General features: G+C 38.6%; 5 protein-coding genes across 13 annotated transcripts; 3 read left to right on the forward strand and 2 right to left on the reverse strand.

Annotated features, from left to right (window-relative positions):
• The first annotated feature begins 14,068 nt into the window (after positions 1 to 14,068).
• On the forward strand, positions 14,069 to 21,215 carry slc25a47b (solute carrier family 25 member 47b). Of its 3 annotated transcripts, none has more exons than XM_036593080.1 (7): positions 14,069 to 14,491; positions 15,049 to 15,099; positions 15,242 to 15,285; positions 15,386 to 15,457; positions 15,533 to 15,715; positions 16,698 to 16,962; positions 19,961 to 21,215. In XM_036593080.1, the coding sequence occupies exons 1-7, from the start codon at positions 14,455 to 14,457 to the stop codon at positions 20,251 to 20,253; spliced, it is 945 nt and encodes a 314-aa protein (XP_036448973.1). In that variant the 5' UTR covers positions 14,069 to 14,454; the 3' UTR covers positions 20,254 to 21,215. The 3 variants fall into 3 exon arrangements, with proteins under 3 accessions (XP_036448973.1, XP_036448974.1, XP_036448975.1); XM_036593082.1 differs by lacking the exon at positions 14,069 to 14,491 and adding an exon at positions 14,500 to 14,824 and having other exon boundaries at positions 19,961 to 21,213; XM_036593081.1 differs by lacking the exon at positions 15,049 to 15,099 and having other exon boundaries at positions 14,071 to 14,491; positions 19,961 to 21,212.
• Positions 21,216 to 21,239: 24 nt separating this feature from the next.
• LOC118823449 (tryptophan--tRNA ligase, cytoplasmic) lies at positions 21,240 to 27,144 on the reverse strand. 6 transcript variants are annotated; one of them, XM_036593078.1, is made up of 11 exons: positions 27,054 to 27,144; positions 26,580 to 26,701; positions 26,174 to 26,268; positions 25,887 to 25,995; positions 25,673 to 25,792; positions 25,313 to 25,495; positions 24,877 to 24,977; positions 24,658 to 24,770; positions 22,616 to 22,789; positions 22,043 to 22,183; positions 21,240 to 21,900 (listed from the first exon to the last, which is right to left on the reverse strand). In XM_036593078.1, exons 2-11 carry the CDS (start codon positions 26,627 to 26,629, stop codon positions 21,742 to 21,744), a joined length of 1,245 nt encoding a protein of 414 aa, XP_036448971.1. In that variant the 5' UTR covers positions 26,630 to 26,701; positions 27,054 to 27,144; the 3' UTR covers positions 21,240 to 21,741. The 6 variants fall into 6 exon arrangements, with proteins under 6 accessions (XP_036448971.1, XP_036448968.1, XP_036448970.1 ...); XM_036593075.1 differs by having other exon boundaries at positions 26,174 to 26,384; XM_036593077.1 differs by having other exon boundaries at positions 26,992 to 27,060.
• A 3,162-nt stretch (positions 27,145 to 30,306) lies between these two features.
• On the forward strand, positions 30,307 to 47,916 carry wdr25 (WD repeat domain 25). Of its 2 annotated transcripts, none has more exons than XM_036593742.1 (6): positions 30,307 to 31,196; positions 38,515 to 38,662; positions 40,347 to 40,477; positions 43,392 to 43,562; positions 44,848 to 44,988; positions 45,467 to 47,916. In XM_036593742.1, exons 1-6 carry the CDS (start codon positions 30,594 to 30,596, stop codon positions 45,686 to 45,688), a joined length of 1,416 nt encoding a protein of 471 aa, XP_036449635.1. In that variant the 5' UTR covers positions 30,307 to 30,593; the 3' UTR covers positions 45,689 to 47,916. The 2 variants fall into 2 exon arrangements, with proteins under 2 accessions (XP_036449635.1, XP_036449636.1); XM_036593743.1 differs by having other exon boundaries at positions 44,848 to 44,992; positions 45,467 to 45,704.
• A 2,566-nt stretch (positions 47,917 to 50,482) lies between these two features.
• LOC118823747 (brain-enriched guanylate kinase-associated protein) lies at positions 50,483 to 111,874 on the reverse strand. Its single transcript, XM_036593533.1, has 6 exons — positions 111,776 to 111,874; positions 92,739 to 92,900; positions 79,801 to 79,867; positions 56,401 to 56,508; positions 54,566 to 54,649; positions 50,483 to 52,000 (listed from the first exon to the last, which is right to left on the reverse strand). The coding sequence occupies exons 1-6, from the start codon at positions 111,796 to 111,798 to the stop codon at positions 50,603 to 50,605; spliced, it is 1,842 nt and encodes a 613-aa protein (XP_036449426.1). The 5' UTR covers positions 111,799 to 111,874; the 3' UTR covers positions 50,483 to 50,602.
• Positions 111,875 to 127,820: 15,946 nt separating this feature from the next.
• LOC118823748 lies at positions 127,821 to 129,778 on the forward strand. Its single transcript, XM_036593534.1, has 2 exons — positions 127,821 to 129,066; positions 129,239 to 129,778. The coding sequence occupies exons 1-2, from the start codon at positions 128,184 to 128,186 to the stop codon at positions 129,475 to 129,477; spliced, it is 1,122 nt and encodes a 373-aa protein (XP_036449427.1). The 5' UTR covers positions 127,821 to 128,183; the 3' UTR covers positions 129,478 to 129,778.
• Positions 129,779 to 144,179: the final 14,401 nt, after the last annotated feature.

Consider the following 144,179-nt stretch of genomic DNA (forward strand, 5'->3'; position numbering starts at 1 on the left):
AGCACAAGCAACCTAATCGGGTATGGGTCCTACGATACTGCAGTACTACAGTTTCGTGGTTCTAGCTCGAAAACTGTGGGACGAGAAACATTTTATATTTTGAGCGTAGAATAATAATAACAAGATTACGAAGAACAGTAAGTTGGCTTTTTCAAGCGAACTTAATAAGAAGATTACGAAGAACAGTAAGTTGGCTTTTTCAAGCCAACTTAATAAGAAGAAGATTACGAAGAACAGTAAGTTGGCTTTTTCAAGCCAACTTAATAAGAAGAAGATTACGAAGAACAGTAAGTTGGCTTTTTCAAGCCAACTTAATAATAATAATAATAATAAAAAACTTATAAAAAACTTAACTAGAAAGGGAAAGTTTGTGAACGAACTTTATGTTGGCTTGAAAAAGCCAGTTAATTACGTTAAAACGTTAAAATGGTTGAAGGCTGTTGATAGTTGTTAAAATGTTGCCAAAATTTTATTAAGCAGAAGCTGCAGTATCTGTCATGGATGGCAATTCGTTGCTAGGTGCTACCATGAATGAAGTTTCACCTTAAAGTCTGTGCCACGTTAACTTTAGTGCTATGTTAATTGCAGTGCCACCTTAAAGAAGTTCCACCTTAAATTCTGTGCCACCTTAATTTTATTGCAATGTTAATTGAAGTTCCACCTTAAATTATGTGCCAAATTAATTTTTCTTCTACCTTTAATTCTGTTCCACCTTAAATTTGGTGCCACCTTAAATGAAGTTCCACCTTAAATTCTGTGCCACCTTAATTTAAGTGCTACCATAAAATGGAGTTCCACCTTAAATTTAGTGCTATCTTAATTGCAGTTCCCCCCTGAAATTCAGTGCCACCTTTATTTTAGTGCTATGTTAATTGAAGTTCCACTTTAAATTCTGCGCCATCTTAATTTTTGTTCTACCTTAAATAATGTTCCACCTTAAAGTCTATGGCACCTTAAATTTAGTTCTATGTTAATTGTAGTGCCACCTTAAAAGAAGTTCTGTCTGTTGATTGTGTTAAGTGTGTGTGGTGTGGGGTATGTTGAGTATGTGCTGTGTGTTAATAGTGTGGAGTGTGTGGTGTGTTAATTGTGTGTGGTGTGTTAATTGTGTGTGGTGTGTTAATTGTGTGTGGTGTGTTTATTTTGTGTGGTGTGTTTAGTGTGTGTGGTGTGGGGTGTGTTGAGTGTATGTTCTGTGTTTATTGTGTGTTGTGTGATTATTGTGTGTGGTGTGTTGTGTGTGTATTGTGTGTGTTGTGGCACATTTTGTGTGTGTTGTGTGCTTATTGTGTGTGGTGTGGGGTGTGTTTAGTGTGTGTGGTGTGCTTATTGTGTGTTAATTGTGTGTGGTGTGGGGTGTGTTGAGTCTGTTGTGGGTTTATTGTGTGGGGTGTGTTGAGTGTGTGGTGTGGGGTGTGTTTATTGTGTGGGGTGTGATTAGTTTGTGTGGTGTGCTTATTGTGTGTTTATTGTGTGTGGTGTGGGGTGTGTTGAGTCTGTTGTGGGTTTATTGTGTGGGGTGTGGGGTGTGTTTATTGTGTTTGTTTATTGTGTGTAGTGTGAGGTGTGTTTATTGTGTGTGGTGTGGGGTGTGTTGTCTGTATGTTGTGTGTTTATGTGTGGGATGTGTTGAGTGTGTGTTGTGTGTTTATTGTGTGTAGTGTGAGGTGTGTTTATTGTGCGTGGTGCGGGGTGTGTGTGGTGTGGGGTGTGTTGAGTGTGTGTTGTGTGTTAAATTCTGTGCCACCTTAATTTTAAATTAAGTAAATTTAGTGCTATGTTTAATGAAGTTCCACCTTAAATTCTGTGCCATCTTAAATTTAGTGCTATGTTAATAGTGGTTCCACCTTAAATTTAATGCTATGTTAATTGAAGTTCCACCTTAAATTTTGTTCCACGTTGAATTTTGTGTTATGTTAATAGCGGTTCCACCTTAAATTTAATGCTATGTTAATTGCTGTGGCACCTTACTTTTATTGCAATGTTAACTGAAGTTCCACCTTAACTACTGTGCCACCTTAATTTTAATGCTACCTTAAAGAGAGTTCCACCTTAAATTCTGTGCCACCTTAAATGTAGTGCTATGTTAATTGAAGTTCCACCTTAAATTCTGTGCCATCTTAAATTTAGTGCTATGTTACTTCAAGTTCCACCTTAAATTTAAGGCCATGTAATGATAATTCCACCTTAAATTCTGTTCCACCTTAAATTTAGTGATTGTTAATAGCAGTTCCACCGTAATAGCAGTGTCAGTGTAAACTCAGTGCTACCTTAGTGCAATTCCACCTTAAAAAAATCATTATGTGTGCTGATACTGCTGAGCATTAGGCTGCATTAGGAACATGTGAGACTAAGCGCTCTGTGCGTCAGTTTGTATGTGTGTATGAGAGAGGTGGCCATTGTGACATCACGTGTGGCATGCTGCCAACATTCCACCCATTCATTCCCTATGGGAAAAAATATCGACTTTGAACGTTAATTTTCAGAAAACCGTACTTCGGATCACTTAGAAAAGCACAAGCACACCCCGCGGGTATAGGATCTACGATCCTGCAAAGTTTCGTGGCTCTAGCTCGAAAACTGTAGGAGGATCAGCATTTAGTTTTTTGAGTATAGAATAATAATAATAATAATAATAATAATAATAATAAGATTACGAAGAACAGTAAGTTGGCTTTTTCAAGCCAACTTAATAATAATAATAAGAAGAAGATTACGAAAAACAGTAAGTTGGCTTTTTCAAGCCAACTTAATAATAATAATAATAATAAGATTACGAAGACCAGTAAGTTGGCTTTTTCAAGCCAACTTAATAAGAAGAAGATTACGAAGAACAGTAAGTTGGCTTTTTCAAGCCAACTTAATAAGAAGAAGATTACGAAGAACAGTAAGTTGGCTTTTTCAAGCCAACTTAATAATAATAATAAGAAGAAGATTACGAAGAACAGTAAGTTGGCTTTTTCAAGCCAACTTAATAATAATAAGATTACGAAGAACAGTAAGTTGGTTTTTTCAAGCCAACTTAACTAGAAAGGGAAAGTTCGTGAACGAACTTTAAGTTGGCTTGAAAAAGCCAGTTAATTATGTAAAAACATTTAAATGGTTGAACACTGTTGATAGTTGTTAAAATATTGGTAAAATGTTGCTAATTAGAAGCTGCAATATCTGTGGTGGATTCTACTTCATTCCTAGGTGTTACCGTGAATGAAGTTCCACCTTAAAGTCTGTGCCACCTTAAACTTAGTGTTACGTTAAACTAAGTTCCACCTTAAATTCTGTGCTGCCTTAAATTTAGTGCCATTTTAATTTCAGTTCCACTTTAAATTCTGTGCCAAATTAGTTTTCGTGCTACCTTAAATGGAGTGCTATCTTAAATTGTTTTCCACCTTAAATTTGGTGCCACTTTAAAAAGAGTTCCACCTTAAATTCTATGCCACCTTAAATTTAGAGCGCTGTTGATTGAAGTTCCACCTTAAATTTAATGCTATGTAATCAAAATTACACCCTAAGTTCTGTTCAAACTTAAATATAGTGATTGTTAATAGCAGTTCCACCTTAAATTTAATGCTATGTTAATTGAAGTTCCACCTTAAATTCTGTTCCACATTAAATTTAGTGCTATGTTAATATTGGTTCCACCTTAAATTTACTGTTATGTTAATTGAATTTCCACCTTAAATTTATTGTTATGCTAACTGAAGTTCCACCTTAAACTCAGTGCTAACATAGATGCACTTCCACCTTAATTTCAGTGAGTGATCCACCTTAAATTCTGTTCCCCCTTAAATTAAGTGATGTTAATAGCAGTCCTTAAATGTAATGCTTGTTTATTGAAATGCCACCTTAAATTCTGTGCCATCTTAATTTTAGTGCTACTTTAAAGAGAGTTCCACCTTAAATTCTGTGCCTCCTTAAAGTTAGTGCTATGTTAATTGCAGTTCCACCTTTAATTCAGTGCTAACATAAATGCAGTTTCATCTTAATTTCAGTGTCAGTGTAAACTCAGTGCTACCTTAAAAGAAGTTCCACCTTAAAATTCAGTGCTACCAAAGTGCAGTTCCACCTTAAAAAAATCATTATGTGTGCTGATACTGCTGAGCATTAGGCTGCATTAGGAGCATGTGAGACTAAGTGCTCCGTGCGTGAGTTTGTATGTGTGTGTGAGAGAGTTACCCATTGTGACATCACGTGTGGCATGCTGCCAACATTCCGCCCATTCATTCCCTATGGGAAAAAATATCGACTTTGAACGTTAATATTCCGAAAACCGTACTTCGGATTCCTTAGAAAAGCACAAACAACCTAATCGGGTATAGGTACTATGATCTTGCAAAGTTTCGTGGTTCTAGCTCGAAAACTGTGGGACGAGAAACATTTTATATTTTGAGCGTAGAATAATAATAATAATAATAAGATTACGAAGAACAGTAAGCTGGCTTTCTCAAGCCAACTTAATAATAATAAGATTACGAAAAACAGCAAGTTGTCTTTTTCAAGCCAACTTAAAAAGAAGATTACGAAGAACAGTAAGTTGGCTATTTCAAGCCAACTTAACTAGAAAAGTGCATTTCCTAAAGGAAATGCGGAATGGTTGCGCCGCAGTTACTATGGAATTCTATAGGAGGAATGAGGGATGAAAAATCTACTCATAGAGGAGTGTGGATCAGTATGGCTGTGGATTAGAGCTTGGAGACCTGATCTGAATGTACTTTGGTGGCTGTAGAGAAAAAGACAGATTAGGGCTTTTTTGCGAAAGAAAACAAATTGGACTCTATGGGAGGAACGAAGGATGAAAAAACAACAAATAGATGAGTGCGGGTCAGTATGGCTGTGAATTAGTTCTTCTGATAGCTAAGTGCGATTCCACCTTAAAAGCAGTTCCACCTTAAAAAAATCATTATGTGTGCTGACACTGCTGAGCATTAGGCTGGGAGCGGGTGAGACATTGGGCTCCGTGCGTGAGTTTGGATGGGTGTGTGAGTTAATGGGCCATTGTGACATCATGTCTGGCATGCTGCCAACAGCCCGCTCAATGTAAGTCAATGGGAGAAACAAATGATGGAATAAAACGACAAATGGATGAGTGTGGGTCAGAACGACAGTGGATTCATGCTTGGGGGCCTGCCCTGAGATAGTGTTTCAAAAACGGTGTCCATCGGGCAAGCAGAAGTACCTTAGATTGGCACGGAAATGTTCACCCCATTCATTCTCTATGGGAAAAAAATCAGCAAAATTCCCTTGCTACACGGAATTTGTGCATCCGATCAAAAAGCTGTATACAAGCACGCATCACACAATCAGGCCGGACAATCTGGAGTTGGAACAGTGTTGATATCTCGAAAGCTGCGGGACGAGTTACGCGGCAAAGAAACGGCAGAAGAATAAGAATAATAATAAGAAGAAGAATATAAATCAGATAACAATATAGTTGTGCCTTGCTAAAACAAGGTGCAACCATAATAAAATGCAGATATTTTAGCACAGAAACCCAGATACATCCAAACATTCTGCTCTTCCAGAACAATAATTTCAACAAATACTACTTTAAAAAATTGGTGATATAAACATTGGTCTGATACTGATAATTTTTTAAAGTAATTATCTGCCAAATAATTAGCTCAACAACCCCTTATTGAGTTGAAGATGTATTCAAGGGAAACCACAAAAATGTGCAGGGCAAGGTGCTTCCTGGAGCAGAGCTGGGAAACACTATTTTAAACTCTTGCCTGAGTTTCTATTCTGCATTAGAAAACAGACATAAGACTGCAACTAAAACCAAACAAGATTTCTCAAGAGAAGAAGAAATAAAAAACTTGTCAACATTGTGATACTATAAAAGAGTCTTGAGTGCTTCAATGCCAGGGTCTTTGTGCAGTATAACCTTGGCACATACTCATAAAGCCCATTAAAGAAAGATCTTCTTCAGGTCTGTGGATAGCATACACTGGAATTCGGCTGCAATTGACAGAAATACCAAAAAACATATTGAACCTATTTCATAAAGAAAACAGAGACAAGTTTTTGTTTTTAGACAAAGTGATACAGTGACTTCAACATCATATTTTTTGACCAAAGGACCATCCTCAATCACTTACGTTTGCCCCAATGAAAATGAGATGTCCATAAGGGTATCAACTTGCTTCCAGTTTACTGTCCTTGTCTTCACCTCAAACTCCAAATTATTTATCACCACTTTATGACTGTCAGAGGCTTTTTTTCTTGAGGGAAGCAAGGCAAAAAATGTACCTCTTCTTGGGCTTCTCTACTGTTCTGGCTGTATCTGCTGATGCATCTTCTGGCTATTCACAGTGACTTCTGCCCAACCAGCAATATGCAACATTCAAAGTGAAGAAAGTACAGTCTATCTGTATACACTTTTACCATACCAGTAATATTTTTACATACAATATTTAAAGCAATGAAATCCAATATTAACTAATTAAGTAAAACTGGGTATTGTGAATAATGCTTAATATAATTCTTCTATATGAATTAAGAATAAAATTAAAAATAAACAATTCAGATTAGACTAATGCAAACTTGTTTTATACCAGAAGCAGCAAGACGCTGCATGGCAGACGGTAGCGGATTGCTTCTGTTTTGCAGGAATTTACTTTGCCCAAGTCTATAGAGGCTTACAGCCAAATGGCAAATCAAATACAGACATAGCTGAAATGCAGTAATGCTAGCGAAAACAGTACAATCTCCAGTAACGTTAACTACAGTCAGAGGTTACTAGTTGGTTCTGATGTAACATCATAAATCCCACTCAATTTAAGCAATTTGTATTAGTACATGCCTGCATAAAACTAAACCTAGGATATTTATACTTAACTAGACAGACTTTTGTTACCTAGCTAGCGAGCTATCTAGCTAACGTTAGCTAAGTTAGCTGCCATTCGGGGTGAAAGTTTGAAATGGTTAACTAGCCAATTAACCTAGCTAGCTAGCTAAAACCATCTGCAGTGCAATTTCAAGAGACAATGGTAGACCTTTCATCTGACTGTGACCAAAAATTTGTACTCACTGACTTGTTCTATTGAATTGATTCAGATTTTGCACAGGAGCCCTTGCAACCAGGTAAACTGTACACAGAAGGGTAGGAACTTTGGCATGTAAAATTCCTTAAAAACAATTCCTCTACCCTTCCAGCCAGTGTTATAGTTAATGATCAGGTGATATCTGATCACAAGGAACTCTGTAGAGTTTTTAACACACAATTTGCTGCAGCTGGTCACATTTTTGAAAATACTGATTCAAATCTGCTGTTAGGTTAACTGATATCAACTCTACTGTTACTCAGAGCCATGGTCTCTTCACACTCCAGCCCTTCACTCCAAACATAGTAGCTAAATCTCTTACTACTATTAATTCACAAAAAACTACTGATGAAGATGGGCTGGATCCCTACTTCCTGCGTCTAGCAGCCCCAATATATATTTTTAATCTCTCTGTTTTATCATGCAGAATTCTCAGGATCAGGATCATGTAACTCCACTGCATAAAGGAGGTGAGGTGGCATTTGTAAATAACTACAGACCAATCTCAAAATTGTCCTGTTTAGCTAAAATTTTAGAATTTCTAGTAAATAGTCAACTGAAATCATTTCTATATGAAAATTCTGCTCTGTTTAATTGTCAATCTGGCTTTAGAGAAAGAAACAGCACCATCTCTGCTACCATACTGGTTTTAAATTATCTCCACATGGCCATAGACAAGAAGAACTCTGACACTGACTCTGTTTTTGTTGCAGTAACAAAACTGCAGTCCTCATTTAATTCCCTACAGGTTGCTTTGTGTAAGCACAAACTGGTTTTAAATGCTACATTGATTGGCTATTGTAGACAGAAACTCAGTTATCTATATAGAAATTGACATAGAATATAAAATTGTTGAGGCAACCTTACTATCTGTCATGGACTACAGTGATATAATTTACAAACATGCATCTGCCAGTTCCCTCAAACCACTAGTCCCGTACAACACTCATTACTGCAGATGATGATTTCATTATTATCTCAGTCATTTTAATTGATTTGTTTCCTTTTTTGATCTTATCTTTTTTGATTTTATTTAACTTTTACATTTTGTTTACAATTCATTGCTTTATATTTTCTACTGTTTTTATGCATTTTTATTATTAATCTTTCATTTTTTTACCTGATTTGAGTCATTTTTATTATTAAATTTACTTTTATTATTTGATATGTTCTTGCACATTATCTATTATTATACGTTTTCCTGTATCAACTTGGCAACATTGTAAATGAGGGTCACCCTCAATGTTCTCCGAGGTTAAATAAAGGTTGATTTGATTGATTGATGTTCCTGTCTCTTTGTTGTCATATTGTACCTCAGCAGAACTTCAGTTTCTAAAACTCTGCACTTCTCAATAAATGGCTTCAATAAGGTTTCCATTTTTGGCTTGCATTGCCCAAACCAGAGTGCTGGCACCAGCACAAAGTTTTTCCTGTCATGAACATCTACTTCATTTATTCAGTTATGAATTGTATGCCTCACATTTGACAGGATTTTAATAAATAATTTGTTTAACCGAAATTAAGAAAGGTTGACGGATATCACAAACAATGTGGCAGGTACAATATTCTATGCAAATCTATTTTTGGGACAGTGGTTGCCCAGGTTTACATGATATTTATGTTCATGCATGAGGAACTAGATGAAGTTGTGAGAACATGAAACTCCCATCAAATAAGACCAAGGGATAATAAGACCAAGTTCAAGGGATACCCAAAGGACGCCAAATTCTGATGTTCTGTATGTGAAAAAATTATGGTGCAGGGGAGGACAAACTCAAGTTTGCTCCTCCAGAAAAAGTAGCTGTTTGCAAAGAGGACCAGTACCCCTGTGATGAAACTGTCTTTGAGCTCTTTGCTCTTCTTATGGATGAAAATGGCTGGGATGCTCCTGTTAACGCATACCATGCAGCTGAACTGTACACTCTCTTAAGAAATGAAATACTAGAAAATAAATAAAACAGAGGTTCTCAGCACGAGCCATGGGGACCCACTGCCCTGTAGGATTCACCATTTTCTGTCCCAACTCACACTTCAGCTGGTGGAGCGATTGATCCTTAGCTAATGAGCTGAAGCAGGAGTGCTTGAAATTGTGCAGGCCAGTGGGTCCTTAGAGCTGAGGTCACTTTCTAAGAGACCGTGTCCTAAATAAATTACATGCTTATAATTATATGCATTTGAGACCTGACAAAATAACTTCTCATATATGTTGTCTATTTATAGGTTAGGAAAGGGCTAGACACAATAATTATATACACAAAATATTTAATACTAAATTTTAAGGCAAAAATAAAGGTTATTGAAAACAACAAAAATGCCCAACAAAAGGACCAATGCCCTGAAAAAACCCTTGTCTTCAAGTCCTTTTCCTCTAGTTATTATTGCTAATTTTGCAAATTAATACTGTATCAAACTGAACATATAATACTTTCTGAACAAAAATAACAAGACTGTGTAAGAATAATTTCATCTGAAGCAGAACGTTTGCATAACATTACATTATGTATTTATGTGTTTGCATTCTTACTGCAAAGAATAATGCTTATGTGTGTATATGCGTCAGTATAAACTATGTTTAAAGTGAAGACATCCAGGCCACAATAAAAAGCTTTTGACATCATATTTCTTCACTATACAATGTCCATCACCCAGATGTTGCTCTCCAGAACAGCACAGAATTCAGAGCAGAAGTCAGTAAAATTTTCATAGCTCTCAGAGAGATGTATGAGCATCCCACATGTACGTCCAATAGGCCTCCTTGTGAAATTGCTCTGGTCAGTGAACTCCACCTCAATAACACCTGATACCACCAAATCAGAGCCTGTGCAGAACCTCAAAAATTTTCTGAGCTTGTCTTCATCAAGTTCTCTGGTGTATCTTCTCACGAGTTTGGCAACCTCTGCTTGCTTTGATGTAATTTCCGTTGGAAACTAACATTTTTGCCACTTTTTTTGGCATCAGTTTTAGGTCACTGTATATTTTGATCAGTTCCTTACAACTGAGAGTCATCTGTAGCTGTGTTATCGTTTTTCATCATTCCATGAGGAAAGGTACTTTCAGAGTTGTTCTATGGGTACACCTTTCATAGAATTTTGCCCAGAAGGAACTGTAGTCATCCCTACAGAACACCTGACACAGTACCTGCTTCCAATGAGCTGTCAGGAAGCAGGCGTCTCACTGTCAATAATGTGTTCATAATCTCAGGGTCAGAAAATGTCTCATCTTACTGAAGCTGTTTGAGTAGAGCAAGACCAAAATCCGTGTAGGCAAAGCAGGAGAGGGGCTTTGAGGTAAACTCATCGGGCTGATAGGTTAATGTGTCACTGAGACAGTCATCGCCAACCATTTGCTGTGCACCAAAAGAGATCTTAGGGCCAGACACATCTGCTACCATGGCATGTGAAATGGCCTCTTCAACAACATACTCTAGTTCCACAGAGTGATGGGATCACTGATGACATCAACAAACGTGCTTGCAACTTGATCCGTGCTAGCAAGGAGTTGTGTATTCACTGAGGATTGTGTGGCTCCAATTTGTTCAGAAACAGTGAACACCTCTGATCTTAGCCTGTCACTGTGTGTCAATGAATAAGCCACTAGTTTGGTCAGGGTTGTTGCCAGGCTCTTCATTCAGCACTGGTTTTGGTTGAGTTGCTTTGTAGAAGCGCAACATGGGGAGTTTGACAGTGTTATATATTATTTCAAAAGAGATATCCTTCGGAAGAGGATTTTTACTTGAAGTCCCAAACTTTCAAGTCAGAGTTGGATTCTTGACCTTAGCTAGATTTGCCTTCTGGAAAAAATAAGGCTTTTCCTTCTTTTAGTATCTCACTAAAGCCTGCTTGAATGTTCCATTTATAAAATAACCATTTTTTTTTGCAGTGACAGTAAAAGAGAGTACTGATCAATAGTGGAGACTGAATGTAATACCTACATGAGAATGATTAATGCAATTAAGCAGTAATATAACTCTAATCATACTAGCTTTACATACATACATTTCACTGTGTAATATATATCTGCTCATAATATATGATAGCAACACATACACACACACAAACATACACACACATTTTCTAAACTGCTTATCTTTCTGCGTTGCGGGGGGTACATTTGCCAAGTGTATTTTAGTGAATGAAGTTAAAACATTATATAACGGTGATCTCATACAGGTAGTTCATAAAACCAAGTACTTACTAGAAATGACCATTTTATGATGTTTCAACTGTAACTATTCATTAAAATACAGTTGACAAATGTATTGATTTGGCTGCCAATTAATTAAAGACTGTACAGCAGAATCACTTCATAAGTCAAGTGTACATAATATGTTAAACTGAACATGATATCTGTTGGTGTTATGGACTACTTATTAGAAATTACCATTTTATGATGTTTTAACTGTAACTATTCATTAAAATTCACTTGAGAAAGGGATTTGGGCTGCCAATTACTTAAAGATTGTACAGTAGAATCACTTTATTAATCATAGTATGTTAAACTCACAGGAAACTTACAAACTATAGGGCTTTTTTCTGCATGCGCTGTGATTGTTACTGCTAAGTGTGTAGTATTTGAGCACTGTAATATAAAGAGCAGCTGCTGTGCTCAAATGATAATGAATATTAAACAGGTGGGATTTGCTTGTTGCCATGTTAAGACTGAACGCATATTAAACAAATAATTAGCAGTTTTTTCATGAATTTTCTTTTTAGTTTCTGTTTACCAACAACTTTAATTATTTTCTAAACCTTTACAGCAAAATTACATAAAAGCCACAAATGTGATGGCTAATATAATCAGATAACTGCATAAATCTGATTATGATTGGATTATTGAGTGCATGTAAATGCACTGAGTAACCCACTTAATAATCCATTAACTGCAAAAAATCAGATTTTGTCAGTAGTCTGATCAACGCATTTACATGCATGTGAGTAATCGACTAATGGGAAAACTCTGGGTCTTCATGAGTCAGGCGGATCGGATTTTTTTTTTTAAAAACGCAGCTTTTTTTTTTTAAAACATCGAGCCACTTTACCTGAAACTATGAACATACATCACCTAGAAGACAAAGAATATTTAAATCCTTCATTTCGTCAAGCATGTAGTTGGTTTCAGCGTCACTCCACAAGTGTTTTGCTGCCATCTCGCGGCACCGCTGCTTGTTTATTTCCGGTACCGCAGTCTGTTTCGCACATGCGCAGACTGAGAAATCCAAAAGAAATCTGCACTGAGAAATCTGATTACTGAGCTTAACCGGATTTCTTAATTGGATTTCTAGACCTTACTCCAATATAAGAAATCAAAGAAACCCGGAACATTCCCATTAGCTGATTACTCAGTACTCAGGAGCATGTAAACATGTTGATTGGCTTACTGACACAATATAATTTTCTGAAGTTATTGAATTATTAAGTGCATGTAAATGCACTCAGTGCTTTTACATGCACTCAATAATCCAATCATAATAGGATTTATACAGTTATCTGATTGTATCAGCCATCACATTTGTGGCTTTTAACAATTCCAAGCAAATCCCAGCTGTTCAAAAAAAAAAAAACACAAGTATCTTTTTTTTTAAATATTCATTATCATTTGAGCACAGCAACTGCCCTTTATATTGTGTGAAAAGTTAACGATGAATGGACCAATAGAAATACTCTAAAAGGGATTTGATTAAATCCCTTTTAGACTATTAACTTGCAATGTATTAACTTACATAAAAAGTAAAGAATGCCTTTGCTTTTGAACTGAACTTGTTCTGTGGCCAAATACATTTGAAAATCATGTGATATTGTAAAATCCCTGTTTAATTTTAAGAACATTTTGAATGTAACCTCTTAGCTACATGCAGTACATCAAATAATGGCTTTCACATGTCTCCTGCAATGCACACATAAACCACAGCGTGGTTAAACCACAGTGGTAGGTCAGGGAGCTGGACTAGATGGATTTGGGCAGTATAAAATACACTCATATTGCTAAATGGTCAAATTGAATAATTGTTTTTCTATTGCAGTTATACTGCATAGACTGCATTGCAGTAATTTTTAAACTACTCCCCATAGAAATCAACTGCTATTCAGTGAAAAGGGGTTTGGCAGCTCCACATGTATCAGAGGAGGCATGTGGTGGCCTACAGCCTTCCTTGCGAGCATGGGCTAGGCTGTGGTGGAGTGGGGGAATAATCAGTGGTATTGGACGTAACTAAATTAGAATAAAATTGTCTCCATATCTACCGTGCAGTTTGAACAAGAATAACTAACTGAGAAGAGTAAGATTTCCCCTTCTTGTTTTTCATTACAGACCACATCCAGCAGAAGTTTAATGTTTCTGTGTCTCCAATTAAGCCAGTCATCCATACAAAGCTGGACAATGAAGACAAACTTTGGAAAAAAGACACTGCGTTGCACCAGTTTTATCTTCTTAGATACTCCTGAATTCAATTATTTTAATTAATGCTTAGATAATTCAAAATAAAATTATATCTTAAATAAATAACATGACCTGTAAATTAACTGTTACAATAAATTACATAGGATGTAACTTTGTCTTTTGTATATTTCATTTTCTTTACCATTTATTAACCATAAAAATGTTGATGCAGCTTATAAATGCAGTTATTGGAGATGCATTTACAGTGCTGTAAGTATTGCTTAATTGTTTCAATTGCACTACTTTTGCAAAAGGAAAGTTTTAATAACTGCTTTTGTATCGAATCTATCGTGAAAAAAACAACACAAATGGGGTATGGTTTACAGGCACGAAAGCTTGTAGAAGTGACACCACACAACATACTGAAAACATACGCAAAAAATACTGAATGTGTAAACTTAAATCCAAGTTTGATACTTGGGTGTGGGTGGGGTTAGAACATGTACTGCAGCCAGCCACCAGAAGGCATCAGAGACGTTTTGGTTTCACTTTTCACCTCATACATACATCATATACGTATATTAGATCCTCTGATACAGTCAATGCTGCATACTGTTTTCGCATCCGTGTCACACGTAATTCAGTCATCGGTGTCCCAATCTCCCTACCTGCGGGGGACCTAGCCAGTGCCGAATTCGTATTTACTATCTACTGATTCCCTAGCTACATATGGAACTTGTCGGCGGATCGAGACGCAGCGCCCCTTTCTTTCCTCCTCTGACTCTGTTTCAGCACGAACAGTAAATTTAGTGACACGTTAAATGAAATCAAGGATCAATGCTCACACAGTAGCACTGCGTTAAATACCAGTCGCTTTCACGGAAGCTTCGTCTATTGCACTTGATTTAAAAATATCGGGCAGCTAGAACAAAGTAAAAGTAGAGCTATTATGCGAGCTCTGTCTGTCACATCGGAAGACAAATTTTGCTTCAGTTAACATTAGCTCGTTAGCTAGCTAGTTAGTGTGTGGAAAGCGAGGATGCAGCTTGCAGACTTCATCGCCGGCTCTGTTGGAGGTAGCTAACCGGACTATTATACACTTTAGTGTCTATGAAACTATCAAAAACTGTTGTGATGAAACGGCCGTCAATGGGACGATTTGACTCTGAAAGTGACTAACCTCTATAAAATCGATCTAAATAACGTGTTATGAAGGTCAGTGAATGGGACAACGTGGTGACTCTGACAGTACTGACAGTAGCCAGGTCGAAAAATCTTTTTAAAATAAATAAATAAAGTAAAATAAGGCGAGGTCCCATCAGCTCTGTACAAGGAAATTAAACGTTCTACGTCACGAAGAAATACACTTCTAAGAAGTATGGACCGAATTTACTTTTAATGGAATGAAGGTAACAAATTGTATTCGTGCTCATGTTTCGCGAATACGGCCGAGTAAAGAAAAAACGTCAATGCCTGATCAGTCTTATTATATTCGTATTTACACTATGTAAGCTTTTGCACCATACTTTATCATGTTATATTTCTTTTTATCGGTAAAAATATCAACCTCAAGGGAGCATACAAACTTTCATACATTTTTTTTACATTTATCGTCTTCTCATGTCTTCAAAAGATTTTCCAAATGGGTTGACGGCTAGAGATAACCTCGGTATTGCGAAGACGGGCAAGTTCAGTCTTATTTGTATTAATATGAATGGTGCTAGTTAATTTTCTCTATGTTCAGAACATTGCCACAAAACTAAAGCTCTTGTATAGTATCTAGGTAAATTGAATGACTGGTTAACATGTCATTTTTTGTTATCTAGGGGCATTTGGAGTGGCTGTGGGACATCCTCTTGATACTGTTAAGGTAGAAACTATTCTTCCATATATATATATATATATATATATATATATATTATTGCCTGCTGCTTACTAAAATTAATTTTTTATACTTCTGGATTTCTCAGGTCAAAATGCAGACACAGAGAAAATTCACTGGAGTTTGGCAGTGCATTCGCACAACCTGCAGAACAGAAGGGGTATGTAGCTGGAAAATCATTTGATGTATTTTTTACTATTTTTTGTTGACCCAAAGCCCATGTTCTTTTTCACAGATGTATGGTTTCTACAAGGGGATGTCCATGCCTATAACGACGGTCTCTGTCAGCTCTTCTGTGGTCTTCGGCACTTATAGAAATGCACTTCAAGTCTTCCACCAGCTGAGTTTTAAAAGTGCAGATGCACCCAGCGCTAAGTGGCACATCTTTCTGTCGGGCTTAGCTGGCGGAATTGCTCAGGTAAAAAACTCAAGTACATCTACTATAAAAGCAAGGTGTGGGTTACAAGGGGTCCTGGGCTGGAACCCCCTAATTAACCCTTTGGACCCCCTGAATGTCAAAAAATTAAAAATCTAGGGGGTCCCTGAAAATAAACTTATTATGCTGTTCATTAGAGAAAAATTGATGCTCAAATACAAATTCAGGGAAAGGTCTTTGTTTAGTCTGCATCATGTGTATTCTTAACTAACTAGAGATGCAGCACTGGTCTGCTGCAGGATGGCCTTGTAGCAGATTGGCTCAACCAGTTGGTCCTTCATAGCCTAGCAACTATATCTATGCCCAGGACACCTCTGAAATACTTTACAGTATGCTGTAGCAAATTTGTAAATCTGAAAAACAATTTCCCAAGAGATTGGTGGAAAGAGTGAATTGCTACTCATTTCTCAAATCAAAGACGAAAGAGATGTGTAAGACCTCGAGGTGTGAAAGTCTGCATTACAAAACTAGAAAAAAGCATTTCAGTTTTCAATTTCTATTTGTTGAACCAAATATTCTGTTGCCATTGAAGCTATCATCAGTGCTACTATGGCGAGTGAGTTAGCAGACAGCCAGCACACTGCACAAAAAACACCAAGATTTGAGACAAAAGATTCAATTGTGTGAGTTCCCACAAATACGCAACAAGAGTATGCACGAAATACTGGTCTAATGAAGCAATAATGTTATATGATATAATATGCTTAATATTTACATGTCTTTTGGTTAAGTTTTAGATCTACATGTAGAAATATTTATGAATTAGCTGCATTGTGACAACAGAGTACAGTCAATATAATCTTAAGTAGCTACTCATTTAATTCACATTATCTGTTTGGATCATATTCCAGAAGATATTAAACATTTTAAGAACCAGAAATGCCCGGTTTCTACAATATTTTAATAATGGTTGTTATGGTTAATAACTCTATTATTATACCTGAATTCCCTTTGTTTGTGTAAGGTTTCGGTAATGTCCCCTGCAGACATTGTGAAAGTCTGTCTCCAGTGTCAGACCGAGCCATATGAAGGATCTGACCTCAAAGCCAGGCCTAAATACAGGGGGCCCGTGCACTGCCTTTTCACCATTGCACGTGAGGAGGGTGTCCTGGGTCTTTACAGGGGAGCTGGTGCTTTAGCATTGAGGGATGGCCCATCTTTTGCCACCTATTTCCTCGTCTATAACACTGTCTGTGAATGGCTGTCTCCAGACAACAATAGTCAACCAGGTAAAAATCTTCCTAACACGGGTGTCAAATTCTGTTCGTTCTGGACCACAGCTCTGCACTATTTAGTGTTCTGGCTCATTAAAGATGTCTAGTCATCAGTGTGTTACGGTGCATGTCGCATGCTTTTTAGTTAGCGAACTTCACATGTTTGTGTTTGCATCCTCCTGCTCCTATGGGCTACTCATGATGTGCACTGGCATTATGGACATAACTAGATATTTAAAAAAGAATAAGAAATTTAGACAGCGTCAGCCCCACAGCTTTTTTTCACATATAGGTTTCTAATTAGACATAAAGACATGCTAGCTTTTAGAGAATTTACTGACTTAACATACCGTAGAGGTTCTGTCAGATTTAAGGATAATTGGTTTGCATGGGCCAAGGGTGGGCCTATGGGGCTTAAGCACCAGATGTTCAGTGACATTAGTACTGCCCCTGTTAGCAAAGTCTTCTTGAGTTGATTTCATAGGCTGTGTCCAAAACCGCATACTGCTGTACTAAATAGTATGTCAAAAATAGTTAACCACCATTAGAATTGCATTTATTAGTATAGTAGGTATAGTGTGGTGGTATTAAGTTCTGGATGCAGCATCGTGTTAAAAGAGGGAAATGTTTCTTCCACTTATATAGATTACTGTGTTTCCGCCTCCACCCCTACATCGTGCATGTTGGTAGTTGTAGTTATGTGCATAGACATTGTGGGCATAACTAGAAATTTGAATAAGAAAGAAAAAAGTCTGTAGTCAGGTTCAGCTATCAAGCTCTAACTTTAGAGCTGTAGCTGCCTAATGTTACATTAATAATTAACTAATTAGTTTATGTCAGCTCAGTGTCAGCTTTTTAGTCAGCTACCTTGGGATGGTTTGTAAATATCATTTGTGGTCAGTTGCAATAATTTAAACCTTAACACAATTTCTAATTACACATAAAAGATGTACTGATGTCAAGAAAATGATGACTTTGACCTAACATACCATAGAGGTTTTGTCAGAGTTAGGGATAAATGGTTTGCATGGGCGGTGACAGAGGTGACCCTAGCACTGCCCCTATTAGCAAGGCCTTCATGAGTTGAATTTAGTGTTAGAAAAGGAAAAAAACACTAATTTCTGCAGAGCTGTGACCCAGGAAGTAGTACACACATAATGTAGTACAAACAGAAATTAGCAAAAGAGAAAGAATTGCTAGAGAATGGACTTGCCTGTTCTCAGGACTGGAGGCAAGAATATCATATAAAAGCTGGGTGTACACTACATGACTAACAAAATCCTTAAAGATTTTGAAAAATGTCAAACTCGCCATTATCACAACATAAACTAGGCTGAAACTTGACCAAATTTGTTTGTACTTTTATGCATGTACAAGAAGCACAGTGTGAATGAATGAGGTTAGTAAATGTTGACATCCTATTCATCCTAGCAACGATGGGAGAAGCATTTTAGTATTATGAACTGACAAGCTGATGTCAAATTGAAAGCTTTGGTTATTATAAAGGCAGTAAGGTTATAGGATCACTCATGCACTGGCCAGTAGGGGTGTAATGGTACACAGGTCATGGTTCAGTAAGAGTTCAGTATAACAGTATAGTATATTAAAAAAAAGCAAGAGTATAACATCCAAAACCCCCAAATGCATAAGACTAGGTTTCTTTTCATTCATTTTCAACAGACAGTAATGCAATGTAGTAATGTTACAGTTTGTTCCACCTAGTGTTGTACAGACCCACCTGAGTATGCAACTTTTGTTGGTACAGCCTGTAGTGTGTGGCATTTGCACTGACAGTCACTAACATTAACTAATTTGTGTGCTAATAGTTCAATGCCAGTTGTGATTTTCTAAGTTAGGAACAGAGAAAACAGAAAAATGCGTAAGGCTTTGTGCAGAATCTCTTCACAGGCACAAAAATACTGTAGGCTGTGGATAGGGATAAGTCTCGTTTCATTTGTTTAATTTCAGCTTGTGTTTTTTTAATACCCTCTTTTTATTTACCTCGATATCTGCCTTCTTAACCTCTCGTTTACTGTCCAAACACCTTAAACTCAGCCTCACAGCTGATCGGATGTCAGGAGTTAACACGCTGCTGCAGTTATGAATTCTAAGTAGCCTGGATCATTTGGCGCAATCTGCAGAGATATCTCCGCAGACTGCCGCTGCTAGCTTGTTAATGGCTTACAGCTTAAGGTTTCCGGGTGGAACTCGCGTTTGTGAAATTTGGTTCCGTAGTAAGTTTATCAATCTTCGTATATACCGTGTAAGACTGCATATACCGTGTACGACTGCATGCATCGAACTGTAACCTAAGTAACGTGACAGTTCGGGATGAATACGCGTACCGTTACACCGCTACTGGTAAGTGCTCAAAAAGCAACTCCTCTATTGCTGTGCATATACTTCCCCTTTGCCTTTCCCCCCCTCCTAGCTTGAATCACTTGTTCAGACATGTGACATGAGCGTCTTACCAACGCAAGAAAATGAAAGTTTTTATTGGTAAAAATCAAAAATGTTTGAAAATATCAGAACGCCTCCAATCACTGCAGAGGTAAATGACTGACTCTTCTCCCTTCTCACACAACTAGATTATCAGTGCCTTAAATTGCTTCCAATTACTGCAGAGGTATCACTGCAGAGGTAAATGACTGACTCTTCTCCCTTCTCACACAACTAGATTATCAGTGCCTTAAGTTGCTTCCAATTAAAAATTAGCTTCTTGTTTTGAAGCTGTCACCAGAGGCAAATTAGGCAACCCAACCAAAAAAATGTTACATTGAGCTACCATTCTAAGCTGCTTTTGATGAGACTGTCTGTTTAAAATGTAAATGTTTACAATAACTGTGGTCTCTGATAAACCTAGCCATGTAAGTCTTAAGAATTTTTACCTGTTTTTCACACACTGCATTCCAAATATGAATTGTTTGAGAACTTGGGTGTATACTTAATTCTTCAAGTATGTGAAAACTTTACCTGTACTATACCTTATTATAAGCTTTCACCCCTTTACCAGTTGGAAAAAAGCCAGATTGGAAGGTGGTGATGTTTGCTGGAGGATTATCAGGAATGTGCGGCTGGTGCATTGGGACCCCCATGGATGTGATAAAGGCCCGCTTACAGACTGACGGCATGGACAAGAGGCGGTACAGAGGACTTCTTCATTGTATAAGAGAAAGTGTGAGAATCGAGGGACCAGGTGTTCTTTTCAAAGGCCTTGCCCTCAACTGCATACGTGCCTTTCCAGTCAACATGGCCGTTTTTGTAATGTATGAGCTGGTACTCAGTTTGATACGAACAGAGTCATAGGCCATGCTTAGGCATCTGTATTGTATAAATGATTTTACTTTAGCATCAGGCACCCTAACACTGATAATGTGAAAAGACAAGTTATGCTGCAGAACTAAATGAACTTGAAGGGTGAAAGGCTGAAGGGTTAAGTATTATGTTTTTATTAGTTAATGATTTGTGGTGACTACCTCACATAGCATATCGTCACTGTCGCACAAAAACTTTATGGCTCCATTCTTGCCATTTTTTACTTTTTTGCATAATGTGAAATTTTCAGCTTTGCATTGTGTTAGAATTTTAGAATGAACAGGCCAACATAAATGATCTAAAATTACTTGTTACATTATCTTGCATTATATTATTATAATTTTTCCTTCTCTTGTAAAGTTCTTGTTCCAATAGCACCAACATACTGTATCTAAAGGTACATATTAAAAGTTTGACCTGTTTATTTATATATGAAGTAAACAATGGGCCTCATTCACGAATAATTTCCGAAGTGTTTTCTAAAGTTTGTTCTAGAGAAAGGTCCTAAGAAAAAGTCCTTAGTCCTTACCTAAGCAGAATCCCAAATATGAAAACATTGGTGAATGTCCAAATCTTCGTGAAAACTGCGCAAGTAGGTGTTAAGAAATTTTATCTTAAGATGGATTGGTGAATGAGGCCCAATGTGTTATTTACATTCAGTTTGATAATTTTCTGTTTGGAGAACGTACAGTATGCAGAGTTTGAGCATCATTTACTTGATTTTACCATTCACATAAGACTTGCTGTCAGAAATTTCATTGGTAACAGGCAGATTTTAGAACAAGGTCAGTGTAGACCAGAGGGTGCCAAATCCTGGAGATCTACCACCCTGCAGAGCCTGATGTTGCACCTTTAATATTGTGGTTAATAAAACAAATTATGAGTAATTTGCTTACATGTTTTTTTTTTCCATATTGTATATTGTATGATCGTTCTTCCCGTTCTGGCATGTCCATTGTATTATTATACAAGTAAAAGCCATTTTCAAGTATTTTATTGGAGACAGGCCTGGAGTGACATTCAAAAGCTGCTTTAGAAACATCACAAGAGCTGACAATTTACAGTAACTCATTATTTTGCTAACTGATTTATACGTTTTTATGCAAGCTCTAAACATATGAATGTGAGCTCTTGCACATTTTAGATAAATGTATTAAGTGGATAGTGTTAATAGTCAGGTAAAAGTTTAACTGTGTTAAAAACTGGAAAAAAAAATTCATAACATCACACACACAAGTCTATTTTGTTAAGACACTTGTTTGTCAGTTCATCCTTAGTAAACTGGTTAGATACCATGACAAGTGATGTTATTCACTTGTTTTATTTGACATGTTGAACAACATCATTATATATAAACCAGTTGAAGTGCTTTTAGACTGACTTTTATCTCGTATTTTCTTTGATCAACAGGGCATGACTGTCACTGGTCCTTGAGGTTTATGAATTGTGGCCATTTCCCACTTCTTTCTTTCATTTAAACTAGAAGTGGAAGTCTAGCTTTCGTGGGGTCATAAACTGCATGACAGTCTCATCTGTAACTTGCTTGCGTCTGTTTTGGTGGTCTGCAATCAGAGGCTGAAGGGTCTCAATTAGACGCTTCTTCAGTTCACCGGTCAGAAGTGCTCCACTGGTATAATCCTGGAAGGAAAGTGTTACAATACCAAGTGTCTGCTTTCTGGAAAACCACTATTCATAAAAAGAGTCCAAAAAAAAAATAAATAAATAAATAAAAAGAGTCCCAATGAAAAAGCACTCAACGGAGAATGTCTAACAATCAAACCTGTCTAATTTTCTCCAGCTCCTCATCGTCCTCAAGGAAGAAGGTCAGGTACATGAATGACACATCTACATCTGGGTTTCCTCCATACTTCCTGTGTTCCTCTATAGTGTCTTTTCCACCAGAGAATGCGTGCTTATTGATCTGTGTGAATCAGAGTCATCTTACCAACAGCTACTTGAGATCAGAAGGGACAATGGTGTTACTTGTTGTGTTTTTTTTACATAGCTTACAGACATTGCACATTTTTGTTTTGTTTTAGGCTGAACAGTACTTTCTAGCATCTAATTGTCTTAGCCTAATCCTATACTCCTAAAAATAAAGGTCCGAAATAGGGGACCTGTGCAATGGAATAACCCATGTAAGTTCCCTAAAGAACCATCCAATAGATGGTTCGGTGATAAGCCATTTTTGTAAATGAGTGTGAAAAAACATTTTTTTTAAATTTATAAAACCAAACGTCTACACCATGAAAGAACCATTCAGGAACCTTTGTTATTAAAAATGTAGATAATCTGTACACAGACACAGCCTAACTGTCATAGTTGCTGGGGTTGTGTGTAGCTGGAAGACTACCTTGTTTTTGATCTGTTTGGGTGTGTCTGTCAGGAAGATGGAGGAGTTAGGATCGCTGGCACTCATCTTGGTCTGAGCTCCTTGCAAAGCAGGGAAAAAGGTGGAGTGTAGCAGAGCAGGTTTGGGGTACCCTATTCGAGGAGCTACGTCTCGAGTCATACGGAAATAGGGGTCCTGTGACAGGTGAACAAAAACTTACATTACCAATGTAGGCATATGCACTGACAATACATTTAATTTGTAATTTTTTTCCCAATCAAAATTTACAGGTTCAAGATACTTTTTAAGATTACTTTTGTTGCATAATAAACTTTGGATATTTTTAGGTAAAAGTACACAATATGATAAAATGTTAGTCAAAGCGGAATAAATGATGACAAATTCAAAGATTTAAAAAAAAAACAAAAAAACAAAAACAAAAAAAAACATTTATACTAAAGTTTACATTTTGCTTAATGTGGTCAGCAATGTCAGGATCACTACGAACGTAGTCTCAAGACTAAAAATCTCTGAAATATTTGCATAGCATCTATATTAAGCCTAGTTTGGCAATCACAGTCATAAGCAACTATTAAGAAAAGGGGAAAATGGATATCCACTGTGGTTTATGACTACAAACTAATTTTTTAAAGCTACATTTCTGGCTAAGGTCAGAGTCTAGTGTTTTATGGCCACTTAACATGGCAAAGAACTGTTTACAGCAAAGGGCCATCTGACTGACATCAAATTAACCATCCACAAATCATTGTTATGGTGTGACAGTAGGGGTAAGTGACTTTTTAAACAGGGCTACTGACACTTCTGTGAACAACAAAGGAGTGAAATGAGTCGCCAAATACACTTTAGCAACGTCTGAAACGTGGAGTTATATATTCCCTGTTTGAGTGGAGCAATCAGCGATCTGTTCTCCTGAGACCAAGTGTGAGTGACTAGATAAGTGGTGTAGTTAACTATACTGCGCTCAGACAGTCATATTTTAGTATTAATGAATTCCTAAACAATGAAAGTGAAAGAAACAAGTGGGTTCATGCTAGTTACAGCGCTGATTTACACAAAAGTAAACTGAGGATACCCTATGTGTGCCATTGGAGAGTGGGAGAATGCTAGCTTCCCAGGCTAGCAGTTTTTAGCAGCTGGCTAACTTGAAGCAGCGCTCTATCACTCGCACAGCATGTCGAATTGATGTTGCTGTAGATCAAACAAAACAAAAAAAAGCGCTGATTTCTGTTCAAACGTACCTTAAAAGAGGACTCTTTATCTGGTGTGAAAGAATCACACAATGTTTTCACACAGCAAGCGTCAGATTCAGGCCCACCCCTCAAACTACTATGATAGCTAGAATAGAGAAATGCAGATGTCTGCTAGCTGGTGTTTAAATACTGTGATATACTCTGACATGGATGTGGTAGGAGTGATGGCACTAAGGCGTTGTGATCCATCACTGACCTACCGAGCTAATGTTTGCTGTTCATACAAAGCTGACGGTGTTGAGAAACTAAACAGCTTAGCACTCGTCACCAGACAGCTAAAATAATCTGTTTTCTTTCTTAAATTATGACTATTACAAAAATTGCGGCCATGCTTTTCCAGCTGGTAAAAACAGACAACCTGAAACTTTCTCCCACTATCCCATAACAGACTTGTGAAATGTTCAACTGTTTGGCAAGTGTTTTGTTCTGACCATATAGGATAGTTTTAAACAGCAATTAACCACTCAGGAGAAAAAAAAATCAGCCTTCAAACTTGACGGAAATAATGATTTGACATTTAACGCGATATGTATCGATATCGACTGACATGAAATTTTTTAACGTGATAAGATTTTTGGCCATATCACCCAGCTCACTGCATCACGCAGAACATGCAACCGCTTGCAAAAGTTTGCTCCCTTTTGGACAGATCAAACCCAAGAAGTATATACATTAAGTGTTGTGAAAAGCCTATCAACAATCAGATAGAATCAAAATTCTGACAGTTGTGGCCAGTTTGCTGTAGCAATATGTACATGGAGCATCTGAGGCTAAAATTACAAACTCACTGACCTGGTCAATTGCACAGGGGATAAGACACTGCAAATCTTTTCTGTCATTGAAGATCTGTGGGAATGAACTGCTGAAGCAAGGGGCTGCTTGTATTGCAGGGAAACTGATCTTTCCTGAAGAGAAATGTAAGGTAGCATTTAGATTGAGACACTGCAAAACAGTTCTAAAGTCAAAATCTGTTTACAGTTATTATATTTTTAAGTACTTTGGTGTTCTTACCAATGCAGTCGCTGTCTGTGAATCCAAAGATGCCTTTAACTTGGTTAAATGTTACATGTTTCTGTATTTTCACTACATTTCTATAGAATGATGGACTCGTGCTGTAGAGAGACAGAAAGTCCATTTTGAAAGCACTGGAGTATTCTGATGGCCTTCGTCTGACCAGTATTATTTTAGCTGTAAGCAAGGCTTCCATGTTACCAAGTTATTTCCCATAACCATTTGAGAGAAATCAGGTGACTGAATTTTATATTTTAGTTCATAGTTGTTACAACTGTAAGACCACAGAGACATCTGCTGGTTATAAAACTAACTTTGTAACTGCAGTAAAAGTTGGGTAAAATTCTAACCAAACCACAGCTGTTATTAAAAACTAACCAATTTTTATCAATGTATGTTTTACACTGTCCCAGGCTATAGGGTGTCTGTTCCTTACCCCAAATAGTCTAGGTCAGAAAAGATGAATGTCTTGTTGACATCAAATCCACAAGCAATTATGTCTTTAGCATTCTCCACCGCATAACGATGACACTCCTCCTGTGTCAGATCCTTCCACAGATATTTCTCATCGTCAGTCAACTGAATGACCAGAGGTACATCAAACATGTCCTGAAGCCATCTACAGGACATTTAAGAGGCTTTATCATTTATGGCAAATGTGGTAAATGACATTAAAAGAGCATTTCTAATGGAAATTCGTAGTTCTGACTGTTAAGCACATAGGTATAAATTGCTGTCAGACAATGCACCATCACTGTAAGGGCTAATTCCTGTTTAAGACAATGAGCATTCTCACTTGGTGAAGATAAAGGGGATAAGATGGCCGACATGCATGGCTTGTGATGAAGGCCCTCTGCCTGTGTAAAGAAAGAATGACTTCTTGCTCTCGTAGACATCTAAGACTTGATGCATGTCTCTGGAAGACAACCATCACAGAAAAATACAATGTGACCCTGTAATAAAGTGGATGCAAATACAAATTGCGTCACAACTACTGCAACAAGGCCAACCTATGTGAGAAGAAGACTCCTCGGCGGAGGAAACGGTGAGGTATCTGACCAGTGAGTCTGCCAATTCTGTCAATCAATTGTTGGTCAATCTTATTGCTGCCAAATCTCACTGTGAACAATGGCAAGAAAAGGCCAGTTTTAAGCTTTTGACTGATAAAAAATATCAACATCAGTAAAACTAAATATTCTGAAAGAACTAATCAAATGCAAGCGTCTGTTTAAAACATACAAAGAACGAGTGAGCATGCAAAAACATTTACATTAGGTAAATGATGACTACAACCAACCAATGAGCTTGTCGTAGTCTACTCCTTTGGCACTGGTGGTAGAGACGTTCCAGGGGTCCACTTGATCATTCCCATCCTCTACAGCTGGTCCATTACTATTTGAAACGACGATGTCAGTCGGTGGACAACCAGCCTTGTAATCCTGACCTGTGATTCTTTTGTAATCTATTTTCAGCTTCAGCAGCAACTGTACAGCAGCATCGATCTCGGTCTTGACAAAAATAAATAAACTTTATAATTTCTATCCATCAACTGCACAACCTAACAATTACGTAAAAATTATCCACAAAGCAAAACAGCACAGTATAATTCAGATGGTCCAAAAGGGCTCTCATGACCATTAACGTGTCAGTTTTAAGGTGCTTCCCCTCGTTACTATTTGTGGTGATAATACAACCGTACTTACCTTTGCAGCCTTCTCTGACTTAAGGCCTCGGACTTTCTCTCCTTGTGCATTGAGCTTCTCGTAAAGTTCCATGGGGGTCAGATCAGGCGACCCATCTCCCTGACAGTCTGCCATCTTCTAGCCTGCAAACCCCAGAAAGCCCGAGGTCATAAGTTACATAAAAAGCCTGGCTTTCTGTACATCGTTAATCTGCTAAGGATCTGTCAAGTCATACTATTAGCGTTAACGGCCTCAGTTGTCGGAGAGCTTCCGTTTCAGTAAACCATATGCCATATGTGAACTAACTTTAGCCTTCATAGCTTTCTACTCTTGCCAGCCTGCTCACATTAACTCGTCGACAATTTAACAAGATCAACGACACCGAAATTCGTAATGTTTATACAGCTTGAACACCAGTAAAACAGCTACCTACCTACCACTTCGAGGTTGAAAGACTACTTTACTCTCTATTCATTCAGTTTGCATCAGACTTACCCACTCCAGTGTTGCAGAAAAGGATTTCCCCAGTGAAACATTTACAAAACATAGTTCCACACCATGAGGACCACTGAGCACTAGTTTACACACCCCTCAGACACATATAATATACACGCACGCATATATATATATAGTGTTTTATAAACTTGATCATAATAATAGCAAAATCTTATATACATAAGGTGCAATTTGCCAGAAAAATACCTTCATATATGACCTATGTACGCACAGATTTACGTGGTTACATTTCTACATTAGTGAACTGGCGCCAGCAGCAAAATAAGAAATATTGTAGAGCCACTGCTGTGTTAAAGCTTTTCAGTTTTATTTTAATCCCAATGTTCTTTCTTTTTTTTGTTTTTGTTTTTATTATTTTTATAATTATTATTTTTTTTTATTCTGGTATACAAAGGTTGTCATGTATCCTATTGTTATATCCGTTTGTATATATATATATATATATATATATATATATATATATATATATATATATATATATATATATATATATACATAGAACTGCCACACTCTCAGCTCCGGATATGATGTTATAAGGTTCGAAAGGCTTAGTAGCAAAGCCGGGTTTATGAGGAGCCAGGCCACTTCCCACTTCCTATAACTTCCGCCAGCCCCGCCCCCCACCCCCGGTTATATCAAAAGCAGGACTGCTAAACAGCAGAGGGCGCTCGAGAGTTTAAAAGTTCTTAAAAATATAACGGTGTAAAAATGTTTTACGCTATTCAGTGTTCAGGAAATGATTGCATTCTTTTACATTAAAAATGTTTAAGCATTTATAAACTATAATTTTCAACATTTATAAACTATAATTTTCAACTATAATTTTCAAATGCTCCATACAAGTCCAAGCTGGAAAACTTGGATAACACTCGTGATGTCTGGAGAGGCCTAAAAGACATCACTGGCTTCAACCAACGCAGCCCTATTCCAGCAGAGGGAAAGCGTGAATGGGCAAATGAGATAAACCAGTTCTTTGTGAGGTTTGACAACGGCTCCTCTCTTGCTCCATTGTGTCTGTCTCCTATGCAGATTAACACACCTACACAACTACGCCATGGGCCATCCACAGCCTCACCTTCCTCCACCACAGCCATTCACATCTGTGACCATCAGCAACCACTGTCTGCAATGGACACCTCTCACCCACCCCCAACAACTGCAATGTCCAGTGATGTTACATTCACTGCTAATCAGGTGAAGATTGAACTGAAAAAAACTTAAGCAGAGCAAAGCAGCTGGACCTGATGGCATTGAACCTAGGGTGCTGAAACTGTGTGCGGAGCAGCTGTGTGGAATTCTTCAGCACATCTTATGTGGAAAACATCTTGTGTGGTTCCTGTCCCCAAGAAAACGCAACCGTCAGCACTGAATGATTATCAACCGGTTGCACTGACATCCCACTTAATGAAGACACATGTAAGGCTGATGCTAGCTCATCTGAGACCTCAGAACAGCTCTCAATCTGGAGTGGATGATGCCTGGATCTACCTGCTAGACAGAACATACTCTCACCTGGACACATCAGGCAGCACTGTGAGGATCATGTTCTTCGATTTCAGTGCATTCAACACCATACAGCCTGTGCTGTGAGGGGGAGAAACTACGGCTGATGCCGGTGGATGAAACCATCATCTCATGGACAATGGACTATCTGACTGGACGACCCCAGTATGTGCGACTGCAGGGCTGTGTCTCAGACATGGCTGTGTGCAGTGTTGGGGCACCCCAGGGGACTGTGTTAGCTCCATTCCTGTTCAACCTGTACACCTCTGACTTCAAATACAACACCGAGTCATGTCATCTGCAGAAATTCTCGGATGACATGGCCATTGTGGGGTGCATGAGGAATGGACAGGAGGAGGAATACAGGAAGCTGGTGAAGGACTTTGTTGACTGGTGTAAACTGAACCAGCTGCAGCTAAACATCAGTAAGACTAAGGAGATAGTGCTGGACTTTAGGAAGTCCAAACCTGCCACCAGTCACCATTGATGGAGTTGATGTGGAGGTGGTTGGGACCTACAAATATCTGGGTGTGCACTTGGACAACAAGCTGGACTGGAGCTGTAACACTCTCGCAGTGTACAAGACAGGCCAAAGCCGTCTTTACTTCCTGAGGAGGCTGAGGTCTGTGCACTAAGCTCCTATGGACAATCTACCAGTCTGTTGTAGCGAGTGCTTTATTCCATGCTGTTGTGTGCTGGGGCAGCAGTATTAACAAAAGTGCTCTGAACAAAATAAACAAACTTATTAGGAAGGCTGGCTCTGTTGTAGGAGTCAAGCTGGACTCTTTGGAGGTTGTGGCAGAACAGAGGACACTCAACAAGCTGTTAGCCATAATGGATAACACCTCACACCCTCTGCATGCTACACTGGATAAACAGAGAAGCACATTCAGTGGCAGATTGTTACAGCTGCGCTGTGTTAAAGGGCACCGTGTGAGATCTTTCTTACCCACTGCTATAAGGCTCTACAGCGAGACTCCTTACTGCAGAGATGGTACTGATCTCCTGATCACTGATCACACTGTGCAATATATCACAACTATTACTGTAATGACACTTTCACTATGCACTTTACACTATAATATTGATGCAACTCTGAGTTAGTCATGTCTATATGTGCTTTTAGTTTATCTCATACCACTCAGTACCTGCTGTCATGTAAATACAACAAATCTGTCTCATATGCCATGTAAATATGCAAATATATATACTTTTATTTTATTTCTCTTGTATTTTAACTTATATCTAGATTTATTTCTATTTTCATAGTATATGTAAGTTTATGTGCAATTATATGTCTTGTTACTGAAACAAAAAAGTTCTATCTAACTATCTGTCTATCTATCTATCTATCTATCTATCTATCTATCTATCTATCTATCCATCCATCCATCCATTCATTGTGGACTCACTCGGCAGCGCCCGCTAGCGTTTCACAAAACCGGAAGACATTGCAGAGTGGTAATTCTCCCCTCTGCAAGTTCTCTCTTAGTAACGACCGTACGTTTACACCCGTGCGTGCTTAACGGCAGCACCGAAAACGTTTTCTCTCGTCTAATAAGAGTAATGTAGCTAACTAGTACATGTTCAATGCACTGTTCACTCACGTACTCATGAGAGCTCAAAGTGAGGTTAGTTACACTTACAGGGGCGCTGGAAGTGTGGGGTTTAAAGTTGTAGATGGATACTACTGGGCAGAAGGTGGCGGTATTGCACTTCCGCCATACGAGTGAAAGAAGAAGCGTAGTGACATGCCTCTTCCTCAGGACAAAAAACCCAGCTTATTCTAACAATAAACGAACGCAGAAGTTAGCAGTCAATGGACCTGAAATGTTCTGTACGTAGACAAAGCTTTTAGTGAAACGGCGGAAGTTACCGGACTAATCAAATATAAAATACATATTCCTTTAGTCATGCATCGTACGTACTAATTTAGCTTTTTGTGTGTGGGCGCAAAGCCACCATGATGCGGAATACGTTTTGGTTGTGAAAATCTGTTAGAAACACAGTCGTGGCATGAAATCATTAGTGGATTATGATGATTCTGACAGCGAGGAGCCCTTTCCTGGAAAGAGTGGCATCGTGCTTGAGAGAGAAGAGGAAAGGCGGTGGCGCACAAGTTTTACATCAAATTCCGACCTCCACTACGACAGGGATCAAACAGAATGCTATACACCACCCTCATGTCGTCCTACAGAACTTGCCTCTTCGAACTGGCATCCTCAAAGAACATCTGAATATACCCAACAACCAATAAACCCTCCTTTTCCAGCAGTACAAAATTCAGTGGCTAGGAGTGCAGAAAGACCTCAGCCCACCTCAGACCTCAGTCTGAGACCGTACGTGTCAAAGAGACAGAAACTGACCACACGGGCTGCGTCAGCAGAGCTAAATAATGCAAGTTCATTTAACTTAAAGGCCACAAACTTGCATCTTCTCTCAGAGGTGTCTGAGAGGATACGTCCGTTCCTAGGCAGGAAAGACAGAAGAACAGGGTTGCCTAGATATGTCCAGCACCACCTTCAGGCCCACCAGGGTCCAGTCAATACAGTGCAGTGGTGCCCAGTGCCTCATCTCAGCCATCTGCTGCTCTCTGCCTCCATGGACAAGACTTTCAAGGTAAGTTTGACCTTAGTTTGACCAGTCTGAGTTTAGATTAGGGCTCTTATTAGCTGCCACAATTGTCCACTGAATTTCAGTTGTGAGTGATTTTTGAAAAGAAATAGGAACGTTTTGCAAGTACACTGTTGAAATAAAGGTTCCTATGCTTATGCTTGGGTCAAGACCTCTAAAAAACATTGTATTGGTATAGTACCTTTACGTTATGTTGAGGCTCTTAAAAAGTTCTTGAAACTCGCACATCTTGCTTTTAAAAATGGTTCTTAAAAGGACTTCACTACAGGTTTCTTAGAGAACTAAACACAGTTTGTTGCTTTGCCCCCTTTACTTTTAAGAAAAAAAAAAAAGTGTGACGTAGGCTTTACATTTATGTTCCAGCACGTGATCTTATATCTGCAGATACTGGCCTTCTGCAAATACTTTCTGTAAGATACAGAAAACATGAAGAGGCCACATTTTAGTAGACAGTCAAGCTCAGTGCACACTTTTAAAAAGCATTTAAAAACATACCTCTGTAACTTAGCATTTCATTAAAACTGTGTCTTGTGGTATTTAATTTTTTAAATTGATCTGTGTCGTTTTCTTATGTGATTGTAAATTAATACTTATATACGTACGTGCGCGCGCGCGCGTGTGTATGTGTGTGTGTGTAAAAAATGTACAAAATGCAATGATTTGCAAATCTCATAGCCCCATATTTAATTCACAATAGAACATAAACACACATCAGATGTTGAAAGTGAGATGTTTTACAGTTTCATGTCTCCCATTGTGTAGCAACCCCTCTTCTTTTAACAACAGTCTGTAAACATCTGGGAAGTGAGGAGACCAATTGCTTGAGTTTTGGGAGAGGATTGTTGTTCCATTCTTGTCTAATGTAGGATTCTAGCTGCTCAACAGTCCTGGGTGTTCATTGCCAGATTGTTTTCTATTGGTGAAAGGTCTGGACTGCAGGCTGGCCAGTTCAGCACCCGGACCCTTCTTCTATGAAGACATGCTGTTGTGATGGATGCAGTATGTGGCTTAGCGTTGTCATGCTGAAATATGCAAGGCCTTCCGTGAAAGAGACGTTGTCTGGATGGCAGCATATGTTGTTCTGAAACTTCTATATACTGTTCAGCATTGATATCAAGCTGGATGGTCCCTCTTCCAAAGTCTTCGCTATTTTACGTTGAGGAACATTTTTCTGAAATTGTTCCACAATTTTTAGACCCAGTTTTTCCCAGATTGGTGAACCTCTGCCCATCTTTGCTTCTGAGAGACTCTGCCTCTCTAAAATGCTCTTTTTATACCCAGTCATATAAGTTAGCTGCAAATTGCTCCTCTAGCTGTTTTTTTTATTAGTACCACTTACTTTTCCAGCCTTTTGTTGCCCCTGTCCCACTTTCTTGAGATGCGCTGGTGCCATCAAGATCTAAATGAGTTAATGTTTTTCATGAAATGGTAAAATGTCTCACTTTCAACATCTGATATGTGTCTGTGTGTCAATATGGGTCTATGAGATTAGGTGATTTTAATGTAAATTGGTTAACTAATGCATCCAATCACTTGAAGAAAGTGTATGGCAATCTATCTCTAGTGCAGCTAATTACAGAACACAAAGTTGCATGACCTCACCAAGTCAACATTAATAGATTTTTTGTCCGACTGATCTGACAAAATTACTTCTATAGGTGTATTTATAGGTGTACATTTTGTTCGCGTTAGAGAGTCTACTGCATAGTCCATAGTCTGCTTCCCTATATTACCTTATTAGGAAGATTCTCTAGTCAGCCAATATGATTGATTACTAATCAGGGAATGTTTTATTCAATCTTTCCCATCAAAGAAATGGTGACAGAGATCAATGGCTTTAGGCAGCTAAGGAATACATTTACTTCCTACATTCGAAAAAGCTAAAGCAGAACATTAGCCTCAGTTATTTACAAATTCAGCTTCAGTCTCCTTTAAATTCTAGGAGACAGTTAATTTGCTTAAAAACAAATTGGTGCCTATTCCAACCCATATCTTAATGATCCTCAGGTTTCTGATCAAACAGAGCACTGTCAATCAATTAATACTCACTTAACAGCTGCTGGTCATTTATTTGATAATACTCATAAGGAAGTGCCTCTCAATGTAATAAATACAGCCCCTGCTGTAAGACATGGTCTCTTTACCATTCATCCTTTCTCTCCTCACATAGCAGCTAAAGCCCTCAACACCATCAACACTAAAGAACAGTACAAGGGAGGGTAGTTTGGACCTCTATTTTCTAAAACTTCACACCCAATCATTTTAGAACACATTACATATTTTTAATCTGTCACTTTCATTAAGCAGAATTCCCAGTACCTGAAAAACAGCACATGTAATTCCACTCCACAAAGGAGGTGATGCCTCAGATCTTAATAACTATAGAACCATATTGAAATTGTCATACTTAGCCAAAACCTTAATCAACTGAATTTCTCCATGGAAATTTAGTTTTTCTCAGATTACCAATGTGACTCTCGTCTGAAACAGTGCCATCAATAAAAAGAAGCATTGTGCAGCCGTTTTCATTGATCTCTCTGAAGCCTTTGATACATTTGATCATTCTCTACTTTTAAAAAGTCTACATAATATTGGTTTTGACCAACGGTTTACAAGATTTGCAAGATTTGGAAATGGAGTTGTATATGTGTGTGTGAGTGTATATATGTCTATATATGTATGTGTGTGTATATATATTTATAGTGTGACAATGCCACCAATTTTCCCACTTACCATAAAAACTACTTAAGTAGTAAAGTTACTCAAGTTAATCTCAGGTAAGAGTTTTCTCGTTCTACACACAGAACCACAAGTGATAGCTTTAAAAAGGGTAATTTATTGATACAAGGATATATAGGTAATCATACTAAATTAATGGGTATGCAGAGTAAACTAGAGACATGAGATTCACCAGATGAACATACTGTAATTAGCTGAGACTTGGAACTAGTTATTTTATGGCATTTGGACCTACTTCTGCTCTGCATGCTCTCTCTCCTTCTATCTACGAGCCTACCAGCGCACTCTGCTGCTGCAGCACCTCTCGCTAACATTTACAGACAAGTTTCAATGATGTGGACTTGAAGGCATGCAAACATGGACCGCAGGCTGAAGCATAAATGTACATCATCTGAAATGGAACCCCCATGGAAATGGAAAGGGATAGCGCAAACAGCAGTGCTAGCGATGTCAGCGTTAACAATGTTAATCCTCAGGATTAGGTAACAGCAATGTTACCTAATCCAGGTAACTGCAATGTTAGCAAGGTGAAGCAGCAGTCCAAAGTCAAGTTTCAGAATATATACGTGGTTTGAACTTAACAACGGTGAAATGAGCTGCTCGATTTGAAAAATGTGATTTGAAAAAAATACAGTGCTGCGCCTTTTACCAGCCAACGAAGAGGCTTCTCAAAACCACCTACTTAATAGCAGAAAACAAATTGGCTAATTACAATTTTGGTAATCTGGTTAAATTCATGAAAGACATGGAGTGTCCTCCTTTTAAAAATCTTTTAAAAAGAAAGGGGCAGGGTAAGACCTGTAGTTAAGCTCACAAGTAGTATCCCCCCAAAATGTATAAATCCCCCCTATGTGAAACATTTGGGGGGGGGGATTCCCCCCATTTTGAACAGAGTAACACAGCCGATACTGAAGCATATAGTCAAAGAAGTGAGTGTGACCTTAAAGCCTTTAGGTTGAGAAGGAGCAGCGACCAGCGCTGTATGAGCTGGAGAAGGATCTGTGGGTCAAAGGGGCAAGGCAGCTGAAGAGGTTAATTTCAGGAGCATTGCATCTGACCGGACCTTGACGGGCAAGACAGGCTACCAGCTGGTATATGTTGGCCTTTTGTGAGGAAGATGGGCTCTTCAGTTGGCTTGTAATGGTTGGCTTGTGAAATCAGGCCACAGCCTTACATTGGGGCCGCTGAAGCAGACTCTTGGGATGGCTTGTAGTCAGCACTGGTTTACCTCTGTTCCTAATTCTTTAAACTGTGCTTACAGATTTAGCAACAACCTAGCGGTGGCCGATCAAACTTTCAAAATGAGTTGATGAAATTTAAAAACAAATGCAGCAAGGGTAGGCTATTCAATGTGTGAACGCAGCAAGCCTAACAGTTACCAACATTTCCCCAAGATTACTGAGTGAGTGAAAACATGAAGCAGAAACAAACTAAAATCTAAAACCTACAGATTTATAAGTGCAAAGGGACAGGGCTTTTTCTTATGGTTTCTTCGGTGTTACATCTTGGTCTTTCTCTTCCTGCCTCACATTTGGCTTTGTGCTTATAAGGGCAGAATTCTGGTGGGTGGAGCTAAGGAGGGAAAAAGGGTTTTCCCAGTCAATTTCTAATGAATACGCGATTGTTTTGTCTGCGGGACTGCTCAAATTTCGTCACAAAATAACTTCAGAGATTTTTGAGCGTGGTATAGCATTACAAGCATGCGGTTTTATATATATATACATATATATATATAAACTTATTGTTTCAGTGTATATATAATAAGTACTGTTTCATATATATAAGACAATATGAAATCATAAGTAATTCAATATTAAGTCATAAATCAATATTTCTAGCCTAGTTATTCATGGCCAGTGTTCATTTTGTCAGTTTAGTGTTTTGACAAAAATGTCTTTTATATGTTGTTTTGCATCATTTTTTAAAGTCTTTAGACCCTGCCAGAAATGTACAATGCTCTTGTGGATTACTGACAATGTTCAGAGTTAGATGCTGTTTCAAACAAAACATATAGCCATAAAGCCAATAGGCAATTACTTAATGATGGACAAGATATCAGGCTATAAATATCATGCCATACCTGGGTAGTCTTAGATAGACACACTCCCTTGAAGACTTTGCTTAGTCACCCTTTTTTTCTTTGAAAGACTTAAGCAAGATAAGTTAGTAAATATAAAAAATGCTCAGACTGTTTAAACAAAATAAAATAGCCAAATGCATGTTCATTTGTTTTATTATAGTTTTGACTATTGAGCGACATTTAGGTGAGGAAACTGAGCCCATCCTTAGTCACTTGTTTACATGCCGCAAAGATGAGAAGTAAAGACAAACAGAGGCTGATTCCTGTACGTTATGAATGGCCATAAAGCTACACAAGTTCAGTATAAATATTGACATTACGCACACATTATGCAAGTCCTCAGCCATGTTGGCACATTAGCATGTCAGCACATCTGTCTGGCAGCATCTTTGGACTGTAAAAATGTATGCATAATCGTGTAAATAGGCAGTTCTAGATTAAACACAGTCAAGAGTAGTACTGTAATACTTAGAGTTTAAAGACATTCACAATTCTGCATTTTTTATTTCCCTGCAAATCATAGAAAGTACTTGGGGTTCCACTTTTTAAAAAAAATGATAGTGTTGTATTAATTTAAAATACTATCTCTGAGTTATGCAGAACTTGTTTTTCATTTCAGCGCCTGTATTAACATTTCAGAGATTGTACACAGACCACATGAGCAGAGCGGCACTGTGCGAGCAGAGTGCGAGTGGAATATTTGGAAAATAGACAGGAGCTGTGCATGCCACACAGCAAAATACAGTGAAATAAGCCATATAAATCAAAGAAAATTAAACAGAAAGCCAGACAAATGTTTAAAAATGCTAAATATCTCATTCATGACTTTTATCAAACCCAGGACTAATGTAATAATTATGAATGTCAATATGTTCTGTGTTCTATTGTGAATAAATTATGGGTCTATGAGATTTGCAAATCACTGTTCTGTTTTATTTACATTTATTTACATTTTACACAGCGTCCCAACTTTTTAGTTTAGAATTTTTAGAATTTGGGTTATGAATGTAGGGGCAATATGGAAACAAGAACACTATTTGTAACTACTTATAAACGTTGAATATTTAATATTATTATTGTTACTATTATTATTGTTATTATTGCATTTGGAAAATTGCCAGTCCCAGAAAATTTAGAAAAGCTCAGAGTACTATGTGGCAGTTGAAGTGATATCTGTTATTAAATACTTTGAGTGTCTGCAGCAGCAGTATCATCAGGAGGGACAGCAGAAAGCTCTATGGTGGTCAAACTGGTCCAAAAAGTGGGCGAGCAGGGGCTGACGATCAAGGCAAAACCCATATTTGTCCAATGATAATTGTACCATTGATAGTTTTTCAGAGATGCTGCATGCAAAGTTTCAGCTCAGTGGGACAAGCAGCAGAACAGTTTTATTGATTTAAGGTATCAGTATATTTAAAGTAACTGGATTTAAGGTACCAGTGTATTTACGGTAGCTGTGGATTTAAAGTAGCAGTGGATTTAAGATAACAGTGGATTTAAGGTACCTGTTGGATTTAAGGTGGCAGTGGATTTAATGTAACAGAAGATTTAAACTATCAGTGAATTTATGGTACCACGGGATTTAAGATAGCAGGACATTTAAGTGTATTTAAGGTAGCACTGGATTCATGTAAACCACTTTAACACTCTCTAAAACCATCAGGCTGCATCAATTTAACCATTATCTATAGTTTTAAACCTCAGAGGCAATATTTAGATTTAACCTTTAAGTAACCCATTACAGCATAAACAACCCATGACCTTCAGCCAATCATTATTTTATTAATCCAATAAGTCATTAATGATAATTTAAACTTCATAAATAGTTGTCACTTTCCAACGTAATTAGCTGGCTTTGATAGGTCAATGCAAGGTTTGTTCCCAAACTTTCCCTATGTAGGTAATGTTGCTATTGAGGTTTAAAACTGTAGATAATGGTTAAATTGATGTTGCCTGATGACTGTGGAGTGTGTTAAAGCTGTTTACTGAAATTCACTGGTAGACGATACCCTAAATTCACTAGTGCCTTAAATCAAATCAAAACTAATTAGGGATAGGTTCTACGATCCTGCAGAGTTTCATTGTTCTAGGTAGAAAGCTGCTGGATGTGAAACATTTTTTGAGTGTAGAATAATAACTAAAAAGGGAAAGTTTGTGAACAAACTTTAAGTTGGCTTGTCAAAGCCAGCTAATTATGCTGTAAGTTAAACATTGTGAACTGACGTAGCCTCATGGCTGTAGAGTGTGTTAAAGCTGTAGTATGTTAAATGCACTGATACCTTAAATTCACCAGTACCTTGCATCCACTGAAACCTTAAATCCACTGAAAATTAAGTCCACTGCTGTCTTAAATCTCTTTCTACCTTAAATCCACTGATATCTTAATTGCACTGATAACGTAAATCCACTGAAACCTTAAGTTCACTGCTACCTTAAATCCACGGTTATTTAAACTACTGAGTTTTCTTTTTCTGTTGTTGAAAGGTTTGGGACGGTGCAGCCAGTGGGCGGTGCCTTCGCACTTGTTCTGTACACTCTGGGGCTGTTCGAGATGTTTGTTGGCTGCCATGTGGACGACGCCTCTTATCTGGCTCCTTTGATAACATGGCTGCCATGACAGATGTGGAGACAGGTGCGTTATTTGAACAGTCTATCTTCAGCGTTCCATCACTCTCCAGCAGTGACATTTCACAGAAACCTCACACTGTATAATTGCTTGCCCACCTAGTGCTGTATGCTGTACAGTGAAACTGGATCAAGATGTTTTTTAAATAAGTATTACAATATGGGGCCATTGGGAAATTAACATTATCTGCTCTTTTAAGTCAAAAGTAGAATCTCATTGTACTCAGTGCCACACCGATGAGTGTCCTGCTTTTTCAGCAGTAATCAGTTATCTCAATACTGCTGAGAGGACTGGCTCCTTATACTGTAGCAATATACGTAGCTATGTAGTTTCTGTACAGTAAATTATCTTTACTCATGTGATGCAACAAAAATATGGGCACCATATTTTAGAACTATAAATTTATATAATTAATCTCATCTTAAAAGTAATTAATTTCATACAACAGGAGATATAAAATTACTTTAAAATAGTACCTTCAGTGTTTTCATGTTTTAATACAACCCTGTCTCCAAAAAAGTTGGAATACTGTGCAAAATGTAAATAAAAACAGAATGCAGTGATGGGCAAATAATTGGGAACAGGGCAAAGACAACACACAATGCTGTAAGGACTTAACACTCAGCCTATCATTTCGCCTGTATTGTTCACCCCAGAGGCCTGACGTTGACCACAGTTGTGCCACAGATCAGAAGACACCAACGATGGCCTTGCAAATATAAACTGAGAGTCAGACTCGCAACAAATTGCCAAACCAGAACCTGGTGTGTTTTTAATTTTACTAAATCTAGCTTAATAGGAGTCTACCAGATTTGGCTACAGGGGCTAACAGTGCACTGCGCGGACTGCATGACCGCATCACTCAAAACAAAGGGCGGTGGACTCTGTGGTTTTGAGCAACCAATGTTGTACCTACTCAACTGTTGTATAGCACTTCTGCTCTCCTGAGTTGGAGTTCAAGATGGTATGATGCAGGCTCTATTACCTTCCTCAGGAATTCACTGTGGTTATTGTCGTGCTTTTTACGTACCTCCACAAAGCATGCTATGCTAGTGCTAACAATGCTAGCTAATGCTATTAGCAAGCTTCAGTCTCATCATTCAGAAGCTGCGCTCATCATCAAGGGGATCTTCAACCAGACTGATCATCAGCATGTCTCCTGTCTGACATTAGGGGAAAACATGCTGATTCACGTCTACATGAATGTCAAGGAGGTCTACAGGACCACCCCTCTGTCTCCATTTAGTGAGAGTGACCACATCTCTCTACTGTTGAAGCCCATCTGTCACTGGATTCATCAAGAGTATCAGTATTTAGGTCCTTAGATAAGATCAAAATGTTCTGCAGTGTACTACAACAACTAACTGAGGGGGTGCACCTACGGGCAAAGTTGTATAGTACATACATTCAGTATATGCAGTGTTTAGGGTGGATTTTTTTCTGGACACTAGTAAACTGCAACAATCATTTATTTAGGCATTTATACCTTATGAACAATGATAGTGAAAATAGCATTAATGAAATAATTACTGGTAAGAAGAATAGAGCTGCTAGTATAGGGCATATTCATTGTTTTCAGCTCACTCAAATGGATCTCCTGACTTGTCTTAAGAATCATACTTATCTGTGCGCATTGGGCACAGCGTAAGTATGTCAGTAAAAATTCTCTTGAATTTTTTTCTCTTCTCAGGTCAGGTTGTTGCCAAGGTGGAGAACCAATTTAAGGTGACTTGTCTTGCCTTTCAACCATTGGATCCCAGTATTTTCCTATGTGGTGGGTTCAGTTCTGAGGTCAAAGCATGGGATTCCCGATCCTGCAAGGTCAGTTCGAAGATAAAGACCCAGTGTTTTAAAATTCCAAGAGTATTCTAGATTACTAGGGCAAAATGGTTTAACATTTAAAATGAATGCAAGTGCACTCTGTATTTGTGTAGCAGGGCAGTAGGGCTATATATGCTAAGAGACAAAAATATAGCTGTTTCTAAATATTTTTGGAGTTGTTATATTAATAGAACATATTTAGAATTCCTAGTCCTTAGTGGTACAGACAGTAACAAGCAGTAATGGTAAAATTTCTGTAGTTTGAGAAGGTGGGGTTTGGTAATGGCTGAATGATTTTCCCCCTCGTAGATAACGCTGTTTGACTGGAAAGTGAAAATTTTGAAAGAATACAAATTAAGGATTAAGGAGTCCAAGAGAGCACAGTTGGCCTCGCTCTCTCTGGGTGGGTAGGATGGCCCCTCCTTCTCCCCCCATCACTCAGCGCGATGCTAGTCAGCGCAGGCGTCTGTTAGCTGACGTAACAGATCTGGCGGTTGGCGCTTTCGTCCGAGCGCGTTCGGCTGTCCAATGACGTTGCGTGAGCGGCAGCTCGAAAAGAAGCGGTGGTTGGCTTCACAGGTCTCGGAGGAAGCCTGTGTTAGCCTTCACCCTCCTAGCGTTGATAGCATCGTGTGATTGGGGGAGTCCTAACTAGCGGGTGGAATGGGAGACGACTAAATTGGGGAGAAAATCGGGTAAAAATATATATATATATATATAAAAAAAAAAAGATGCTGGCGTTTGAGCCGTGTGTTGATAACAAGCCAGATGGTCAGATTTCTTCTTTAGCCCAGAGGACGGACCATCCATGATTTACAAAAAAGAATTTCCAATTTTGATTTTTAATTTGATTCTCCAATTTTGGATAGACCTCAGTCTATCTTAAATAAGCTTGTTGTGTTTTTTTTTTAAACTTTACCAGTCTATTGTCTCTTTTTTGAAAAGTATTGCTGGCATCAAATGCAAAATATATTTTTTGAAAAAACAATAAAATTTCTCAGTTTCAGCTTTTGAAATGTTTTTGTACTGTTTTCAATTAAATATAGGATTTGGATGATTTGCACAACACTGCATTCTGTTTTTATTTACATTTTGCAGAGTGTCCATTTTTTTGGAAGTGGGGTTGTAAATGAGTACTTGCTTTACTTAAGTTTTAAATTTTATTTGCCTTAGTTACATTTTTCAAGTAATTACTATTAAGTTTTCACTTAACATTTTGAGTTCCACTTAGAAAAACCTGTTCCTTAGATTGCTATCAAAATGATCAAACCTAATCTCAAAATGTTTGGGTATTTCTCCTAACTGTGTGTAGTTCATGCATAATCATCATGTACATGCTATTGTGTGTATATGTATGAGACAGACTGGGAGAGTAAACAAGGGCATGCTTATGCACACTTTATGCATGCTGGATTAAATAAGAGGATAGGAGCAATGTCAAGCGTTCACAAGCGGGTGAGCTTCACTTTGTTCAAATTACCTCATTAACGGCAAAACGCGCTAACTAAGAAACTCATGCCTAATGGTAAAGTTAGTGGCATGCCTTAGCTTTACAAATGTGGAATAATGTTGACAAATTGACCGTTGTTCATGAAAGCTATGTTAAAAAGAGTGCACATTTGACTGCCTTTAGTGACGTATGAACTAGTCATCATCCGAAACTTTCAAACGACATGGAAAGAAGTGGAGATTTGATATTTTCAATGAACATGCTTCATTGAACAGGGTATAATGTGCATAAAAAGGGATTGACAATTCAACAACTAAGGGCAAAAGAATTGGACAATAAATGTCAATTTATAAGTGGACAAACAGAGATTTGAGCACAAATGCTGAATCAACTTTAGCACATGAAATCAAACACTGCCTATCTTTACCACTTTTACATATCATTTATATGCTCTGTCTACTGCCCAAACTTTATAGTGTTAAAATTACAATGACTGGAAAGAATAAAATATAAAAGGAACAAAACTTCTTAGTTTTTAAGGATGGTGGAATGATGAAATTGTGTAGTTAAAATAATATAAAATATTTAAATGCTGCTTTTTTGCAGTGTTTGAGTTGCATAAAACAAAAGCACAGTGTAATATGTCTTTAAATGAAAAGTAGAATGTTTTATATATCAATGTGCATGTAAAATAAGCACATTGAGTTTTACACTGGACTGCTATGTGGATAAATGATTAGTATTATTGTTATTTTGTATTTTTATTCTTATTCATGTTATTATAGATGATATTGATAATAGTTTTGGTTAGTTAACTCAGTTGGTTAGTTACACCAGGCATTCTTTTAGGATGTTAAACATTTATGCCCAAATGTAAACACTTTCCTAGCAGACATGAGTTTGATTGTACATGCGCAAAAGATGAAATTGATGAAACAAAAATGGCTGTGAAATTTGCGTGTGCTCATTTTAGGATAAGATTTGACCCTAAGCAACTTTGTTGAATAAGGGCCATTATGTATGCACGTTAGTGGAAGGAGATTGCAAGAGATCTAATTCACTGCATGCTGAAATATCTCAGCTTAGATTCTGGAGTTATTCCACCGCTGGCTGCTCCTTGAGTGAATGAAACAGGACGTGTCATCTAGAATGCACTAGGATAGTGCATCCTTCAGGCAGGCATCTGAGTTTGAGTGTTTTGTGTGCAGTTTCTAAAAGAAAGGAGTTGATTGTCTCACTTTCCAGGCCATGCAACTGCATTTTGAAAGCTTGATGGTGCTGCCACATCTTGACCTGTGTAGTATTGATGTGTTGACCTACAAACATAATTCTGCAAACTTCAGAGTCAGAAACTATAGAGTCTAGAAGTGTTTCAAAGCTGCTGTAAGGGTTCATTTACATGACCCACTGTGTTCATTATTTATATGATTGCAATTTATCATCTTGCTTATTTTCTTTATTCAGGTGGTCAGCGTATATAGGGCTGGGATTCAGCAGACACTGGACATCTTATTTCTGAGTGAAGGGAAAGAATTTGTGACCAGCAGTGACGCAGTCAGTCGAGACTCTGCTGATCGGACCCTTATTGCTTGGGACTTTAGGACTACTGCCAAAGTCTCCAACCAGATATTCCATGTGAGAACAACTAACAGCTTAAACAGCCACCCCTTAATCATCCTATGGTCACAAGCTCAAAAGTAACCAATTGCTACTGGTGTCCTCTTTGTCAAGCTATATCAGTACATTTGAAATGAAAGTGGCAATAATATAAACAACAACTGAACACTTTAGAAAATAAAATCTCAAACAGCAATTTACATGTCTGGTATTTACATTTAATGCTAATTTCAGTGATGGAATTCCATATAGCTTAAGATTCCCACAGGAATCATTAATGGTAGCTTTAAAATAGCCACAAGAATAAGATTGTACATTACTCATAAAACAGTGATACTGGTGATGTAGCTTAGTAGGTAACAGCTGCAAGTTCATTCTTTATCATTTTTATTTACTTTGCTTTTAATGGTATTAAACACTCTTGTATTCAATGTTGACAGTGGATTGAAATATATACTTTCCATATATGCATCCCAGAGCACATAATACGTGCATTCCATAGCAGTTCTCTTAGGGCCTCATGAATTTCCAACAAACAAGCAAACTTTATTTTAATTTATGCAACAATTAAAATTTTTCAAAACCGTGTTGCATTTTTTTAGTTATGATTTTTTAAAGTTTATATGCATTAAAATTGCAAATAAATTAAGAATAAATTAAGAATTAAGAAATATTTTAAATATACTTAAATATATTTAAATGTTGAGTTTAATTGTTTATAGAGTGAATAAATTAAGCTGAAATAGTAATTTGGAACAAATACAACACTAACAATAATGTTTTGCTTTAAATGAACTAGGTTCATCTTAATAAATTACTATTAATTACTAACAGGTCATTTGATTGGAGGTTGCATATTTCATGTCAGTGCAATATTTAATCTTTGAAATTTCATCTTTTAGTCAGTTCTCAGAATTAAAACTTTAGGTTTTATGTAGCATTCCTGCATGTTTATTAGATTTGAATTATTATTTTTTTGCATGTAATTTTTGAAACTACACTATGTTCCAAACACAATTTAAAACTTAATGGAGCAAAAAAAATCAATTACTAAAAAAAGACTTCAAAAATCAATCACTAAAAATTTCTGAAATTTAGCAGAATTGCTAATAAAACATTACTGGAAGATGTTACCTGCTTCCGTTCAAAGTAAATGCGAAATTGGAGAAAATGCGAAGAAATTGTTACAAACTAATTGTTAAAGACCCTGAAAATGAAATCACACATATGAGAAATTTACAAATAAATGTAGTTTTTAAAAATCGAAAGAAAAACAAACATTTCTTTGCTTGGTTTGTTGCAGGAGAGATACACCTGCCCTAGTTTGGCCCTGCACCCTCAGGAGGACTCCTTTGTTGCTCAAACCAATGGAAACTACATTGCAATCTTTTCAGCCCAGAAGCCATATCACATGAACAAGAGGAGGCGATTTGAAGGACACAAGGTAGGTGAGTTTAATGCTCTGTGCCTGCACCACATCAAAGTGCACTGAGTTAGCAACTGATCTACAACAAATCCATATCTAATACTAGGCTTTTTACAGTCTCCCCTCTCAGTATTTCAGCATTTCGCTGTTGTTCGGAACAAAACGTATCTCCAAATTGATAACTTTACAGGAAAAGGAAAAAACCTACTTTAATGTATGTTAATGGAACCAGACTTTTTTCAATTTCTTTTGGTCCATTCTTTATGAATTTTACACTTAATGTAACTGGCAACAGGCATTTTCAAATTGTCAAAAACTGAAAAACGACAAAAAAACTGAAGTATGAGGTTTTCTTTTGACAGCAGTGATTTATTCAAATTATAATTTGTATACAAGTTTAAGCTTATAATTTCCAAACAGATAGACAGGAAAGTGATAAAATAATAAAAAATGATGGCAAGATAAAATATTTCCTCCTAATGTTTCTGTGTCATAGGTGGAAGGTTATGCTGTGCGGTGTGAGATGTCCTCAGATGGAACCATGCTAGCTTCGGGTTGTTCTACAGGCTCCATGCACTTCTATGATTGTCAGAGTGCACACAGCTTGCTCACACTTCACGCTCATCAGCAGGCCTGTGTGTGTGTGTCTTTGCACCCTGTACTACCTGCTGTGGTTGCCACATGCGATTGGGGAGGAGAGATCAAAATATGGAACTAAGGATATCATTTCCATTTGTTGCAGAGGACAATTCCAAGATTGTATTTCAAAGATAAATTTTTTTTAGCTGTCTTTGACTATTTGTTAACATATAGAGTATATATAAAGCAGTATAAGCATTTAAAGATGTCATGCATCAAAGTAAACTTTATTAACATAAACCTCTCAATGTACTTCTCATTTACTTACAAAAAGGCAGCAGTAGAGTTGGTGCAATATAGATTTAACGTATATAATATATTTATACAAACTTATAAAATGATTAATGAAGAGCAGTTTTATTATGCAATGCAAAGTTAGCATATAGTGTTTGTGTGGTTTATTCATTTTTAAAACCATTCTAGGTTTTGTCAGACTATAGCCTACCTTGTCAGCGTAATATTGCTGTGTTAGATCAGTTCAGTGTCTTGGTTAAAGGCACCAGTTGAATTCATATTTCAGTAGATGCATCATCTGAGTTAATATTTGTTATTAACTGCTGTTATTATAAAAGAAAAAAATTTTGTGAATGTTGTTATAGTATTGTACACACCATGTATATATCTGTGTACATTGTGTAAGTCCTATGTGCAAACCTGAATGTTATTATCAGGTATGGATTGGGCATCACATTAAAATGAGTTCCTTATTCATATTTATTCATTACAGGAACATACAGCAAAATTTAGAAACTTGCATCAAGCAAACAACTGACCTGTTCTTTCAAGACTCTGAGGTAGAACAGAGAAACAACATCCAACATAACAAAGAGAACACCAGTCTTGTAGTAGGAAACATAAATAATTTTAAAGAAAGTTAACAGTGACCAAGAACTTTTTAACCTAAAAGAAAATTTTAACCTAAAAATTAGATTTCTCATTAAAAAAATCTTCTTTTTGGGCATTTTTCACATACTGAATTAATTTCCACCTAAAACCATATGTCATACTAAATAATGAATAAAAGGTAGTGAGGTCCCGTCTAATTCCCAGTGACTGCTGGGATATGCTTCAGCACCTGCCGCAACCCAGGAGGATAAGGGCCGTGTGTGTGAGTTTTTCTAAACGATATATACATATACATATTGCCCTGCATTATTTCAAAATCTAAAATATTTAAAAAGTTTTGTTTGCATACATGGTCAGCAAATATGTAAATGCAGAGTATGAATTTCAATCTTTCAATGAAAGTCAAACCATCCATCTAACAATTGCTAGATGTTAAGAAGCACTGCTAACTAGGGGAAAGGAGCTGGTTAGTATTAGCTTAGCTAGCATGATTACAGCTCAGCCCACCACAGAGCATGTTCGATTTTGGCTAACTAAAGCACTGGCAGAACATAGCATTTTGGCTATGCTGACAAGCTTAGTTAGCAGGCTAAACGTGCCACACAACACAACACAGCACAGGGTTCCAGTTAACTGATGCTAACATGACACCCTTTTAAAGGATATCTGAGATTCGAGTGACAGGTGTTAGAGTGAAAGTCAAAATCAAACGTGTTCTGTGGCATGTGTGTATCTCATAGCCATTGCTGATCCACTCAGTTGCAGATGCTCAGTTTTTCTGAGATTTTAGAGTTCAGACGTAGAATAGAAATTTGATACATTCGTCATTTCAGTTGAGAATTTTTTGCCTGAATTTCACAGCGTCTGGCAAAGATTCATTTTGCCAGACATACATCAGTGTTAATGTTAAGCAAAACACAACGGCAACCAGAGAGCTCCAAGTCTTTTTTCTGTGTTTTATCACAATGATAATGTATTTGTAGACCATCAGTTCAGTACAAACATATCATTTATAAAATAAGGTTAGAAAACATTTGAGCATAGCTATTAACTGTTTGGCAGAGGGAATACAAGCAAACGTGCTGTGGCTTTTATTTACCTAGCCCAGCTGTTTGCTGCATTTAAAAACTTGCATATTAAACCTGCAATATTTCCTTCAGCGTATTCCTACACTTATTACAGATGACATGCCTTTTTGATAGGGGTTCTGTAAATGTAGTGTTGGCGGTAAATGACAAAGAGACGAAGTAGAACAAACAGGAAATTTATTTGCACTGGTCCAGTGCATGGCAAATTGCTCCGGGAACTTTGAAAACAGGTGAACTGAAAAGGCAGATAAATGAATCGTAAGAGAAAAGGATTCATTTCTTGGAAGAATCATTGTGCTCCATGCATACCTACCTTTCAAGACATACTGAAAAAATTAAGGCAAAATACACATTATTTTGACAAAAAAAAAAAGATCTACATGTTAAGTCATGCCGCAATCTAACTTTGTAAGCCAGCAAAACTCTGAGTGCAACAGATACTAAAGTCTTCAATATGCAGTTTATCTGAGGGGGCAAAATATGGTCATAATTATGCCAATTATGTTTCAAATGCCCCATAAGGTCAGTGCTGCTATATATGATTTTGTAGTGATTTTCCCATATTACAAAATGTTTAGCAGTGGAAAAAAGTCTAATTAAAAAAGTATATCCACAAGGAAACTGATGCTGGAAACCTGATTAATGATTGCTGTCAGCAGAATGCCTAGACAAAACAGGCATCCAGTCAGTTGTAGCGAACAATGGCCGGAATTTCAACTCCAGCTGAGTGCTTACCCAAAATTAAGGGCCTTCTGGCTCCAGCAAGACTGGTTGGAGGTGTAAATCTGTCAGGCTTGATACCCCAACCCAGACTTAGCAAAATTTACAACTGGATCAAGAACCAGCACCCTTCTCCCTTCACTCAGCAGAAAAACAGGACACTTCCTCTGGAATGTGGCAGATGGCTCTCCAAAGTACTGTGGACAACTTTTTATCTTAAGTAACAGAAAGTACATTTCTAAGGTATATGTCCACTCCAAACTGCAACCATTCGTTAGAACTCTTTTTAACTAAACTAGACATACCAAAACGGAATTTGTACGACTTTGGACGGCAAAATTCCAACTTTCTAAATTCCCTAGGGATCTCAAGCATGGACCCACAGCACCCCCAAGGGGTGAAACCGCAAATTACCACATCACCACCATAAGGACTTGTGCTTATAAGAACGCAAGAAAACTTTGTCTGCTTGATTATCAACGTTTCTATGATCTGTAAGTAATACTACTTGTGGTATTAATCTTGTTGTTGGGTAGTACCTAAATATTACCTGTATCTTTTTCTATTGTTAAGTGCTTGAAATACGTAGAGTATAACTTTGATAACAGTCAGACCCAAACATTTAATTGCTATGAGTTTAGACCATTGACCAAGATGTATCCTGAATGTGGTTTTCTTTACTTTTCTTCCTTTGTTCCTTTCCTTTTATTGTTGATTTTTTTTTCATGCATTGGGTCATGTTCAGAGATGACAGGCAAATAGTACCTGTGTTCTTTGACATGTATTGTGTATCAGGTAACAAGGGTTAAACTCTCTCTTAGAAACATGCCTGAATATCCTAATTGTTCATTCCTTGATTTTGAAAGTTAAACCAATTGGATGATATAGAAATGTTCTTTTTCTTTGTTTAAACTAGCTGAAACAAAGGAGGCAGTGATTTTGGGGAAGGCATTCCTCAAACTATACACAACCAATCAGAGAACCTTAGGTGAGGAGAACCTATCAGCACTCTGGCACCACCTCCAAAGGGTAGGACCTCCAGCCGAGCAAAACCAGAGTGCACCGCAAATTTGGGGAGTTCCTGCGTTCGCAACAAAAGTTTCTAAGTTTGTGCTGGCCTAGGTCAGAAAGACAGGTCAGAAGTATTAGGACGCAAAATTTTCAGATCTGAAAACTTTGTTTGTTTTGTAACTTGCCTGTTCATCTGCACACAAGTTTGAACCACCCTCAGAGAAGGAAGGTGGATATTTCTTGTCTGGCCAGGGAGGATATATCCATAATTTTCGATTCTGCTAAAGAGAGGTAGTTAGTTAAATTAGTATCACCTGCCTCAGAAGCCTGATTGCAACCTGAACCTCGCCAGCGGAGTGGGAGTGGTTCTGACGCCACGGAGACCCAGCATCGCACCCAGAGCCACGCACTGATCTGTGAACAGATCGACCGTCGAAAGGCTGCCCAAGCTTCACCGTCAGACGGCCACGAGACGCCTCCGCCCAATCACTGACGGGAAGGCGCGTTCCCGCACGGAGATGCAGCATCCACGGCCAGCGAGGAGAGGAACCACCGCGTGAGCTCCAGCCTTCGATCGAGTCTGTCCTGAGACGACCCCGCCTGAAGTCAGCCCCCGACTCCAGCGTAAGCTGGTCCATCAATTTGCAGTCAGGGCCCTGACGACAATTTATTTAATAAGAGAACTTTTATAGGTACATCCAGCCATATAGTTATTCCCGTCCAGGCTTAGGTTAATTCTCTAGAGGCTCTCCCAAGCGGCTCCCCAAACCACACTGCCTCATACCATTTAGCCGTGAATCACTCTAACTTACTCGAGCTATTTTGTCTTTCATTACTATCACTTTGTTTTGTTTTGTTTTCTTGTTTTATTTTCTATTGTTTATCATTGAATGTAGTCCAAAAGTAGTTTGATATTTAGCCAATAAATTCCCTTTTCTGAAGCATCCTTGGTGCGAGCGTTTCTCTCTCTTGCCCTGGTCTGTAGACTTCAAATAAATCCGGGTTACCTCACACCCTCACATAAGGTTCTAGCAATAATAATATTAAAAATGGCAAAACCCGTTACACAGTGGCATAAAATATTTTATTTATGTATAAATGAATAGAGGCTAAGGACTAAGGAATTACTAATGTAAATTTAAATTAACCTGCCCTGTGTCTGCCTACATCACATAAACAGGGACATTTAATAGCCAAAACTCTTTTGTTTTACACCATTCATCATAAACCTTACTTGGTTATGTTTCAGAATGCTTAATTCACAAGCTGAGCATTTGTAACTGCCAGTATCAACACTGGTAGTAACTGTTAGATCACAGAAAACTGGCTCAGTTAAGCAGTGTTCCATACAGCTGTGCCTTAGTGAGACTGTCCTTTCTACTTAGTCCTGTGGTTCCAAGTTTTTGGTGCTGTGGAGAAGTCTTCCTGTGTGGCCCAGGACTTTGGAGCTTGTAGTGCTGCGTATTGGATGCCTCCAGTGGACTTTGGTGTAATGACTCAGCTGAGCTGTTGGGGCTTGCATCTGTGTATTCTTTGTTCACATTTCCCTCTGTGTTCGCCTTGTCTTTTAAGCTTCTGTGAAGGAAGAGACTGTTCTTGGACTTACTGCTGTCTTCTGATTGGTACATTGGTGCCTTTTCAGGCTTCAACAGACCAAGACTGTGTTTGGAGCTTGGTGATGGGTTCAAGCCAGGAGAGGTGGGGAAGCAGGAATCGAGCATATAGGCACGGAAGACATCATCTCCCTCCTGGAGGCTGCTGTATAGGGGTCTCAGCTTGATCGTAGGGCCCATTGCAAAGTGCTGCTCAGACAAGCTGTAAGGGGAAATGCGGCCAGGGCTGTGATAGGGAAAGGCGTTGATGTCCTCAACGCTCAGCTGCCTCCAGCGCCCTGTCATCTCTTCCTCAGGAATGTGGATGCTGCTGTGGGTTTCTCTTGCAACACCAGAAGAGCTCATGCTGTGGGAGGCAGTGAGCTGTGGTGAGTGGTATGGCTCACTGTAGCAGGACGCCGTTCGCGTATAGGCTGGAGAGTTGCCCTTTTGCGGGCTAGTGGCCATGTGCTGGAAGCTGCGTGACTTAGGAAACCCAGGGCTGTCTTTGTAATTTGAGGATGTGCTTTTCCGCTCATAATCACCCTCTCGCCAGTCCATGTACAGAGCTAGGTGAGAGGAGGAAAGGGTGCTGCTAGGAGCTTTGCCCTTTTCATCTGAGGCCATGCTAAAGCTTGAGTAGGAGCTGGAGGCTAGAGGCGATCCAGCTGTAAATTTGTGAAAAGGAACATCATTGTGGGAAAAGCTGGGGTGGAAGTTTTCCTCCTCTGGATTGGTGTCGATGGAGTTCTGGGCTTGGAGAAGCCTGGTCTCCTTGCCATGCAAGTCCACGCTTTGTCTGCGCTGTTGCCAGCGGTCATGTCGCCTGTCATCTGTGGGACAATATAGTGCTGTGTCACTACAGTACAGGTCAGAAGATTTGTAGACCACACGGCGGTGGAGGGTGTCCACAATGCCCATTCCATTGTTTGTCTGGATGTCTGAGTCTCTGCTCTGTGGGCTGGATGAACGTGTCACTGGGCAGCTACTACCTGGCTCAGGCTTCTCCAGTATCTTGGCAATGATCGCCGTAGGCACAACATCAGAGTAGGGAGTGTGGCACAGGCCCATGCTCCTTGCATGCCCATGCTTCTCTATGTGAGAACTCACCCTCTCTTGAAAGTCAGTGGGCAGCTGAGACATAGAGACATAGAGAATCAGCAAGGAATACATGGAGCATACAAGTTAAAAACAGTACAAAGATAGCTGTAACTGGGTTATTGCCTGTTTACTGGTGTTGTTTTTACACCCCAGAGAAGATTACAGGTACAGTCTTCAGATACAGTGTTCTGCATATCCTAATGCACAATAACTGTTTATTTGCTGAATTTAATCAATTAAACAATAGGTGTAAACATCTCGATTTCTGCCATGACTCTCAGATACCCAAAGCATGGAACATTTCATGTCAAATGAACTTGACAAAGACAACTTGACTTGAAACCTTTTAAACAATTTTTGGCATTCATTATAACAACTTACCCTCCCACTCACCTTTCAAAATGTTTTGGTTTCTGTCTACCAGTGAGTTTTGAGCTTTGGTCCACTGTGTGTATCACAGTACTTTTGGACTTTTCACAAAAAAATAATAACGTCCTCTGTTGTCATTTTGAAATTCAGACTTACTTTGCTTTCTTTTGATGTTAATAATAACAACATATGACACGGGTCAAGGAAACTGTTGGATGGTGGATCATTAGTTCTCTGTTCCTGCCTTATCAAACACAGCAGTATCCATGGAGCAGCTTATATTCAACACACAGATTCCCTAACTGAATTTAAAAAACAAAGATATCAGTGCTTTGGCTGAAAATAGTTACTAGGTTCAAAATACCAGGATTTCACTGACCCTATTTTAAAATCAGCCTCTACTTAGAAAGGAAATTGTGGTAGGTGAGCGTGCAGGCTAAGCACAAACTAATTCATCTTCACTGTCAAGAAACACCAGTAATAGATACAGGGTATATTTTGGGAAGAAGCCCCCACAGGGTAGAGATCCTGTTATCTCTAGAGAGAGATCCTATCCTAATTTATCCCTTTTGTTTTCTTTCCTTTTTAAATGATTGGGCCAAACTCAATCTCAACACATTTACCGAGTGGCTATACTCAAAATAATTCTGAATTTGTATTCTTGGATTTATTCCCCTAAAATGTTTTGGAGTAGGTTAATTTTTTTTAATTGAATAACACTGATCTATGCTTGCAGACTCACTAGTACTAGATAAAACACAAAAACAGAATGCTCTTTATGCTTTCTATTAAGAAAGTTTAGATGTCATTCATCACATTGTAAAATACAGACAGGTGACAAATTTATTGAAAATCCAACATAGAGTGTCTTTGTAAGGTGCTGGGCCGCCACAAGCTGTCATATATCTGCACTGCACTTTGGCGTAGATTCTAGGAGTCTTTGTAAAGGGATGAAGGAATGGAACAAATACTTTTTCTAAAAGATATTTCCCCAGTTGGTGTTTTCATTATGTTGGCAGAGAGCCAACATAAGAGAGCCTGACACTTCAGTCCAAAATCCCTCATAGGATGTAAACTGGGTTGAAATCCGGTGACTGCAAAAGGACATAGCATTTGCATCCTTTTTTAAACCCAACAAACGATTTAGTGACCCCTTGCTGTGGAGGGGGACATTGTCATCCTGGAAGAGACCAGTCCTATAACAATAGAATCGTTAAAGGTGATCAGTTAGAGCAACTCTGAATAGATTTGCAGTGACCTTTCCCTCTATAGGAACAAGTGGACCCAAACCATGCCTGCAAAATGCCTCCATGGCATAACAGGGCCAGGGTCCCCCTCACTGTTGTAATCAAGCTATTTACTGACGTCTTTCCTACAGATCTAAATGCAGATGTCACTTTATTCACTGTTCCTTTAGAAACATAATCCTGCTATGATTTTTTTGTGACCGAAGCTCCTGCCATTCATGCCCCAATAATGAACCCTCTTTCAAACTCATTTAGATCGTTTCCTTGTGCCTTTTTGATCCAAAATCGTGGTCAGTTAGGCCTGCTCAGCATTTTTTAACATGCCACAGAGCATGGCAAAATGTTAATTGTTTAATTGTGTCATGCAGTACACCTGTCTGAAAGCATCCACACTTATGTTTTTTTCACTTATTTATTCAGCTTTTTTTTTGTCACCTGTGTGTATAAAATCCATTGTAATACATGTATATTATACAGTTTCTAAAGGCCAATTCATATTTCTATTAATTTTGAAAATGCTACTTACATGTTAAAATGTCATGATGAATGGGTCAGTAGAAATTGTCCAAAATTACTTGGAAAAATCTTGTTATATTACCTTCCATTTAATGTTAAGAACATTTTTTTTCCTTCTCCTATAAAGTTACCACTGAGCAGATGCAAGTTTTTCCCCAACAGCAATGACATATACAATTTTATTCATTCATTTGGTCTTGTATTGATATTTGTATTAATATTGTGCATGTTTTATAAGTATACTAAATTATAGTTGTCCTATAATTCCCCATTCATCTTCAAAGCAGTATCACTTGATTGTTTCTCAACCATCAAACTTTGCACATTTTTAAATTTTAGGTGATGAACAATGATCTACATGTCCTTTCTCTTGTTCTTTTGCTAAATTACTCTGATGAAGCTGCCCTTCTTGTGAAGTGTTTTGTATGTCAGGTGTGGAGAAAGTGAAGCTAACTTGTGGAATTACCTCAGAAAGCTTGTGTGTTCTGTAATGGGATTTTCCACACTGCAGGAGCTGAGCAGCAAGGTTGCAGTCCTTCCTGTACAGGTCCTGTGGGAAATGTGCATATATTTACTGTGACCTAGCAGGGACAAATATTTGGAACATGAAAAGCTTAACTTTGTAGTGCTTATGAAATATGTGACCAGTGGCATTACAAGGGTCTTTTTGGTCCTACACTGTTACAGTGTACAGCTACCACTGTAAGTAACTGATGAGATCAAATGTAGACATTGTTGTACAAAGAAAAGAAAAAGAAAATAAAATGAATAAAAATGAAACAAATTTGATCTCCTGATAGGTGCAACATAATTTACTACTAACCACTCTCAGCACAAGATGCAGGAACTGTAGTAATATGGTAGTTTAAAGAAAAAAACTATACAGTGATGGTTGGCTATATCTGTGAAAAAGGAAACATGTTAGTTATCCCTGGCTTGATAGCTATTGCAATTATAATAATAATGTAATAATAATTGTGCAATACCTAAATATGTTATATATTTAAGTACTCTGATTTGTCACTCCACTAGTTATATACTTTGCTGAACAGTATGTTAACAAAGTTTAGCACTGCATAGTGACGTTTCAGTGCCTGACAAGAACGAACATTAAAATGGTATATAAAGATAGTAACACATCATTGAAATAATGTTTTCCCAAAATGATTGTACCCGCTTAGTTTCTCAAAGCAAACAAAGACATACATCATCTTTGGAAGTATACACTGAAGAGACCTTTATTTTTGTTCCAGTGTAATATCACTATTAGGTTAACACTGAAGAGACCTTTATTTTTGTTCCAGTGTAGTTTTAATGCTTTCAGTACCTCTGGGGGAAGAGGTTTTATATCTTAAGAAACACAGCTCACCCATGAGGAACAGTGTTAAATCTGCCCACGAAAAGCACTTTGCTTTCATGAGGTTAGTATACTGATAACACTGCTAAATCTCATTAGCATTAAGAGATTTACCATTGCAGGAATTCTGAATCAGTGTCACTGATTAATTACGCTGAGAGGTGATCAAATAGCCAGCTCTGCTCTTTAATCTGTCCATAGTCTAATAGCCTTTCTCTGATGTACTCTTATCCAGGCTATCCAAATTATTCACTGGGCAACTCCAAATAATTTGGGCTTTTATGTTTTCATGAAAGACACTGTATCAAAGCACAGTTTCCTCAAAATATGTTATTTTATTATACTGAATCAGGTAATTGCAATTATTTTGCTTGCACGTTGTGTGAAATCATTCACAGTTGTTCTCCGCTCAAAGCAATGAAATTGCTCCAGATATCAGTTCATTCCATTAAATCCAGTAACTGCAAACATGTTCTTTCCACAAGTTTTTTGTAATCATTGTAAACTGGGGATTTTACAGCAGTTTCACATTCAAAAATCTATGGATGGTTTATCCTAGGGCTGACAAATAATCAAAGTAATCACGATTAATCACATTGGTTTGTGTAGTTAATAATATTGTTTATTACATTGTAACTTATTAAAACCCCAAACAAGCATCCTGTCATCAGCAATATACAAATTAGCCAGTTTATTATAAATTGGCTAATTTATGTAATTATAAATGAATATATATTTCATTACACCATTTATTTATTATTCTGTCATTGAGTTCTGTGTTATGGTACTTGATATAAGCTTTAGTGATTAGCACTGTTATTATTATCTTATTTGTATTAGTGCATACATATACTTTCTTAAACTGAGAATGAATTTGAACTATTGTATTATTAAAACTGAGAAATGAAGCTCTCTTTAAAAGCATTTCTTTCAATAAGACTCACATTGTCTTCTCTTAGCTTTTCAATGGTGATCTTGGCCTCCATCAGGTGGTTATTGAGTACGATGATCTCACGGCTAAGTGCCCTTTTCTCTTCCTCATATTGCTGTGTCTGATAAAGGGAGAAGCAAAGCGCTGTAAACTATTTTATAAATTGCAACCATATTTCAATACAACATTAGTTTTGCTGCTAGAGAACAACATGGAGTAAGAAACATAGGTTAACACTTTTAACCTAAGACTTGAATTAAGTCCATTATTCATCAGAAAACATCAGGCCTGCACACAATGTCTCTGCGGTTTTCTACACTTGTGGAAATTGTACAGCAAAGCCTTTAGACAGACAGACAGACAGAACTTTATTGATCCTGAAGGGAAATTGCAGTGTTTCAGTAGCAAGACATATAATTGCACATAAACTTACATATACTATGCAGAAAATAAAAAATAGAAATTAACCTAGACATAAAGTACAAGAGAAATAAAATAAAAGTATATCTATTTGTGTATTTATGTGGCATATGAGACAGATTTGTTGTATTTACATGATAGCAGGCACTAAGTGGTATTAGGTAAACTGAAAGCACAATGAGTGCAGACATAACTAACTTGAAGTTGCATCAATATTACAGTGTAAAGTGCATAGTGAAAGTGTCATTACAGTAGTAGTTATGCTATATTGCACAGTGTGTATTAATCAGAGAGGAGATACAGTGATGTGGTTCAACACAGTTCAGACAGCAGGAGATCAGTACCATCTCTGCAGTAAGGAGACTCGTTGTAGAGCCTTATAGCAATGGGTAAAAAAGATCTCACATGGCACTCTTTAACACAGCACAGCTGTAACAGTCGGCCACTGAATGTGCTTCTCTGTTTATCCAGTGTAGCATGCAGAGGGTGTGAGGTGTTATCCATTATGGCTAACAGCTTGTTGAGCATCCTCTGTTCTGCCACAACTTCCAAAGAGTCCAGCTTGACTCCTACAACATAGCCAGCCTTCCTAATAAGTTTGTTTATTTTGTTCAGAGCACTTTTGTTAATGCTGCTGCTCCAGCACACAACAGCACAGAATAAAGCACTCACTACAACAGACTGGTAGAATGTCCATAGGAGCTTAGTGCACACACCAAAAGACCTCAGCCTCCTCAGGGAGTAGAGACAGCTTTGGCCTCTCTTGTACACCGCAAGAGTTTTATAGCTCCAGTCCAGCTTGTTGTCCAAGTGCACACCCTGATATTTGTAGGTCCCAACCACCTCCACATCAACTCCATCAGTGGTAACTGGTGACAAGGCAGGTTTGGACTTCCTAAAGTCCAGCACCATCTCCTTAGTCTTACTGATGTTTAGCTGCAGCTGGTTCAGCTTACACCAGTCAACAAAGTCCTTCACCAGCTTCCTGTATTCCTCCTCCTGTCCATTCCTCATGCACCGCAAAATGGCCATGTCATCCGAGAATTTTTGCAGATGACACGACTTCAAGGCAAAATGAAGCAGAGTCATCCAGCAAACCACTTTTTAAGAGTTTTTTTAGTCAACTTAGGCAATCAGTTCAGAGTGAGTTTAAATATTTGATTTACAAAAGAAAAGCTAAGTGTGTGTTCTTTTAGACAATTCCTTACAATTGTTTCCACTCAGTCAATTTTAAAAATGTTCAACATAAGCTGAAAAGCTCTGCTGGTCATGTGTCACTTTTAATGAGGTAACTGATTAAAAAAGAGGGTAAAACTGAACTGAAGAGTGAATGTGGGCTGTACAGCAGGACAGATTTACTCACATTTGTGAATAAAAATGCTCAGCTCTAAGATAAATATTTATTCACTGGCGTATGTATGATACTGGAGATTGTCATCACTGAAGTTAGCTTAAAAACCCTGAGAAATAGACTCCTCATCACAGTTGCTTGGTGATTACTTTAATGTAAAAGTACTATGCTGTGTCTCTGTAATGGCTTTGGTGTTAAGGACACTTGCTAATGTTGCTAATGTTTACATGGGCTGAACTTTTTCTCCTTCAAAATGAAGCACAGTAAGTGCAAGTTTCTCTTTAGGGGTGTATGGTTTGGAGTTGAACATAAAGATTTGCTTTGCTCCTTCTCCGCTTTGCAAAACTTGTCTCAGGCAAATTTTCAGGACAAAGGGAGATAAGATACCATGTACCCTGTCCAGGAGAGGATTACTGAGACCTACCCCTGAAGCCAAGCCTGGGGATATTGTTCCTCAGACAGCGACTGCGTTGCCTCAACGCCAATTGAAATCGCAGGGAGGAAAACTTTAACTGTTGTGTGTGCAAATTTTCAGGACCAAGAGAGATAAGATACCATGTACCCTGTCCAGGAGAGGATTACTGAGACCTACCCCTGAAGCCAAGCCTGGGGATATTGTTCCTTAGACAGCGACTGCGTTGCCTCAACGCCAATTGAAATCGCAGGGAGGAAAACTTTAACTGTAGTGTGTGCAAATTTTCAGGACCAAGAGAGATAAGATACCATGTACCCTGTCCAGGAGAGGATTACTGAGACCTACCCCTGAAGCCAAGCCTGGGGATATTGTTCCTCAGACAGCGACTGGGTTGCCTCAACGCCAATTGAAATCACAGGGAGGAAAACTCTAACTGTAGTGTGCTTATGCACTAAACAATAGTTTGGAGTATTCAACCTTCTTGGAGTGAGTGGGTTCTGGAAAGGACCCCACCTACAGATTCCATAGCCTTGCTGGGAGACTTAAATGCTCATGTTGGCAGTGACTGGGAAACCTGGAGAGGGGTGATCGGGAAGAACAGCTTGCCTGACATGGATTATCCATAATGAACACCAAGTTCGAACACAAGGGCGTTCATAAGTGTACTTGGTACCAGAGCTCCTTGGGTCAAAGGTCAATGATTGACTTTGTTGTCATTTCATTTAACTTGGGACCATATGCTCTGGACACACGTGTGAAGAGAGGTGCTGACCTGTCAACCGATCACCATCTAGTGGTGAGTTGGATCAGATGGCAGGGAAGACTGGCGGTGAGACCTGATTGACCCAAGCAAGTACTGAGGGTGTGCTGGGAATGACTGGCAGAGAAGGAGGCCTTTAGGGATTGGTTGGCCTGGAGGACTGCCAACTCCGGAGATAGGCACAGATGGGCAAAAAAAGGCAGCAGTGGCTGCAGCAAGATCCAGAAGATGGGAGGAGTTTGGAGAGGTCATGGAAAAAGATATTCAATTGGCTTCAAGGAGGTTCCGAACAGTTGTCCAGTGACTCAGGAGTGATCAGGAATGGCTTTGCTCAAGCTGTACTCAACAGGTATGGAAACTCTGACTTTAAATAAGGATGTTGTCAGTCAGTGGAAAGAGCACTTTGAGGAACTCCTAAACCTGAGAGACAGGCCTCCCTCATGGAAGTCAGAGATCATTAGTCCTTTACAATCAGTTTCTGACCCAGCGCTTATGGAGTTGGAGGTGGAGTTGCAGTGGCAACAGGTGCCGGCTTTGGAGGTGAGGATGGCAGAGCGTCGAGATACCATCTCCATGTACCTCCATCCTTAGGCGTGCTGGTGAGTCAGAGGATTTTCAGACTGATTTTGATGTGAGCAGGCAAATCAGATTAGTGCCCCAGTTTCGAGAGTCAGAGGTAGACTCCTATTTTGAAGCTTTTGATTGCATTGCTACTTCTCTGAAATGGCCGAAGATGGTTTGGCCTCTCTTGCTCCAGTGCAGGTTAACTGGTAAGGCTCAGGAGGTGTTTTCTGCTTTGCCTATTGATCAAAGCTTAGATTATGAGATTGTAAAAACCACTGTTTTGCATGCTTATGAATTAGTGCCCGAGGCATACCGACAGAATGAACGAAATGTACGAAAACAGCCAATCAAACTTATGTTGAGTTTGCCCATGAGAGAAGTTTTATTTGACAAATGGTGTCAAAAGGCTAGCAAAGTGACAACGTTTGAGCAGCTTAGAGAATTAGTGCTTTTAGAGGATTTTAGGAGCTGTGTATTTGAGAAGTTAGCAGTTTATTTAAATGAGAAAGTTTGTAAGCCCTTCTGCTGCAGCTGCTGCTGATGAGTTTGTGTTAATGCATAAAGCTGAAAGCTAGATGTAAATCCTCATAAAGAGATGCAGTCTGTTGGTGTTAAAGTTGATGATGCTTCTGAACATAATTTGAAATCACCTGGGCCCATTAAAGAAACTCGTGCATGTTTTTATTATCGCAAGCCTGGTCATCTCATTGCGGAAGGTTGAGTTTTAAGGAAAAAGCAACGTTCATTGTCACCTAAAGGGGTAGCATTAATACAGTCTGTTTTTAGGCCGGATGTGTCGAGTGATCATACCGAGATGATGGATGATAGACTGTTACTATTTTGCATGACACTAGTGCTGCCCAGTCATTTCTGCTTAGTAATGTCCTTCCTTTGTCTACTGAGACATATTGTGGGGCAGATAGATTAGTTCAGGGGATAGGCCTAGGGTACATCACAGTTCCTTTGCATTCGGTTTACTTACAATCTGACCTGGTTTCAGGAAAAGAAAAGTGGTTGGAATGTGTCTGCAGTTGCCAGTTGCAGGTATAACCTTTATCCTGGGGAATGATTTAGCGGGTGGAGAAGTTCTTCCTGTTCCAGAGGTTGTGGCTGATCCTATGTCAACTGTAACATCCGTGTTTCAGAATGATACAGATGAACATGTTTCAATGACTTTTCCAGCTTGTATCGTAACTCGCGCAAGATGCAAGATGTAATTGATTTGTCTGACTCATTTTTGCATTCTGGTTCCTCTGCTGATAATCAGCCTAGGGACAAATCTTTGGACACAGTCATTACTTCTTTTAGTTCATGTGACCGAATCTCAGATTTAGGCTGTTGTGCTACTAGAGAGCAACTTAGTTCAGAGCAGAAATGTGACCCATCCCTACTTAAGTGTAGGGAGGCAGCGGAGGGAGCTAGTGCAGTGAATTTGTCTGCAACCTACTTTTGGGATAAGGACATACTTATGCGTAAGTGGGTGTCTTCTGGTTCGTCTGAAGGTAATTCTGAATGGAAAACTGTGTATTAAAATGTGGTTCCTGCTCCGTATCGTTTACAAGTATTAGCTTTAGCTCACAATCATTGTTTGTCTGGACACTTGGGCATCACAAAAACATATAAACGCATTTTACAACTTTTTTTTGGCCCGGTTTGAAAACTGATGTAGTTAATTACTGCCGCTCTTGTCATACATGCCAACTTATGGAAAGCCTAACCAGACTATTCCTTCTGCCCCTCTCTTTCCTATACCTGTTATGGATGAACCGTTGGAAACTATACTAATGGATTGTGTAGGACCTTTGCCAAAGATGAAGTCAGGTCATCAGTATTTGTTAACTTTAATGTGTAGTGCTACTCGATTTCCAGAGGCAATTCCATTGCGTTCTCTAAAAGCCAAAACTATTGTAAAAGCCTTAATAAAATTTTGCTCCCTTTTTGGGTTGCCAAAACACGTGCAAACAGACCAGGGTTCTAACTTTATCTCCAAACTGTTTGCTCAGGTGTTAAAGCAATTGTGTATTGAACATAAGATCTCCAGTGTGTACCATCCAGAGTCTCAGGGCACGTTGAAAAGGTTCCACCAAACATTGAAGGCGACGCTACGCAGGTATTGTTTTGAGTGGAGTGGGACAAAAGTGTTCCATTAGTACTTTTTGCTATTTGAGAAACCGTTCAAGAATCCCTTGGTTTTAGTCCTGCACAGCTTGTGTTTGGTCACTCTGTGAAAGGTCCTTTGAAGCTTTTAAAAGATAGATGGTTAGCTGAGATGCCGCAAGCAAAGCATTTGCTTGATTATGTAAGTGGTTTTAGAGAACGACTCTATTTTGCTCGTGAGGTTGCTAAGGATACGTTGGCATCTTCCCAGTCGAAGATGAAGAAAAGACTTTGTTTTCTGATATCCCAACTCAGACGCATTTGGTTCAGCACAATATAGATGTTGGTGATCATTCTCCAATTAAGCAACATTTCTATCAATTAAATCCAACTAAGCATGCCTGCACGCAGATAGAGGTACAGTATTTACTAGAGAATGATTTTGCTTTGCCTAGTTCCAGCCCATGAAGCTCCCCTTGCATTCTAGTTCCAAAACCTGATGGTACATTATGATTTTGCACAGATTATCGAAAGGTGTCGGTTCTGCACACTACATAAGTAAACTAGATCTTTTGAAAGGGTATTGGCAAGTCCTCTTAACTCAGCGTGCATCAGACATTTCAGCTTTTGTTACATCTAATGACTTCACAGTGATGGCTTTTGGGATGAAAAATGCTCCTGCTACCTTTCAACAATTGATGAATCAGGTGTTATCAGGAATTAAGAATTTAGAATTTGGAATTAAGAATATCTGGATGATATTGTTGTGTATTTGACTACATGGGCTGAGCACTTGAAACTGCTAGACACAGTCTTTAAGCGCTTTGAGGAAGCTTCCCTTACTCTGAACTTGGCTAAAGGTGAATTTGGGAAAGCCACATATGTGTACTTGGGGAAGGTAGTTGGACAGGGTTGTGTTAGGTCCTTAAATGCCAAGGTAGAGGCCATTGTGAACTTCCCCTGCATCCAAAACGTGAGTTACGGCGTTTCTTAGGAATGGCAGGTTACTATCGTGGATTCTGTAGAAATTTTGTCACCGTGGTCTTTCCTCTCACTAACTTGCTTCGTGCTTCTTGTTCTTTTATTTGGTCTCTTGACTGTCAGCAAGCTTTTGATAATGTTAAGGTTTTGCTTTGTTGTGCCCCTGTGCTTGCTGCCCCAAACTTTGAGGGTCCTTTCAAATGGAAATTGAAGCTAGCAATACTGGGGTTGGAGCTGTTCTTTTGCAAGAGGATAATGCAGGAATTGACAACCCAGTTTGTTATTTTTCAAAGAAATTCACGTCATCAACGTAATTACTCGACTATCGAAAAAAAGACCTTGGCCTTGGTGTTAGCTTTGCAGCATTTTGAGGTTTACGTCGGTTCTAGTTCGCACTCTACTGTTGTCTTCACAGACCATAACCCTCTTGTGTTTTTGAGCCGCATGTATAACTCTAATCAAAGACTAATGAGATGGGCATTGTTGGTTCAGAACTACACTTTGGAAATTCGGCATAAATGTGGATCCGATAATGTGTTGGCTGATGCTCTTTCACAAGTTTGAGGTAACAGATAAAAATGTAGTTGGGACCAGCATTTTATGGGAGCGGGTGTTACGTCCAAGTTGCCTTTGCTGCTGCCCTCTGCTGTTTTTTTGTGTTTTGTCTTTTTCTCTGTTTCCTAGGTGGAGCTGTTTGGATCAGCTGATCTGGTGGGACTGATGTCAGCTGACTACCAAGTGTGCTGTGATTGGTGGCTGAATGAAGATTCGCCCTTGAAATAGTGACAGCCATGAGACGCAGTTGGCCCTGGTTGTTTTGGCGCTATAAACTAGTTAGATGTGTGAATTAGATTTCTGATGTTGTACTAGTGATTGAGACTCAGTGTCATTTAGCTTTATCTATTTAAGACTTATACCATATTGCCTGTTCCTTGTTACTATACTCCAGAGGTCACAACTATGTAGGGGTGGGTGCCATTTATTTTAATTCACATTATTTTTATCCTGTTTACCTGTTAAGGGAGATAGGCTAGCTCCTGCTGTATTTTCTTTTCATATTTTTTTTTTTTAATTAGCTAAGGTAGATTCATGGGGGGTGGCTTTAGAGGTTTTTGTTTGTTATTTTGGCATGAGCCCACCCTGAAGTCAACACCCTTGTGACTGTTTGCCTTTCTACATAATAAAATTTATTCACTTGAGCATTAAATCTGTGTGTTGGTCTATTTGTTTTATGTTGCTACCTCTTTTATCCCTAGACTAATCTAAATCCAGTGCGGACAATAGAAGGGGGTTGTAACACCTGTTCATAGTTAATTTTCTGTGTCTTTCAGTGATCATTTGCTGTATTTTCCCCTCATGTTTTCTCATGATGTGCAAGTCTGTGATTGGCCACACAAGGGAGACGTTCAGGGCTCTCTCCCCTCTGATGTGACCTGGAAGAACACCTGTCTAGACCAACCCGGCACTCGCAACACCACTCTTCGCTTTGCTTTGGTTGTAAATTTTGTGAAAGCTTTGTTAGATCCTGTGAAACTCTCTCTGGACATTTGGGAAGTAGGGGCCAAGAGCCATTTGTTTTCCATCACCTTTTCTCCTACTTTTTAAGGAGGAAGCTAGGTCAACATTTTATATTTTTGTTTTGTTTTGCTTTGAGGTTTAGTTAGGTTTTTTTTGTAATCATTAGTACTTTTGTTTGTTATTTTGGAATATGCTCGCCCCCAAAGCCATCACCCTCATTCAGTTTAGCTTCTTGCAAACTTACACACTTTTACAAAAGTCTAAATGAATCTGCAGTTGTCTAATTTAAATGGTGTCCGATGTCTAGTCTGGCAGCAGATCTGGGGAGAGAGTCCACTCTCATTCACTGTTACAGCCTGTCCTTAGACTGGGTTGTAACATGTGGAACAATGGACCCACTTTTCACCCTCACGCAAATTGTTGAGGGGGCATGGGAGTTTGCCAGCCCAGTCTACACGTTATTTCTGGACTTAGAAGAGATGGCTTACAACCATGTTCTCAGAGATATTCTGTAGAAGGTCCTCTGGGAGTATGGGGTGCTGGAGCCACTGCTCTGGGCCGTTCGGTCTTTGTACTCCTGGAGTGAGAGTTGTGTCCATATACTGGACATTAGTCAAGCTCATTCAGTGTGAGTTGGACCTTTGTCTCTATTTCTCTTTGTGATATTCATGGTGACAGGTGTAAAGGCATAGAGGTCAGGAAGGCATTATGTGTGGAGGCCAGAGGGTGATGTCTCTGCTTTTTGTGGATGATGTTTTCCTTTTTGATTCCTTCCTTTTTGTGATTTATTATATTTTTTCCATTACTTTATTCAAATTGTTATGATTAGTGTTATTGTTGCACCTATTAAGGATTGGCGATGAGAGAGATCAAAAAATAGGGTAACACTTTATAATAAGGGTACATGAACTGGCAGTAATTAAGGCATTTACTAATGAGTAACTAATCAGAAAGTAATGAGTCATTAATCAGGAACAAATGAATAAGTCATATATTAACAACCACAAGACTAAATTACTAACGCATGTACTAAGGAATGAAGATGAAGGTAATAAAGGCTTTATCCAGTGCCTGAATTTATTAGGAATTCATGTGTTAATTAAGCATACAAAAAGAATGTTAGTACACATTGGCGAACTGCTAGAAGCTCTGTTAGTTTCATTCTATTCATGCAATTTATGATTACCTATGTCATACTGAAATGTCATACTGTTACAACAGAAACATAAACTGTTGTATATTTAATAAACTGTAAACTAGTTTATTTACTGAAAATAGGCATTTGATTTAAAACTGTGAATTATCTTAATATATGCCACAGTTATTCTGAGAAATACCACCTTCAGAAAATGAAAATGTGTTACCCATTATGTATCTATTATTCTTTTTAAAAATTTGCTATATCTAAATGTTTTATTAATGGAAACACAATGTAACACTTTAACTGTTTCCGCAGCTGGAAATTACTGCTATTTTTCTTCGCCAGCAAATGGCAGTAATTGCGTTAAATGCTATATGTCAAGCAGCCATAGAGTCTTGAGTGAATATCTCTAGTACAACGTTTAAGAGCAGCGAATGAAAATAATTGAAATAATAAAAAAAAATTCATCAATTTTCGCCTTTTTGCAATATTTTGCATGTTTCTTATTTTTAAAGGTGAGTTATGCATATGCATAATGTATTATATACGTAATTTACATCGATATAATATTTACATGTGATATTGTTTGAGTGTTGTGAGTGCTAGTATGTATGTTCGTGCATCACCTCTTTTTAGACTAAGGTGTAAAACATGCAGCTGTTATCTGTGGTGAAACAGAACGGATTTGCAGGAACTATTATTTCTAAATTCGTTATAAAGTAGCTTAAATATTTGGTTTGGTGCCTAGTTATTTGCAATAAACCTTTTTGGATTTAATAGTAAGGTGTTTGTGTTTCTCACGAGCATCGCGTGATTGTAGTAGTAATATGTGGCGTCAGGCACGTCTATTCTGTCTGGTTAAAATCGCATGTTAATTTTATGCTGCTTGGTTCATTTGTTATTCCTCCTTTGGCAGGGACCCTTATTGTGAAGGGCTATGTGTGCGGTGGCAGTGCTTCACAGGGCCTAGTAGTAAACAGACTGAGCCGAGACAGCGAGAGGGCGCCCTAACTGCGCTTAGCCGAGCGCTAACCCAGCGCCATATTCTGCCCTTTCTTTTGTACTCCGTACTGAGTTTTTCAGTAAAGCTGAGTCACAGACTCGATCTTCAGCTTGTGTGAGTTATTTGGAAACACCACTGCAGTATGAATATCTTTGTGACTTTAATTAGCTAGCAGTTCTGTCCGTTTTACAGATGTTTGTGGAACTACAGAACCAGTATGTATTGGTTTCTCTTCATTTTCTGTGTTACAGTGGCATATTCATGTGCTCTAGTTCTGTGTGTTGTGTAGAAGTCATAAGATGATAATAAAATATGCTTTTTTATTCCTGTGAATTTCGTCAGTGTCATATGAGCCATATTGTAGCTACTTATCCTTCATCACTATTCTTGAGAGGGCAAAAGAATGACTGTCATTTTGGTAAGTAAAATGATTAACCCCTGCTATTTTATGAAGAATTAGTATATAATCAGTAATAAATTGTGATTCACTCATCACTTTCAGGGGCACAAACGAATTCATTATGAAGAATCAGTATTTAATGAGTAATAAAGTGTGAATGGTTCATCACTTTACTTTAGGGGGCACAAACATTATGAATTCCTCATGAGTTATCAGTAATCACTGCTTTCTTTATAGTGAATTGAGAATTGACACTGCATAGTTTTGTATTTTTCTCACTCTGACACACCTCAACCAGCACAACAGGAGCTTGTAAATTAGCAGTTGAGTTCAATCAGGTGTACTAGATCTGGGAAAGCACAAAAATGTGCATACAATTAAGGATTTTTATAACCCCAGGAGAAAGACACTCCAATAATTAACTAATTTCTAAGTTCAGTGGTAACTGTAGGCTAAACTATTCTTCCTGTGTATCAATATCAGGAGTTAAAACGTCATATTATTAACATGAAAGATGAATTAAAACTATGGCAACTGTCACAAATGAGGACTAGTTGCAAAACAATGTCAGTGTAAGCTTTTAATTTTACTAAACAGTCACTAGGTGGGTAGAAACAGACGAGGTAACATAAGAAATCAAAAACAATAAACTCAAGACCTGACAGATAGAAACAGGCAAATACAAGGGCTGCTTACACAACATGATGAAGAAGAAGGACAAGATGATAAGAGGATGGAGCTAGAAAAAAAAAACAGTTGACTTTGATAGGCATAATATTCCAGAGCACTGTGTCTCAGGGGGATCTTGTGACAACATTAATTAACACATGAATTCCTAATAAATTCAGGCACTGAATAACGCCTTTATTACCTTCATCTTCATTCAGTAGTACATGCGTTTGTAATTTAGTCTTGTGGTTGTTAATATATGACATTCATTTGTTCCTGATTAATGACTCATTACCTTCTGATGTTATTCATTAGTAAATACCTTAATTACTGCCAGTTCATGTACCCTTATTATAAAGTGTTACCAAAAATAGAAATGGAGCATCCATCAGTCGCATCATTTCGTACTGCTGCTTTTTTTTTTTAAGTGAACCTTATTAGTCCCACAACAGGGAAATTTCAGCTCCGCATTTAAACCATCCATGCAGTGAAACACCACAGACACACTAGTGGACACACAGCCTAGGGGGCAGTGAGCACACTTGCCCAGAGCAGTGGGCAGCCCTATCCACAGTGCCCCGGGGAGCAGTTGGGGGTTAGGTGTCTTGCTCAAGGGCACTTCAGTCACATACTGTCAGCTCAGGGGATCGAGATGGCAACCTTCCAGTCAAAAGACTGGTTCCCTAACCTCCAGCCCATGACTGCTTGCGGCTGGTGTAGACAGAACACATTAATTATAATTTGAGCACTATAATTTGATTTTTCTGCACACGGTCACTATCTCTGTATATGTTGAAAGTTTGCACAAGTTTGGTGGTTGAAAAATAATAGCAACTGAAATTAAAAAAGTACAAAATTAGGTTTCAGTCTACCCCCGTAAGTATAGACATTATCATTTCTAGCTACCAATATAACTGGATGAAATAGGATGTTCTTAAGAATAGAATGTTCTTTTGTCCATTCAAACCACTAGATTGACCTTGATATGTGCCCACAGCATCATTAACGTGACTGTATAAATACAAAAGTAGAATGCAACAGAACTAGTACTCTAATTTGTTTTAAACACATTACATATTATGTGTTCTGTTACCTAATTTCCACTCCTGGATGACATCCTGTGATTTCAACTAGAAGCATATCAAAAACTCTCTAAATCTGCTTGGGAAAATAAAATAAATCAATAGAATAGAAAATGTGTGTATGGGCCATCTGGTTTGTGCTGTTTACTAGTTGTTTAATTTTGAGATAGAAACTCTTCATGATTTACTTAAAAGAGTTATAAATATGCATTGCTACCAATTGTAAGCTGTTATTTTTTTAATCCCAGATTCCTTGGCCTTTGCTTCCAACCCCATTTCCAAAAAAGTTGGGACACTGTGCAAAATCTAAATAAAAACAAAAAGCAATGATGTGCGTACCATTTAAACCCTATATTATATTGAAAATAGTACAGCATAGACAACATATCAAATGTTGAAACTGAGGAATTGTATAAAAAATATATGCCCATTTTGAATTTGATGCCAACAACACATTCCAAAAAAGTTGGGACAGGGGCAACAAAAGGCTGGTAAAATTGTGTAATGCTAAAAAAAAACACCTGGTGGTTGATTGGCAACATGTCAGTAACATGACTGGGTACAAAAGAGCATCCCAGAGAGGCTTTCAGAGGTAAGGATGTGGAGGGGTTCACCACTCTGTGAAAGACTGTGTGAGCAAATAGTGCAACAATTCAAGAATAATGTTTCTCAATGTAAAACAGCAAAGAACCTAATAACATTAAAAGATTCCGAGAATCTGGAGAAATCTCTGTATGCAAGGGAAAAGGCCAAAAACCACTATATGCTGGCCATGATCTTTGGGCCATCAGGCGGCACTGTGTTAAAAGCAGACATGATTCTGTAGTGGAAATCACTGCATGGGCTCAGAAACAGTTCTGAAAACCACTGTCTGTGAAAACAGTTCATCGCTGCATCCACAAATGCAAGTTAAAACTCTAAAACGCAAAGAAGAAACCATATATAAACAGGATCCAGAAATGTTGCCACCTTCTCTGGGCCTGAGCTAATTTAAAATGGACTGTTGTCCGACGAATCAACATGTGAAATTCTTTTTGGAAATCATGGACACTGTGCCCTCCAGACTAAAGACCACTCACCTTGTTATCAGTGCACAGTTCAAAAGCCAGTATTCATGATGGTATAGGGGTGTATTAGTGCACATGGTATGGGTGATGTGCACATCTGTGAAGGCACCATTAATGCTGAATGATATATAAATGTTTTGGCAACATATGCTGCCATTCAGATGACGTCTTTTTCAGGGAAGGCCTTGCTTATTTCAGCAAGACAATGTCAAACCACATTCTGCACATATTACAACAGCATTGCTCTTTATTAAAAGAGTACGGGTGCTAAACTGGCCTGCCTGCAGTCCAGATTGATCACTCATTGGAAAAATTTGGTGCATTAGGAAATGAAAAATACAACAAAGGAGACCCCAAACTGTTGAGCAGCTGAAATCCTATATCAAACCAGAATGGGAAAACATTTCCCCTTCAAAACAACAGCAATTGGTCTCCTCAGTTCCCAAACGCTTACAGAGTTTATTAAAGAAAGAAGTGATGAAACACAGCGGTAAACATGCCCCCGTCCCACATTTTTTGGAACGTGTTGTTGGCAAATTCAAAATGGCCATATATTTTTCAAAAAACAATAAAATTTCTCAGTTTCAACATCTGATATGTTGTTTTTGTTTTATTTTCCTTTAAAAAAGGTTTACATGACTTGCATATAATTACATTGTATTTTTATTTACATTCTGCACACTGTCCCAACTTTTTTGCAAATGGGGTTGTATTTTCTGTGAAGAACATATATCAATGATTTCACACTGTACACCACCCTATACACGTGGTGTAGGGGTGAACCTGCGAAGAATAAATGTGTGGAGGCACTGTGTTCCTTCACTCTGTTCTCCTCCTACTTGGCCTGCTGTGTGTATGCACTTGTATATGTGTGCGTGTGTGTGAGGGTGGACAACGCCTCTACTTCCTGCGGAGACTGAAGAAGGCTCATCTCCCCCCTCTCATCCTCACCATGTTCTACAGGGAGACTGTGGAGAGCATCCTGAGCAGCTGCATCATCGCCTGGTTTGGGAATTGCACCACCTCTGACCACAAGACCCTACAGCGTATAGTGAGGACAGCTGAGAGGATCATCGGGGTCTCTCTCCCCTACATCATGGACATCTACACCACACGTTGTATCCGAAAAGCCACCAGCTTTGTGGGCGACCCCGTCCATCCCTCACACAGATGTTTTTCACTGCCGTCTGGCAGAAGGTACCGAAGCATCCTTGCCATCACTGCCAGACTCTGCAACAGCTTTGTTCCTCAAGCAATCAGGTTTTTAAATTCACAAGGACTGAACTAACCCCCCCCCCACACACACACACACACATCTGGAACATTGCTGCTAGTACTGTGTTTACACTGTTTTACTACCTCAGTAACTGCTGTGCTCACATATGTTATCTGACTCGCAGATCACAGCATGTTAAATATCTCTGCACCTTATTCCACTACCTCATGCTCAGAAATGAGTGCTGTGTCGGTGCTGCACTGTCCTGTCTGTTTACTGTGTCTAATGTCTGTTTAATTTATCGTATTTATTGTATTGTTTCTAGCTTAATTTTTTGTTTGCACACTTATGTCTGCATGTTCACACTTTGTACTTTTTGTTCCTTGTTGCACCTTGTTCCTGGAGGGACATAATTTCACTCCACTGTGTACTTGTACATAGATGGAATGACAATAAAAGCCTCTTGACTTGACTCTTGAACATGGACAGGCTGCTGCCTGGCTACAGCTGCTAATGGAGAACCCTACGCTACGCTGGCCCCTTGTGATATTTTAAACATCTGATATTTGTACATAAATTGCTATGGCTGTATTGATTTACAATAATGCGGTAGGTCCACCAGACACACTGAGTAACAGAAACGTAAACCCCACACAAAGGTTAAGTGTGGCCATAGTGAACCAGCACATTTAAAATTGGGAGGAAATGTCTTTCCTTTTTGGTCCAATTCTATGCTCCCAGTCTAATCTTTTAGCAGCTGCCCATTTCAGTTACACTAACACATTATCTCTTATAGATCTTGCACCACATAATGCTCAATGTTTGATTAGCAACAAATTACTTACTTCATTACTTGGCTGAAATTGTAATGTTCATAATAGCAACTTTGGTTAACATTGTTTTCCACTTCTGTCATGACTTGTCATTATTGCAGAGATATCAAAGGTCATCTTTCCTTGACTAAAAAGGCAAGGTAGCACACTAAGAACATATGTGTGATAAATGGGATGCTCATACTCTACACTCAGCAAGTCCTCTGTATTTTTAATTATAGCCTGGTGATGGATGGTAAGTTACTGAATATTAGGACAGTACTATTTCTGCCCAACCTAATTCTACAACACATACACTTCATCTTAGAGTGTCTCAACTTGGAAAATGGACAAAGAGACTTGCGTACATTTTTACCAACAGAATGCCTTAACCTCAATAAAAATATGATGAAATGAAAATGACTGGAGGAGGATCTTAAGAATTTTATTTCTTGCAATGCAGCAAAGCTGAAGGCTGCATTGATAACAGTTGTGACAGACTATTATTAGCTACCTTTCAGCAAGGTACAATAGTTAGTTGTTTGCTATACAACTTAATTATTGCTGTGGTGTGTTGGATCATTGCCATGGAAACATCTGTCCAATCAGGGAATGTATCCTGCACTCTGCCATCCACTGGGACTTGACAATGACTAACGTGTAATCTGATTGGGACTTCAAAGCTTGTTTCATAGCAGGTAAGATAAAAATTTTTAGTGGTGTATCTGGTGAAAATAAACGGGTTGTGTGGCTGTGTAGCTGTATGGGTATGTGTGCATGTGTTTGTGTTTCCTGGTTGGTGTTTCAGTTTCTGAATCCCCTGAGAGGCAATTAGTTTGCAGTTGGAGTCGCACAGGGCTAACGTTTAAATGTTCTTTTTCTTCAAACGAATGCATATTTACCTCAGAAAGACAATACCTAAAATGACCACAAATCAGCAACAAAAAAACATGCCAGCACCTCTGCCAGTGTGCTTTCTGAATATGAATTAGTGCTTATTTATTTACCAGCTGCCTTTTATTTTATGTGAAAATGTCATGATGAATTGACCAAGAGAAATTGTTCAAATTTACTTAGAATAAAATCTTATTACATTAACAGAAATTACATTGAAGTTAACGGATGCGTTAATTCAGACGTGTTTGAGCCAGAGAACACCAAAACGTAAAGGGCTCTGCCCTCCAGGACCAATGTTGCCTATCCCAGGTTTACATACTAGTTGATCAGCAACAACATTACTGTATAGATATGTCTCAGGTTTCCTGGCTGTCTCATTACAGCCAGTTGTATTAATTGTATGAAGTCAGTTGTATTCCGTCCTGCTCCATTCCTCTCTGACTCTAGGTGTCATTGTGGAATTTGTGGTTTCTAAAAAGGACGGTGTGTAACGACAGGCATCATTACAGAGAGCACCTGGTTGCCTTTTTAACTATTCCTATCAGGAAATTCCACAGCATACTAATTTTGTAGTTATTAAAATTATACACCTTTGTGATTCTTTCATTGAAGAAATATACTGTTTGCGCTGTTCCAGTGGTTAGCTTCTCACAAAGCTGATCTTTGTTGCTGCCTTTTTATTAGACATATTTTTAAACGACAGGTCAAAGGCAGTTATTTTGTTCGAGTTGCATTTTCCTGCATTATCCATTTTTCAGTGTGCCCTGCAGTAGAAACAGTTTCCTATTGAACTAGCTTTGCAGAGCATCAAAAGAAACTGCAGTCCACAATGAGACATGTTTTTTTATTGCTTCTTGCCACAAACAATAAATTGTTCCACCAGGAACACCAAACTGGAAGGCAAGAAGTTAAAAGAATGAAGAGAGAAAAAAGAAAAACACACAAAAAGGCATTTTATATTTGGAATTTTTTAAACAAATCTTCATATTCTGCATGTGCAGGTTCGCCTTATGAATGTCTCATTTTGTGTAGAATTTCATTTAGTGTCTCTGAAAAGATGCATATACTGATGTATTGTGTAATACCGAAATGGCCAACTGTGTTCAGTTGTTTGTTCATAATAATAAACATGGAAATCCCAAAAAATGTAATGGCTTCAGTCTACTCTTAAATCATATTTGAAGTTTGTCTAACAGATTTCATTCATGTTTTTTCATAATCTTATTAATTTCCACTCACTGTCTGTTGTATGGTAACCTGAGGGACGCATTTGAGAGGTAGTCCACCTTTTTTTATTAAGATGGCTTCTAGGAAATGACTCAACCTAACCAGACAGTGAAGCATTAACAGTATTGCCAGTATTATAGTGGGGTTACAGTGCATAAATTTCTTATCACAAACACGAACGCACATTTGAAATTCAATGTTGCAAAACCAAAGACACTGGTCTTCAGACATATGGAAAACCTGTACAGTCAGATGAGTCGTCCTTAACCATACTATTGACGTCAGTGAGTGCATGTGTGGAAAACAAGAGAACGGTACAGGCCTGAAAGCTTGACCACTACAGTGGCCACAGTTCTACACCATAGCCACAGTTCAGTGGCTATGGTGGGCATTCAAAGTTGTCCTCAGGGAGCCCTGGACAGCCACATTTTTGCTCCATCCACATGTTTTATAAGTTGGTTGATGCAAACACATAGACCATCTGGGGGTCCTTGAGGACTGGTTTGAAGATCTCTGCCCTACAAGATAAGGTCACAGCATATCATTACAAAGTTATTCTGACTGATCACCTTTATCATGTCTCGACCTAATTAAACACCTATATAAGATTTTGTACTGACGAGTTAGATTAGATTAGGAAGTTGTTTGTTTCATGCTATAGTTGAAGAAAGAGTTAAAGAAAAGTTGAGGAAGATTCATACAACACCAAAATTGATCTAAATGGGCCAATTGTTTGTCTCCCATAGACTGTACCTAGTACTCTCTGTCTCTCTCTCTCTCTCTCTCTCTCTCTCTCTCTATCACTCCTCTATCGCTCTCTCTCTTGCTCTCCCTCTCCCTCTCCCCAGCAAGTATTATTTCTCTTATTTCTTTTATATAGCCTCATCACATTCTCTCAGTTGTAACATTTCTCTAATATATTTTTTTTTTAAATTCTCGTATATAAAAAAATATAAAAACAGAATTGTGCTGTACACATAAATTTTCCAGTCTACTGATTGTTGTTCCATTGTGTAACACAAATAAAAACATGAGAAAATAACCTTTTTTTATTCACTGTGTCTTCTGTAGACAAAGACGCATGTACAATTGCCTTTGGAAAGTAGTTATAACTTCACTTACCTGCCTTCTAAATGAGGGGAGGGGAAGAGAAACTATATACAAAACTCTCGCAGACCGCAGGGAAATAATTATGTATGTGTATAAGACTTATAGGTAGTCAAACTTAAGATAGCATATGACGATATAAATCTAAATTGTAAAGTTTTAGAACTTAACTGAAAGCTATCAAATTTTCCAACAAAATGCTCCATAAAGAAAATCACTAACCAAATAGAGGAGGAGAGTGCAGGGAAGTGTGGCTAGACTATACAGAGAAGTTAACAGTCGCCAATGTCTATTGCATGTTCATATGCTCTCTCATATTCCTCAATTCCAGCTGAAACTAATAGCCTCTTCTCTCAATCTGTGATGATGTGATGACAGTCCTGACACTGTCCTTCTTAAGATCTTGTTGCTCCTCTGAATTTTATCATCCATGTGTGTCATGTTTTTGTTGAGCTGATCTATTTTTCTTAGCTCCGTAGCTGTCTGTCTGTCTTCCCTTGAAGCGGCCTGACCCTTTTCAGACTTCGGTATTCAACATAGAAGAGGGAAACATTGTCTAAATGGTCCTGTTACAACTGAGCATGTATAGAACTCAATTTTTTTTACTGTGTTAAAGTATTTACTTCATTTTTCGAAGAAAGATATTTGTTTAGTGACTCTTTCAGAGAGCAGTAAGCTTGACAACGTCGACATTAAAAGCAGGGTACTGACAGCTGTTGCTTCAGCACTAAATGGGCATACTAGAGAAGAGGAGAGAGAATATGTGATATTATCTGTAAATAAAATAAAACTGGTTGTGTTAGTTAGCTAATATCAAGAAGATTAGTCTGTGAACTGTGTGGACTTGCCACCTGGTTATGTGTGTCAATTTTTTTTAATGCTTATGTATAATAAACGTTTAACATTAGTTATATTACTGCTGAAGCACTTCAGTAATTCCCATTAATAACAATGAAACATGTAGAACAACAATGCTAGAGGGGGAAATATAAAAATATACCGTTAAATCACACAACTCTGAATATATTCTAGTAAATACTAGAATAGTGCTATATAAATAAACTATATTTTAGAATAGTCCTATATAAATAAACTTTGACTTGACTTGATGTGTGTTCTTAGCTGTAGGTGATTTCAACCACTGTAATTTACTGACAGTACTACCCAAATCACCAATTTGTGAAATTTCCCAGAGAAGAACTCACAGCAATACAGCAATATTTGTAGTGTCTACAAAGCTATGCCCTGCCCCTACTTTGGAAAGTCAGACAACATCTTTTTGTTTCTCTACCTGACATAGAAACAACTCCTCAAGCAAGTTCCCCCAGTAAGAAAAACTGCCACTAGCTACAGCGGTGACCACTTACATCAGTACCTGCATTGACAACATAGTGCCCACAAATTGGAACCAGATATACCCCAATCAAAAGATAGATAAAATAGGTAGATAAAATGTGTATCTTCACATATTGTATGCAGAAATTAATTAGAATTTAATCTATTAGTCAGTTTTTAAAAGTATTCTTACAACATTTAGTTTTTCTGTAGTCTTCCTAAATGTTGTAAAACCTATGAATAAAGATTAAAATCTATTATTAGCATTAAAGAAGTTGATTTAAAGTGAAACATTATTCTTATTGTTGTACTTATACCTACATGTGGCATCCCATTGCTTCACCTATTGGGAGTGGTGTCATTATTTGTTACTCTGATACACTGTCCCTGCCTCATGCTGCATCCTTCTGCCTTGCCCTAGCCACGCAGTGGGACTAAAGTGAAGCGCCGCACCCCAGGGGCTTATTGCCTGTGCTTAACCACAGCCAAGCTGAGGTACTGTTGCTGTGATCAAGAGAGTGTTCCCATGTCAAGTAAACAGCTGTTCAAGCCAGTTCCTCCCTTTCCCTTTGGAGAATCATCAGCCTGCTAAATATGAGTGAGTCTATGTTACAAGTCATGTGGTGCTTCACAGAATAATAATAATAAGAAGAATAAGAAAATAATAATAATAATAATAAGTCATATGCACATTGTTTTGTGTAAAAACACATCACAACCACTGCATATTATCAGCCTCAAACACATCAAGCTGGAGATTAACAGCACAACACTCACTGGCCTCAATCATAACTTGTTCAAAATCACAATCAGCTCAGCATTCAGCAAATACCATAGAATATCTGACATTTTCAAAATAAGACAGCCTGGAACTGCTATTTTTCTACATTGTTGATTGGTAAATGTGAGAAGGACCTCTCACAAGGTGCAGTGACAGGTGCCCAGCAGTGCGACAGATTTAAACTGTTGGGAATATATATTTTAAAAAATATTTTTCTCAATCCCCCCTCCAAATTTATAGACACAAATCAGCCTAATTATGTATTTAGTAGAAAAAGGTCATATTTTGAAAAAAAAAACTATATTTCTTATTTTGCTTGTGGCAACAAGCGGAAGGTGCCCAGCATTCCTATTGAACGCAATGACTCAATTGGTATTATTTAACCATATTTCAGTTCAGTTTAGTCATAAGCTATTACACTCTATTTATTTTATGTAGTGTGGCTGAAACTAACTTTTAGGCAAAGACAGCCTGTCACCTAATTCAACATTTATTAAAACAAATAAACAGCTGTTATAGGTAGAAGCTAAACAGCTAGATAATGAGATCCAACTGACAGCTATTTGGTCCTTATGAATGATGGTTATTAAAATACTTTATTTGTGGCGACAAACTAATGATGTTAACTTCTGTATCCCCTGATACACAATGATCCTAGCTGGGATGCTCTGCATTGTTGTAATTAAGACTCGATTGTCAATCAAACAATCGAGATTTGTATCTATTCACCCTCTATAATCCTTTATAGTAGAACCCCGTTTCCAAAAATGTACAAAAATGTTCCAAAAATTACGTTTCTGCAAAATGTAAATAAAAACAAAATTCAATGTTGTGCAAATCATTTAAATCCTATATTTAATTGAAAATAGTACAAAGACAACAAATCAAATGTTGAAACTGAAAAATTTTATTGTTTTTTGAAAAATATATGCCCATGCCAACAACATGGTCCAAAAAGTTGGGACGGGGCATCTTCACCACTGTGTTTTATCACCTCTTTCTTTAACAAACTCTGTAAGCGTTTGGGAACTCAGGAGACCAACTGCTGTAGTTTTGAAAGTTAAATGTTTTCCCATTCTGGTTTGATATAGGATTTCAGCTGCTCATCAGTTCAGGGTCTCCTTTGTCATATTTTTCATTTTATAATGTGGAAAATGTTATCAGTAGGTGACAGGTCTGGACTGCAGGCAGGCCAGTTTACCTCCCAGACTCTTTTAATACAGAGCCATGCTGTTGTAATACATGCAGAATGTGGTTTGACATTATCCTGAAATAAGCAAGGCCTTCCCTGAAAAAGACAGAGTCTGGATGGCAGCATATGTTGCCAAAACATGTATATATCATTCAGCATTAATGGTGCCTTCACAGATGTGCCAGTCACCTATGCCATGTGTACTAATGCACCCCTATACTATCATGAATACTGGCTTTTGAACTGTACGCTGATAACAAGCTGAGTGGTCTTTAGCCCAGAGGACACAGTGTCCATGATTTCAAAAAAGTAATTCAAATGTTGCTTTGTCAGACCACAGAACACTTTTCCACTTCCCCTCAGTCCATTTTAAATGAGCCTGGGCCCAGAGAAGGTGGCAGCATTCCTGGATCCTGTTTATATATGGTTTCTTCTTTGCGTTTAACAGTTTTAATTAGCATTTGTGGATGCAGCGCCGAACTTGTTTCATAGACAATGTTTTTCAGAACTGTTTCTTAGCCCATGCAGTGATTTCCACTACAGAATCATGTCTATTTTTAATGCAGTGTCGCCAGAGGGCCCAAAGATCATGGCCAACAAATACTGGTTTTTGGCCTTGTCCCTTTCATACAGAGATTTCTCCAGATTCTCAGAATCTTCTAATGTTATTATGTACCGTAGATGATGAAAAGCAAAAGTCATTTGCTATTTTATGTTGAGAAACATTATTCTTGAATTGTTGCACTATTCATTTGTGCAATCTTTCACAGACTGGTGAGCCCCTCCTCATCTTTACTTCTGCAAGACTCAGCCTCTCTGGGACGCTCATTCTATACATAATCACGTTACTGACCAGTTGCCAATTCACCACCAGGTGTTTTTTTAAGCATTACACAACTTTACCAGCCTTTTGTTGCCCCCGTTCCAACTTTTTTGGAACTTTTTGCTTGCATCAAATTCAAAATGGGCATATATTTTTGAGAAACAATAAAATTTCTCAGTTTCAACATTTGATATGTTGTCTTTGAAGCATTTTCAATTAAATATAGGGTTTAAATGATTTGCACAACATTGCATTTTGTTTTTATTTACATTTTTCACAGCGTCCCAACTTTTTTTGGAAATGGGGTTGTATTAATGTCTTCCTTTAAAAGATGTACTGTAGATATCAGTAAGTTAGTGTGTGAGGTCATGCATGTTCACTCGTCTACTGTCTTTGAACTGTTATGGATGGCTCTGCCTTTGGTAGTTGTATTATTTAAATGATTACTTTTTTTTCTCAGGCTCCCTCCTTCTGGATCTAGAAAAAAATGTCAGTGTATCCTCATGCAGAGTAGCCGATTGTCAGTATTTGTGGTGCTATAGCCAGGACTCTTACCATTCGGTGAATCTTGTCCTCCAGGTCCTGGTTTATCCTCTGCAGTGCTGCATAGCTGCTCTGTATCCTGTGGAAAGTAACAGGAGATCATCTTCTGTAACACTGCAAGCTTCAGTTACACACTGAAGACAGACTACATTCAATTGTGGCATGTAGACACACACACACACACACACACACACACACACATCTTCTAAGCCACTTATCCTTCTGGGTCGTGGGGGGTGGAGCCTATATGATATCACAAAACAGGAAGTGTAATTATTTTTCATGTATACAATACTGTGAAAATATAAACTAATGGTAGTAATGGATGTCTCATTTACAAAGCACATTCTCCTTTTGTTTGGTTTCCAGCACATTAGTGTAGTAATGATACAGCCTGCTTTTTAGTACTGGAGAATCACTGTTATTGTGCCAGCTATATTCACATTGATATATCTTTCTTGTAAACTGCCAACAAGCGAGGCTGCACTGATTTTTAGGTGTTTTCTCCAGAGAAATGCTTAAAGAAATCTGAAGAGTAGACAAAAAAGCATGACTAAAACCTTTTCAAAAAGGTTCTATATAGAACCATCTATAGCACATTCTCCAAAGAACTCTTTCACAATTCCTTATGAGAATGGTCAATGTTCAACGGTTAATGTTCAACTATTACTCATAGGATCTTCCTTATAAAAAAGATCCTATGAGTCATAACTGAAAAAGAATTTTAGATGCAGTCTGTTGGGGTGTGAAAGTTATATTTTTGTTTGCCCGAAGCATGTGACCCATAAAAATAGAAAATTAAATTTTAAATGCAGAGTTTTCTTTCCTATACGTTACTGCAGTTTCTCCCTTTCCCCTTCTCTCTCTCTCTCTCTCTCTCTCTGGGATCAAAGTGTAAAGATAATAATAATGAAAGTTTTATCTTAGTGAAAATGGGTTATTGTACTGTGTTAACCTTTTTCCCTGTCATATTCTAAACCTGGGCTGCTTTCTCTGACGTGATGACATGTGTCATGTGTATTATACAAATAGGGCAAACAGATCACACGTTATTGCTATGTGAGGTGACATGAATAAACTATACAATATTTGAATTACACACATTTGCTTCTACTATATTAATTATAAAACGTAATTGTCTGTTGTAAAGTGGCTTGTGAAATATGGTCAAACAAGTAGCTTTGACAGTGTATAAAAAATCCAGAGTGAATGGATTAGTTTGGTCTTAGCAAAGGTGTTCAAGTCTGTGAAATTGATGGTCCTGTTTCCATGCTTTAAGGGTGATGGCAGTGTTGTGCCATAGAAATAATGAGCAAAAGTCATCAGAGCAAAGGTCTTAATGTGAATATTTAATTTGCTTGTGAAATCATGCATTAAAAGCTAAAGAGGCTATCCACATGGTAAGATCAGTTTGTGCTAGTATATATGAAAATACATTTTTAAAGTCACCCTCCTAACTGGCTTTTATTCACAGTGCATTTAGATTAGAACAATAAAATGCCCTGACTCACTGACAGCTTGCATTGTAAGTTTTTGAAGGGGGTGGTGAGACAATCAGTGTGTCCGCTACAGCTACTGGGTTAATCACTGTGCACAACAAGCACTGAACTATTAAAATGTGGTTCCTGACTTCACGGTCCACTCCAGCCATCACATAATTTGTTCAATTCCATCAGCAGCACCTGATTTAATTTAATTAAGGACTGATAGATAAAATAGGTATTGGATGGTAACTATATATACTGGAATTCCTCAAAGAGAGCTTTGGCATATTGTTAAACTAAGGGTGCTTTCCTTAGTTTAAGTAGGTGTGAAAGGTGCCTTGGACCATGGTCCAACCAAAAGATGTGGTCTTGGTCTAGATCAAACTTTTTTGGATGGTTCTGTCTTTCAGACCAATTACAGGAAGTTTGATGTACTAGTACTGACATTTCATTTACACAAAGATATAGATGCTTCATGAGCTGCTTTATTTAAATGAAAATGTACTTCCAGAACTGCATATTAATGCTGAATGTGAGTATTTAATAATTGTGACAAAATAATAATTAAAATGTTATTTATCTCTCTAATAATGCATTTAATAGCATCACAAAAAAGACCAAGCTAGAAAGACAGCAACATACAAATGTAAAAGGCAAACAGCGTCTCTCCTCTTTGCAATTACAAATTCTTGCCTACTGCACTCAAGTAAAAATGAGCCACAATAGCAAATGGGAAGATAAACATTCAAACTTCCTTGGGATGTGTTTATTATGGGTGGGTGGGTGTATTTTAGTTTGGGAACTACACTCTGTTATATTCGTAGTGCTCTTGTTTTCTTTTTGTGGTGTATGTATTTGTTTTTATTTCCATCATTATATTTTCGTTCTATTGGCATACTGTTAACATACAAAAAATAAATCCAATTTAACATGACTGAAATTATAACTTTTGCCTATGGCCTCTGAACCTTAGTTCACCTCCTGGACTGCATGGGGACTAAACAAACTTGTCAAGCTAAAGCAAGTAATGAGTAGAATACAGCAAATAAAAGCCAAAATAGTTTTTCTCCAGGAGACCAACTTACCTCATAAGGATGTAGTTAGGGTGAGGAGGAGATGGTTGGGTGTTTTGAAATCTTTCACCTCACACTCACGAGAAGTCATCACTCTCATACATAATCTGTGCCTTTCTAGCTCCTTAGTGTTACTGAAGATTGATTTGGTAAATACTCAACTATTTAATGTCAAATTCTTTAAGTAAGATCAAATCTGGTTAATGTATATGGGACATACATTAATAATAATTCAGCTTTTTCAGACACTTGTTCTTATCACTAGCTGCTCTGCCTGGCCATTTTGTTATCGGTGGGAATTTCAAATGTGCACTCCAACCAGAGCTAGATAGATCCCATGGAATATATGCCTCCCATCCTCAAGCAAGACAAGAGCTACTTTCATGTATAAAAAAAACTTTAACCTGCTCAATATGTGGAGAAGTAAACACCCTGACCAACTAACATTTTCCTGTCACTTCAGTACTTGCAAGACTTTCTCCAGAAATTATTTTTATCTAGTCTCAGCTGATTTAATATCCAAAATTGCAAGGTGTTCAAATGATAGCATTATGATCTCGTAGCTTTTCACTAGCTCCAGCTCTGATTGGTGTCACACAGTCTAGAAGTGCCTTCCCCCACAGGAATTTCAAAATAGACAGTTTGAAAGACAGGGTATCTGGAACCAATACACATATCAAAAGAGACGCAGGTATGCATTCCATATAGTTTCTAGGTACAGTTCGTTATGAGTAACTTAACCACAATATGATTGTGAACTGAAGAGAACAAACAAAACCACAAATGAAAAGAAGATATGCATTCAGGTTTGCATAATCATTAGAGCTGTACATTTTCCTAAAAGAAAAAGATTACTTGGTTAGGATTAATAAGGCAATAAACATTCTTCACTTCTAGCATCTACTGATAGAAGAAATACATGTTTTAGGAATTAACTAAGTAACATACAAGTAGTATCACTTTTACGCAATGTAAAGTTTCAAACATCATGCACACAATGTGAATAATAGTTCTTTCAATCCTGGATGGAATGGTTTGATTTAGATTTCATATAAGTTTTAGAAATTTGTTTTTTGTTACTCAAAGAGTTTTGGTTAAGTCAAGGTGTTCTATTGTTACATTGACTGATCTCAGTGATGGGAGGTATGGATAACCCACTGCTGAGGTCAGGGCTTGATTCCTGGCAGAAACTCTTAACCATAAAAGTTGTGACTGCTTTAATCTTGTTTATGGGAGTAATCCAGACTCTGTGGAGCCAAAAATATTAGCTTTTGGGGGTCGTTGAGAGGTCTAGTAAACAAACAGGGTTCCAGGTGTCCACTACAACTTCCCAAGATGGTGCCTCCAGACAACTTGGCTTAAGAATTCAGAATTCATAAAGTTTATTGGAGCACTTTTATTTTGAAAATTACACTGATTGCACATCTGCTGTAAGGTAGGAAGCCTTTTTAAGAGGCTTGATGATAAGCTTTACAAGCTTTAAACACAAAGCTTACAGATGGGCAACTTGAAAAATTGCTGAAAGAAATTAAAACTAAATTTTGCAAAATCCTTGCCACCAGTTAAATATGGAGCTCCATAAACTGAGAGCTAAATACAATGTTTTATTTACAAATAAGGCAACAACACACCTGTGAGACTAAGGCAATCCAATAATGAGCAAGGTGAAAAAGCTAGTAAATTGTTAGCCTGGCACATTACACAGATGCAAGCAGAGAGGGTAATAAACTCAATTCAAACAGAGCATAGGCGATCATTACCTCTGATTGAAAAAAAAACCCACACAAACTAAAAAACACCTTCCTAAACATCTACCATAACCTATTCAACCACAAATACTCAGATTCAGCTCCACATACACAAAAGGAACTTCTGGATTCACTAGAATTTATCCCCTTAGATGGAGACTCTCGGAGCTAGAAACTAACCTTGGGGCCCAGGAACTGTCTGAAACTTTATCTAACATGAAAGGAGGAAAATTCCCTTGGAATGGAATCCCAATTAAATATATAACATTATATATAACATAAGACTAAACTAATAGCACCTCTGCTCAATATGTATTAAGAATCTTTTGATAGGGGATCTCTTCCTGCCTCACTCAACACTGCAATAATTATGTTCCTATTAAAACCTGAATAACTATCAGCAATCAATGTGGATCCTATAGGCAATTCACCGTTCTTAACAACAACCTTAAAATTTTATGTGAAGTATTAGCAAAGAAGTTAGAGCTAATTTTACCCAAAATGGTACACTCTGACCAGAATGAATTTGTACAGGAAAGACAGGGCTTTCACAACACAAGAAGAGTATTTAACATACTTGTTACATTAACACCTCTTACACATAATCAAGCAACAAGACAGGAATATCCCTTATCTCCCCTGCTTTTTACCCTGGCCATTGAGCCACTAGCCATGGCAATCCATAATCACACCAATACAACATGAATAAAAACAGGAGAAATGGAACATTGAATAGCGCTGTATGCATATGACATAATCCTGTTCTGCTCCAATTTGAAATAAACTTTACCTACCTCACTTGACCTGATAAGTGCTTTTGGTGCTTTTCAGGCTACAAAATAAACAATAGCAAATCTGTAATATTGTTTATGGCAGAAAATGAAAGGCTCAACCGTCCGATTTTAACTCCATTTGTAGTTTACCTATCTGGAATTAAAATCATCCCCACTATTATTGTTTTTAAAATGACAATTTTACTTTAAATTCATATACCTCTTCCAATCATTTCTACATTTCTAAATTTAAATTTAATACTTTGTATGTTTTTCTTGTAATCTTTGTACATATACATATATATCTTTATACTTTTATTGTTTATTCTATTTTATATATTGTTTGTATATTTCCTGCTGCTCTGTCTTCTGTGCTGCTGTAACACCGCAAATTTCCCCGTTGTGGGATTAATAAAGGATTATCTTATCTTATCTTATCTTATCATTTCCATTTTCCCCACCATCGTCTTTTTTCAATTGTTAAAGAAAACCTTTCCAAATATAATGGGAATAAATTTATGTGTTTTGAAGAACTTAAAAGCACATACAGAATTCTTGCAATTCCTGATATTCTTCACATTTCTTTCGTTCTAAGGTTTTATGATGTCCAGGCAGCGTAATAGTTCAGAACTTCCCCCTCTATCTATCCTAGAGATCATCACTTTAAACTGTCTAGAAACCAAAGGACATGTGTCTGTGCCATATAATCTCTTTGTAAAAAAATGCAAAGAATCTTCAGATAATATCTTGCAGACATAGAAAACACACCTGAAAGAGAATCTAACAGAGGAGGAATGGTCAAAGCCTTGCTCCTTAGTGCAAACCCAAATGGTAAATACACACTCCAAATTACTACAATATAAATGGTTGAGCAGTACATCACTCCAGCTAGGTGGTACCACTTCAATCCTAATATTCCCAACACATGCATTACATGTAATCTTCAGAAGGGGTCTCTCTTTCATTGTATGTGGGAGTTTGGAAAAAAATGTTGGATCTTGTTAGTGAGATTACTGGTACAGAGGTTCCTCTTAAATTATGTATTCTGAATATCTACCCAGAGGACTATGTAACTTCAAAGAAAGTATGGCCCTTCTTTAATGTTTGTTTTCTGGATGCTAAACAGTGCATCGTCAGCTCATGACAACCTGTGGAATCTCCCAGTGGTTGAAAGGAATGACTTTTAACTTTTTTAACTTTTCTCTTGAAAAGATAAGCAATTTTACTACAAACAAACTTCTAAAGTTTTGGAAAATGTGGAATATTTTTTACAAATTCCCGGAGCATAATAACATACAAATGATGGATGGAATGATAAACTGATCTGACTGCTAGTGTTGTTTTTTTTTGTTTTTGTTCTTTTCCTCTGTCCTTTCTTTTCCCCTGTGCTGTATGGATGTGTTTATTGCAATGCTCTGTTTTGTATTTATCCATGTTATTTATAATGTATTATTTTCCTCTTCTTTACAAAGACAATAATAAGACGTTTCAAATGTAAGCACATTGGGTTACACATGATTGAAAATGGTTCTGCTGGGTTCTGTTTGTAATCAGATGTAAAATAACTAAACTAGCAAGTACTTGTGCGATATATGCTATTTTGTAAGGGAACACTGAACATGCCATTGTTAATGAAATTTGTTAGCTAGAGTCTGAAAATCAATAAGGGAGATCATTCCAGTCGGTGATAGATTAATTTGATGGAGGTAAACCTACAGCAGCAGCCAACCAGCTAGAGTGATCAGGTGAGTAGAGGAGGCTAAATCCATTTTGCAAAGTGAATGTTGGATTCACATAATAAACAATATTTTATTAGAGGCATGTAGTACAACTAGCTTACTAAAAGAATACTCTTTTATTGAAAACAAGCAGAAAAGGCCACTAAAAAATGACTGGAATTGAAGGCAGATCAGTCTTAAGCTTTCAATCCACTCATCACACACAAGCACCCCTGGCTCATTTTTCCATAGGTTGTATGGCCACAGCCATGCTCCAGGCGAAAGGGACTGCCGTTGGCAGTGTGAGTCATACGCCCATTTTTGATGAGTATTGGCCTCACCCAGGGGGTTCTTAGTTAACTGGCGCATTGCATGGAGACGTTGGCAAAGCTCCTTGGCATTCCCATTCTAACTCAGGTAGACGGCCGAAGACTAGCTCCGTGGTCGTCCTGAGTTCATGGCCGAACATCAGAAGAACTGGGATGAACTTGGTCAGCTCCTACTCAGAGGAGCGGCATGCCAGCAGGAACAGGGGTACGTGTCGGTTCCAATTGTGCTGGTGCTGGGCAGTGAGAGTGGTGAGCTGAGTAGTGAGCGTTTGAGCGAAACACTCTATGAGGGTGTCACTCTGGGGGTGGAGCAGCATAGTCCCATGTCTTGCAAATGTCTAGTTGACAAATGACCTTTGCCATGACCAGTGATTCAAACTTGCGCCCCTGGTTACTGTGAAGAGCTTCTGGTACTCTGAATCAGCAGTCACTGCTCCACCTATGCTAAAGTGCCCCATGCCAGCCTCTCCTTGTACTGTGCTCGGCACCATATTCCACACTTCCCAGGCACTAGTTCCTCCCAAACACAGTACAGCAGCTTGTTGTGCATCTGGAGACTGTCCCAGCTTTTGCAGTTTCCGGCTTGCCTGGAGCCAACCGTTTGCCCAGGAGAGTCCTCCTCCTGAGTACAATGGAACCACTTGTGTCTTGGGACTCACTGCATCAAGCTTGGTTCCACAAGGCACGTGCAATACTGACACTCCTAAGCAGCGCCTCGGGCAATGGGACAGGGCATCAGCATTATCATTGCAAAGAACAAAGCGGACTCCATACAGGTAGGTGTGGAAATGGTGCAGCCCCACCATAACGGCCAACAGCTCCCTGTCAGGCTTACTCAGACACCGGCTGTAGCATGCAATGACTCTCTCACTCCTGTCTTAGACTTGCAGGAGGACAATGCTGATGCCCTTATTGCTGATGTCTGTATCTAGGACAAACTCACTGCCTGCCCTGGGGAATGCCAGTACCGGTACCTCACATAGCCAGGCACAGAGGGCAGCAAACATGCGTTCAGCCTCCTCATTCCTTTGAAAGGCAGCACCCTTTTCTGTGAACCAGTGTATGCACTGGTAGTACTAGGCCAGACCTAGGAAGCTTCACAACACACTGACATTCTGGGGCATGGGCCACTGTTGCAATGCGTCTGACCTGGGTCTGTTTCCACTCCTCCTTACCACATTACCCTGGAAGCTCATGTGCCCTGAAAGTGGTTGCATTTCTTAGGGTGCAGCCAGAGGTTTGAGGACTTGATAACCTGGAATACCTGCTCCAAATTTGTGAGCATGCTGTTGAAACTGGATGCGTGGACCAGTGTGTTGTTGAGGTAGACAGTACACCAGTTTGTGGGGATGCTGGTAAGCACTTGCTCTATTGACTGCTTGAACATTTTGGAGGCTAAAAGCCATTTCTGTAAAGCTTGGTGACATCGTTAAGGTGCCAGTAGTCCATACAGAAATGCCAGCTGCTGTCCTTTTTCTTTGTTAGGACCACTGTCACCACCCATGTATTACTTGATGGCTCAATGACTCCCATTGCCACCATCTCCTCTATTTTCTGCCCCACATCTTCTTTCTTTGCCAGTGGAAGCCAGTGAGAGTGGAGAGTAGGATCAGAAGTATTGGTCCGTGCACAGTCTTCCACTGTAGCAGCAAAGATGTTGCTGTAATGGAACAAGAGCTCCCACAGTCTCTGCCTCTGTTCCTCCATTACGCCTGACTCACCCTGCTGCTAGAGGTCACGCACTGCTTCCAGCATCACGCAAACCTCCTCTGTACTCACCGCTGCTGCCCTCAGATAGACAGCTGTGGTCAACGCTGCTTGGTAGCTGTGTTGTTCTGCTGTCAGGCCTTTCCTTCCAGGGCCAGACACAGCTAAATTGTGGTGGCGGCTGTGTATTGTGGGTGATCCTCCATTGTGGCAGGGTACATCAGTCTAGGCTGGTTTAGAATAGATAAGAAACACTAACTTTTCTAACTGCTTTCCTTGATTTTGGCTGCTCTATAGCTTATAGTCTCACTAACTGCATGTAGTTAGTATAGTACACATGGTACTTGTAATCTGATTACTGTCCTTTTACTGTAACTGTAATGGAATACAGTTACATATTTTTTGTATTTTGTGTTGTATTACATTAACACTGTTACATGTATTCTGTTACTAACGAGCCCTGCTAATGTCTGAGTGAAATCTGCAATAGCTGAGTGAAAGATGTTAATAAGTTAACTGGATTAAATCTGGCAGAGAGAAATATCCCTCTGTAAACTTTACCTAGGATAACAGCCCATCAGAGATGAAAACACAATGTGTGCTCATCTTACACTTCTCCTACATATCACTTTTGTATCACTAGTCAAGGTCAGAATTAAAGTCAGAAACTTAGTGTTGAAACGCCACACATGTAGCCTAGAAACTGCAAATCGCAAAAGGGATGCAAACATTCATCTGGAGGGCACATCATGTTACCAGTTAAATTGGAATACAAAACTAACCAGGTGTTAACTTTCCTGTGCAATCCAGGGCTTGAAAACATTATTGACTGGAAACCTGGCATCCAGCAATGGCAGTTATTTTTATTTATGTCCAAAATGGTGCCCACTGTGAAATCATGTTGGAAATGGCAGAAGCAACTGTGACATTATGAAGGTGGAGTTGGTGAAAGTTATTATTCTAAGTGGAGGGTGAGGCAGTGCTTTGCTGCGACACAGAATAAGAAGAAAATCTCAACAACCTGTTAAATCTCACACTTTTTTGGAAAAAAAAAACATTTTACAACTTCTCACGTTTCGCAACTTCTCTAATGGAAAGTACAGTGAAGTAACCCATGTGTGTTCACACATGGAAAATGAAAATGCTGATCCCCTTTAATGGATGTGGCTGTGCTGTGCTCTATTTTAGTGCATCTTTAGTGCAACTGGACTTAAAGGTCCAACTTACAGGGCAGACTACCAGCTTGAAAATCTCCCAGTACTCCTGATGGGTAGTCCGAGCCTGGAGGGGCTGAATTAAAAATTTAGGGGGGCTATTTGCCACAGGACCATGCCATCATGGGCCCCAGTGCAACTGTCCCCCTTTCCCCCTGGTAATCATGCCACTGGTAAAAACTTTAGGAACTGGTAGATGGTCCATGTTACTAGAGCAAATCTGATAAATACCATTATTCACAGACAGCACAGATGTGATATATATATCTATGGCTAGAGAGGACCAACCAACTTCTACTGATTACAGTGATGAGTGTTGTAAGGATCTCCAATAATGAATCTCAGAGCAGAATGATTGACTCAATTTAGTGGTTTGAGGCTACTGGTAAATGCATGTCAATGCTTACATCATGATAGTCTAGGATTCATCATAAAATTGTCTCCTTTTCCTAGCATGCATTGGGAAACATGTCATATTATATTACAAGTATCCAAGCTTTTGCTAACATTTGCTGGCTAGCTTATTGATAAGATCTGCAAATGTAAATTAAACAAATGCATTTCTTGAATAGCTCTTTATATAGTCCCTGGACAGTGGGAAGGTGTTAAGGCCTTGGAAAATGTGTAGGAAAATCAGATGCATAACTAGCTTGCTAACTTGCTTGATAACCTGTTAACTAAAAAAATCTAGCTAGCTCTCTTACTTATTAATGTTAAAGATTCTATGAACATTTTTGTGGCTGTTCATCTTCAAGCAAACATTGGAATAGCTTTATAAAATCAAGGTTTATCCTAAATAAAATGAAAAAATAATGTATTCACTGCAGGTGAAGTGAATTCTGGACTCTTGTTCTTTGTGGATTAGTAGGGATAGTTCCTGAGTGGGTTTACAGTTTATTGATAGGGAGGGATCTAATGTTGATCATGAAAACATATCAGCGCGTTTATTTTTTTTTTTTTTAAATTTGACCATAAATTGTTGCTTGGTCACTCCAAAACATACTGAGTCATATCAGCCCTTTCAGCATTACATGCCTTTTGAAGGAGTCGTATACACTCCCCAAGAGTGAGACAGTAATCATTGGTCTAAAACGTATAACATAATGTAAGCAGGCAGGGCAGAGGCTTGGTTTTCTGAATGGAAGTTAACAAAGGAAATGCATGAGTACCCTGAGCAAACTGATCATCATGCTCTTCACCTTGTCATCATGTGGCTCTAGCAAATGCCAGACAATAGTTAGTTGCAGCGTTAACATTTATTTAAAGGGCAACGAAAAGTAGGACAATGGGGCTGAGATTTGTGTTGATCAGTATTTCAATCTATTAGAGCAGAAATAAGTAATGTTTTTTTTTTCTTTTCCAAACTACATTGTAAAAAGGTCAATAAATGAATGGAGATGGGCTTAGTGCATGCTATGCTCAAGACATTTCTGCCAACTCTGAAGATAATTGTCATTGTCATAGATTCATTGCTAGGCACTATTTTCACATGCATCAATGTAAATTTATATTAAAGTGAGTTTATTTTAAAGTGACCTTTGGCTGTTAGTAGGAAGCTGCATATTTTAAATTGGCAAAATCGTAAGACTCATTGATTATTTTACTTGTTCACAGACAGACTTATTTTAGACATGACACTTAGTTTTGCCATTTTTTGAAAAATATTTCTTTAAATAGTTTCAATCTTATTTGTGGCTGTATTGTTCTATCTATCTATCTATCTATCTATCTATCTATCTATCTATCTATCTATCTATCTATCTATCTATCTATCTATCTATCTATCTATCTATCCATCCATCCATCCATCCATCCATCCATCATCCATCCAACCCAGGGGTGGCACCACACCTCCGAAAGTGGTTGTTGTAACAAAACAAAACATAGCTTCCACTGACTAGTTGAGTAACTAAAACTACCTTTAATGCCATGCTAATAACATGTCTCTATAAACATATTCATTAGAGTTTTTGTGATAGCGTATTTTTTTCATTTGATTCAATTAGTTTTCAAAATATCTAGAACATGTTTGTCACTTCTGCAGGGTAGACTGACTTATCTGAATGACTGAGTCGAGATTTATGAGCTTAGGTTGATCTTTCTTGAACCCACCCCCGGATTGTTCCATAAAATATTTAATTATTATTATTGAATAAAAAAAAAATCAGTATTCAGACCTTAGATACTTACAAGGAATATGTTATGATTTATTAAAACCCAAGGCAGCAGTTAAGATAATAATTAACTGAATATATCCAACATCATTATTTATGGATTACTTTCTACTGGGAAGTGGCTGTTGCAATCCTAACGCCTAAATATCAACTCGTGAAAAACAATACTGAATTTCTTTTGTGTTTTTGTTTCTCTTTGTTTCTTTTAAGTTGAAAGATTTAGATTTATTTAGTTTAATTAAAAAAAATATATTTTGTTCAAAAAATGCTGCCTCACATTTGCATAACACTACTGAAACAGAGTTTTAGTTTATAGGCTAAGTCTTACTTTAGCCACACCGCTGGATTTTAAAAAAAGGAAGTGAGACTGCATCCCTATCCTTAATGGCTACATGGTGTACAATTAGATCCCTTTATTGAAGTAAATGTGTCCTGAAGTCTAAAAATCAGTTTGTAACATTAAGAATAGTCACTACTGAAACACATTTTCTGGAATTAGTTACATTTTTTGTGTGTTAATGGAAAATATTTTTTGCAAATGAAAGTAACTGTATGTGTGTTCAGCTACTCAAAGCTGTGTTTACTAGTTATGTAATGCCTACTGCTTTTTGAATTATGCTCAAAATGAGCCAGAATTTTCACTACTGAAAAAAGTCATTAACAAAACATTTGGTAAATAGTAGAATGGTCAATATAGTCTTGGGGATAGGAATCCCACATAACTTCTAACCTGTGCAGCTTGTCAGTGAATTTCTCCAGCTCTTCCTGTGCGCGTCGGAGCTCAGTCTCCAGGTACTGACGAGTGGAGTCAAACTCACTCTCCAGCATCTCCAGTTTATGGGTAGTGTAGGACAGGTGCTTCCGCAGGTCCTCCTTCTGCTCCTGCATAGAACTGAACAGACAAAAGATTAAACATGTTTCACCATATGATTTAGTCATTTCTTTCATTCAGCAGCTGAAGACATTTTCTGGCAGAAGTAAGTAAAAGGAAAAAGTCAGTAAAAATAGACAGCAGAGCTAATATTCTGTATATATTCTGTATGTTCAGTGTTGAATAAAACAGCACACAACTACAGCAATAAAATGAAGTTAGCACGCAGTGTTGCCATGAATTCCAGCCATTGTAGTCACAAATGAACAAAGACACTAAGCCAAAAGAAAACATGTTTACCTAAGATGTGACTCAAAGAAAAGCTGTAATTGAGCAGCACAGGAAAAGCCAGACCTCAACTGATCAACTCTGATGATCAATAAAAACTGGATGGTAATGATTTTCCCTTAACTGAGTGGAAACAAAGACACTGTTCACTGAAATGGAAGAATCCTCCCAACTCACTTCTTGCTAACTAGAAGGTACATTTTGACTCTTTTTCACAAGAATGTCACTGTATCATTAGAATTTCAATTGTTCATTCAGAATTTAAGTGACTGAATGATGGGTAGTTTTGTTGCAATTTTTTATTCAAATGTTTCAGGAATGCCTGGTGAGTGTGAGTATGTGGGAAAACATGAGACAGGCAAAAAGAGAAGACAAATACAAAATTAGGCCAGTAAGGTAGTAAGCATCAAACAGCCATGGGAATTGATATGAAGTAGACAGGGCTTTGCCTTTGATGGATTTTGGAACAGAGACAGTAACCCTGGAGCAATATAACATCACACACAAGATCCTGTGACTTCCAAAAAGGCAAGGGGCAAAAAACAGCAGAAGAAAGAAAGGACATGATATACTGTAGATGTAGCTCCTACCATACTGTAATTTGCCTTTATATATGTTTGGGGACATGTTTTTTTAATGTTAAAGTGATTTGTTGATGTTATATAGTATAACCACAGGAAAACTTTAGCTAAACCCTGGAAATAGGCCACATGCAACTATGCATTGATCTGTTTAAAAGCAACAATATTTTTAGATTCAAAATGCACATCACACATTTACCTATCTTGCAGTGTCGTAACAGTACTGCTCTTTTACTTCTATGTCCTCTGTATGGGTCACTATTTCCCAATTGTTGATGTAAAATTGCCCAAATTACTGATACCTTGATTTTGATTTTTTGCTAGTTGGTGCAAATACTATACCAGTCCCTGCATGGAACATGTAAACTATCTGCCCTATTGCTATTTAAGTTTTGTTGTTGTGAAGTGTGAGAACTGATATGAGGAGGTAAGTGGAAGAAGTGAACCAATGATGAATGTCATTTGAATTTGTCATTACTCTTACTGTGACATTACTCTTACTTTTTTTCTGATGTTTACAACCATTTTGTGTGGCCCTTAGTGCAGTTTTCCCAATATATATTTTTTTCCTGTTGTATTTTCTTTGTTTTGTGTGTAATTGCACTGGGGGTTGGTGATCAGAGACTGTGAAGAACCCTATGTTTTCTCTGGAGAAACAGACAGTAGTTGCCTGTCAGTGTAGATCCTGATGACAGAGCAGAGAGAGAAAAGCTTTACAGTCACACAGATCATGACTCCCAACGATGAATCATGAATCCCAATATATTGCAAACATGAAAAAAAAAAATCTAATTTTCCAATACATTTCCCAGCCACTGTATTCGGTATCTCCTAAAACACTGTGATATATTTTAAAAAATGAACTAGTCAGAGTGCTTTGTACACTCTGTGGTTCATTGTAAACAGTGGAATTGATGTATATTATACTGTATAATAGCCTAGAAAGGCATTCTGAACTGTTCATGTAAATATTTTTCTTGAAATGCTGTAAAATAATTTTCACTGTATGTCTAAAGCTGTGAAAAAATAAAATGTAGTGACTTTTGCAAAGTATAAATATTGATAAACAAACAATGGGGTAGCACCTGTAAATACACCTATACATCTAATATGTACCGTCAAGGAAAGAACAGTCAGTCTATTAGCGAAAATGTGTCATAAGGCCTCATAGTTAATTCATCATTTACTTGCTTTATTCTTTTTGATACATTATTTATTTTCTAGATGTCTTGTAGGCCTGTCTCCTTATCCACAGAAAGCTAACTTCCATAAAGTACAGTTTAAACGAACATGCAAGCTATCTCCCGCCAGAATATCCTGCTCTGAGGCAGGCACACCATATATTCATCATCCTCAATCTGGACCAGCAACCTGTGAAGGAGCCTCTGAGATATACAGTCTAGTCGCTCTATGCACATCCACTTAAATGGTTGACATGTCAACAGAGTCATTCAGAGTAGTTTAGTGTGAAATGATCCATTTTAGAGAAACTTACAAAGTCTTAAGTATTCATAGTGGTGGTGATAGGAACCAGACGTTCACTTCTAAAAGCTCCCTTACAGAAAGTCATGATATGAAACGGTTATGAATTCACTGCTTGACATCTGAGATATTGAATGCGATTACATTCACTCAATAATCCAAACATAATTGGATTTCTGCAGTTATCTTATTATTCAAATGGTCATGTAAACATTATACTCCGATCTAGAAATCCGATTAAGAAATCTAATAAAGAGAGTTGGATTTTAGCTCAGTGATCGGATTTCTCAGGGCATGTACACTCTTATTTGGATTTCTTTCAGATTTCTCAGTCTGCGCATGTGCGAAAACAAATAAGCAAAATAAGCAAGCAGCGTTGCTGCGAGATGGAAGCAAAACACTTTTGGAGTGACGCTGAAACCAACCACATGCTTGACGAAATTAAGGATTTAAACATTCTTTATCTTTATTTTTTTATTTATATTTTCAGGTAAAGTGGTGCAATCTTTTTTTTTTTAAAGCTGCGGCATGAAGTTTTACATTACGTTTACGTCACGTCTTCTTCTGCCTATAAATGCATTGTTCAGATTACTGACAAAATCAGATTTTCTGCAGTTATTAGATTATACAGCGCATGTAAATGCACTCATTGTTTAATGGTAGTTTTGTGATTATGGCCTGAACCACATTTTAATTTATTTATTTTAATCTGTTCATGGTGGAGGGATTCATGAAGGGTGTTCTAAGGCACAATAAACCCAAAAGAAAAGTTCAGATTTATGACTATTTTACCATCATCAACTTGCTATATAAAAACTCAGAATACACATACAGGTTCACTTTTGGTTTTGGATAGTGAATAAAATAGCTATATTTGTGTTGTACCTAGCAGGACTCCTTGTTTACCTCATCAACACTGTTAAAAATCTAAGTCTGTTAGGCTACGTTTACACTGCACGTAAACGTGGCCCAAATCTTTTTCCTCAAATGTGACACGGATGTGTCATCTGTGTGGCAGTGTGAACAGCAAAAAACGCATCGAATCTGACATTTTCAAATCCGATTTGAGACGCTTTCATATGTGGTACTGAAATCCGATACGTATCCGATCTGCGGCAATACTACTCAGTCTGAACAGCCAGATCGGAATTCATGCGACTTTTACGTCAGTCCAACTCGACATTCGTCATAATTTCGCGCTGCTGAGACTCATAAACAATTAGGCTGATGTTTCTGTACCAAAAAATTAGAAGAGACTGATCGCAACCGCTCCGTGTTCGAAGAGGTTTTGAACGAAACGGCCGAACACGGCCGGGGGAGACCGAGGCTGCAGCGTCAGAGAACAGTTTAAAGAATCCGACAACACGAACCAAAGAAGTGGCCGTGGCCGAATAACGTGCTCTTTTTACGGCGAACTCGAACACACTGTGGGTGATGAGTCCAGCTGTCAACCACTGGAACTTTATAGTCACTCCTGTGATGCTGGCGAAGACGAAACTGAAAGCTGCGGGAGCGACTGGAGTTCGCTGGCCGTCATGACTGTTTGCCTCTGGACGAGCCGCCACTTGAAGCACTGTTCTTTTGCGCATGCAGGTCGGTTTAGTAGCTGATCTGTTAAGACTAATGTGGCATACTGGTCACATGTAAAAGATAATGTGAACAGCCAAACAAAAAAATCGGATTTGGTGAGAAAATCAGATTTGGGCCACTTTTACCTGCAGTGTAAACGTAGCCTACGTTTCTCTACAATTCACCATTTCACTTCAAACCACTCTGAATGACTCTGTTTGCATTTCAAGGATTGATTATGCGGAGAGTTTTAAAAATTGACGGAATTCTCCTTTAAGCAGCATTATGTGAGAATTGGTATGTATTGCCCTTTGGCTCCCCTTACAGTTGCAGAGTGTATTTCACTTTTACACCACCGTCATGAATGTAAATCACGTTGTTAGCCCCCCTCATGTACACGTGCATTTGTTGACGAGCTTAACGACACAAAATCTCACTCTCCTTTGCCTGCACTCGCATCACACAGGCATATGGAGGCTACAGATTACACTTGGGATTTCAGTTATTTCTAGAAATATAGAATTCATGAGTGGAATTTCTGCATGATGCAGATTTTGCTGGGGAAATGGAATTTAACCAATAATCAATAACCATACTAAAGAGAAAGGCCTGCTGTTCATGTTTCTCCACGTTTACTGAGTCCTCAGTTGTTCCCAAAAGACCCCAAAGTGGATTAGGTCTCCAGTCCCTTACAAATGCTTCTGACAGGCAACCAAATAAACTGGCCCAAAATGTCTGTAGCTTGCTACATGTCCACAATGAATGTACCTGTGTACCTTCAGTGACATTACATTTGTTAAACAAAGGGGAAATATGTGAAAAAAACCCTTGTGGAGGTATACTCTATGCAGGGTTTTAAACTGGATTCAATTATGCGTTACATTTATTGAGCAAATATGTATATTTTTCAGACAGACCTCCCATACATAATTTTCTATTTCTAGTCCTAACTCATCTTCCCACGGAAGCTTGATTGACTCTGTACTGGTGTTCATATGTCTTGACTATATGTCGAGTCTGTCCTCTGGTCCAGGTGATTAAATCAGCTGACTTCTTCAAATGTATCATGTGTATAAAACGGCCTGAAAGTTAGCCAGATGTGACCTTACAAAATCTCAGACTTGTAAATATCTGAAGAAGTGTGAGACAGGAAGTTTGTATGTTCTCTAGAGTTCCACAAATGACACAAATGTACCATATATATATCTGAGTGAACACAATATCATTTACAGCAGGAGGAAAGGCATGGTTTCCACATATGGGGCTATCCAAGTATGTATTCAGGCTTTCTATATGTGCCTTGATCTACTTCCATATCTTAAAAGCATTGCTTATGATAAAATGGATGTTTTGGATATTTTGTTTATTTTTTTCTATAATATTGTTCCTTTATTTGACTGCTGTTTCTTATTACCTTATTGCTTCATGTGAGCGGGCAGTTACCCAAGCATTTCACTGCTAGTTGTACTGTGTTTGACTATGTATGTGACAAATAAAACTTTGAAACTTTGAAAATGCTGATCGTATAATGATTTTTTCACTTTATTAGGGCTGATAAGTATGGCAGGAAGTGTGGTTTTATTGCAGAGAGATCTTTCTACTGACAATCATGCAGGACAGTTAGCTGTAAAGTCTGCACACTGTTAGAAACAAAGGTAATATGTAGGTACATTTTTCGTTCATTAAGGTACAAACAATATACAAATGTTCCCTCAAAGGTACAACAGTAGTTTTACGTCTAGTTGTGTATCTTAAATATTTTTTTTCCCAGGTGAAAAGTACATATTTGTATCTTTCATAACCTAATGTTTTAAAACAGAACAATAACATAAAAAGCCTGAAGACGAGATGGGGTGTGAGGAGTCGATACAACTTAGAAAATATAATTTCAATGGATTATGGTACAATTATGTTCCCTGACTAAATGTACTGAGATGTACCCTCTAATTTCCTCTAATTAAAAAACAGTGGTGTGTCTGAAAGTGCTTTTATCTTGCCCTATAGACACTTTCAAAGTTTGTATACAAAGATGATGTTCTGAAGATGCATGTGCATTGTGTCAAGTGCTGCATTCTGTTGTTGACCCGTGTTATCAGAGGTAGCCATTGTAGAAATGCACCAGTGTTATTCAGGATAAAAATGTCTTGATGTTGCGTGTATGTTTGAAAATTTTAACCCTTTGCAAGTTTAATAATGGTTGTAGATATTCACCACTGGTTTATGGCTTTAACGGTCCTAACTAGTCACTGCCTTCAAAGATTGGGCGTCATTTTGACCGAAAAGGAACCTTGGCAGGCATCGCATTCGGAACACTCTACAGAACCGTCATACGTCATAACTTTCACTGTGCTGTCTACATAATATTACTCGCAGTATCATGTTAACTTACACTGACCTCGACTGTAAAGGTGGATTACATCAGTGCATAAGGATGGCTCCTGAATCTGCAGCAGCTGTTTGTTGTGGGACGTTATTGTGCATGAAGAACAGGATGTTTTAAGGAGTCGCATCTGTCATACAGATACTAATAACACTAGTAATAGCACTTCATTTGGAGTGGTCCTTTGTAGATTATTAATAAACTCTTAACAGATTATCAGTAACACATCAGCAACACATCAGCGAAGTAGCAGTAGTAAAGCATCTGAATATATTGAAGTAAATATCTGGTATATGTACTGTTGATACATTACATATAGTAGGTATTGTTAATATGTTAATATGTAATATATTTCATTCCCCAAAACCCAACCTTACTCAAAACCTAACCCCAACCTTGACCTCAAACCAAAACCTAATCCTAATCTTCATTTGATTTTGACATGTTACTGAGTGTTTGTTTCATCTAAAAGGAACACGTGTCACCGAGATAATCATGACTACTAGTTTGTGAATCATATCAATCCTCATCCACCTTAAGGAACCTGCTTTATTTCTAACATACAAATGATAAAGTTATTTACATTTTGTACAAAATGCACTCAGAAAAAAGGATTGCATTTGCTAAGCTAGCTAATATGCATTCTCATTTGATTTATGTGCTATTAGTCTGAAATTTGTCCATTAACATACAACATTCATCATAACACTGATGTGACTGTGATAAGCATAGCAAAACAAGACAAATGGAGCAAAATAAGCATTTGTGGTATTTATTCAGAAAAAAAAAACATTTTAAATCTGAACTTCTACATCATCCAGTAATTTAAAGTATTTATCACTGTTCCAGGACAATGTCAATCTGTAGCGTTGGTCTGCCATGTTTTCCCCCAAATGTGCTGGAAAAGTAGGCTCCCTTCAGTCGTTCAGCGCCGTTTCCTCCCTCTAACAGCTTCTCTTCCTAAGCCCCTCAACCAGCGCCTCGCCACTTCTCTAAACTATTCCCTGAGGACAAAAAATGAGTATAGAATCAAACCGATAAATTATTTATTTACAAAAAGCACTACTTAACACTGAACAACCTGTATTTTAAACTGGGCTCTCTTGTTTCGAAGAGCCACAGTTTTTACACAGCTGACCTGCTAGCTAGGCTAACTAACGCTACCTTCACCTAACAAGTTACGAACACAGCCTATCAGGTCGCGTTAGACAAGCAAAGTTTCTACATTTAACCACAGGACCAATTTCTAATGATCTACAAACACAAATATGTTAAATATGCTACACAAATACGACAATCTAAACAGCAAAGCAGAAGAAAAGAAATAACTTACATTTCCAAACTCATCAGGCAGCAGAAACTGTCGCTCCATCCATCACGTTTATCAAACTGAAGTGATGAGTCTTGACTGGTGAACAATATCGTGGGATTGCTTTCTATGAGAATGATACATGTGATGCTGCCTTCAGATTTGGTCAAAATAAGGCACCTTAAAAGACAGCTGACTTATGCTGCCTTCAGAATGGGACAGCCTTTGTCTTGGGAGTGTGCAAATGCTGCCTTAAAATGCTGCTGACTTAGACAGAATAGAGTAATTGAATAATTGGCCAGCAGATAGATAAGAAAATACCAAGCTTTTCCAGTTATCAGAGACAAAGTTTAAGTCGAAATTGTTGTGGCCAGAGGATGAAGGATAATTTAGGATTTACAAGTAACATGATTTTTATCTGACAAGTCGTGTCTATCAGGATATACAGCATAACTTCAGTGCCACATCTCAAAAAATGTCCATAATACAATGAGTCTAGTGGGTAAAATTAATGTAGTGTGTTCAAGAGATGTGTTTATTAGGTTGTTAGTTATTGGTTCTATGGTTTTTATTTGCTGGGTTTTTCAGTATGGACTCTTATTGTGGAGGTGGGGCTAGTCCACCGGATGTGTTTCTGTGTAGATCAGAAAGAACTGAGATCAGTTTAGCGCTGATGCATAAGGAAGAGGATGTAGAGATGCTAGACCAAATTGTTGGAGAAAATTCTGCTACTGTATGGCAAAGCTGTGGCCAACAACAGCTGGACACTAAAGCACAAAGACTTGTGCAAAAGAAAGTCACTGTAAAACTGTAACTTATATGGAACATTCTACCAAACATTTAAGACAAATGGTTGAGCATTCAATTTTGTCACTAAAGATATAATAATCATGCCTCTGAAACTTTACCACGTTTTGGTAGTGATAATTTAACTTTGAGTATAACTCAAAAAGCACTAGCCAGTACATGATGAGCAAACCCAGATTTTGTACACAAATAAAATCCTAACATTTTTCATTAAAAACACAAAAAAAGCTTTGAAGAGCTTCAGTAGTGTCAGTTATTAGTGTTACATACTGATTGTTAAACTTCAGAACACAATTATTTCAAAACAATGGGATCTAACTGTTTACCATGTGGCCATGAGGGGCCGGGGTGTAGTCTCACATCCTGCTCTAAAATGCAGGGGTGTGGCTGAAATAAGCCTCCACTTATGGACTAAAACTCTTTCGCATCTTTCGCAACATCCTAAGCAGCAGAGTTCTGCGGAGAAGCTTTCCTCTGCTTCTAGCGCCAAGTAATACGGCATCCTCGAGGATTCAGAACTGCAGCAGCATCATAACTCCTGACCCCTGATCAGCTGTGAGGCTAAAGTTTGAGGTATTTGAACGTTGAGCAGGAGTTGAGGAAGGCAGCTATCGAATAAAATAAAAGAGATTTTTTTTCAGAAAACACAAGCTAAAATGAAACAAATGAAATGAGACCTCCTTCCGCAGCTTGCAGTATTTTGTGCGTGTGACGAGATTCAACACAAAGCCTCACAATTTATTTTGTGTTTTCTTTGCTTCTAACATCAAAATCACAACTAAAGCTGAACTAGCAAATTAGCTAAAGTTAAAGACTTTCCCCATCTGCTGCCGCTCCACAGTCAACTGTGTAAATTGGTTCAAGTTCAGATTAAGCTGTGGCTAGTAACGTTAGCCTGCTTTTGCCTGTTTTATTTTAATTAAGAGCTCTATTTTGTGCTCATCTGTAGCTTTGCCTCCCTTCTTGTTTGTCAGCGTCGCTGAAATATTAACCCTTTACTTTTTGTACTTAATACGAGTGAAACTGAGATTCTGACAACTTTGCACATCATAATGCCTTGTTTTTATATCTATCTATAAAGTATCTATCTGTCTATTTAATATCTAAAGTCTAAAACTTTTGACTTTTTCTTCAAAATTATGTCTGCTTTGATCTCCATGTGATTTTAAATGCTTCGTTTTAACAAGTACAGATCTTTGCTACTAGGTTAGCCATCAGCTGGTGATCTTAATACTGTTAATTTAAGGAAGATCAATAAACTAGCAGCAGATCCCCTAGCTGTCTGGAAATTATATTGCAGGTGCACCAAAAATGTGATCATGCTCTATTCCTTTATGCAACCACGAATGTTAACCAGGCAAATTTTTTAATGTTTGGAATGACAGCTCAATTTTAAGGAAGAAAGAAAGAAAGAAAACCACAAAACAATCTGAATGTACTGTGATTTTTGCATTTAAGTGATGCAGGTAAATAGAAGAAATAAAGTGATTCTTTAAAACATCAAATATTTAGTTAGGACTGTGGACACATACTCACACACTTTTGCACATGGGTGGATGAAAATTCATCATTCTATATGTGGTTTTAAATTTGTGAAAAACTCATTTACATGGAATATGCCTATGATCAACAGGCATGTATGAACAAATGTTTGATTTAGCTACATTAGTTGCAGAAAGTTGTAGCTGGCTATGCAAACTATGCTACGTGCCTATTTGAAAGTTAGTAGCTGGGGTTGTGTTCTCATGTGCAGGAGTGTTGCAAGTGTTTGGTTGCTTCTGTTCGGTCAAACTCATCTACAACTTTTCCCTGGCCCCTTATTGGTCTAAATTTATCCTCTGAAAACCGACAACGATACCTTTATTTTATATTTATTTATTTGTTGTTTGATTAATTTGTTTAAATTAATAATAAGGATTAATTGTGAGGATAATTGGATCACGCAAAATCTCATAACATACAGTACTGTCAAAGAGTCTTTGTCCCTTTTTTATTCGTATTTGTCACAGTGAAAGAATGCTTTCAGATTTCTACACCAAATGTAATATTAGAAAAACAAAACAAAACACATTTTAAAGTAATTGCCTTGTTTCATGACATTTAACAGCAATCACTGCACACAACATTTGCTGTAATTTGATATCAGCCTTTTACATTGTTGTAGAAGAATTTGATATACAGATATATTGATAGGTGTTTGCAGCCCTGCCACAGCACATCTACTAGTTTCAAGTCATGATTTTGACAGTACCACTCCAAAACATTTTGTTTCTTTTCATGCCTTTAGATGTGGATTTGCTTTTTCTGTTTTGGGTCATCGTCTTACTGCATAAATCTTTATGTTAAAAGCATTCTCTGTAACAAATATTAAGTAATAGAGAAAATCATTTACTTGTCATGGTACTATAAAATCTGTACAAGGCATGCATTGTATTTTAGCCTTAACAATTGAATTATGGTCTAAGTGAGATAGCCATCGTTGCATGACTAAAAAAAATGACTGCTATAGTAATTTAGGTAAGTGTCAGACCTAAAGATTTTAAACATGAAGTGAAAACTCATAAGTAATTAAATGCTTTATTCCGCTGTCAGCATGCTAACTTACTGAAACTTTGAATAGTTGAAGTTTAGTTGAAGTTTAAAAAGACAGTTTTGTGTCTTAGTTTATAATTAACACCATTACTATATGAGCAATACCAATCTTGTGTCTCGAACCTTGAATCAGATACCACAGGGTACCATCTGATGTCTTGTAGTAGAGTCCATGCTTTTGGCAGCGGGCGGAGGACCAACAGCATATTAGGCATTTTGGCTCATCTGTGTATTTCTACTATCAATTACCAAGCCAGCATCCTGACCTGAAGGACATTACATTATGTTAGCTGAAGTTTTACGCATGTACATAGAGCAAATGTTTGGTGTCAATCTTTAAATTAAAATAGTTTTTTTGTGTGTGTGTGACTGTGGTTTTATAAGTTAAAACAGACAAAAAAGAACATTAATTGTTCTTTCATCTTTCCTGTTCACATTAAAAACACTATCAAAAATTAAAATAAAGTGATTCTTTTTCAACATTTCATATACTGCACTAGATTAAATCCATTCAGACAGGCCTAATTATGCTATCTTTGTAATGAAACATGCAGTTGATCAGTGTTCTTTAAGTGATTGACAATATCCATGATATGCGTGGAAAAAGCATATTGTGACACATTGTAGTTCATCACGATAACAATAAATATCATCATATTGCCCACCCCTGGCTTCTACACATACATAGACTTTTTGACACTTAAACACATTGTTACATGAGCAAAAACAGTATGCTGTAAGGGGAACCTCACAACACAATGACTTCCATCATCATTCTATTCAAATCAGTTTTGTCTTTGCAAGCTAGCTTAAAGTTGATGCCCCATTTTGGTAAAAGACTGTGTTGTGACCCTTTCCCCCAATAGCAACATTCACTCTATCACAGGGTCCTCTTCCAGGCAGAGTGGATGTCTGCTAAATGTCCTCTGTTAGTGAATGTATGAGATACTGAATGAAAGATTTGTGTTTAAGCTTGGGGATAACAGCATTTAGAACTTCATATATGGTTGCATTACCTTCACATGTGAGTCTGCAGTTCTCTTTAAAGAGGTTAATTCTTACCAAATATAAACTCTAATATGTGTATTGAAAAACTCTAATTTGTAATGTGGCCTACATTCCCTAAGGTCAGTCATTTTGTTGGGAGGACGATTCAGCAACCTTCATTAATCTTGTACACCCCCTGTTCCTTTTTTCCTTTATTGCTATTTCAAACACTTTTGAAATAAAAATGTATGTACATCCGCCCAAAGAAGGACTAGTGTGAGATACTTGGATAATTATTCAGACTCTGACTATTGCAGCATACCCTGAAGACACATCCTTGGAGAATGTATAATATATCTGCCGCCACCGCTTGAGAAATTTGCTTGTTCATTATGGAGCAAATGTTTGACTTTCGTAAATGTTCATGAGCTCTCAGGATTGTTTTTACACAGGAGCCAAACATTTGGTTAACATGAATATATTTCTGTGATTAAGGACTCTGTATAATTGGATTAAGCTGAATGCAATACAGTTACATTTCATTATAATTAAACTTTGCCTCTTTGTTATGCTAGTTACCATGGTAGAGGTTTTTTGACGTTACCATTTTATACCTCATGCCTGCCTCCTTGTTAAAAACAGCAATTTCTAGCTTCAAGACATTTGACTTTGATGCAGACATAGACAGATTTAGCCTAATGCTTTAAGGGAAGTAGAATCAAACTCAGTATTGCATGACCAATTTGTTGTTGCTGATGTGTAGCAAACATTGTTTATATTACGTATCCTAATATTCTCCCCAACATCAAAATCCTTCCTCAGTCTGTGCCCCATGTTACCAAATGTAAGAGACACAGCTGAGAGAGGATCCAAAATGAGCATTACCTTCTCAATGGCTTTCCTGAATCCCCCACTTTGGTGAGACAGGAACAGAAATAGGAAAGAGGGCAAATCCTCAACCCAGCTCAACACACTTTGCCATTCACTGCCACACAATGCCAAAGCATAACAGATCCACTCCTGTGCTTAACACCTGGATTCTTTTTATCAAATGCTGCTCCACTACAGTACCTAGTGATTGTGGTCAAAAAGTTATTTTTATTTATCAGTCCTCAGCACTTGTTTAGCCTTTCGCTTATCTAGATATGTGATGAGGTTGCAGGTCAGACTTCCTTCTAATGACTCTTTCATGCAGATCATGTTTGTGTAAGCAACACTGCACAGTAATATGGTGCAACACTACTCTTGTGTCGGCTTAAGTCTTATTATTCAGTACATGGACTACAATGCAAACTAGTTAAGTTATTCTTATGTTATAGAAGTGTGTAGTAAAACTTTGGGCCTGTTGGTGAGCCCTGGCCATTTAAGTTCTAAGATTTTACAACTAAGGATGTCCAAACTTTTGCACATGAAATAATAATAATACACACATACATACACACTTTCTGAAACCACCTTCTGGGTCATGGAGGGTGCTGGAGCCTATCTCAGCAGTCAGTGGGCGGAAGGCAGGAAACACCCTGGACAGGTCTCCTGTCCATTGCAGGGTAGATAGACAGACAGATATATACAATATTCACACATTCACACCTAAGGACAATTTAGCATGTCCAATTGGCCTGACTGCATGTCTTTGGACTGTGGGAGGAAACCAGAGAAAACGGACCCTGGTCACCCGTCTGGGAATCGAACCCAGGCCCTTCTTGCTGTGAGGCGACAATAATAATAGTTAGGGGTGCGGGAAAAAAAACGATTCTTAGATGCATGGCGATGCGGACGTGAACGATTCTGAATCGATTCACAAATGTCAAAAATCGATTTTCTAAATATTTAATTTATAACGTAATGTGGACGGAACGCAAAAGGCGGAACTTGGAGTGGGTAAGTGCAGCGCCCGGACAGTCTGTGGCGGCACATAACAAAAACACACATGGATGATCGAGAAATCTGAGCGGCTCCCTCTGCATTAAAGCCAGGTTAGGTCAGGAGTCACAACACAAATGTTAAGAAGAGCCATTTTGTCCTTTCAACAAAAATCAAACCACCTTGGGAGCCACAACATTTAATGTCCAGTATGTCTCAGTATGTGATAATGTCCTAGTATAGACTAAACAATATAAACGAAAACGCAGATTTACTTCGCTCTTCTTTAAGCTTTAGCTCAGCTATAGCCGCTTTCCTCCCATCTCCGCCAGAAAACTTTTCCTTAGAAGTAGATCAGTTAAATGTCTCTCAGCGTTCGACTGTTTTACGAGGCTGAAGTCGCTTCTTATTCTCCAGCTTCTTGTTTGAATTTACCCGTTCCACCTTAAATTCTAACTGAGGCGCCGAATGTGAATGTGAAGGTGGAACAGGACAATTCGAAAGAGCTTCGCCACTTTTTAGTGTGTGACAGTCTCTCGTTGCAGATTTATTGTACCAGGAAACCAACTGCGCTGCTTATAAATGCGAATAACGCATCGTTGCTAGGTGACCTGCAGTCTGCACGCCGGTTCTTAGTCATTGCGAAGCAGGGCTTTCGCACTATGTTGCACACGCCCCGTCTCAAAGATACTTTACTGACACAGCGACCCCATTCTCTACAACGAGACCAAAACCGAAGTTATAAAATCACTAAAGAAAACGGGTAGAATAGCTGTAACATGTGCTGTGTGGACATCCATTACCACTGGATCTTATTTCACCGTAACTGCGCATTTTATCGCAGATGAGTAGCAGCAGCTTCTCGTGCTCCAAACAAGAGCACTGAATGAGAGCCTTCTAGCTCACTTGCCACATCACTTCCATTTGTTTTATTAAAAAAGATATTGGAAGTAAATTCATTATGGATCATTACAAATACTTTGCTTTAAAAGAACCAAGTCACTTTAATAACAATAACACCGAGTCACTTAGTCACTTTAAAATGTATATTGTCTCTATATTCTGTGTATATTTTGTGTATATTTTGTGTAGATGTAATATATTTCAGTTGGTTTTTCTTGTATTTTTATTTTTACTTATTTACTTTCTGTAGAGTGATTAGCTGAGCCTCACCACAAGCATTTCAATGCATAAATGTCCTGACATGTTGTGCAAATGACAAATAAACTTGAACTCACACAGTGAGAAAATATAAATGCTATATAGAAAAAAAAAGATGCATGGAGATGCATCAATAATCATTTTATAATCGCATCGCAGCCCTCTGAATCGTAATCGAATCGAATTGTGAGGTGCCAAGAGATTCCCACCCCTAATAATAATAATAATGATAAAAATAATAATAATCTCTTTTTTCTTTTTATATGGACTGGTTAGTGGATTCTCTCTGGATGTCTGTTTTGGTTTGGTTATCGTGCTGTTTGGTTTTCTGGTTTTGACCCTGGCCTGTAATGAATACGCTCTTTATGATACTCCAAAGCCCTCAAGTAAACTACAACCTTTTAATCTGCAAGTGCCGAATCTGTTTTGACTTCAACAAAATAGCTGTTAAGCCTAATCCTAACCCTCAATTTAATTGTGAAAATTGTCTCAAATAATACCAATTGTAAATGATCAGTTTCCATTATAATCTTTACCTAACAAACTATTTCTGCAAATCCAACTAATACCAGCTTATCAATATCCAACTAATTAAATAGAGATGACAGAATGGGAGCATCCCGTTTTATGCTTCTTGTGTCAGAATGATTACCATGAATAAAAAGGCACTTCTCTGCACACCTCAGTGGAGTATGCTGATGGTGCAAAGGCCTATGTACTTCCCATATTCTAAAAAATGATGACTTTACAGTACAAGACAGCATGACCTACAACGACTACAACCAGTTCCTACCAGATCTAGTGATTTTAGGTATAAAGAGCCAACATCTCAAATGACAATTATTTGAACTAGCCAGTATAATTGCAGTGTAGCAGTACATACAGAAAAAGACATTTCCTAATGCAGGCATTTCTGAACTCCTTCTTTACAGATATGGAGGCAAATTTATTCTAATTTATTCATATCTTGCTTTGAGAAGCTGAATTCTTTTTATGATCAGAGTAAAAGTTCATTCCTTGAGGATGTTAACTTGCACAACAAAGCTTTTTCTAAACATCAGTTCAATTAAGGAATATCAGATTCCTTTAGTAGTAACTACTGCCCTGCACATAGCACTTGTTAAAGCATGTAACTTAGTGATGCTGTAACACACATTTTTATTATCTGTCTGGGTTTTAAAAACAAAAGAAAGTAAGACATTTAAGGAAGACATCATAGCAGCTGAAATCTGCACTGTCACTGCTAAAGCCTTAAAAAAGGCTCTAAACAAAAAGCATAATACCTCCAAAAACAATCAAATAAACAACAATGTTTACATAAAAACCCACTGATTCTATATAAAGTTAGAGCAATAAATGTACAAAGGCTTCCTGATGCCACAGAGTTTTATAAACTAGTAGAGCACAGTGGGTATCAATTAGGTGTTTGAAGAATATTTAATTTTTTAGCACTGTTACATGTTCTCAAACCAACCCTTCACAGAATCATACAAGCGTGAATCTCTGTCTGCTGTCTGCTTCCCTCTGTCCCCAGGCCTCTCCCTCAGTTAAATCTATGTTACTGTCAGACTCCAACATGCACTCACATTTACTCAGGGATCCACAGTGTTGTTGCCTGAGGCAGCTCCAGTTTTTGGGTGTTGAAGTGAGGATTTTGCAGTTGCCGTCTAGGAAAGTGGAAAGGCATGTACTGTATTACTGCCTTCTTAATAAGGGGCGAGATATCAGAACCTGGCAGGGTGACACACGCTTTTCCAATTCAGCCTCTAGCCACGTGCTCTAAGGTCAGCTCAGCCACACAGACAAAGGGGTTCCAAGAGGGTGACTAAAAGAGGCCACAAGAGGTATTGACCAGTTATTAGCAAAAAAGGTTATTAAAATCACAAGCTGGTCTGGGGAGTTCTGTGCACATTACTGAAGTTGATGTGCTCAATCCATAGAGAGTTCAGCAGTGTCATACAGCTTCGATTTGTGCAGTCGAGTAAATTCATAAAATCATAAAATTAATGTAATCACTATTTAAGCAAAACCTTGTACTTCATTTTTTATTGTTTATTATTTGTGTTAGAAGTTCATGATGAATGGACCAGTGAAAATTGTCCACAATGTTATAGAATAAGATCTTGCTCCATAAACTCCTATTTCAAGTTAGGGATGTTTTTTCTTTCTGCTGTAAAGTTACCTTTCGGGGATATGAGATGTTCCTCTGGTAGCGACAATATGTAGGCATGTGCCTCGTTCAACTGTCATCACCTCATGGTTTTTGAGGTTTGTGTACAAAACCAATTCATAAGATCCAAATTTTCCTCTGATCTAATTAACCATAATTTATTCTAATCATATGTTCTCTCCTGCTCTCTCTCTAAAACTAATGCACAGTTCTGAGTTCTAAGACAGGGTTTAAGCCTGTAATCTAGAGGCTTTGTTGCTCTGGCACAGGCTATGCTAGAGGTGATGTTGCATAACTTTCACTGGCCAAGACAAATGTTCATCTTTACTAAAAACATGAGCAGAATTCTAAGTATAATTAGCATGCACCATTATAAGTAAAATGGTTATTAACTGGTCCTTGACAAATGGTTTACTTGATTACTGGTTGTATTAATTTTGTACAGTCCTAAAACTTCAACATGTGGAGGAATTAGGCAGCTAAACTACCAGCACACAGTCATCAATGGTTTATGTTGCCAACGTTGTCAAAAGCTTAAAATATAGCCATGCACATCATCTAGCTCCAATAGGTTTTTTTTCAAGCTTTGCAAGATTTCTGAACTTGTAAGCCTCTCAAATTCTTCCGCAGTTTAGTGATCTTTTCCTCCAGGGTATTTATTAAATTTATATTCCTCCGTAAAATTACTGGACATAAATAAAACTCAGTGTAATGGCAAATTTGTACTGATGCATTGTGACATGTATGGTAAGTCTGCATAAAATTGGAGGCAATAATTCATAATGTGTATAATAAAGATAATTTCATATTTACTAAACAGTCTCAACAATCAACAACTCCCCAAGGATATCTGGTGCTTCACCTGTGATTGAAGGCAATAATAATAATAATAATAATAATAATAATAATAATCATGATAATATTATTATAATATAATAATAATATTATAATTATAATAATAATCAAGTAAGAAATGATGTAGCATTAACTTAATGGGACATTATGAATGATTGACAGTGTTTTGTTTAAGTGGAGTTATGAAATCTCCATAGACACAGAGATGCATAATGTCTTTTTCCAGACCTTTTACTACTTTTAGCCAAAAGTTGTATACAGTTTGGACCCCACATTTTTCCAGTCTTCAATTTTGTGAGAGTGTGCTTTCTCATAGGTTGATTTATTTGATTGCAGCTGCTTACCAGTTACATTTATTATGCATAATAATATACACAGTTTTTGGGCAAACATATTTTGTGTGTAGGCAAATACACAGCAGTATTTTGCAGGATATGCTATAGTAAAGGGGTTTACATTAACTTTTAAAATTTTTGTGTGTGTGTGCTCTCTGATAAAAGAAGAAAGGTGGGGTTCTTGCTCTCATTTAAAGAACTGAAATGGCACCACCTTTACACAAGAACACTCTATAAAGCAAACTCTGTCCCCAAAACAGTATTTCCCTTTTTGGACTAAGATTCATTGTTCACAGACCTTATACTACATAACAGCTTCTCACATATAAAGTCTGTAAGATTAAGAGATCAAATTCTTATAGTCATAGACTTCAAGTAAATAGCATCAAAGAAAATATGGGACCAACTCCCTAATTCATAATGGAGTGCAACTGCCTGTGTGACATACATCCTTAAACAAACACACATGTACACGCATTCCTGCATGCATGTTTTCCTGAAGACCTTATTGTCTTACCGTTCGTGGGCTTTACGTCTCATTTTCAGACCAGATCACTGTGCGCATGTGCCTATATCCTCGCTTTCAGCAGTATGCATCACAATGAGCCTTCCCCAGTCCCTCACCAGAAAGAGAGCTGCTTTAAGCAAGCAGTGAATACCTCAGTGCAGACTAAGGCACAAGCAAACGAAAGAGAGAAAGCACGTAAGAGGGAAATGAGTGAGAGGAGGTAGGGAGTGAGAGGGGGAAGGGAGTGAGAGAAGGGAGGGAGGGAGGGAGGGAGGGAGGGAGTGGGATAAGGAATAAGCACATAAGTGGAGGAAAGTGACCTACCTTATGGCATATGTCTCTCCATTGGAGGCCTGGGAAAAAAGAGAGGGAATATAAAAATGTTATCCTTTTCTCATTTGCATTCCCTCTCTCCACATCCACTTCTTGTGAAGCGGCACAGCAAGCATCTAATAACACAATGACTGTTCATTTGTAATACCAAATATCAGAGGTTACTATTTTGATAATATATAGGTATTTGTACCTTTTCATAACCTAATGTTTAAAAACAGAACAATAAAATAAAAAAGCCTGTAGATAAGACAGGGTGTGGAGTCAACACAACTCAGAAAATATGATTTCAATGGATTATGGTACAATTATGTTCCTTGACTAAAGGTTCTGAGATGTACCGCTGAGGGTACCACCCCAGTGACAAAAGTACCTTTTTTCTGAGAGTGTAAAGTAATGTAGCTATAAAGAAGAGGCATGCTCAGAAGGCACTGTAAGCCAACGAAAGCTCTTTATTGTCCAACACACACTTACAGCAAAGAACTGAATGCTTGTTGGTAAGCCACAGAACTGAAAAAGCTAACCAAACCAACTGAAGGCAACTGAAAGTAGCATTCTGGCCTAAAACTATATGGGTCAATGTATTTGTTGTGTTATGCAGTATTCTGTAGCACAACATTGCATCTCTAACCCTCATCAGTTTGATAGAATTCATGATTTTGTATACCTTTGTCGTTTTTTGTCCATTAGTGTTCTCTCACCACATTACACAATTACACAATTACACAACATTACACAAATACAACATAGAACCACTGGAAATCACTGTGGCATAAATCAGTCCTAACTGCTAGCATAACCACTGTAACCTCTGTAGGCCAATAAATACAACAAAGCTAGCATTCGTGTAGACAAAATTGTGAAGAAAATAGTGATTCTGAATTTATTCAGCATAAAATGGATGCCTTTTCAGCCAGAGTAAAGCTCCCAAACTAGACAGCCCTGCATTTCAAACAGCCTGCCCCACAAAAATCCACTCAAAAGCAGTTGTTGTTCTATAGCTTTTTCACGATATGCCACAAGAATTTGATTTTCCTAGTTTTTAACCAAAAATGTAATACAGCAATTCTGTATGTTTACAACAGATGTAGCAACGGTGACATTTTTCATTTTGGAGAAAGTGTTCCTTTAAAACTCAGCTTCTTTAAACAGTAAGCATAAAACCCACAACTACATGAACTAATAGGCAATCCATACAGTTTCAAACAGCAACCACTAAATCCAACAAAAAGCATGAAATGCCAGAGGACCAGCAGCCCACAAGGACTTAGAGGATATTTAAATTAACAGTTCACACAGGCTCAGCGACAACGATAAAATCTGTATAATGAGGAGTTCATAATAAAATACAATGATTTACGATATGTGAAATGTGATATGTGATCATAAAAATTGTGGCGATGACACAGAAAAAATGATTACAAAAATTATTTATCAATGGAGAAAATTCTGTAAATAAAAGTCCCACTAAAACTTCACATCAGTATAGTCCCTAGCACTGGTGGTGGAGATCTAGGAAAAATTCAAGTACACATACACACACCACACACGCATAGTAGGATGACTCACTGGTGTACTGACAGCGCTGTCTTGCTAGGCGACAAGAGAGCTTACACTGTCTGCACTTTGAGTAGATCCAACCAAAACAAAATCTTTCCCTGTATTCGTCTGATGATACAGAACCCAGACTTCTTCTCTGCTGTGTGGGAATATGGGCAAGGTCTTGTTAATCTCCACAAACTTTTTTGCTTGAGTGTATTTCTAAATCTAGTAATATGAACATGTGAGGACAGCAGAATGCAATATACATTGATCAAAAGAGTAAACAGACTTTTAAATAACACCTATGCATAGATATGTAATTATATACAACCTCTAATTCAGCTATGGCCGGTGTACCTTTAAAAGCACCTGCTGGACCATGGCTACTAACTATCTTTATGCAAATGAATATATTTTCTCACTGTTTACCATTGAGAATTGCACCCTAGCATTCAGCCTAGTGGATAAAACAGACACTATGACATACCATGTACACACAATGAATTAAAGATACACACCTCAAAAGCTTGCTTGTCTGTCCACCACTACCTTATCCATGTATATACACACACTTACACTCTCTTTCTCTCTCTCTCTCTCTCTCTCTCCCCTTCTCTCTCTTATACACATACACACATTTTTATGAGAGTATTTAGTGAAAGAGCCACAGTTCAGTAATATAATTCAGACAAATTCTTCTAATCAAAAAGGAAGCAAGTCCAAACACACACACACACACACACACACACACACAAATGTGCGCATATATGCACATATATACACTAAGAAAAAGGCACAGATAGAATTAGGTAACACCTTACAATGCATTCTGTCATTTACCATGTTACCTTGTAATTTCCCAGAACATACAGTGTAACTTCCCCATACAAATCAGTAAAAATATAAATACTCATTGGTTCCTACTGGTACTTAAATGTAGGTACAGCAGTGGAAAATGAGGAGTAAGAGAGTAACAATTGGGGATGATGTAAAAGTGTAACTTTCTGACATTTACTGTGTAATTTCCCTGAACTTATGGTACAACTATCTTGCATATATACTGTATGAACAAAAATATTGGGACACCTACATTACACCTACAGGAGCTTTTGTTAGATTCCATTTTAAATCCAGAGGCATTCATATGAAGTTGGTCCCCCCTCTGCGTCTCTAGGACTTTTTGCCCATTCATCCAAAAGAGCACTTGTGAGTTCAGATACTCATGTTGGACGAGAGGGCCTGGCTTGCAATCTTTGTACAAGTTCATCCCAAACGTGTTTGATAGTGTTGAGGCCAGGGCTGTGTGCGGACCAGTCAACTTCTTTCACACCTAACTCACCCAACCATGCATTTATGGACCTGTTCCCACAAAGGTGGCAGCATACAATTGTTCAAAATGTCTTGGTATGCTGTAGCAATACAATTTCCCTTCACTGGAACTTAGGGGCCTCAGCCAACCCCTGAAAAACAAACCATAGCATTATCCCTCCTGACACACAGTTCTTTGGCTGGTGCTGTTTCCAGAGGCAATTTTGAACTTTTTGGTGAATGATTCAACAGAGGATAGGCACTGTGTGCTTCAGGCCCACTCTGTGAGTTTCAGAGTCTACTGCTTTGCGGCTAAGCTGTTGTTGCTCCTAGATGCTTCCATTTCACAATAATAGCACTTACAGTTGAGAGGGGCAGATCTAGCTTAACCGAAATTTCACAAACTGACCTGTGGCAGAGGAGGCATCCTATGACAGTGCCATGTTTAGTCACTGAACTCAACAGCATGACCCATTCTACTGCCAATATTGCTCATGGCAGTTGTGACAATAATTTTTTTTGCATGTGAGTTTAGAAGGCAAGCTTCACCCATACTCCAGGGACTTTATTATGCTTATGTCTTCTACTTAACTGTATGATTGTGTATAAGAACATGTTGAGAAATGGCTGTATACATTCAAAAATTTGTTCCTAGCAGGCATATTCATCCAGCACTGTGGCAGCTCATAACAAGCAGACTGGAATAGAAAGAAAACGTACCTTTGCGTTATTTGTGTTTCCAGACCAACTTAGTACCAGCCCTTGCAAACTCCCCCCACTACCTTCCATTTAATTTCCCAGAATTTATGGTAAGTTACACTATTAATTCTATGAACTTACACGGTAAATGACAGAAAGTTACATTCTAAAATGCAGGCTGTATTATAAAGTGTTGCTCAGAATTCTAATCCAGGAACCCATCCTATTGTGGTATTTCAGTTCTTTTCATGCAGTCAGCAATCAATGGCAGGTGTTAGGGGTTCTCCCACTTGTGAACAGGCTACCTTTGGTGAATGGCATTTAGGAAAGAGCAGTTCCAGCCAAGAAACAGGACCATGTGAATCATTAAAACTGGTTCTCTTCCCTTGCAGATGGGAGAGGTGAATAGGGCAAACACACCCCATCCCTCTTTGAAGTCCAAACAGTTGACTTTGTATGAATAATTGGAAAAGGCAATGCATTTTAACAGCCATGGCCAAAGAGATAAACAACAAATAGATATTTACAGTGCTCAAGTTACATAAATATCAACACTAATAAAGCTGCCTCATGAACCCTTCTGTTATAAGTTTTTTGTTTTTGTTTTAACTGGAACAAAGATGTAAACATTAGTAAACAGAACACTAAATATTTACTATTGACATCTGTCTAAGCAGAATTTAAGAAAAGTAACGCACTAGTATTTACACAGATGACTAAATTGGGAACTGAAATTGAAATTTTGAATTACCAAAATACTATACAATAAGGAAACATTATTAACTATGACATGGATTATTTTCAGCATGAAATGCACTTTATTACCAAAATATAACACATTTAAGGTTAAGGTTAATGCAGTACTGTATTTCTCTATAGTAAATAATGCAATTAACATTCAAAGGTCATTAACAAAATAACATAAGACTATTTAGCATGGCTTGAAAAACATTTTTCAAGGGAGTTCAGTATTCCACCAAAAGAGTACTCACCAACTTGCTGCTAATAGGTCTGGGTAGAGATATAGAATGGTAGGGCGTTTTAGGAGAGCCTTCTGACCAGTTTAACACTGCACTTGGACATTTCTTTGCACCAGAGTTTCTTTGGGATCTGTTGGGACTAACCAACAAGGTTCTTCTCTCTCTCTCCTGTTCTCTAGAATATTCCTTCTTTCCTTTGTTCCTTTCTGTTGCCTCTGCGGAGTCAAGCTCATCTTCTCTCCGTACGCTGTCTATGTCAGTCTCTAAGTAAGTTCTTCTTGATGGTTCCATAAAAGATTTTTCTTCATGTGCTGTCCTCAGGGCCTCAGTGGTATCCAAAATCTTGCAAGTTGGCATACACTTGTTCCACTGGTACACGGGTGCAGCCACGTTACTCTTCCTGGACTCCCTGCTAGCGGGCAGTGGATCGCCAGTTGAATTGAACCAGGAGTTTGCATGCATTGAACGCTGACAAGAGATAGAAGATGTGTGGGAACAGTTGACCACAGATGACTGTGGGCTAGGAACAGGTGCATCCTTCTGGCGCACTGTACCAAAGGCCTGCAAGCACTCAGGATCCAGTACCCTACAGGTTACTTCATCCAGAAACTGAGAAAACTTGAGCTTAGCCTCAATCTTCTTCTCTATGGCTGCTGATGCAGCTGAAGAAACAGTGGAACAGTGACTTGAAATCTGACTCTGCAAAGAATCTCTGCGTCCCACAGGCACCTTCTCTGCTGTTTGCTGGCTCTCTGGTTGCCTTTCACTACTCTGGCAGCAGTCCAAGTTCTGGTAGCCAGCTGCAAAATCACTTGCAGACTCAGGTCTACTTACCGAGCTGGCACGAACTCTGAAGACCTCTTCACTGTGCTGCTTGATGGAGCTTCGCAGCAGGCAGGTGGCTCCTGAGCTCCAACTGTTGGTGTCCCAACTATCGTCCTCACTTGAGGTGCCGCTTAGAAGACTGGAGCTGGAGCTCCTGAAACTGGTAGACGAACTGCAGAAGCTGGTGGTGGAGCTGCGCAGGCTCTGATTGGAGCTTTGAAGTTCAGAAGAAGTAGGAAAGCTCTTGAGATTTGATACAGAACCTTGTAAACTGGGCAATGAGCTCTGTAGGCTGGAGATTGAGCTCTTGAGGCTAACAGTTGAGTTCTTGTGACTGGGAATGGATTCAGTTCCATGCTGGTTAGGAAGAGAACCCTGTAAGGTTGGAGAAGAAAGGCTGGATGGACAGCGTGGACGTGGGTCCTCCTCTGGATCCCTTCGTTGTGCTGAGAACACAGGACATGAAGCAGTGGAAGAGCAGGAACCACGATTCTGCCTGTTTAATGCTTTTTTATGGCGTTGCTGCCTCTGCAGTGTGGAGACTGAGCCGTTGACAGTTACACCCCGGCCTGTTTTTGATGATCCGTTCTGCATTTTTGACCTAGAAGCTATACTATCAAGCACTGCATGCATGGACAAGTAGACTATGGTGAGCGGGGCTGCACAGATTTCAACACCTTCCCATCCATGTCCTCTCTGTCAGTCTCCCTAAATGGATTTGCTGCATGTGCTGCAAGGCTCTGACTGTGAGGCTGACACACTTTCTCAGCCCCTGTCCTGTTCTGTCAGGACCAATATGTAATGGCCAATGCATCATGTGGATAAAGAGACATACTATATGGACACATACAGTAAATATACAATAAATGTCTTGTCGTTTCTGATAAAAACATTCTGATGCACCATTGTATTCTGTCAGTATTACTAATTAATATATATATTGATAAGGTCTAACAGCGCTGCCAGTTGGCTTTCCAGGTCACTTGCTCATTGGTGCAGCATATTGATTCTGGATACCACGTGATAGAGAGGATGTTAGCAGTGGTGCAGAACTGGAGTGCCATAAATCAATTATTCATTGGAAATGTGTTGTTTACAGTGACATGCTGCAATGCTCACTGACAGTGAGACAGACACTGCCCAGTGATGATCTCTTTATATGATGTCCAAAGTGTTTAATGCCTCTACAATCTACATCACAATATATTTACATGAAATGTTAATGAATTTGCTGCCTGATGCCTGAAACATTGTTTTATGATAGTTTTAAAATAAGGTTTTTGATCCTAAAATGTGCTTTTTTTCTTTTAACTTGTTCAGGGCTGAGAAATATCTAAAGGGTGTTGTGAGGAAAAATAGTTCTCCATGAAAATGCTTTTTCTGATGTACCACTATTTTTATCATTATCAACATTACATATAAAATCTCAGACACATGTAAAGAAATTTCTGTAAAGAAATCAGTTGTAAGTCAGTCAGTGCGTTTTTTTACATCCCAATGATTGAACTGTAGAGAAATTTTGAAAAATCTGTGGAATTCCCTTTCAAAGGTTCCAGTAATATATAAGTATATAACTTTATTAAAGAGCTACATTTTTAGTTTTTTTTTAATTTTTAGTTTTTTTTTGTTATGGTAGAATGTGTCAAAAGCAACTTACAATCTGTTTAACAGTACATCATAGGCTCACTAAGTACTAATCATTGTCAGTGGGCCTAGTGTTGTTTTAACACACAAATGTATAAAATAAGACTAAAGTTAATTAATTTTTCCAACTTCATTTTACAGCAAAAAGCCTCAACAACATGTTGGGACTAAGTATTTTCTAAGTAACCACTGATCTAAGATTTCTTTGCAGGTGTCTACAGTTTGTAGATAGAGTTCAGTGGACTGAGGAAATGGAATGTCTAGGTTTGGAAGTGTGGGTATTTCTTCTTTGCTTAACAGACAAGGCAGCTGCACATCAGTTATGGCAGTATCTTCTGGGTGGGGATTATGCGGTCCTGCCTACTCCATACCAAAGTCTTCATTTATCTGAAATATACAGAACCAGGCTTATTATTTCACATTTTTGACAATGAAAGAATTACCCCACCTCAACAAGGTATACACTTTAAATACCATGGCTTGGGAAAAGGTGAAGGCATTTTCCCTTGACAAGAGATATTCAGACACACTCCTTGGCAGCCCTTTTGGTTATGGATATCCCATAATATGAGAATTTCTGTCTACTCCATGAGTTTGTTTTCACATTTTGCCCTCTTTATAGGATCACAAATATATAGTATGAACTACTAATATACTTTTTGTTAAACTGTGCTTTATGTGCTAACATAATCAACATATGACCTCACTCTGGGTGGTGTGTTATAGTGACTACCAGAAGACAGGAAGTTGTGAAACACGGTTGAGAGTTTATTTTTGATGGAAAGTTGGAAGTAAAAAGTTAATCGAGAAAAGCCATCAACTCCTACAATAAACAATTTGTGAATGCAGACCACGCCTTGGTAAATGAGATAATGAGAGGAGGAGAACTCTGAGGATTTTTGGCCTGGAGTTCAGTATGGCTTCTGTGGGTCACGAGAAGGCCGACCCCCAAAAACTCCAGATTAGATGCAGGCCAGCCGTTTGTGAGCCAGTCCTGGATTTGAGTTCATATGTAAACTTGCGAAGACCATCGTCTGAGCAGTTGAACTGTATGATCGGGGAGCCCTTGGCAAGAAGCTGCTCTGATTCTGAAGGAATGAGCAGAAAATTGCTCTGGAGGGTAACCGGAGGTTTCTGTGATGAAGAGTGGGTCTGATTGCTGGGCGTTTTGAGAGAGCCTGAGTTGGAGTAGCTGTGTCAGAGGTTCATTTGGGCTGAGATAAGAGTTCATTTTAAAGTACAGAGGAAAATTGGTTTGTTTTGCTGTGCTTGATATTATAGATCATAGTATCGGAGTCTGATAGGCAGGGATGTAGAGCAGGGTTGAAAGTTTCTGTTTGAACTGTATATTCTGAACATCTCAGGAATCCGAAGAAAGTGAGGAGAAAAAGGGCTTTTAATGTAGTGGATAGATCTTTGGGGAAGAGACCAGCACGGAGTGTCTGAATACAGTGGTGGAGGATGTCAGAGGTTAAGGGCAGCTGATGTGGTAGAAGGCGAGGTTAATTTCTTTGGATTTCTTTTAGTAAAAGTATGATCTGAGGGTGGTTAGCTGTGGTGTGTTGGTTCCGTTGTAACGCTGGGTTTGCAAATCAGACACGTGTGGATAAAAACGAACCCGGAAGATTTATTTAAAAGGAGATGAACAGGGTTAACACTAGACCAGGTCAATAACCAGAAGAGCCAGATACAACACATAGGAGTAGGTGAAAATTGAGTCGAAAAAACATGCGAGGGTCGTAACCATAGAAGAATCATACACAAAACAATAAAGCCAAAAACAGGCGCGAGAATCGGAAACCGGAGAAAACAAAGCGAGGTCGAAACACAGAACAGCAATCACGAAAATAAACGGCTTGGTATGCACTGACGGAACAATGGCAATACTTCGCAAAGACAAGGTTCAAACAGACAAGTATATATACAGAGCAAAACAGGTGGTGATGATTAGTATTCAGGTGACTGTGATCTGCTGGATGGTTTGTGATTGGCTGGAAGAGTCTTGTGACTGACAGAAGGATCCTGGGAAGTGGAGTTCTTGATGGTATGAGTGTCCGACTGAGAACCAGGAAGCGTGACATCCGTTGATAAGTATGGTAAAGAAATTGATCCTGGCTAAATAGACTCTTAAAGGCAACCGCACCTAAGATTGTTTCTTGAGCTTGGAAGAGGAACTGAAAGAACTGCTCAGTTGAAGGATGGAGTCCAAATATGGAGGAGCTGGCATAGGATGAGGCTCTGCTTGAGGTGCCAAGGCTTTGAATTTCTGAAATTGAATATGAGAGAGAGAGTCACCAATAGCATTTGAATGGCCTGGGATGTGAATGGCTCAAAGAATAAACTGATGTTGGATTGAGTGCCAAGTAAGGCGACGTAGGACTGGCACAAGTGTTAGGGATTTAGAACGTCCTTTGTTGATTATATGAACAACTGAGGAGCTGTCGGAGTGGATGAGGATCACTCGTCCTGTCCATTCATGTCCCCAAAGGAGTGCAGCAATGATGACTGAGTTCCCACAAGGCAGAGGAAACGCAAACCAGTGGCCACCATAGAAGCTGCCAAAACCTATCAAGGGAGCTGCATCGGTGAATAGTTGCAGATCTTCAGGGACTAAGATAGCGTCTTCATAGAAGAAAGAGATGCCATTCCAGTGCTGGAGGAGGAAGAGCCAGAAGCAGAGATTCGAGATACATGCATCATCCAAGCAGACAAATGAGAGCTTTGCACAAGGCTGTCGATGGATGGTTCTGAGGATCCCTGAGGGGCAGACAAATCGATGATCAGGTGTTTCTTGCCGGAGTAGGAGCAGAAGGTACGGCAGGGCGGGGAGTAGGAGCGGGTGGAGTAACGAGAGTGCAGGAGGAAGCATGTTGAGATAGGCAACCGCAGAGCTCACAGGAGAGAGCAGTCCAACCAGTAAATACATGACAGTAGAGCTCAAGATCCAGGTAGCCCCAGTATGTAGAAATGTTCCACTGCTGAAGACGGGTTGCGCGGGCCGAGAACAGACGATGATAACCACAGAAACCCGACCCTCCAAATCAAACGGCGAGGTCCAACATTATGGAAAGATAGTCAGTATCAATGGTGCGGGGAGCACCGGAGGCAGCTGAGGGGTGAAGTAACGAGAAGAGATTGATGTCCGCACCTTGGAGGATCCGCGTACACAGGACAAAAGAGACGAGAGCCGGGGGAACGCGGGAACCGCGGGAACTCTCGGCTCTCGACAGCCGAACTTGAGGTTTGGTGCAGGACATGTGGATTCCTGGGAGGAAAGATGCTGGCTTTCACCAAAGAGGTCGTCGTCAGAAGCGACAATGTCGAGGTCCATGACGAGACGATAGCAGGTGAGTAGCACGAAGCTGGGTCGGTGCAAAATTTTGTCACGAGTAGGAAGAGTGAAGGACTTGTTTTTATAGGAAGCTGGATTTGAGAAGGAGGCGTGGTCTTTCCTCATACTTCAGTTATGTCATAATTCCATTATATAGGTCATTATAATAAGATTAACACCAGACTAGAGTACATGCGTATCATTATCCTGTCACATCACATATATAAAAATATTTGAGCTGTATGATAAAATGTTTTGTTAATTAAAATGTTTTGTTTGTTAAAATGTTTATTTGGACAGTCCCTAATAGATTATCTATAGATTTTCAATTCTGTTGCAAGTTGTATCTCAACAGTGTTAGGGTTAAGATTAGTACTAGGGTGAGGCTTAAGTTTAGGTTTTGAGTTGAGGTTAAGGTTTAGGGTTAGTGTAAATTAAGGTACATTTAATAGATAAGTAATTCCACTAATTTAATAGATTAGTGGAATGTATATTACATACAAGATAAGAATCTGCAGGGGGCTATCCAAATGAAGTTTTACTAAAGTTCTACTATTAAATAATTGGTAATAACGGGTAAAAACAGTGTTTCTTTTTCAGCATTTCTTTTTATCCTACAACAAAAGAACATCGGGACAGCTTGTTCAGTGTCATACAAAAACAATGCATTTTAAAAATCCAGAATATTACCAAATCAGTTTATGATTTGTGTCAATGTGCCATAGGCTGTTTGGTGCTGGGACACTGTACTAATGTGCCTTTAAGTCTGAATTTACAATCTGCACATTAGTGTTCCATAATGCTGGTCAATCCTTCTCATTAACTCTTGTACACAATATCTTTTTTATAAAAAATAAATAAATAAATAAATAACAAAATATCAAGCTAATTTTTTGTTCACAATTGAAGGGGGAATTCCACTTATTTTTCAACATTTCTTCTTTGTTCACAGTGATGGTAATAGGAACCAGACGTCTGACTCTAAAAGCTCCCTTACAGAATGTTAGTACATGAAATGGTTATGAATACACTGCCTGATATTCGAGACACTGTTTTGAGAAAGTTTTGGTCCAAAACATATTACTAAAATCCATTCATTGTGGTGGGATACATGCAGGGTGCAGTGAGGCAAAATAGTCCCCATAGAAAACTGATTTTATTAGATAACCATTATTTTACCATCATCAGCATTACATACACTATATAGACAAAAGTATTGGGACACCCCCTCCTAATTATTGAGTTCAGGTGTTTCAGCCACGGTCATTGCTAACAGGTGGATAAAATTAAACACATAGCTTTGCGGTCTAGATAGACAAACACAGGCAGTAACATGCTCAGTGACTTTAAACATGGCACTTTCTGTCCTGATAGGTCTGCCCCTGTCAACTGTAAGGGCTTTCATTGTGAAATTGAAGCATCTAGGAGCAACAACAGCTTAGCCACAAAGCGGTAGACCACACAATCTCACAGAGTGGGGCCAGCAAGTGCTGAAGCGCACAGTGCTTATCCTCTGTTCAATCACTCACTAAGGAGTTCCAAATTGCCTCTGGAAGCAACATCAGCAAAAGAACTGTACGTCTGCAGCTTCACGAAATGGGTTTCCATGGCCAAGCAGCTACACACAAGCCTACAGGGGGAGTGGTGTAAAGCATGCCACCACTGGATTCTGAAGCAGTGGAAACGCATTCTGTGGAGGGACAGATCACACTTCTCTATCTAAGAGAAGTGGTTTATTTGCGCTTATGCATATTCAAGCTTACAATATTTAGCCTTTTTGTTTACATGGGCCTAGCTACAGACATACATAGCAACAACTACATAGATACCTAAAATATTAGGCTAGTTCTGGGGTTCTCAAACCCAATCCTGGCAACCCCACTCAAGCTCTAGCTCAACTGATTCAGCTCATTAACAATTTAGGAGCTTCTTGTGCTAGGTCTGGTGTGTTACAGTAGAGAAAACATAAAAATGTGCAGAGCATGTGGTCTCCAGAAGCAGAATTGGGAATCAGTGGGTTAGTTTCTATTGCTAGCTACATAGACCTAAAACAAAGTTGTTTTTCTTCAATTAGCTAATCAGATTAATTAAATCAAAGAGTTGATCATATCTCAGTGGTTCCTAAACCTGCCCGGTCCTGATCCTCGGAACTTTGTACTCTGCAGCTTTTTCTGTTTCTTCTACCTTAATGACATCACAATCACATGAGGAGTTTGTTAATAATTAATGAGTAGAATCAGCTGTGCTAAATGAGAAAACATGCACAGTATGGGGTCGCCTGTCATATTTAAGCATGACAGCTTATTATCAAACATTAAGAAAGAATTCCAGTGTTAGGATTACCCTGCTGAAAAATATAGGTAGTTTCAGACAATCAAAGCTGCTTTTTAATGGTCAAGATGGTTGACAAGCTGGACATCATGCTGTACTAGACAAAAACAATACGCGGATTAATAAGCTGTTTAAGTTTCGTAGACTAGTGTAATTGTTAATCAGCACAGAGTATCTTTTTATTTGGGTTTGATAGTTTAGCTTGTATACCTGCCTGGCCAACTTGATCAAGTCGGTCAACCAGCATGACCAGCTTGACCAATCTAATCGACCAGCATGAACAAGCTTGTCGCCTAGTCAGCTGGTCAACTAGCAGGGACACCTTAGTCAAGCTGTTTGAAAAGCTTGATCATAGCATTCACGCTAGTCATTAGACCATCAAACTCAGAAAAACATACCTTGTGCTGGTCAACTGGTCTACTAACATAAAAAGCTTTACCAGTCTGCTCTGCCAATCTGTTTTCATCCAGAGGGTGAGAAGAGAAAGAACCCAAAAAGTTTGCTTTCTCGTTTTTTTGTGTGAATAACGTTTTAGGCTCTATTCCTAGGATAGGATGTCTGCATGGCTGGCTACATCTGATTCTAGGTCAGAAGCTAGTTTAAATCAAGCTTAACAATGTGAATCTTAACTGTTGGTTGGTCAGTTCAATTTCTTAACGTATAGTGCTTTTTGATACTGCGAACACGCTTGTGATTTGCCTCAATGTTAGTCCTGCCATAAAAAGGGTATGAACTACGACCCCATTTCCAAAAAAGTTGGGATGCCATGCAAAATGTAAAAATATAAACAGAATGCAATTATGTGCAAATCATTTAAACCCTATATTTAATTGAAAATTGTACAAAGACAACAAATCAAATGTTGAAACTGAGAAATTTTATTGTTTTTTGAAAAATATATGCCCATTTTGAATTTGATGACAACAACATGTTTTAAAAAAAGTTGGGACCAGGGCATGTTTACTTCTGTGTTTCATCACCTCTTCTTTTAACAACACTCTGTAAGTGTTTGGGAACTGAGGAGACCAATTGCTGTAGGATTTCAGCTGCTCAACAGTTCATATTGTCATGTTTTTCATTTCATAATGCGCGAAATGTTTTCAGTGGGTGACAGGTCTGGATTGCAGACAGGCCAGTTTAGCACCAAGACTCTTTTAATACGGAGCAATGCTGTTGCAATACATGCAGAATGTGGTTTGGCATTGTCTTACTGAAATAATCAAGGCCTTCCCTGAAAAAAGATGTCGTCTGGATGGCAGCATATGTTGCCAAAACATGTATATATACTGTTCAGCATTAACGGTGTCACGACTCCCGTAGGCTCTGAACTTTCCTTGGACTCCATCTCCCAGAATCCCCTGGGAGATCACGTGACGCCAGCCTCACTTTCACGCTCCAATCAGCGCTCCAGTTCCCCAGAGTACTGATTGTTTTCACCTGTCTCTCTCTGATTAGTTTAGCTTATAGCCCGGGCTTGCAGTTAGTCTCATTGCGAGGTATTGCTTCTTCTCACAGAGCTACTGAGCGTTTATTTTCTGATTGTCTGTTCATATTCTGACCTTTTTGCTGTGTGTTTTGACCTGCCTTTTGCCTGACCCCTTTTGGATACTTTTGCCTGGTTATGTTTGTATTTTTGTATGTTTTGTCTTTTCTGGATCTGAACATTGCCTGTGACCTGACTACGATTGTGGATTCTGTTTTCACCAGTAAAGCTTCTCATTCCCTTTTTATCTGCAAGCGTCTGCGTCATTCTGTCGCGTTACAAACGGTGCCTTCACAGATGTGTCAGTCACCCATGCCATGTGCTCCCTCATACCATCATGAATACTAGCTTTTGAACTTGGCTTTTGAATAACATTTCTCAGTTTCAACATTTGAAATGTTGTCTTTCTACTATTTTGAATGAAATATAGGGTTTAAATGATTTGCATATCATTGCATTTTGTTTGTATTTACATTTTGCACAGTGTTCCAACTTTTTTGGAAATGGGGTTATACATCTAATGACATGTCGAATGAGAAACTTTGAAATTAAAATGTGGATTGGGAAAACAATATTTGGAAAAATATCAACCTTGTGTAAGTGAAAATAAATAAATACATAAATAAAAATTGCAAAATGAAAAACATTCTTTAGGAGAGAATCTTATTATGAAACACAATAAGAAAATATATAATTACATTACTCTCAAATGTACTGGTATTCATCAGCAGGATTCTATATTTTATTCTGTATATTGTTATAATATATATTTTTGTGTTAATTGTTTCAAAATAAAACAAGGAATGAATTTGTTTCTGGATTTATGTATTATAAAACTATTTCTATATATTTATTTATTATATTTTCAGCAACAGTAGGACAGATTTGCTCCCATGTGTGATTAAAAATGCTCTGCTCAAACATAAATATTACTCCACTGACATATGCACCATCCTAGAAATTCTTCTCACAGAGGTTTGCTTAAAAAACCTTGAAGAATAGACCCTTTAGAGCTGTAGCTTGGTGAGTAGTTATAACAACAGTAGTAGTTATTAACCCCGGTAAATGTCAAAATGATTTATGAGTTATGCGTGACGTCATATGTGAAATATGTAAAGTATTTTCCCAGGGGGGTTGATGTGTATAAAAATGTAAACATCAGTGGTATGACATCACGTGTGAAACATGTAAAAAAAATTCCCAGGGGTTGGTGTGTGTAAAATGTAAACATCAGTTATATGACGTCACGTGTGAAAATTGCAACTAATTTTCCCAGGAGGTAATGTGTGTAAAAAATGTGAACAACTATTGTAGGTTGTAAAGAATTTTTTTTTTCCGGTGATAAAATGTTCAATTTTCCCCAGGGTGCGTGTTGGGAGGGGTGGCAAGCGTGAGCAAATTTTCCCCCTTGAGAAGTGTTAATGAAAAAAATGATGTGAATTTTGTGTAAAAGTTTAAAGGGGTGTGAAGAATTAAGAGTAAGGATGAAAAAAAAAAGATGCGAGGACTTACCATCGGTGGGGTGTGGTGGGGTGGGGTGGGGTGGGGTGGTTGGGTCTGGGTATGGTGTGTGGGGTGGTTGGGTCGGGGTACGGTGTGTGTGTGTGTGTGTGTGTGTGAATGCTTTTTGATAACTACCCGAGGTTTGCCCGGTATGATGCGTGGGAATAATTTTCAAAAGATTCCCAGGATGTGTTTTGGAAAAAAAAAATTCCCAGGATGTGTTTTGGGAAAAAAAAAAGATTCCCAGGATGTAATGGTATGACGTAGTTATTGTTGTTGTGTTTTTGAGTGACAGTAGCAAGTGGGGGGCCCCGTTCTGCTAAGCGTGACTAATAATTGAACAGGTGTCGTGGTGTTTTTCTCCTCACAATACTATAAAAACTGGCCGTAAAAGAGACAGATTGGTGCGGAGAGTGACTTTTCTGCAAAACCATCGTCATGGATTCTCCAGACAGATCGTCTAAGGCTCAAGCCGGATCTCCGATCTTGAATTCCTTGAGCAAATGGCGCTATCGCACATTCATTCGGGACAACTTACAAAAGCGTGGAATACCTTATTTCGTGTGGCCAAACAGCCTAAAACGACTGAAACTGAAGGAGCAACCCCTGAGGACCAGTCAAATTTTGAGCGCGAGGAAGGTCTTCGTTCGCAATGACATAACTAAACACTGCTGGCCCCGTTCGATTCGGGAAGAAAACGATGTTACACCTTCGCAGAAGAAAAAGCAGGAAATCGACAGATTCAGAGCGGACGACAGTCTGTTTAAACCGAGCATAAAGAGGAGATGTCTTTCGATGACGTATTTGACAATTTTGCCGAAAGAAACCCGGCTGAACAATCGCTACATCGTTTTCCGTCAGAGCAGACTGTTTCACAGTGACAAGCCGACTGAAGTCTCCATTTCTGAAAAGGAGTTGTACCTGTTAAACCAGACCGTCCCGAAAACGAATGAAGTGGGGGAATTGCATGCTATGATCTTACAGGCCAGAAACAGGTCATGCATGGTTCGCGACACAAAACACAAGACCGAACTGTCCAGGTCAGCTACAATCACACTGAAGGTCAGATCCGCGCATTATTTGCGTCAAATCACCCTGACCATCACAGGGCTCAAGACCCCTGAGTTTACCTACAGAGTTCGACTGGAAGTGTGCACGTCACCTGTGATAAGGCATGAAAACGTGTGCTCCAGCGATGATGATCAGTGGATTTTTTATTTTGCCCCTACTGAAAAAGAAGAGCACGTCCAGCTGATTGAAATAACTTTGCGGGAGAGCGAACTACTGGATATTTATCACGCGGTCAAACATGTTCTGACAGGTAAGAAAAACGCTTTTTTTCTTAAGAATTCATTTTGACCGTTTGAGGTACCGTAGTTTGTGAATATAAGCCGTGAAAAGGATTATACCGTTTCAAGTTACAGCGTGTGGCCGAAGAGTAAGCATGTACGAGCCCGTTAAACCTTTTAACGATTTTCTCTCTCTATCACCAGCCAGCGTAATATGCGGTTGCGACAGCTGTCATATTCCACGCCCGACGAGTCTGATGTCTAAATACCAAGATGACAAAACAGCGATGCGCATGTGCGAGGACATGCCCAGCGGGAGAGATTGGGGGTGTTCCCCCACTCACCAGCCAGAACACGATGAAGAGAGTTCTGATCTAGACCTCGTGGAACGTAAAAAAGCGGCGAAAATGACATTTCAGATTCGACCAGCGCCAGCGAGGTAGAAGAAGAGGAACAGGAAGTCTCCGGCGTGACCGATCTGGACAGCGATGAATTTATCGTGGTGGACGAGGACGCCTTACAAAGCCGACCTTCTTCGCCGGCTGACATCGAGCAGCGTGAGAGAGAGAACGCGAGCGCTTTCTCAGGAACGGGGTCAAAAGGTCAATGCGAGGAACCTCTTGACGCCGGCGCCAGCTCGGAAAGTCAGAGCGAGAAGCCTTCGGACCTCAGTCTGAAGGACCGAGCCACGAAAATTGTGGAATTTATCTGGGCAAGAGCGATCATCCTGGCTGTTCGTCAATGGGTCACGAGAGATTGCGCTGGGTGTCAAATTGAACACCCATCACAGAAACAGCACAGTTGCGTGGAAGGCGTAAGAGTTCTGGACAACGAGTTAAAGCAGAAGTGGCTGAATCTCATTCCCGCTTGTGAATCGGAAGTAAAAGAGTCTCTAAAGCAACGCTTTGAATTAAAAGAACCTCATGATGGTTTTGTAATAAACATTTTGCGTAGAATTTACACGCTGACGCAGGAAAAACTGAGTGAATATAACCCGCTGTCCGAGTACCTGAGCAGAGATCCGTCCGAAATTCTGAGCCGGTTCTACATGCGGCCGGATGAACCTCTGAACAGCGCTGCGGAATCAACGGCCGCCGACGTGTGTAAAATTCTGATGGGGTCTGAGGATAACAGATCGGTGTAGTGATTCGCGAGAGAGAGAGATTGTGTATTTGTACATAAGACATTTATGGCACCGATGTTTTTTTGCTGCTACTAAGTTTATACATTGTATTTTTTTTTTTGTTAGACAAACCATAAACATTATTATTATTAGAAAAAACTGGGACCTTTTTGTTTTATTAAAAAACACCACATGTTTTTCATTTAATATTTTAGTCGTTTGAGTTTGTGTAATTGTTTATAGCACCTTTATGACATCTTTTGATCGCTGCTAGTAGTTTACATATTTTTTAACCCCTTTTGTGCATGTTTATTAGACAAACTGTATAGTCTTTTCATTTTAATATTTTAAACCATGTAATCATTTTCATTTAATATTTTAATCATGTAATCATTTTAATTTTTTAATATTTTAAATCATGTAACCATTTTTCATTTTCATATATTTAATAGTGTAATCATTTTTCATTTTCATATATTTAATAGTGTAATCATTTTAATTTTTTAATATTTTAAATCATGTAACCATTTTTTATTTTCATATATTTAATCATGTAACCATTTTTCATTTTCATATATTTAATAGTGTAATCATTTTAATATTTTTAACAGTGTAATCATTTTTTATTTGAATGTTTTTAATAGTGTAATCATTTTAATAATTTTAGCAGTGTAATCATTTTAATATTTTAACAGTGTAATCATTTTTTATTTGAATGTTTTTAATAGCGTAATCATTTTTTATTTGAATGTTTTTAATAGCGTAATCATTTTTATTTTCATATTTTAGTAGAAATGTGTAACCTTTTCATTTTAATATTTTAAACCATGTAATAATTTTTTATTTTCATATTTTATACTTCAGTGTTCATCACATTTAGTTTGAAACTAATTTACCTATATCTCAAACTAACGGTTTGTCAGTAGATTAGATACTAACAACCAAAAAAATTATAAAAGAAATAAACCGTTTATAACAACAAAAAACACATAAAAACCTTTAAACAAAACCATAAAAACCTTTTGAAGTCGTTTTCTGTCATCAGTTTGTTTTCTCCACATTTTATTTTAGACCGTGTTTTACCCAGGAGAAAATATAAAAACTCTAACGTGTTTCACACCTCGACCATTTGGACATGTCTCAGACGGCGCTGCAAGAGTTGTACCATAAACCCGGGTCGGAAGGCGGTCTGTGTGGTAGGGAGCCCTTTATCAAAAGCGTAAGGGAGGTGGGGTTGGCTAATAAAAATAAAGATGAAATTGATAGGTTTTTACAAAGTTCAGACACTTACACGCTACATAAACCCTGAAGAATAAACTTTAAAAGGAGTTTCGTACTAGCGTGCGAAAAAGATTCACAATGGCAGTTAGACTTGGCAGATTTATCCTCTCTATCGGAACACAACGATGGGAAAAAGTTTATTTTAACCTGCATAGATGTGTTTTCAAAATACGCGTGGGTGGAGGCGTTGGAAAATAAGAACGCCAAGAGCGTAACGAAGGCCTTTGAACAAATACTTTTACGAGGTAGAAAACCCGTCACTCTTTAAAGTGACAAGGGGCGAGAATTTTGTAATCATTTATTTAAAAAACTTTTAAACAAATATAAAATAAGACATTTTACTACGGCTAGCGAATTGAAAGCCTCTGTGGTGGAGCGATTTAACAAAACCCTCAAAACGCGGATGTTCAGATATTTTACAGGTTTTAACACCTTGAGATACTTAGATGTGCTTCAGGAACTAGTGAGCGCTTACAATCTCGCTTTTCACAGATCTATTAAAATGCGTCCCGAAGAAGTGAACGAGGGCAATCAGATACAGGTGTTTCATCATCTGTACGGGAAAAGAATGAGAGGGGGATTACCCCGACCCAAGTTTAAAATAGGTGACGCGGTTCGGATTTCGAAAGAGCGCAGGGTCTTCGCGAAAGGTTACGAACAGTCTTTCACGGATGAATATTTTTTTGTGGATAAAATTATTAAACGAGACCCGCCGATGTATAAACTAAAAGACCTCGATAATGAAATAATAGAAGGTTCTTTTTATGAAGAAGAAATGCAGAAAATTATTGTACCTGAAAATAAAGTCTATCGTGTAGAAAAAATACTGGCTAGGAAAAAAACTAAATCCGAGGTTCTCGTTAAGGTGAGATGGAAAGGTTGGGATAAAAAAATTTGACTCCTGGGTAAACGGAAATTCTATCCAGGACGCTCGATAAAAACCCCGTGAGAGAGCGGCGCGAGCCCCTATTCGGAAGCGCGGACCCCCACCATGGAAGAAACCAGAGATTTTTTCATCACTCTGCCGAGTAACGCTAGCGACAAATTATACCCTCAAAACGATATATCCAGCTACAGGGTGAAGTTAGCCAAAACCGTTCACCTCAGGGGCGGTTGGGAGGTCGGCTTAGCAGAAATTTCATTTCCCCAGAGTTGATACACGCTGGCGGACGGCGGGCGACAGGAAACGGACTTTTGGGTGTGCGAAGGGCCGGATCTCAGTAAACAGGTGGCTTTTAAAGTAAAATGCGGTTATTATACTTACATCGCTGACATTTTGACCGAAATGAACAAATATTTTAGAACCACCAAAACCCACGTCGAATTATATTTGGATAAGGTCACGAGACGGGTAAAATTAGGGGTCACACCGGAGGAGATTATACGACTGACCTCGCTGAACAGATGGCCTATTCGGATTCGAACGCACGGACAGTTGGCGCACATTCTGGGCTTCGAGGAACAGAAGTGGACTGACCCGACCGAAACTAAATTCCCTGCCCATATTAAAGGCGGAACGTTTTATTTGTTTCTTTATTCGGATATTTCTTCGCATCAGATTGTAGCCGATACCTTAGCACCGGCGCGGCCGTAGGTTTGATCAATTACCCCGCGGCCACTCTTTTTAGTCAAGTCGACCTGTCCCTCGGCGATAAGCTCATTTCTCAAAGCGGTTCCACGTACGCCTACAGGGCCGTCCTGGAGTGTTTGCTTAACTATTCCGAACCTACTCTGAATTCGCAATTCGCAGCGGGGCTGTTTCGCAAAGACGCGGCGGGGCGCATGGACGAAGCTGACCCGAACAGAGACAATGAGGGGTTAACGTGGCGAAGCGCTTATTGCGAAAGGAGCCGAACGTTCGAATTAATGGGACATTTGCATAACGACTTTGCATTTCAGGAAAAGCTTCTTTTTTCTTTTCCGTCGACGTGAGAATCGAGTTAGTTCGTAATAAAAACGAGTTTGTTTTAATGTCATCGGATCCGAACCCGGGCTATAAACTTCATATTTTAACGGCCCTTTTGTACGTGAAATGAATACACGTGTCACCCAGTGTGAAACTGGGGCACGCGTCAGCTTTGCTTCAGTCTAACGCGAGGTACCCATTAGAACGAGTTAACGTGAAAGTGTTAAGCGTGCCGGTGTTACGGTAAATTCAGTTCCCCCTGTTCCCCCCTCATCGCGCATGTCGAAATCATGACGTCTTCAGTCGACGCTCCTCCGCGGGGCTTAGATAGGCTTAATTCGTATGTTTCTGTACCGTAATTTCGTCCTATTCCTCGCGGTAAGCGAATTATCACGCTGTTTGTAAAATGACTCGTAGTTAAACACGTTTTAAAGTGTAAAATGTGTTGTTAGCAGATGTTTTAATGCTCAAACGCTACGTGGGCTATCTTGCTAGCTTTGGCTCCGTTTTCAACTACTCCGAGTAACAGAAGTTAGATTTATTGCGCCATTTCTGATTTAATTACCGTACATGCAGACACATTTTGTTGTTCAGACTTCAGTGATTTTAAGGTGTATTTATGTCCCATATCATCAGTCTCGCTAAGTTCTGTAAATAGATTTGAAACATTTGTTGCTGAAATAAATAAACTGCGTTAAGTTACACAGCACAGTAATTAGTCTGTTATTATTGTTAGACTACGTATCTCAGTGCACCTAGGAAGTTGGTTTCCCTGTAGTTTTTGAGGCTGAAGTCTTACTGTTATGGTACTAATGTGACTTGTCTTTACAGTAACTTTTATTCATATTTTATAAGAAAAGTGTTTTCCGCTTGTATATTACATCTGGAGTGGATTAACAGTACAGCAATGATGCTGATAATCTATTTCTGAGCATGATCATTTCACTCAGTAACTTTTATTCATATTTTATAATCTTTAGAACTGAGAATACAAGGGAACATCTCTAACCAGAGCCTGAGAAAAGTGGTTTCCCCTTGTATATCACAGTTGGAGTGAATTTAATGTACAACAATGATGCTGATAATCTATTTCTGTACATTAATGCACTATTATATTAATTTGTTTTTATTTTTATTTTATTCCAGCTGCTTCTTCCATTAACATTGTTTTGTACAGAGACTAAACAGATTTACCCAGTGACCCTAAAAAAAGTAAGTTCCAGGAAAAACTGGCAATTAGGATCAGTTTAATATACTATAATGCTTTCTTTGCTTTTTCTGTCCTCCCAGTACCTACAATGGATCAAAAATTTTAAACTGTAGTTAATTAAATGTAAAAAAAAGATACATTATATGTTTTACCATTTTTCTCAAATTGAATGATTACTACATGCAGATGTACTACAGTGCAATGTTTCTTGATACAGCTATGTCATCTGTTACTATGTTACCATGTCTAATGGAAGTAAACAACTAGGATTTGATCAGTGTTCCTGGTAAATGGTTTTTCCTTTCCTTACACTACAATGGGGCATAAAGGTACTATGATAATCCTATCATTTCCTTATATTACAACAGGTTATAAGTACTATAATAATTGTGTTGTTGTGTAAAGTTTGTATAATATGAATAAAAGCTACTCAGTGAAATGATCTTGCACAGATATAGATTATCAGCATCACTGCTGTGTTTTAAATCCACTCCAGCTGTAATATAGAAGGGGAAACCACTTTTCTCAGGTCCTGGTTAACGATGTTTCCCCCTGTATTCTGAGTTCCAAAGATTATATAAGATGAATAAAAGTTACTGAGTGAAATGATTATGCACAGATATAGATTATCAACATCATTGTTGTACTTTAAATCCACTCCAGCTGTAATATACAAGGGGAAACAACTTTTCTAAGGCCCTGGTTAAAAACGTTCCCCCTGTATTCTCAGTTCTAAAGTTGGTATAAGATGAGTAAAAGTTACTGAGTGAAATGATCATGCACAGAAATAGATTATCAGCATCATTGTTGTACATTAAATCCACTGTAATATACAAGGGGGAACCACTTTTCTCAGGCTCTGGTTAAAGATGTTCCCCCTGTATTCTCAGTTCTAAAGATTATAAAGTATGATTAAAAGTTACTGAGTGAAATGATCATGCACAGAAATAGATTATCAGCATCATTGCTGTACTGTAAATCCACTCCAGTTGTAATATACAAGGGGGAACCACTTTTCTCAGGCTCTGGTTAAAGATGTTCCCCCTGTATTCTCAGTGTAAAGGTGGTATAATATGAATAAAAGCTACTAGGTGAAATGACTATGCACAGAAATAGATTATCAGCATCATTGTTGTACTTTAAATCCACTCCAGCTGTAATATACAAGGGGAAACCACTTTTCTCAGGCTCTGGTTAAAGATGTTCCCCCTGTATCCTCAGTTCTAAAGATTATAAAATATGAATAAAAGTTACTGTAAAGACAAGTCACATTAGTACCATAACAGTAAGACTTCAGCCTCAAAAACTACAGGGAAACCAACTTCCTAGGTGCACTGAGATACGTAGTCTAACAATAATAACAGACTAATTACTGTGCTGTGTAACTTAACGCAGTTTATTTATTTCAGCAACAAATGTTTCAAATCTATTTACAGAACTTAGCGAGACTGATGATATGGGACATAAATACACCTTAAAATCACTGAAGTCTGAACAACAAAATGTGTCTGCATGTACGGTAATTAAATCAGAAATGGCGCAATAAATCTAACTTCTGTTACTCGGAGTAGTTGAAAACGGAGCCAAAGCTAGCAAGATAGCCCACGTAGTGTTTGAGCATTAAAACATCTGCTAACAACACATTTTACACTTTAAAACGTGTTTAACTACAAGTCATTTTACAAACAGCGTGATAATTCGCTTACCGCGAGGAATAGGACGAAATTACGGTACAGAAACACACGAACTAAGCCTATCTAAGCCCCGCGGAGGAGCGTCGACTGAAGACGTCATGATTTCGACATGCGCGATGAGGGGGGAACAGGGGGAACTGAATTTACCGTAACACCGGCGGGGGGTCGCGTGTCAAACCAGGATAATCTATTTTTGGGCCAAGTGCCAAAATTCATCGCTATAGGTTTTGTTCATAACGAAGCTTTCAGCGGATCTTACGCGCGAAATCCTTTTAATTTTCATCATTACGACGTGGAATCTTTAAATCTGAGCGTAGACGGTGTGTCCTACCCGTCCACGCCTTTTCGACCCCTTTTTCCCAGGCAGCGCTGCCTGCGAGAATACTTCAGCCTGGTCGAGGCTACGGACAGAGGGTTGAGGGACCAGCCTTTGGCCATCTCTCGTGAAGATTTTTCTCAGGGCTACTGTTTATTCGCGTTCAACTTGACCCCCGACGAAAGCTCGGGCGAACACGTTTCCTTAATACAGTCGGGGCACGTCAGACTGGACCTCCGGTTTCGAGCGCCTTTGCCCAACACCATAAACATCATCGTGTTTGCGGTTTTTGACAACGTGTTAGAAATTAATCACAAACGTAAAGTGCTTATGGACTATTTTTGAAAAAAAAAAATGGACACCAGACAGATCGCTAAAGCCATGCGATGCACCCTCGGTTTCAGAGGCGTATTCCCCTGCGATCAACTGCCTCGGTTGTTAAAACACACACCCGTCCTGTTTTATTGTGAATACACATCCTCACACCTAGCCTGGAGAACACTGGTTAGCTGTTTTAATACTGTCAGATGGAAATGCAGAGTTTTTTTATTCCTACGGGTTTCCGCCGGACTCTGAATTTTTCCCCAGTTACAACATGCTTTTTCTAAAAAATAATTCACGACGAGTTTTGTGTAATGCTAGACAAGTTCAAGACCATAGGTCGGACGCCTGCGGCCATCACTGCGTGTATTTTGTAAAACAGCGTATGAAGGGTCTTACGTTTTCTCAGGTTCTAAATTCTTATTCCACCGATTTACGAGAAAATGGTCGCTCTGTTAAAAAATATGTAAAAAGTTTGCTGCGGATAGATTCTTACTGTCATACTGTGCACGGCGTGCAAAGTTGTGTTTACCGTTGTGATTTTATCAATAAATGATTACAAAATGATCTTTTAACGTCTGTGTGATTATATATTTCAATAAAATCGCTACGCTTTAAAAAATGTTTACTTTATTCAAACACACACACACAAGAAAAAACATATTAAAAGAGTTGAAAAATATGAGACTATGTTTTAATGAAAAAAAACAAAAGCATAAAATGTACTTTGAATCAGATATAAATGATGTGGTTATTTAAGCATACGAATGAAAGCATTTTGGTTTTAATAAAAATGTGAAAAGATTCAAACATACACATTACCCATTGGTTTAAAAAATGACACGATTATAAAAAGCATAAAATGTACTTTCATTCAGATATAAATGAAAGCATTTTGGTTTTAATAAAAATGCAGATTCAAACATTCACATTATCCGTTGGTTTAAAAAAATGACACGATTATAAAAAGCATAAAATGTACTTTGATTCAGATATAAATGAAAGCATTTTGGTTTTAATAAAAATGTAAAAAAAAGATTCAAACATTCACATTATCCGTTGGTTTAAAAAATGACACGATTATAAAAAGCATAAAATGTACTTTGATTCAGATGTAAATGATATGGTTATTTAAGCATACGAATGAAAACATTTCTTAATACGACATCCACCCCGGAGGTTCAAAGTGTGTTTTTCTATTTCTTTTTTTTTAACCCGCGAGGGCGTACTCACAGGCGTGCTAAACGTTAAAGAATCATCAACGGACCCTTTGATGTGTTTGTATTTTTCCATCTCTCGCCTTACAGAAGAATTACCCAAGGCCCCCGAAGGAACGTTGGCGTCCGCCAAGCTGCGAAGGAAACTGCTCCACCCGACGGGTTTGTAATTCAGCTTCTGATAAGAGGTTGCCGTTTTTAACAAATCAAATATATGACTCCCTTCCACGACATCCCCTCTGTACACGAATTCGCCGCGAGCCGTCCACGCGTTTTCCAGCGCGTCCATAATCAGTCGGGCTTTGTTTCTCGAACGAGCGGGCAAGTGTTCCAGAACCTTTGTGGAGAAGCCGTCCGGTGTTTTACTTTCTCTTTTTTCTTCTTTTTCTTCTTCTTCTTCTTTAGGAGGAGGAGGTAAACTTAAAGTCAGTTCTTTTTTTTCCAAAGATTTTTGTTTGACCAGAGTCAGATATTTCCGCAAAAGTTGAGAATACAAATCCAGTTTGGTGTCTGCGGATAAATCCTTTCTCTCCAACAGGGATTTAATCTCCCGCTCCAGTTCATTCTCGCTGTTTTCCCTAATGTCGCCTTTAGAGGAGGAGGAGGAGGAGGGTGTGAGTTTTTGCAATTGGTCGGCAGAGACTAGGTACAGTTTTCGCGCGTGGTTCATTGCTGCCTGGGGGTCAGCATTTGTAACACAAAAGGCAGGGCCGCGGCTATTAACGGGGCGATAAAACCCCCCTTCTGAACGAGTTTACGCTTGCGCCCAAACGGATAACTTTTGTCAGCCAGATGTCTTAAACAGCGTCGCCTGTTTTTAAACTGTTTATACTGAGAGTCAGTCAGCGGGACGTTGCCTTTTAATACATTTAAAACTATTTCGCATATGGCCAAAATCACGTATTTGGGTAAATTTTTTTGTCGGCTTTTTTTTTCTCTTGGCGTTTATCCAAGCGCTTAGAAAAGGGAGAGCTTTTCTTAAACGGACTGACGTCATTTTTAAAAAAATAAAATCTATGTTTTAGGTACGTACACCACAGATTTTTGTCCGGGTAACAGCCCGCTCCGCAACCTAAATCTTTCTGGTGTTTCGGCTTTAAGATCCACAATTAAATAACCGAAAGGTTTACTCGTAGCGTCCTGGAACGATTCCAGGAAATATTTCGATTGTCCGGGATACATTTGTTTAGCCAAAATTGAAATGTGTAACTTGTCTCTAGGATTTTTAAAAAGTATCAGGTAGGAGGCGTTTAAACTAAGGGTGCGAGAATTCTTTCCTCTATAAAATAGATTCTGCGTCAAATATATCACGCTAAGATTATTGTGGTGAGAATATCTCGTGAAAGCCCTTTCTAATTCTACCGACTGACTCATAACGTCCATCATATCGTCCAGAACGATCAGAGTACCCTTCTTGTAGTTCAGCGTCGTGCAGGCTGCTCGGTGCTCCTTGAACGAAAACCACGTCGGGCATAAGCTCCAGTAGTTCGTCGTAACTTTTTTGCCAGTTTTCATAAAACGACATGATTTTGCCAGGCTTCCCGTTGAGAGTTTTGGAAGAACATTCCAAAAGTCTTTGCACAAAGCACGTCTTCCCCGAACGGCTCGGTCCGGCCAAAATACATGTAAACGGCAACTTTAATCTGACGTCAAAATCCATAAGGCACCGTGGTAAAGTCGGATTTCAGTATTCTCTTGTTATAAATTAATGAAAATTTTTTCAGAGCTCTGACGTTCCGCAGAGCCAAGCGTTTTTTGTCTCTTTGAATTAAAAGGGTCTCGGTCAGCAGAGTGTCGGATCGCCCCGTGCTAACGTGCTGCTCCACCAGCCGTTTAAAAGAATCAAAATGAATAATTTTAGAAGTCTCTGGATTAACTGTAAACCCCTTGACCTTCAGAGAAACCTGCCCGCCGGCTGTGACGAAACAATAGCTTTTGGGTCCTGTAGACACAAATTCCTTGATATAATCACCATCCGTTAGCTGATTCGACAGATCACCGAGATAAAACCCCGTGGGAGGAGTGTATTCCCCCGGTTTCGCCGTGACAGAATCCGTATCAAAATATAACACCCACTTTTGTAATTTTTCTAGCACATCGTACAGTTTTAATCGTCCGTAAGCCGCCGTGAAAACGGCTACAAATACGTTAGAAACCACGGGTTTTTGCAAATAATCCTTTTCGTACTGCCACTGGACCAAAGCAATGTCGTCATTAATAAAAGTAAAATAAGAAATGCGTTTATGTTTGCAAAACATCAGTTCTAAAAAGTCACGAGGCTCCGTTATTAATTCCGTGTTCATCCGATTCGTTCTCTGTCCAAATTTCCCCCAGAGAGCGTTCAGAAACAGTTTGCTAATACTCCTCTGAGCGGGGTTAAACCCGATTTTTGACATATCCAGTTCGACACCTTCGTGTCGCTTAAACTTAAACAAATAGTCATTTTTCTCAGCGTCGGTGTTCACACCCGGGGGGAAACCGCTGGCTTCCACCTTGTTTTTCAAATGTAAATCGATGTATCCTGCGAACATATCATGGGACTTTTGTTCAAAGTGCCAAACCTCGTACACTTTCCCGATCGTGTAGCCGTGGTTTAAACTCCTTTTGATCTCCTCCGTGCAATAAACGCCCGTTATGTCTCTCTCTTCTTCCGAATGTCGACACGCGTCCTCGGCCTCCTCCTCCGCGCAGGTTCTACAAAGGGTGAAAACTAATTTGTTCAGTTTATCACATCTAAAAGGCAACACGGGGTGGAAAAGATTTCTTGGGGGGTAGATTTTGACTCTGGCGATGCCAAAGTACTCTCTGATGTCTTTAAAATCAGTCAAAATCACCGTCGGGTGTCCAATGGGGTAGGCCATACGCTTGTTGCAGTAAGGATATAAACTCGTCCAAGTAATGGATTTTTTCGTCCGGGGCGGTTTTGTGCAGCAAACGGATGGCGTTGGTCCGTCCGCCGTACAGAGCGTCTCTCAGGTTCATTTTCTCCGGAAAATCACAGCTTTTCAAAAAAGTCTTTAGCTCCCCATTATCCGCTTTCAGCTTAATCCACGTATGTTCCCACATGATCCTAACGTTATAACCCAAGGATTTCAGATATTCCAACCGTTCCGTGGTGCGTTGATAAAGTTCACCTTGTAACTCACCGGTCAGAGGGTTTTCGGCGTTAGGGTCCGAACATTTCGGACACCCGTGAAACACGCAGCTCAGAAATTCAAACACGGTGTTGGTCCGTTCGCAAAACCCGTCCACAAAATATATCCGACTTTCTTTTCCCCCATGTTCAGCGCGTGTTGGATAAAAACGTTCTCCTTGAACTTGACAAACTCTAACCACTGTATACTGCAATTTGAAAAACTTTTGTTTTTTTTTTCATAAAATAACGCGGCCCCGTTAAGGCCAGACACCTATCCGGCAAAAAGTTTGTTCTGTACAGGCTTAGCGCGGCGCTGGCTATGGTGACGTGTTGAAACGGGTCCACGTTGGCCATGGACAGCACTCGTTCTCTGAATATCAGGCAGGCTTTTCTTAAAATAACCACATTATTCTTACAATATTGGTACAGTTCCCTTTTTAAATTAAACACACCGTTTTTTACAGAATCGTACCAGTTTATAAATTCAGTCCGCTCCGTAGGAGCCATTTGTGAATATCCGTACATATCAGGTTTCGGGTAACGTCCAACATAACACAAATTATCTTTTGTGTGAAAATAATGAGGAAAATAACCCTTTTTCTCATTTTCAAAACCAAAACTTTTGGGTAAATCAGCCAGTTTCGTTTGGAAGAAGCTCAGGCTGTCTATGTAACGTCGTTTCAAAAAAATATCGGTCATGCATAAGATTTTATTTCCTTGAGTAATGAGATGCGGTACTATTTTGTTCTTTGTTAGGTAATTTAGCATAAAATTCGAATCATAACCGCTGCTGTTGTGAGCGATAAATGTATACTTTTTGTATCTGTTTTTTCTAAAACGTTTAAAAAACTTTGCTATGCAGTCGTGACCCGTGGCGCACCAATGTCGACCTTCGTACGTGACGGTGTGTATATGTATCGCTGCGTGCTCGTTTTGTTCCATAAAACGGGACTCTATGTCAAAAAAAAAATATTTCTGCATTTGCGGCCTCGGCAAAGTGGGTCTGATAAAACATGGGTGTTTAGAGGGATCCTCTTTCTCGGCTAAAGGCGACTTGCAAATGTTACACGTGGTCCGGGGACACTTGTGGTGTTTGGTCATCACTATGTATGAGCGATTACAGTTTTCACACCATGTAACCTTCTCACAATATCCCATTCGTTTGTGATGTGAAAAACAATCCTGTGATCTGCAGAATCTAAGACACTCCGCGCACCTCAAAACGTTCTCGGTTTTTAAACAAACCCTCTGACACACGTTACACATAAAATCGCAGCGGTGCGTGTATTTACTGTGCGAATACGGCTTGTGACAGGCTTTGCACGCATGTTTAACACCGAGAAAACCTTTTAAATTCAAAATACCATAATAATGATTGTTTAGCAAAAGAAGATAATAGGTCTTCTGTGCGGCTCTTTATGCGTTTGGAAAGTCTGAAACGAACCACCGTTGTTTACTCTGTAAAGAATCACAATTTTGATGTTTAAAAACTGTTCGAATAAAGTCACGTCGTTAAATGAAACTAAATGTTCCGGTGAAATATTTAACCGATTTAAAAGTAATAGAGCTTCCTTTTGACATTCGCTTTGGGTCAAACCCGGTTTCATCACACCCGTCAAACTACACGCGAAGCAGGAATTTTGGTAAGCGTTTAAAAATATAACTATTTTTTTTGTAAGTATTTCCGATGACAAAATACTGTTTATCATTCTGGAATAACCTATTCCGCCTCGAATGTTTCTCACTATCTGAACGTTCAGTGTGAGTGATTTGTCGCTTAACAGTTTTTTATTTGATTGAACAACCGATTCTACGTAATTCAGAAAATGTTCAGCGTTCAGCTCCTCTGCGTTAGTTTGAAATATCACAGGCGAGAACAGGCTTTCACCTTTCAAACTTATTTGGATAATGTCATCCCCTTGTGAAACCTGTCTGGCTTTTTGTAACAAACGATCTACTCGATTGTGCAAAGCCTGCGTGAACTGAATTCAATTCAAACCTGTACCTAGATCCGATAAATTTATTTGATAATTGTATTAACTGTGATTAAACATGGGTCTGTGTCTCTCCCTCACCCCATCCCCCTCCCTGCTTGTGGAGGGCCTGCTGATTGAGAGGTCTTCTGCGTGAATTTCAGGGTCTGCCGCCTGACACCTCCGTTCACACCCCGTGGAAGCGCTCCCATTTGCTCCATCGTTAACGTGTGACACGTGTCCTTCGCTCTGCGGTGGTAACTCCCCCAAAGTCGATGCATTGATATGCTGCATAAAAACATCCTGATTCGCTCCATCGTCAGCGTGTGAGGTAAAATCCGATAAATCCCATTCGTCAATCCATCCTCAGCTTCGGTCAATATTCCTGTATCGTTTTGCTGAGCGACACTCATTCTATTGAATGAAGTCGCAGCGAAAAGTTCTGTCCACTAAAGTTTCAAGTTCAAACAAATCGACCGGAACTTCGACGTTTAGAAAGTTCACACCTCCGTTTGTTGCAACATAGTCGTCGTTCTGTATCCTGTCATCAAAAAAAGATACAGCATTGTCGTTAAATCAAACAGATCTCATCGTTGACCTCAAATTAGCAGAAACTCTCGACTCATCAACTCGCTCCTCGTAATCGGAGACCGGGCTGTAATCTGCGATCGACGGTCCGTCACCTGTGTTGGCACCGACTTTCGGCGTGTTGCAAACAAGGTCGCCGGGTCGTGGCTGACAAACCCCCGGAATCTCTTCCTCCTCCTCCTCCTCCTCCTCCTCGTCATCCGAAATGAAAACGTTGTCTGTTCGCGGTGGCGAGCGGACCATGGCGGTGATACAGTTGACACAGTTGGTGACGTTGCAAACGATCACGCTGGGTCTTTCTTGAACCGCCGCCGAGTTTGTCGCATCTTTTTCAGGGGTGATACAAATAACTTCATCCACCGCCCCCGCTCTGAGTGATT

Source organism: Colossoma macropomum, unplaced genomic scaffold (genome assembly GCF_904425465.1).
Source record: "Colossoma macropomum unplaced genomic scaffold, Colossoma_macropomum, whole genome shotgun sequence".
Taxonomy (NCBI): domain Eukaryota; kingdom Metazoa; phylum Chordata; class Actinopteri; order Characiformes; family Serrasalmidae; genus Colossoma; species Colossoma macropomum.

Bases quoted from the DNA above. Each gene is read 5' to 3' on its own strand.
- slc25a47b (XM_036593080.1), top strand. From the start codon at position 14,455: ATGCAGCTTGCAGACTTCATCGCCGGCTCTGTTGGAG. The intron at 14,492-15,048 runs GTAGCTAACCGG...TGTCTTCAAAAG, and splicing joins CATCGCCGGCTCTGTTGGAG to ATTTTCCAAATGGGTTGACG. The intron at 15,100-15,241 runs GCAAGTTCAGTC...TTTGTTATCTAG, and splicing joins CCTCGGTATTGCGAAGACGG to GGGCATTTGGAGTGGCTGTG.
- LOC118823449 (XM_036593075.1), bottom strand. From the start codon at position 26,693: ATGGCAGACTGTCAGGGAGATGGGTCGCCTGATCTGACCCCCATGGAA. The intron at 24,978-25,312 runs GTAAGGAACAGA...GTCTCTCTACAG, and splicing joins TCTGACCTAGACTATTTGGG to CACGAGTCCATCATTCTATA. The intron at 22,184-22,615 runs GTAGTCTTCCAG...TGATTCACACAG, and splicing joins CCAAACAGATCAAAAACAAG to ATCAATAAGCACGCATTCTC.
- wdr25 (XM_036593742.1), top strand. From the start codon at position 30,594: ATGAAATCATTAGTGGATTATGATGATTCTGACAGCGAGGAGCCCTTT. The intron at 38,663-40,346 runs GTGCGTTATTTG...TTCTCTTCTCAG, and splicing joins CATGACAGATGTGGAGACAG to GTCAGGTTGTTGCCAAGGTG. The intron at 44,989-45,466 runs GTAGGTGAGTTT...TCTGTGTCATAG, and splicing joins GGCGATTTGAAGGACACAAG to GTGGAAGGTTATGCTGTGCG.
- LOC118823747 (XM_036593533.1), bottom strand. From the start codon at position 111,798: ATGAGACGTAAAGCCCACGAACG. The intron at 92,901-111,775 runs GTAAGACAATAA...TTGTCTGTTCAG, and splicing joins AGACGTAAAGCCCACGAACG to TTCTATGCAGGAGCAGAAGG. The intron at 52,001-54,565 runs GTAATTCCACAA...TCTATGTCTCAG, and splicing joins GAACACACAAGCTTTCTGAG to CTGCCCACTGACTTTCAAGA.
- LOC118823748 (XM_036593534.1), top strand. From the start codon at position 128,184: ATGGATTCTCCAGACAGATCGTCTAAGGCTCAAGCCGGATCTCCGATC. The intron at 129,067-129,238 runs GTAAGAAAAACG...CTCTATCACCAG, and splicing joins GGTCAAACATGTTCTGACAG to CCAGCGTAATATGCGGTTGC.